At 44.8% G+C, this 129368-nt stretch overlaps 1 protein-coding gene and 1 pseudogene across 3 annotated transcripts; both read right to left on the bottom strand.

The window, feature by feature from the left end:
* Positions 1–24746: 24746 nt before the first annotated feature.
* MELK (maternal embryonic leucine zipper kinase) lies at positions 24747–72579 on the bottom strand. 3 transcript variants are annotated; one of them, XM_088460130.1, is made up of 18 exons: positions 72558–72579; positions 58663–58752; positions 56533–56618; positions 51077–51193; positions 50073–50216; positions 49717–49785; positions 47514–47606; positions 46676–46774; positions 46347–46415; positions 45952–46050; positions 45664–45750; positions 45161–45289; positions 44630–44767; positions 28628–28847; positions 28110–28200; positions 26794–26962; positions 26536–26639; positions 24747–25167 (listed from the first exon to the last, which is right to left on the bottom strand). In XM_088460130.1, exons 2-18 carry the CDS (start codon positions 58724–58726, stop codon positions 24993–24995), a joined length of 1953 nt encoding a protein of 650 aa, XP_088316256.1. In that variant the 5' UTR covers positions 58727–58752; positions 72558–72579; the 3' UTR covers positions 24747–24992. The 3 variants fall into 3 exon arrangements, with proteins under 3 accessions (XP_088316256.1, XP_088316255.1, XP_088316254.1); XM_088460129.1 differs by having other exon boundaries at positions 72474–72562; XM_088460128.1 differs by lacking the exon at positions 72558–72579 and adding an exon at positions 70647–70668.
* Positions 31269–31387, bottom strand: LOC148454911 (5S ribosomal RNA; annotated as a pseudogene).
* Positions 72580–129368: the final 56789 nt, after the last annotated feature.

Genomic DNA, 129368 nt, shown 5'->3' with positions numbered 1-129368 from the left:
GGATTAAGATTTAAAACGTTTTTTCCAGGTTGAAAACTTAAATTTTTTCTTCTATTTTTAATGCTAAACTGCAGCTTAATAGATTTAGCACATTTGAGAATGTCGCTTACAGACCTGCTTCAGTTCACACCGTGTCACTAAAATAAAAGAAGCAGATATTTAAAAGGTACTGTACTATACTATATACTATACCATATATGTATATATATATATATATATATATATATATACTATACTAGCAGAAATATGGGAAGGGAATGTCAGCTCATATGGAGTTATTCAAATAAATTTTAATTTAATTATCAAGTAAACATATTGCTTTATTGATTTTTAGGAGTAAATTTACTAAGAATTGAGTTTGGGAGAGTTAGCAATCTCTGGAGAGTTTGGGCATTTTTTTCCACTGGCAAATTTACTAATGTTAAACTTGGGAGAGAGATCTCCTTTGCTATGGGAAAATACTAGCAAACTCTCTTCAATTCACCATCGGTTAAACTCGAGAACCTTTTCACCAGTGAAGATAGGATTCAAGAATTTACCAAGCAGAGAGTTTCTAAACTCTCATGAGAAGGGACAACTCTCCTGTAAAAACTCGGGAAAAAAATTCACCTGCCTGTGATCTGCGAGTTTGGCAGAAACATACACAGATCACTGTGATCCATGTAGGTTTCTGGCTTTAAATAGAAAAAAGGGTTCATTTTTATTAAATAATGATGTCAGGTCCCCCCCCAAAAGCCTAACCAGCCCCGGACTTGTCAGCCTGTCCTGGTACCTAAAATTATGGGGAACAAAACGAGTAGGGTTACATCGTAATTTAGGTACCAGCGCCAGGCTGCAGGGCCAGTCCAGGTTTTAATTATAGGGGGAAAAATATTGCGTAGGGATCCCCAAGAAGGGGTCTTTCCCCCCGAAACCCCAGGCTTGGTATGAAGCCTCGGGTGCTTCCCCGAACCCCTGGGCTGTAGGTACAGGGGTAATAAAGTCATAAATATAAGTAAAATATTGTATTTTACAGTGGGACTACAGATGCCAGCATGCCTGCCCTTTGACACTTGTCGAAATACAAGTGCCAGCAGGCGGCCGGCACCCATACCCCCACTGTAAAATAAATAATTAAATAAAGACACCACACACACTCCGTGCCTAGTAAAACTTTATTTCATACACCTACCCATTCACACATACTTACCTGTACCAGCCGGTCTGTCCTTTTCTCCAAGTAGAATCCGTGTGCCTCGCCCTGCAATAAAGACTGTATACTGGTTTTAATTATAGGGGGACCCCTATGCAATTTTTCCCCCCCTATAATTAAAACCAGGACTGGTCCTGCAGCCTGCTGCTGGTTTCTAAATTACGGTGGAACCCTACTCATTTTGTTCCCTGTAATTTTAGGAACCAGGACTGGCTGGCAAGTCCGGGGCTGGCTAAGCTTTAGGGGGGACTCTATGTCATTTTTTTTTTGCAACATTTAACCCATTTTTTCACAGCATAGAACACAAGCAGCTTACACATATCTCACTGATATATGCAGGCTGCTTGCTCAGGAGAGTTTTGCAGAGAGAAGACACTGCAATCTCGGGTGAGTAATCTCCTCCAAAATGTGCTACTTGGGGGAGAAATCTCGCTCTGCTTCACCATCAGACATCTCACTCTCAACTAAACTCACTTCTTGGTAAATTTGAGAGTTTCAGGAGCTTCAAATCACCCAAGTTTCGGCGAAGCCAATCGAGTTAAAAAAAAAGCAAAAACTCTCCCAAACTCGATTCTTAGTAAATTTACCCCTTAGACTCCATGGCAGCCATGATGTATGGTATAAACTCACGTAATCAAATAGGGGCAAAGGGGGCAGATCAAAACAAAATATTAAGTACAGATCAATTAATGTAAAAAAACTTCATTGATCAATTGCTTAGTGCATTTTATTTTCAAACTAAGGACCTGATTCACAGATTTACACTAATGCCATTGCAGCTGTGATCCCGAAACTTCTCCATAGTAACACACAGTATCCATCGCAGATCCTTTGATTGCTGCTCTTCTCAGTAACCCTATGGTCGCACAGAATGGCCACGTAAACTGAGATGCTAGAGCCACTTTCAATCCATATGGGATTGCAGATGCAGGCTTTGACAAGCCCCAAAAACGGTCACAACACACCTGTGTTCTTTGCCACCACTCCTCGTTACGGCCCAAGTGCCCCATGCCTGTCAATCACACCAAGTAAAAGTCACTGCAAGCGACTATGGTAATGTCATGACCTGGCCCTTGTGGTTTCCAGACAAAGGACTGGGAGTCGAGGTGACTAGGTGAGGAGGCAGCAGTAGATGAGGAGGAAGTACATACGACTTCCTCATCGGCTAGTTCTGGGTATTGACGAGACCTGACCAGAGGCGTGGAGTCTAACACATTGGTGGTTTTCACCAGTGACCCCTCCAACTGGGATATGGGTTTAGTTGTGCCCCATGGAGAAGGTTGCGGCTCCCTGATCATGGACCCAGGAATTAGCAACTGACAGGGAGATAAGAAAGACAACTGAGTGGCTGGAGATTATCAATGGAGAATATTAGTAATCACCAATGTAGAAAAACACTGAAGAATAATGGTAGTGACCAATGTAGAATATCACTGAGGAGTATTGGTAGTGACATGTTGGATATCACTGAAGAAAATCGGTAGTGACCGATACTGAATATCACTGGAGAATAACAGTAGTGGCTGATGTTGGATATCACTGGAGAATATCAGTGGTGACCAATGCTGAATATCACTGGAGAATATAACACAGACTGGTGAAGCGCACTGAGGATACAAAAGCGTGGGGCCTGGAACAGTGATCCAAGCAACTGGAGAAGTTGTTCAGGCAACTTCCTGTTTCCTGGAGTCTTGCTTTATACCCTTAGGTAGCTGTCCATTGAAGTCAGCTGAGAGGAGAACAGGCTACAATTGGTGAGACAGGCAATAGAGCTGCGTCCATGACCACCGCCGCAGGAACTCCGATATGGAGAATTGCGTGGAAGTCATCAGGACCCTGGGTATAATACTTAGCGTGTCACCTGCCGTCACACCTGGCGTCTGACCGTGCGGCTAGTGAGGGTAGCTGGCACCGCGGTGAGTAACAGCTGATCCCAGGCTGAATCCTGACAGGTAATGTAACTCAGACTCGTGCAGATTGCCGATTACTGCTTAACTGTGTAAACATCGGCATAATATACATCCCTTAATCAGGCCCTAAGTGTCTTCTAAAATAATAACATAGAAAAGATGTTATCAATGGAAACTTGGCGCATTGCAAACATTGTCTGCTGAACTCTGTGCCATGCGAGCCAAGGAGACAGCCACTGCATCTTACAGGCATTTTTACCTCTTATAAGCCTGTAAGATGACTTTTCTTATCCATATTGCAAACATCTTTTTGGAAAGAGCTTGACCCTGACAAGGACTTTCAGTAAGTATGAAGTGATTACACTCTCTGTTCTAGAAATATATATTAAATTTGCTCTCTGTGTTCAATTCTTCCTTTTTCTTTCTTCTTACCATTGGTGAACTGTGTCTACACATAAATATTTAAGTTTGTTATTTGTTGTCAGATAAGTAGGATGATATATCTGAGTTTTACTGGCAGCATCTCTCTAAAGGCCCTGAGGGGATAGGACAGTAGTTTATATTTTCGCCTCAGTTGCATAAGTTTACAGGAAGTTACTTTTTCGTATAGAAATATATTTTAATATTGTTACTAGGTTACTCCTTTATTATTGTTTAGGTTGTTACAATTCTGTGTCTTTCTGACTCACATGCATACTAAAAAATTGTGACTGGAAGCAAAACCTAAACCAAGGAACATATTTTTATATGTGTATATATTTAAATATTTGTACATATTTGTGCGAGTATCTGATGGCTCATCATGTATATTCTTAATATTCTACTATTAAAAGGGGATGTAGTTGACATCCCGGCGCACATAATGCCGGCGCTCAAAATCCTGGCAAGAGTCAGAATACCAGCTCCAGAATCCCAGAGTCTGCAATCCCAGTGGTAAGTATTCGGGCTAGGGATAGGCATTAGAGGGAGGGTTAGGCTGCAGGAGGGGAGGGTTAGGCTGCCGGCAGGAGGGGGGGGGTTAGATTACTTACCTGCATGTGCCGGGATTTCCAACCTTCCGGATTCAGGTGCTGGTATTCTAACTGCCGGCATTGTGTGCGCCGGGATTGCGTACCCAACCCTACTAAAGTTTATGTTTTAATACTAAAATTCATATATAGTGCCCCAAAAAGGGTTTCTCCTCTTTTTTTTTTTATCTGAAACTAGTAGACTCCTTTACAGTAGTTATTATACCTCCGCACGGGATGCTGGCTGGTAAAATCCCGGCGCCAGAATCCCAACCTGTGGACAGAATAGTGGCGCCTCAATCACGACGCCAGTTGAGATGGTGACGCCAGAATCCTGACAGCCGGCATCCCGACGTCAAGAGGGCCGGGTTATCTGTTAGCCATGTGGGGGGGGGGAGGGTTAGGTTTAGGCACCACTGGGGGGTTAGGTTTAGGCTGCATGAGGGGGAAGTTTAGGCTGCGGACAGGGAGGGTTAGGTTTAGGCACCACTGGGGGGAGGTTACAGTTAGGCACTAAGGGGGGAGGGTTAGGCTCAGGCACCAATGGGGAGGGTTTGGGTGTGGGTGGGGGGGAGGGTTAGGATGCAGGAACAAAGGGTTAGGGGGTGAAGGTTAGCATACTTACGGAGCCGCTGTCGGGATACTGAGCATCGGGATGCCGCTGTGTCGGTCTCCCATACCCCACCCGCTCCAGGAGCATCCCTTTTGCTTTTGTGAATAATGACCATGAGATGTAAGGCAAAATGGAAGCACTGTTATTACTTTTGCTGCTTTCTTTTTGTGAATTAGAAATGCACATCTGAGATTGAATTCCAAAGGTGCTCTATTCCTTGTGCGTTCAAGTTTCTGGGACAGGATTAGAACTTTTACAACTTGTAATTCTCACTTGTTGCCATCACTTCTATCTGAAAAAAATCTATATTTCTGAATTACTTGTTGGTACATCTTCTGTGGGTCTTCCAGCCAGCTGGAACGATATAATAGCATCTGACATAATGTTTGCACACTATCTGAAGTGCTGTGAGGGATCTGAGAATGCTCTCTGCTCATGATGTCTTGATATTTCAGTCATCACACACCTACATTTGGTTGTGTTTGACAGAAAAGATCTCTTAGATGTCCTCTGCTCAGTTGTGATACTGTACAAACTGTTGTATTATACACTACACTTTTACACTACTCTTGCCTAAAAAGATGTGTGCGTGTGATCTTTTTTCTTTTCACTTGACTGCAGCTCATATCATTTTGTTGTGTAGATGAGCATCCCCAAAATTTGGAGCTTCATTTTTTTTATTAACTATTAAGTCTGTTCCTGTTCTTAAGGGGGTAATCCATTGTCTCCTATTGACATCTGTCTATAGACTTTATAGTGTTCTGAATCAGACTTAGAAGTTGATCAAACAACTCTGGATTGCAATCCCATCATTTGAGCACCTTTAGTTGAAGATCTCTAATATGCTGACTTTTTCAGAGACAATAACTATAGCAGATGCAAACATTAACAAGAACTGGAAACATTCTCTAACTGAAAATCTCTAGACTGAAACTGATAAATTGGTTGTTTAATTTCTTGAATACTTTGTGACACTGATGCTTTACCCCTCACTTTCTCTATCTGGATCCCCAGAAACAGCTTTGATAAGGCACCAGTTGATTTTCTGGATTTTAAGATTCATCCATGCTCCTAAAAAAAATAAAAATGAAATATACAGTATATTTATTTATACTGTTTTTACGTATCTGTTCATAGGACATTTAAGTGGACCTCTAGCGGTATAGCATTTTTTGCTAAGAACCAAGCTACTGCAGAATCTGTTTTGGGTATAGAGTTCCAATCACTTTTCTCTCTCTGTTGAAAGAGAAATAATGCATAGGGTAAATATATTCAAAATAACTATGTTACTAAAGGGATAAAAGCAGGATTTTGATTATTTTATCTTCTTTTAGACGCCCGGCAAAATTTGTGGTTTTGAAAACCCGCAGCTGAATACATTTACCCTATAGGAGAAGATTCAATAAAGTTTGAGGTTCAATCATAATCTTGCATCATGTGCTGTGGCGCACACGGGATATTATGGTGGGAACGCCTCAATGGGATGTGAGCAAAACAAGCAAGATTTTCCTGCTTGATAGCCAGCGTTATATTAACCTCGCTAATAGGATATTCCCCTTTAGTGTCTAATAATTTAGAACTAGTACGTTGCTTATCCAGCCGTTGGTTAATCACCTTACTGTATGTAGTATAAATATTCTTTTGAGTTGTAGAAGGTATACCCTATATACCTAAACTTTTATAACTTATTTAATTAACAATCTACTATTTCAGGGTTAAATGTATTGAGATCTTCTTTAAATTTCCCTTCCTCACTATCGAATGAATCTTTACACAAATCAACAAATCCCTTGTACTTTATTCTGATTTATGCTTATGAGTGATATTGTCATTTTAACCTCTTCAGTCAGCTACAGTTCTTAATTTTATATAAAATATGATATATCTAGTTAATTATTTTTTATTGTTCTGCAGTTGACTAACTTGCTTTGGGATAATATACAGTATATACATATTGTTTGTAATCCTTAGAAACTCCACAACACATGGTAATGTGTCTTGCTAGCTTTCGCTCTATACTACAGGCTCGGTAAGAGTTCTGTACTAGAAAATGGAAAATGAAAAAGGAAAGAAAAAACTATTAACTAAAAAGCAACAGCCCATATTATGGGCCTTACCTACAATGCGTGTCCTGAAGCCAGGCCCTGCGACATGGGGGATCACTAATACCAGGCCCTTATGAATCTCAGTAGCCCAGGCGCAGCACGTGACATGATGACATTGCGCAGCTGGATCAGCCAGAGAAGAGGAACAGTAGGCAGCAGGTAAATGTTGGCTGGGCTGAGCTAGAGAGACACGGGTCGGGCGGTGGGGCACTGCTGATGAAATGGGGTGGGCGGATGGAACTGAAGACACAGAGGCTGGGGAGACACAGTGGCTGGTGAATGAAACTGAGAGACACGGGATGGGGAATGAAGCTGATGGACACAGAGAAGATGAGTGGATGGCTGGATATGGAGAGATGCAGGGATGAGCCTGGAGACAGGGATGGTGCTGAATCGACACAGGCAAGGATGAGCCTGGAGAGACGAGCGTTGAGGCTGGTGCAACACAGGCAAAGATAAGGCTGAGGGACACAGTTGGGGATGAGGCTGGGGAGATACAGGGGATGAGCCAATGGTCGACCTGCATGTACCAACTGGGAGGGGATAGGGGGCCCCAAAATCATGAGTGTGCTGGGCTCCAAGATTTCTGTTGCCAGCCCTGCCTGAAGCTATTTTGGGCAAAGTCCGGCTCTATCATGCAAGCTGTGGTAGTTAGCAGTTATGCAGCAGGCCTAAAGCATGTCCAGCTGTCCCTTTTTGTGCAAAGACTGGCCCTTATGGTATCAACTGCATGCATCATGCTCTATGCTGATGGTTTCTAACATTAGCTTTTGAAAATCACAAGAGCCCTGCTTTCCACACCTATGCTTACAGGGAACGGTCCTTGAAAATCATCCCTTGTCCAGGTGGGCAATAGGTCCGGAAAAGATACTAGAACCGGCTTCTCAACTCTACCTTCTATGACCGAGGCTGTGCAGAACTGAAGAGACAAGGTGGAGGGGGGAATCATCCCACTATATACTATCTTGTGGTGTTTAATTTTTCTGTCCTCTATTTAGCTGACCAAGCATTAACCCATATGCCATGACTACCATAATGTCTGACGAAAAACAAAATAATCTACTTCATAATTCCTTTTCTTCTGAGTACTTTGGGACTGCCAGTAAAATTTGGATATAAAGGCTCCCTAAGGACATCTACACACAAGGCCCCATTGACATTCTCAACAAAATTTGGAATTAAATCTTAAAGTTAGACCCAATGACCCCATTGAACTTGATCGGACACTTACAATGAGGAGCCTGTCAGGAGATCACCCCAGAGATGTAATCTGTTGGCTCCGCTACTTCTCATAAAAATAGGGAATCCTTTGTAAACTGTGATCTTCAGATGGCAGTTTTCACGTTTTCTCTTGGCCTACTCTGAAACAGTGTCCACTGTGGAAACCCTTAACCCTCAGGAGCTATGGGGGTTAAGGGTGATGCACAGTGGCAAAGATGGACACCTTAAGGATGCTGTTGTCTTTTGCTCTACATCATGCATGCACAAGATCTCTGTACCCACCTACTGGGATGCCCTTCCCCATATGTGGACAAATGGATCAGAAAATGGTATTGATTTAACTGTACTAGTTTGCTTTATCCACAATACAGGACGCCCTGTGTTGTCTGTGTCTGGAAACCCCCACATGCTCCTACTGCATTCCTTACACCCAAGCCATGTGTCCCCTAGCATTCCCACAGTCCTTCGAAATCAGTTACATTCTACTCTGCTTTCTATTTACCTCTTTCCCTTCTCCTTTTTCCTACTGGATTATCTTGCCATACTCTAATGCTTTGGTCCTATTCATACTCTATGTCTATAGATGGATGACCCTAACATTTGATATTGCTAGTCTGCCCTTAGAGGCTTTGGGTATTCTCATTCTCATCCTCCCTTTGACCTCTCCCTCAGCATATGACTCTCTTAGAGGGACCAATTGCTCCAAGCTCTTTATCCTGATATGTTGCAGCTTTCTGTATATTTTCAAATCCTCTGGATAGGCAAAATTCTCCATGCCACGGCCACTTCTGCATTTCTTTAGACCTCATGTTTCCTATCTAATCCTTCCTATTTCCATTCCCTCCCACATCTGCAAAACTCTTGAAGGTTTACTGCTGCTATTTCTTGTTAGACACTAACTTTAACAGCCCATGTGATAGGCCAACTCACTTACCTCTTTGTTAGTGGGGACCATTTTTATCAGCACAGTAAGATTTTTTTTTTCTTTGTTGCATCATCACTTATATGGTGTTTTGATATCATACACTAAGGGGCATATTCAATTAGCCGCGAGAGTTCACCCCACAGCGAATTGTCACGCTAATCCAATTTAATTAAGGGATTCCTCGTGCGGGGTCTCGCAGTTGGACTTTACCACGCACCTCATGGAGGTGCGAGGTAAAATCCGCGTAAAAACGGCCTAATCGGCCTCGCACATGAGGGAAAAGCACTGATTCCGCAATTTTTGCGGAATCAGTGTGTTTACGCGCACGAGTCCCGATTTAATGAGGTGGGGAAAAAGCTATTTAAATGAACTCCCGCGGCTAATTGAATATGCCCCTAAGTGTTCATTCTTGTCAAGTAACATGCTTGTACTAGCATGCTAAAAACCTTCAACCAATAAAACTCGTTAATATACTGTAAAACTTTCTTTCTTGTAAGAATTCATTTATTAGGGACTCTTTTAACTGAACAATTTTCAGTCAAGATCCAGCTGTTGCACATTTAGGACTGGACACCCTGGAGCAAACAGATCTGGGCAAGGAGAGATATCACATGGTTCCCCCTGAAGCATCTCCCAAGCAACTGGGAACCATATGCATCATGTCCAGAATGGAAGATTTGTGATTACTTGCATTCATTTTTTTTAATCCTAAGCAGATAAGAGAATAGAGAAAGTGGAGGGAAGACGCAAGCTAGTTGAGTTCCTCATTGGTATTATCAATGCATCATCTGTCCTGGAAGTCTGTGAAGTTCAGTCTTGTTACTTTGGCATTCTGGTTTGCTGCTATAATACCCATCTCAGGAAGATCTTCTTTCTATTAGCTATTGTATCTTCCTGATGTAGTGACCATTCTCTTAGAACCACTTGCCTGAAGTTTAGGTAATCTGCCTTAGCATTCTACTTGCCTGCAACATATAATGTTCAATGTGAATGTAGGTTTCTTACTGCCCAAGGTATTAGTTTTGCTACTTTCGACGTCTCCCTCGTGATTTACAGAAACCACTAATGTTTTGTTGTCAGAGTACCCAGTGAGATGCTATCCCAGCTACTGCTGCACTGCTTTCCATACAGCTTTGTTATTTTTGTAGAGAAATGAGTTCCTAAGCCTGTAGCACTGAAATCTGTTATCCATATTATTTATTCTGGATTGGAGAGTGACATAACTGGTGTCCTTATTCCTAGGTTTTTCTTCCAGTTTTGAAATTTCTTAGTAGCTCTTGGCAGGCTGATGTAGTTATCTTGTGAAGCCTGTACGTGGTTGCTGGAGACTGTGCACATGTATCATTTTCCTATTGTGGTGATCTTGCAGATTTATGTATGTGAGATTACAAAGAAGATTGTTCACAGGTTCCATATTAAATTGTGTGTATGTGGTGAACCTGGGCGCTGGGGATATGACAATTGGAACTAGACTGATCTGAAGTATAATAAATTTATTTGGTATAACAGATAAAATGGCTCCTTTTGGAGTTAACACAGTAACATGCAAAATAATTAGATCAGGTGAGCAATTGGTGACAACAATAACATAAAAAAATGCAATAATAAGCATCAGGTGAGCAAATATTAACAATATTAATGATGCAATAGATTAGCTCTGGGTGAGCAAGTGTAAAGCAATTAGCTCAATTGAGCATATGAAAAGATAAGTTCATACCAGTCTGAGGTGGTGAGTGCCCCTTAGGATAAAAAGTTACTGGGGGAGATTATCCAGATAAATTCCCACCAGACACTCACATGCATAAGTCTTAGCTCTGGAATATCAAGTCCTGCACACAGGTGGGCCAATGCGTTTCGAGCCTGTAGTGGCTATTCTTCAAGGCTGTATGTGTGCTGTGCTCCTGGAGCCGACACATAGACGATGTCCTCCTTTTTTTGGAAAGGATCACTAGAAGACCACCACACCTTCTGTCAAAGTCTCAACAATAATTCCTTTTAAATGCTTTCACCCAGTGATCAACACGCCAGAGCCCTTCTAGGGAAAGCGGCTGCTGTGACATCAGATAGTGAACATCCCACAACCAATAAAAACTGCAATACTACAAATACTGAAGCATCCATTAAGTTCAGTCAGTCCTGACCATAGCGAATCCAAACTCCCAGCTGCTGGCTCCAAGACAAGGAGGGCCACCTGGCTCATCGCTGGAATAAGCTTTAATCAGCTGGAGCCATTTCCTGATGAAGCAGGCAGCAGGTTTTCTGGAACTCTGTAGCTCCAACAAATTGGAAAACCTTTAATTTTAAAACAAATTTGTTTCTACCCTATTAATCTAAGGGATTTCATTTATTCCAGCAATGAGCCAGGTGGCCCTCCCTGTTTGGATCCTCCAGCAGTGTCAGCGTGGAATGATTGGGATCCCGCCTGCAGGCTGTGTTATAGCAAAAGCTCCAGCAGCCAGGAGTTTGGATTATCTATGGCCAGGACTGAATGAACAGAATGTGTGGAGGTCTTCTAGTGGTCTTTCCCAAAAAAAAAGTATATTGTCTATGTATTGGCTCCAGGAGCACAGCACACATACAGCCTTGAAAAGGAGCCACTACCGGATCCAAATGCATTGGACCTCCTGTGTGCAGGACTTGAACTTCCAGAGCGAAGACTTAAGCTGCATACACACACACAACAATTTTTTGAACGATTATCGTTAAATTATATAAAAAAAAAAAATCTTTCACTTTCTGAGTCAAACGATGAATGATTATCATTCATGCACACTCACGTTTGTAGTTCAGTTAGCCTTGTCAACTGAACGATTTTCAGTAAGGGAATATGCAAAAATCGTTCATTAACTTTAAAAAATCTGACAGAAAATCATTCATAAAATTGTTGTGTGTGTATGCACCTTCATGCATGCGAGTGTCTGGTGAGATTTTATCCGGATAATCTCCACCATTACCTTTTATCCTAAGGGACACTCACCACCTCAGACTGGTATGAGCTTATCTTTTCATGTGCTCAATTGAGCTAATTGCTTTACACTTGCTCATCCAAAGATAATTTATTGCATCTTTAATATTGTTGTTACTATTTGCTCACCTGAAGCTAATATTAGCATTTTTTTTATGTTATTGTTGTCACCAATTGCTCACCTGATCTAATTATTTTGCATGTTACTGTATTCACTCCTAAAGGAGCCATTTTATCTGTTACACCAAATAAATTATACTTCAGATCAGTCTAGTTCCGCCTGGTCATATCCCTAGCGCCCAGGATCACCACATACACAAAATTGTTCTGTTCCATTTACGGGGTAAGGGTACTTCTCAGTGGTTAATCCAAGCAGCTAAGGGATATAGTGCGTTTATTGGTCTACCTACCTATAAATTATTTTATGCTATCCATATAAAATTGTTTGGTATTTAGTATCCTAAATCTGCCATTAAACAAATTTGTAAATACTATTTACATATTTGTTTAATGGCAGATTTAGGATACTAGGAAATGCTCATGAAGTTGTATTTGTAATTAATAGTCTGGAATAAAAACAAATTTCCCCATCTGATCTAAAGGAGCTGTTTTTTGCGTTGATGAAAGGTTGTAAGAAGCTCTATTTGCTCTCTAGCTGCGTAGTTTTGTATTCTACAAATAATATTTTTATTGTTTACTGATGTCTAGATCCCATTGGTCTTTGATAGACTGTAAGCATGTGTGCATAGTGCAAAATCCTGTCAACAACAGTTTTTAGAAGGCACTGATCATGAAAGTTATTCAGTTCTTTTGATTTGAAATTCACTCTTAATTTTGAGAGCCCGAATGGGAGAAGATTCCATATTTTGTACCGCGGTCCTGTTTTATCTTTTTTCTGCACCTCTTAATTGCTAAAGGCAAAGGTAAAACCTGGATCTTCTTTCTTGAGGTAAATCAATTAGATTTCCCTCAAAAGGAATTACATCATGGAATCCAGGTTTTTCCTCCAAATAGTTTTCCTTTAAAAGTTAGATTAACCGAACTGTTCTTTGATTATCAGCTTTTGAAGTGCATAACTAGAAGGCTCTTCTAGACACTACTCTTAAAGCTTTTGTTAAAAGAAGCAAAAAAGGTGTCTGAAGATGCACAGAGAAATATCTCTCTATATATTCCCACACTGGTTTATTTGCCTTTTCCTTATCAATAACAGTATTGAAAGAATTGTACCATAATATTAGATCTCAAGCCATGGAGGCTATGTCAAAACGAAACTACAATATGGTTTTTAAGAAAAAAAAAAAAAAAAAAAGACTAATACCACACCTCATGCTTATCCATGGGATCCATATGCGGATCCAAACTACTAGTGCAGTGATTCCCAACCTCAGTCCTCAAGGCACACTAACAGTCCTGGTTTTAGTGATATCCATGCTTAAGCACAGATGGTTAAATCAAAATAACTAAGGTACTAATTAAGTCACCTGTGCTCAACTATGGCTATTCTTAAAACCTGGACTGTTAGTGTGCCTTGAGGACCGTAGTTGGGAAAGCCTGTACTAGTTGAATGGAAAGGCAGAGACTAACGTAGTGTTTCGCGGATGAATTGAAAGTGTAAACAACGTGATCTGACAGACTTGGAAAGCGGAATGATTGGTAGCGCTCACAGCATCTGTGAGAGCATTAGCAACACGGCAGCTGAATTGTTCAAAGGGTAGTTATTAAAGTATACCGAATGGACCAGCACATATATATATATAAAAAAAAAAAAAAAAACTGGGTGTGGTGGGAGTGTTCCATGTACCAAGGAGGTTAAACAAGAGAGAAGAAACTACCTGTACATATCACTTCTTGGTACGTACTAAAGGGTTTTCTCTGCCTTCAGTCAGGTAGCACTCAGAAAAGGCTAGAATATTGTGCTGCCATAGGCACCTATGGAAGCACTAAGTCACCAAGTTATTACTAAGGCTACAGTCAGCACCACCTCTAGTTGCCATTATCTTCCTCTCCTTAACGAAGTGAGCTCTGTCAGCACACACATTCCGCAGCGCTTTACAGAGAGAATATTTGAACATTCACATCAGTCCCTGCCTCAGCGGAGCTTACAACCTCTACTCCCTACCACATGTACACACGTTATTCTGTTGGGAGCCAATTAAACCTACCTGGATATTTTTGGAATGTTTGAGGGAACAGGAGTACCTGGAAGAAGCCCACGCAAGCACAGGGAGAACATACAAACTCCTCACTGGTGCATAGGTCTCCAACCCACAACCAAAGGCAGTAATACTAACCATTACACACCACGTGTGTTATTTTTTTACATACATACTGCTGAAGCTGCACAGGGCTCAGAAGTAGCAAAAGGTGAGATACTGGAGTCCACAGTGTCGAGATATGCAATGCATCTCTGCTGACAGTGCAAAGGGGGGTGACTTATTCACCTTATGGCAGTTCTATTCTTAGTAATAATTGTGGCAGCCATCTCCTGCTTCGCAACGGTAACAAGCACAGCAGGAGTGGCTTTTTCTCAACAAAAAGGTTTTATTTACTACATGGAGCCCTGGGATCATAAACTACTAGATGTGGAATACAGATGGGCAGACTTGTTCAGTCCTACAGACAAGCAGCAGTGCATCAAACAGATAATTGGAACCAGGTACCAATTCAGATGGTCTCTCAATTAACAGTACACAGCACAGAGAATGAGCTAGCCATTTAAACTAAAAAAAAAAAAAAAAAAAAGCTACCAAATTTTGTCACAAGATGGCAATATAAATCTACAGTTGCTAAGGCAATACTTTACCAAAGATTAGGTCACCAGATGCTACTATCAGACATTGACACCCATGTCACTGGACCTCACCCCTTGTCATTTTTGGTTGTGGGGTTTTTGAAAAACCAGGTGTATGAGGATGGATCTGAAAGATCAGTAAACGTTATGTACTGGCTGTTCCACCTGAGTGGATACATTTTGCTATAAAGAACACTGTTCTTGACCTAGAAAGTGTTGTTGGCCAAAATGGAGGACACACTGAACAATTGTAGTTCTCTCCAACTGCTTTGTATCAAGACTGGGTGACAAAATTGCCACATTAAAATAGTGTAGTGAATATTCTGAAGTACTAGTCGTCCAAATTTTCTCCACACACAAAAATCTTTAGTAACAAAAGCTTCTTTCATACATGCAATGAATTAAATTATGAAAGTGGATTTTCTATATTAGTCTCAGGTATGCAAGTTTAACAAAACACTCCTCCATTTTGTGCAAAAAAAGCTTCATTACAGAGTGCACAGATTTGATCACTTGTTACCCCCAACCCAAGATCTGCAAGGATACTGCAGAAAAACTATAAATCATTAATTACTCAATATACAGCATGGTGTCTTGCCTTGTAGTCATTTGGGATCTGCTTAATCTTTTGGACGCAGCTTCTTCTATACTTGCAGCCGAAAACAAAGGGTGATGCACAGCATTTTGACTTCTCACAGCCTACTTGGCGCTTCCAGCGTGATGCACGCACAGAACCATTACCTTTAGGTGCTCCGCTTCAAAATGTTCAGTCAGTTCTGCTCCCGAATATAGCAGACTTGTGTATGCAGATCAGTCAGCCCATCCTCCACTTTGTGTTATGCTGGACACAGACTGAGCCAATGTCAGCAAGATGTTGTTTCCAGGCCGAACCGAAACATATCGGGCACATTGCTTCACGTGTACGGCCAATATGCGCCCTCCCACGGTCACATGTGGTATCGTCCTGTCGGCTGTGCTGCACATCCAACTGGACAATATCGCATGTGGCCCCGTTGCAGGTAATGAAGGATGGAATAAGGAATCCTGAAGGATTAACCAAAATAAGTCACTGAATAGGTCACGACAGCCTTTAGTGAAAAGAACATAAAAAAAGCTAATTTTGTTTTGCAGGGATCAATATACTGTAGCCTTACACCTCCTTCAGGACACGCATGCTTCCTAGATTGCCAAGAAAAGAAAACCCCGAAGGATGCTCAGAGTAGTAGCAGTCATCTAGTTGTAAAAACACACCACCCCCAAGATTCATTCAGATCTAAGCTAATGACTGCCACACCCCAAAGAGACTGACACAAAAAATTGTTTCAGTATTTGTTATTAGCACAATAGCATGTACTGTATTCAGCTTTAGGGCTCTATTTACTACAATCGGTAATATCACACAATCTGCATTACAAATGCAGAGTGAATTCAGGCAATATCACAGGGATTTACTTGTGATAAAGCTCTGTCCCTGCGAATCCCCTCTGCACACTAGTCACAGTATTTTCTCAAAAAAAATACAATGACAATCGCCTGCGCATGCGACCGGCCGCTGCTGAAACCCCCCCGCCCCCCCGTTACAATTACCTGCATGATCCGGGCTCCGGTGATGTCCTCCGGTCAGCTGACATCCCATACTGCACTGGGACCCCGTCAGGTGACGACCGGGCCGCAGTGCAGCATGGGAGACCAGTTGACCGGAGGGAGGACATCACCGGAGCCCCGATCACCGATCCCTGGAGTCAGGTAAGTTTTTTTTTGCAGTGTATATCAGCATGTGGTCCGTTTAGACCACACAGCTGATCACTGGGGCCGGCTCCGGGCTCTGCTCTCCCAGGAGTCTGGTAACCGGGGGAGACCCTGGATAACGCCACCTCCAGATGGCGTTATCACATGGCTTTCCCCGGTATTTTTTCACAATTTATTTTTAGTAACTTTGGTCAGATCACATTTCCCATTACAATTATGGGAAATGCGATCTGCTTACTAAAAATAAGTGATACTTGGTGTTTTTAGTAAAATTCTACTCCAACCCCTCTTTTTCAGTTTATTTTAGTAAAAATATTAATAAAATAGAGCCCTTAGAGAGAAGAAAGGCAATTCATTGTGATAATGCATTTGTGAAAGTGCCATAAAATTTTTTGCAATCTCTAAAAATATGAGATATGGTAAGAACTTACCCTTGTTATCTCTATTTCTACAAAGTCCATAGGGTTCCACAGGATACCTTGGGGTGTAGGTGTGACGTCAGTCGCAGGGCACCAAAGAGTTAAGCTTTCAGCCTCCCAGGATGCACTAGGTCCCCCTCCTATACCCCGCCCCCAGGCCAAGGCACCTCAGTTACCAAGCCCTAGGCCGGAGGAGGAGAAGGAAGAGAGAGAACAAAGATCTGGACACATACAAGAATCACATTCTCACCAGAGGGAGACGGAAAACCGGTGACCAGAGCAAAGCCCATCTGCAGCACAGGTGCGACAGGGCGGGAGTCCTGTGGAACCCTATGGACTTCGTAGAAACAGAGATAACAAGGGTAAGTTCTTACCATATCTCATATTTTCTACTTCAAGGTCCATAGGGTATCCACAGGATACCTTGGGGATGTCCCAAAGCAGTATCCTTTAAGGGTGGGGACGCTCCTGTGCAGAAAGGAGAATCCGCCGCCCGAAGGAAGCATCCTGAGAGGCGAAGGTGTCAAACCTGTAATACCTCACGAAGGTATGGACAGAAGACCACGTAACAGCCTTGCAGATCTGAACTGCCGAGGCACCACGTCGAGCTGCCCACGAAGGACCCACAGACCTAGTGGAATGAGCCTTCAGAGAAGGAGGGACCGGTAGGCCTTCATGAAGATAAGCTTCAGAAATAGCCATACGGATCCAGGCTGCCAAAGTTTGCTTTGAAGCAGGCCAACCCTTTTTACAGAAGCCATAGAGGACAACAAAGCGTCCGACTTCCTAAACGAAGAAGTGCGGTCAACATAAGTCCTTAAGGCCCGCACAACATCCAAAGAGGCCTCACCCAAGGAAAGACCCGGTGAGTTAAAGGCCGGAACAACTATTTCCTTGTTATCATGAAACTGGGAAACAACTTTGGGAAGAAACTCGGGCCGAGTGCGGAGCACTGCCCTGTTCCCATGAAAAACCAAGAAAGGGGGTCTACAAGAAAGAGCCCCTAACTCAGAAACACGTCTGGCCGAAGCAACGGCCAGAAGGAAAACAGTCTTAGCTGTTAGCCATTTAATATCCACTGAGCCCAGTGGTTCAAACGGCGGTCCTTGGAGAGCCCTCAGGACCACAGCCAAATCCCAAGACGCCACAGGTGGAACAAAAGGGCGGCTGAATACGGAGAACACCTTGCATAAAGGTGCGCACATCCGGGATTGTAGCAATCCTACGGTGAAACCAGACAGATAGGGCCGAAACCTGTACCTTCAAAGAAGCAAGGCGAAGCCCATGATCTAGTCCCGCTTGTAGGAAGGCGAGAATCCGAGACAGACGAAACTCCCGCGGTGCATAACCTCTCGGTCGACACCAATGGAAGAACGTATGCCACACGCGATGGTATATCCTCGCGGAAGACGGTTTCCGAGCTCGTAACATGGTACGCACCACAGAGCTGGAAAACCCCCGGGACCTCAGCATGGCCGTCTCAACAGCCACGCCGCCAAAGACAGCCGAGTCAGGTCCGGGTGAAGACAAGGACCCTGAGACAGAAGGTCCAGTCGTAGCGGCAACCGCAGAGGACTGTCCACGGACAGACCCTGAAGGTCTGAGAACCAGTGCCGTCTGGGCCACGCGGGAGCTATCAACAGGAGCGTCCCTCCTTCCTGTTTGAATTTCCGGATTACCCGTGGAAGAAGGGAGACCGGAGGGAACAGGTATGCGAACATGAACGTCCACCGGACGGACAGAGCATCCACCAGAGACGCCCCTTCGTCTCGTGTGCGAGACCCGTACACCGGCAACTTGTTGTTGTGCCGGGACGCCATGAGGTCGATTTCTGGAAGACCCCACCTGTCCACCAGTAGTTGAAAAACGTTCCGGGTGCAGGGACCATTCCCCTGGATGAACGTCCTGGCGACTTAGAAAGTCCGCCTCCCAATTTAGCACTCCCGGGATGAAGACCGCTGATATGGCCGGAAGATTGCGCTCCGCCCAAACCAGGATCCGAGAGACCTCTACGAGAGCCGCCAGACTGCGAGTTCCTCCTTGCCCGTTTATGTAGGCCACGGTGGTAGCATTGTCCGACTGGACCTGCACCGGGTGACCCTGGAGAAACCGCTGTGCCTGCAGGAGAGCATTGAAGACCGCACGGAGTTCCAAGATATTTATTGGAAGCTCCGCTTCTGTCGGCGTCCACCTGCCCTGGAACAAGTGTGGACCCGAAACTGCTCCCCAGCCCCGAAGACTGGCGTCCGTTGTCAACAGGACCCAATTTGGAACCCAGAACGAACGTCCCTTGTTGAGGTGGGTCGTCTTTAACCACCACACAAGGGACAGGCGAACCTCCGGGGTGAGCACAATCGTCTGGAACTTCAGAGACTGAGGCAGCCCGTTCCACTTGGACAGGATCAGGTGCTGCAGAGGTCTGGAGTGAAACTGGGCGTTTTCCACCATGTCGAACACCGACACCATGGAGCCCAGTAACCTCATCGCCGAGTGTAAGGACACCCGGCGGCTGTGCAGACAACAGCGCACCCTTGACTGTAAAGCAGAGATCTTGTCCTCCGTCACGAAGATCCTTTGCTGTCCCGAGTCCAATAAGGCTCCAAGATGCAGAATCCTCCGAGACGGGATTAGAGTGGACTTCTGCCAGTTGATTAGCCAGCCGTGCCGTTGCAGCAGTGCAATGGTCAGGTCCAAGTGGTGTAACAGGAGCTCCTGCCACCAATAACAGGTCGTCCAAGTACGGCAACATGCGGACTCCTTGCAGCCGCAGAGAAGCCGCCATGACCGCCATCACCTTGGTGAAAACACGTGGTGCTGTCGCCAGGCCAAAAGGTAACGCCCGAAACTGGAAGTGGTCGCTGCTGATTGCAAACCTGAGGAACTCTTGATGGCGCAAAAGAATAGGGACATGCAGGTAAGCGTCCTGTATGTCCAATGACACCATGTAGTCCCCAGGTTCCAGCGCCAGAATGATGGACCGTAGGGTCTCCATCCGAAACTTCGGGACCCGCAAAGACTTGAGTGCTTTGAGGTTGAGAATCGGACGATATGACCCATTGGGTTTCTGTACCAAAAATAGATTTGAATAGAAACCCTGGCCCCTCTGGGAGAATGGAACAGGCACTATAACTCCAGCCTGGAGCATAGTGTGCAATACCTTACGCAGCTCCGTAGCCTTGTTCCGGTCTGATGGTAGACCCGTGGTAAAGAATCGAGCCGGGGGTCTGTGCCGGAAGGAGAGGGCGTACCCGTGGGAGACCACCTCCAGAACCCAAGTGTCTGTCGTAGTGAACGACCAACACCGGGAGAACTGCAGCAGGCGGCCTCCCACCCTGGGATCCCCCAAGGGGAGACCCGGACCGTCAGGCCGCAGGCTTGTCATCTGGCTTGGGGGCCGGACGTCTGGTACTCCATGCCTGTTTCCGGGGCTTGACCGATTTCTTAGGGCCAGCCTGTCGAGGAAACGACTGTGGTTTGGGCCTGCCCTGGGCCCTAGATGACCGAAAGGACGATGGTCCAGAACCAGAAGGAGCAGCGGCCGACGGGAGACAATCAGATTTGGCTGCCGCCAGCTTGGCCACAATCTTATCCAGATCCGGACCGAAGAGAACTTCTCCGGTAAACGGCAACGCTTCCAGACCTTTCTTGGAATCTGCGTCCGCCTTCCAGGATCGCAGCCACAAGGTGCGACGAGCAGCTACTGCTGCTGAAAAAATTCTAGACACCAGAGTACTAATGTCTAGAGCCGCCTCGTTGATGTAGGTGGCCGAATCACGGAGATTGCCAATCAACTCCGCCTGTTCGGCCGGACAGTCGGATTCAAAAGAAGCCTCTAATGAATCCGCCCAGCGCTCCATCGCTCTGGCAACCCAGCAAATGGCCATAGCCGGCCGTGCTGCCCCCCCTGCAAGGGAATAAGCGGACTTCAGGCAGATTTCTACCTTGCGGTCCGTAGCATCCTTAAGGGAGGACATGGATGGCATCGGCAATGTGGCACTACGGACAAGACGGGTCCACCTGTGGAGGGGATTCCCACTTAGCAAAATAATTATCCGCGAACGGATAAGCCACCGCCAGGCGTCTCTGCGGCTGGTATCTTTTGCCAGGTTGTTTCCACGCCTCCTCTAAATGGTCCACCAACTGACCCGAAAGAGGAAAGACTGTGGCATCGCCCTTCACATCTTTGAAAAAGGCATACTTAGATTTAGCCGCTGGGGGAACTTCGTCCTCAATCACCAAGGCTGTGCGGACCGCCCGAATAAGTCCAGGAATATATACTTTGGACTTAGCATCAGCGTCCTTAGTATGGAGAGGTTCCTGATCGTAAGGATCCAGAATCTCCCCATCATCAGACGTCCCTTCGTCATCCTCATAAGGAGCGGACAGAGACGCCACCGGCCTTTTATGAGGCCGCATCACAGACTCCCCTTGCAACACATCCGACAAGTGCTGTACAGAACTAGTCAGGGAGTTAACCCACGCTTGCTCCTGAGAACCCGGGAGCGGGGAAATAGGGAGACTGTGGGGTACCACCAATTGTCGTGGGAACCCCTGCATGGGTGACGACACCACAGACTGCTGGGACAAACCCATCGGAGTAAACGCGGGCTGCGGAGCTAACTGGCCCACTAAAGCTGTTAACGCCTGAGCGAAACAAGCCCAGGGCGGCTCCTGTACCGGTGCTGTAACCGTAATAGGCCGCGCCATGGACAAACACTGCCGGCAAAGGCCCTCCGCGCTACCCTCCCCCTCCGCTAACGGTACTTTGCACGTGGTACACTGTAGCCGGAGGGGAAAATCACTTTCAGACATGATGGCACCACGTATGTGACCTCTCTCACCAATTAAGTATTAAATAGGCGAGAGACCACCCTGCAGCACCGCACCGCAAGGGCTTTAGCAGAAAGAACAGGGACAGTAATAAAGCTGACAGTTTAGAGAAGAAAAGTTACAGGCAGCGCTAGCACAGTCACATACAATGCAGAGAAATAACAATTCCTGCACTAACAGCGCTGTTCACTCAACTCCACAGACACAGGGCCTGGTAGGACACAGCGCTGCATACACAGACCTGAGCCACAGCGGAGGAGAGGTATGCGGGGGGACCCAGACCACGATGCTTCCTTCCAGACTTCCAGCAGCGTTCACCATGCGTTGCAGAGAAGATGGCCGCCGAGGAGCAGAGAGAAGCTGGCCTGGGGGAGGAGCGCTGACACAGGACCAGTCAGCACAGTGCAGAGAGGGCTGTGTGCAGCGGGGGAGGCGCCGGCTGTGAGACAGGGAAGGCGCGCTCCCCTGGCATGCATTTAACCCCTAGGACGCCGCAGCGCTACCGCTCTGCTGCGGTCCGCTGTCCCAGGGGGAAGTGGAAGCGCAGGTTGGTCGCCTGGCTCCACGCTGCAGCCAGTCCCCAGGGAGCCCCCTGCATGGGAACTTAGGACCATGTGATCAGCGGGGACCCACCGCGGGACCCCACTGCTTACCTCTGTCCCCCTTGAATCCGGCCATGGTCCGGAGCATCTGGGGTCACAGCTAGCTGTGACCCCAGACGCCCACCAGCATCCCCGGATCAGTACCGGCGTTCTGGTACCGGCGGGGTGTAGGGAAGACAGCATGGACGTCAGGACTGACTGTCCATGCTGTTCATCCAGATGTGCAGCCACAGCTGCATGAAGAAAAAGCTTCAGGGGCTCTTCTAGCCCCCACTCCAACAGGTGCACCCGACTCCGGCCGGGCACCAAACTAAACTGAGGTGCCTTGGCCCGGGGGCGGGGTATAGGAGGGGGACCTAGTGCATCCTGGGAGGCTGAAAGCTTAACTCTTTGGTGCCCTGCGACTGACGTCACACCTATACCCCAAGGTATCCTGTGGATACCCTATGGACCCTGAAGTAGAAAAGTGAACGCTTACAAAAAAAAAAAAAAATCCTCATGTCATTTATACAACAAGGAAAGGGAGTAGGCTCACTCACAATTTTGCCTAAGAACACAGCCATGAATAAAGAATGGTACCAAAACATCCTCCATGAGCAACTTCTCCCAACCATTCAAGAACAGTTTAGTGAGGAACAATGCCTTTTCCAGCATGGAGCACCTTGCCATAAAGCAAAAGTGATAACTAGGTGGCTCGGGGAACAAAACATCAAAATTTTGAGTCCATGGCCAGAATACTCCCCAGACCTTAATCCCATTGAGAACTTGTGGTGAATCCTCAAGAGGCGGGTGGACAAACAAAACCCCACAAATTGACAAACTCCAAGCATTGATTTGGCAAGAATGGGCGGCCATCAGTCAGTATGTGGCCCAGAAGTTGATTAACAGCTTGCTGCGGCGAATTGCAGAGGTCTTGAAAAAGAAGGGTCAACACTGCAAATATTGACTTGACAATCATGTTAAGTTTATGCAAAGAAAGCCTTTGACACTTATGAAATGCTTGTAATTTTACTTCGGTATACCATACTAATATCTGACAATAAGGTCTAAAAACACTGAAGCAGCAAACTTTGTGAAAACCAATACTTGCGTCATTCTCAAAACTTTTGGCCATGGCTGTAGAAAAGCCTGCTTGCATTGTTCACCATTCATCAACTTTGTTATGGTTTCTTCTCTCCCATAATTTATATTTTCACTTCAAACAAGGACACCTGACAAGATTTTTTGAACCAAGGAGAAATAGGCTTGTAAATAGCCTCCCTCTAGCCCAGGGGTGTCCTCAATGCACCTTAAACAGTCCAAGTTCGATCATTGATTAGTAAGTCAATTTGATTAACCACCTGTGCTGAACCATGGATCTCTTTAAAACCTGAAATGTTGGGGTGCCTCGAGGACAGCATTTGGGAAGCTATGCGCTAGTCCAGAGGTCCCCAAATGCAGTCCTCAAGGCTCCCCAACAGTTCAGGTTTTAGAGAGATCCATGGTTGAACACACCTGTTTCAATCAAATTGACTGAAGTACTAATTAAGTCACTGGTGCTCAACCATGGCTCTCTAAAACCTGGACTGTTGGGGAGCCTTGAGGACCGCATTTGGGAACCTCTGCTCTAGTCAATTCCAAAATTCATTTGCAAGAGGACACGTGCACATTGTGACGTCCAGCATCTCAAGAATGGTTGGCCTTTTATCTGTGATATTTACCTATTGTGATCTCCCAGTTTTTAATTGCCCTCAGGTTGTATTTTTTAAATATTGATTTATGATAATCCTAACAGGATTTACAGGCATAAGCAGATCTGTAGTTTGTGTATGTATAAATAGAACTGACAGCAATATTAAATGCTACCACATTCAAGACCAATAGCAATAAGGACAAAAAAAAACACACTGAAATGCTAATGCATTTTAGTGCAATAAGCTACATAAAAAAAAAAATGCAAAAGAATTTAGAAGTAATGCAGAAAAAAAAAAAAAAAAAAAAGGCAAATGCATCATTGCTACTACAAGGATACAAATGTAAAGGCTTTGATGACCTTTCAAAGGGATTAGCAAGATGCATTCACAGTTCTGATCATTATCCGCTGGTCCTAAACCCAAGTAATGAATTTACATTTCATTACAAAGCATTCAACTTCATAGTTGGAAGCCTGGCATTTTGTTGACTAAAGAATACATTTATTGGAGTCAATCCTATTTTACGCAACATATTGAGCATACAGTTTAACTCTAGTAACCACAGCTGTGGCTTAATTAACGACCTCAATAAATCCTACTTAAGAACCACAGACAGCAAAAGAATTATGCAAATGCTGCATCACCCATGTACTAGTAAACATTCCATCTTTAGAGATGTGAAAATGCTGCCACTTCTATTCCTGGTTACAAATGGTGAAGCCCCAAATAACCAAACAAAACACACTTGATTTATTTTTTTATTTTAAGACCTAAACACATTGATAACAAACATACATATAAAGATTAAAACAAAAATCCCACATAAATAAAACAACAATTTTTACAAATTTTTCACAAGATTAGACACGCATGACAGCCACAGAAATAGTTTCATGTATTGCTATAGAGAATTAGAGTTCTAGTATAGTGAGAGAAAGGTCCTGTTAATGTTTTATGTACACTATCCAGCAGAAGAAAAGTAGGTGACAATTACACCTTGCAGCTTGTAAGAATATCTTCTACTAGTCTCTTGTAAACCCAAGCATCACCTTTAAGCCGCTGTCTTCTGATTCCCATTACTTCAGGCTTTAGTTGACATACTTCTAGTTCAAACTGCATAGTCACTTTTCCAAAATCAGATTGTGTTTTGCACTTCAGTGTATACCTATGTAAAAAGGATACCAAATGAAATTGCAATCTCTTAACACACCATTAGTACAGGTAAAATCATTGCTATGGCTAAAATGCGGTGTACATTTTAGTATCCTTAGGTTTATGTTCACTACTTAAACTATTTTGATGAAAGTGAGAATGTTCTAGCAAGACTTTAACAGTCCAGTTAAGCACCATAATAGCTGGCAATTCCTAAGGAATTGTTAAGGGTTAACTTTAAGTGTGAACTAACGCAGTCATTCATGCTAATGTACTGGTCAAAGTCTCTAGCATAGATTTTGAAACTTGAGACTGTCCGGATACAGTTTATATGTAGTCAAGAAAATCACTGCAAGCTATTGTTCATCGCTGCAAACGGTCAAATTTATCTTGAGTACCTGCAATACCACCCCTAGCATCTTTTGTCAATTTCAGGTTATTGAAAGGCAGTTACAAAACTCCCCCAGCTTCCTTGGCACAGGGATGGTGATAAGAATATGCTACTGTGCATAAGTACCAACTGTTCCTCCCTTGCACCACACCAATGCATCTCACAGGTCTACAGTATACTCAACAAAACGCCACCTACCACAAAACATGAGACAGATCAACTTAAATATATAGTAGAAGTTATCCATCTAGCACAGCGGTTCTCAAACTGTCCTCAGTACCCCACACAGGTCACCCAGCAGGTGCACTGGTGTATTCATTACTCACTAACACATTTTAAAAAGATCCACAGGTCAGCCATTTCACTTATGATTCTGTGAAGAGATCTGGAAAACCATGCACATGCTTGATGACAGAGGGTGTGATTCAGAGATGGATGCGAATGCGATTTCACGCAGATTGAGCGATTGTTTGTGAGCGCTGCGCAGGTGCTCGCATTGCGATTACGCACGTACAGAGGATTCCATCAAAGTGACTGACAGGTTGTCAGCGTTTGGGGGGGGGGGGGGGGGTGCATAAACTCACCACTGCAAGTGCATGTGCAGCTCTGCGTGGCAGAAGAGCTCCCAAAGCTGCGGCAGGTCAGACCATCTGCAAGGGTAAAATGGCTGCCAATGTAAGACAATTGTACCGATATTTACGCAGGTATGTGTCGTCGCATGCAGGTAAGGTGGCAGCAGTGGGCAACTTTATGCTCGGGTGATCTTTGCTAATAGTATATTTTCGCAGCTGCGACCGCATTAGTGTCCAGCTCTGAGTCAGGCCCAGAGTTTGAGAACATTATGGAGTCAGCATACAGTTGGTTGGCGAAAGGGGGTTGTGTGGGTTAGGAAAAAAATGTATGAGTGCTTCAAATAAAAAGAATCTCGTACCCAAAAAGGTCAGTCGATTTCTGATAAAATACACATGCAATTACTTATGCAACACTTACCCCTTTTGCACATAGTCAACATTCTTCTTTGGTAGCACTCTGGTTATTTCATTTAGCAACTGGTCAGGATTCAGGATATTAGTCATAGTTACATTGTAATGGGCCTGTTAAAAATAATTAGAATTTTAAATCCAATTCTAGCATGCTGCCTTTTCCCCCCACATCTAGCTACTGTGTAATAAAAGGATACTTAAAAAAACACTAGCTTAAATAAGATTGAGGAACATTAACAATAAAGATAAAAAATATAAAATTTACCCTGAGTTTTCTCGGTCCATCTTTCGCAAATCCTTTTCGCTTGTTTGGTGTTAACATGGTAATTACTTTATCAAGTCCTCTTTCTAGACTCCCAAAAACTTTTGTTCCTTTTTTCTTCTGGGCACTATCCAGGTGTGCTTGATTTAAGTCCAAATCTACCGAGCGACAACTGTAAACAAAAAAAATACCACAAAAACCACACAACATAAAATATATTTTACACAATAAAAAGAAAAAAAATTAAAACTAGTATCAAGTCAATGTTTTGTTGACATGTAGCACCACCTAGTGGACATACAGTACAATTCCATATTGTACATTCGCAAGTTGTCAATGTTATGTACACAGTTCTTGCCATAAATTATAAAGCTCCATACAAACTTTCATGTAAATGAAGCCGATGCACAACACATCCGAGGCTTATCACTTATAGGTGCTGGGCCCCTGGTGCAAAACACGGTTTATGAATCGCAGTCACTTCCTCCTTCTATACTACAGGTTGAGTCTCCCATATCCAAAATGCTTGGGACCAGGGGTATTTTGGATATCGGAATATTCTGTATTTTGGAATAATTGCATATTATAATGAAATATCTTGGAAATGGGACCCAAATATACACACAGAATGCATTTGTGTGTTATATACACCTTATACACACAGCCTGCAGGTCATTTTAGACAATATTTTTTATAATTTTGTGCATCAAAAAAAGTTTGTGTACATACATGAAATTCATTTATGTTTCATATACACCTTATACACACAGCCTGAAGGTTATTTTATACAATCTTTTTAATAATTTGTGCCTTAGACAAAGTTTATGTACATTAAACCATCAAAAATCAAAGGTTTCATTATCTCAGTCATGCTGAAAATATTCTGTATTTCGGAATATTTGGATATGGGAGACTCAACCTGTATATAAATAATATGTTGCTGCTGCAGTCTATTTTACATGGAAAATGCGACTTTTGTATTTTATTATTAACACTGTCCAGACACAGACAGCATGACTTATGTATAGAACACAAAGTACTGTACTTTATACAATTTGGGTACTGTAACTTTAGCATTTACTAATAACATTGTCAAGTCAGCTTGTGTTGTAAACCAAGTGCATAGGATAATTTTAGTCTCCCTGAAGACTGGTACATACGGTATGCTACCTTTGTAGAGCTGCATGTGTAGCTATACAAAATAAGTATCATTTCTGGTGTATTTTACAACATTTTTTTAAGCAAATTCAGTTCACCTCTACATTGGGTAGGTAAGAGACACGACTTATACAAGCAAAGATAAGAATGTGGCAACTTACCGTCTTTCAGGACTAATTGTAGCAGGGGTAATTTCATGGCTAAACACAATGGGTTTCTTTGTGGGAGTGTCTTTGTTTAAGCAACTTTTTTCTGAAACAAAAAAGGCATACTGTACATAACACTTGTAATCGAGAAAATTACCCTTTCAATATTAAACAGCACATCGTCGCATGTGTATGTGGCTTAAGACTTTCTATGCAACTGGTTTTGTGTTATTTTTTTTTTGTTTGCGAACTAAAAAAAAAAAAAAAAAAAAAAAAAAAAAAACACAAACTGAGTAACGCTTCTATACAAGAGTACTGTAAACCCGCAATTACATTCTCTCAGCTAGTCAAAACTTTAAGGACTTAAAATTTGGCCATAAACAAGAACAATGCTATATGTCCATTCATAAAACACTTTCAATGTAACCTTCTAAGACCGTTTAGATTTAAATCTTTAACAAATCTATCCTCTAAACTGCGATATAAACAGTATGAGAAGCCTCTATTCTGTACTATGAAGGCAAGAGGACTACCTTTTGGAGCAGACAATACGTTATGGTTGGGGGTGGTGAGTATGCCTTTCTTCTTTGCTACAGGCGTCCATGGACCTGGATGCAAAAAGGGGTCTTCATTCTTGGACAATTTTGCGTCAGAGTTCTCCTTATTTTCACTTTTCTTAGTTTGAGCCCTTTGATTGATTGGTGTTGTCGGAGCAGAATCAACGCTGTTCAACTCAACACGATACTTAGAATACTAAATAAATGGGAGAAAGGTAATGGTTAAGGCTGGTAAAATTGTCCCATCTTATTAGGAGGCAAATTCATTGCTGTATTTCATCACATGGCTTATATCCCATCTTAAAATGTGAACAAAGATAAAAAAAATAAATAAATAAATTTTTAGCTTTCACTTTACCCAATGACAAAATTTAAACTACAGCCAATTTGTTTTCACTATAATGTAGTTTAAAAGGCATCCCTTGTTTTTCTGTTGAAAGACGTGGCATGGTTCAAAGAAAAGAACAGGGGACAGACACACACAGACACACACACAATGTTTGGAGGATTTCAGGCCTGTGGAAGCCAGAAGGATAATCACCGATCCAGCAACAGATTAACGCCCCTGTGCGCGATTAAAGAAATCCACAAAACATGATCTTTTGGGTTACTTAAGGACTGGAGTTGAGAACCACCGATTTAAAAAAAGTAGTAATGGTAGACTTACCTTTGATAACTCTCTTTAAAGGTCCATAGGAACTTTTTTGGGGAATATGTGGTTTAGCGGAAACCCGGCACCAGTCAACGCTTTGTGGTCCCAGGATGCACCATATATACCCCACCTCCGGTACTCAGTTTGTAAACAAGCCCATTGGCAGGAGAATGATAGAATGATAGTGGAGAAGTAAGTACACATTACACTAGAAATACTCATACAATAAAGAGGGAATCAGTGAAAGGAACAAATCCCACTGAAGCCAGGTGTGTCAGGGAGGGTGCCCGGTGGACCCTATGAACCTCAAAGAAATGAAAAAAAAAAAAAAAAAAAAAAGTGTAAGTCTACCATAACTTATTTTCTTCAGGGTCCACAGGAACTACCTTGGGGATGTCCTAAAGCAGTTCCCTTAAGGGTGGGGATGCTCCTGAGCAGACAGGAAGCTTCCTGGGGAAGCAAAAGAATTAAATGCATAGCATGTGATAAAAAGGTATGGACAGAACACCAAGTGGCTGACAGCTGTTCAGCCGAGGCGCCATGCCTAACCACCCACAAAGCTCCTACAGACAGAGTTGAATGTGCAGTCACCCAACTAGGAACACATTCCCGATGGAGTTGGTACGATCCACGTAGATCCAAAGGGGTCGAACCACACCAAATGAAGCTTCACCAGCAGAAAGGCCTGCAGACTTGAAAGCTGGTACAACAATTTCTTCATTTATATAAAAATGCGATACCACCTTTGGAAGATAGCCTGCATGGGTGCATAAAATGGGGGGGGGGGGGGCGACACAAAAGTGCAGGTAAATTAGAGACTCTGCGAGCTGAGGAGATAGCGAGGAGAAAGTGTCTTGGGGTCCACTATATTCAAAGGGGCGAGCCTTTAGAACCCTGAGAACCAAAGACAAATCCCACAGTGCCACCAGAGGAACAAACAGGTGGTTGCAGATGGAGAACACCTTGTAAAAACATTCTAACATCTGGCAAGGGAGCAATTCGATGATGAAACCACACTGACAGCACAGAAACCTGTACTCTCAAATGTGGTCTAATCCAGCCTGGAGAAAAGCCAAAACTTGAGAGATCCTAAAAACCTTAGTATCAATTTTTATATGGGAACACCATAGAAAAAAAAGGAAATGCCAAATTCTGTAAGAGATGAAGGAAGAGGAATGTTCTCTTGCCGCAAGCATCATATGAAATCACAGAGTTGGTAAACTATTTGGCTCTTAAGATGGAAGACTCAAGAGCCAAGCTGTCAAAGATGGATGTAGTTCTGAGAACTCTTGATAGATGAGAGAATGGAGGACACAGGTAAGCCAACCTGAAATACCACCTCACTGCCAGTGCATCCACAAAGACGGCTGAGGGGCCTCTTGTTCTGGACCCGTATCTGTGGACCTTGTGATTCTGGTAGTCCCCACTTGTCCCCTAGGAGCTGGAAGACCTATGGGTGGAGAGCCCATTCTCTGGCATATATGTCCTGAAGACTAAGGAAGTCTGCTTCCCAGTTGTGGATTCCCGGGATGAATATTGCCGAAAGATGACATTTTGCCCAAGTCAGAATGTTTGTTACTTCTCGCATGGCTGCTTGACTTTGCATGCCTCCCTGATGGTTGAGGTAGGCTACCGCAGTCGCATTGTCGGACTGGATCTGGACAGGCCTGCTTTGAAGGACTAACAGCAAAACTCAGAAACCCTTGAGCAATAGGTACATGCAGATAGGCATACTGTATTTCCAGAGAACCATGAAATCCCCAGGTTCCATTGCCAGCATAATTGACCGTAGGGTCTCCATACGGAAATTGGGCCCATGGATGAATCTGTTCAGAGATTTCCGATTCAGAAGAGCGCGATGAGACCCATTTAGCTTCTGAATCAAACACAAATCTGAGCAATAACTCCTTAGCCAAAGTAACCGGGATTAACTCCCCGGAATTCAGCAGGGCATGAATGGAAAATAATCTACAGCACTTGGTATTACCAGGGGGTCTCCCACCCAAGTACTAACCAAGCCCAACACTGCTTAGCTTCCAAGATCAGACTAGATCGGGCATGTCCAGTGTGATGTGGATATAGGTTCTACTAGAGAGCAAGGGCCTAGATAGAATCTGATGGGGGAGTTGTGCAAACAACCTTCTGGGGAATAACGCCTTAGGAAGGTATCATGTAAAAAATTCCAGTAGGGAGGGGGATTTCCCACCTAATGCACTAGTCTTTTTGGAATCTTGAACAGTTTATCTAGAGTGTTCCTTGCTTCCCCCATAAACTCAGAGCTGTTCAGATTGAGGTAATCCAGATTAAACCACGTTCTGGTGTCTGAACACCAGGATTATTAGGCTTTAGGAGCCGGTATGTTAATTCAATCCTCATTATAGAAGATAAGTGCTCTTGCTAAAGAGGAACATCCACTGATGCGTCCTCCTCTTCGAGATAGGCCCAGAAGGAGAAACCTGTGTATCCTCTGCCCCCTCAGAACCTCACAGCAGGGTGGACTGAGGACGGTCCAGTCCATTTATATGCTTAGACGGCTGATGCCTTAGTCGCTTGTAACATCTGCAGATAGGTAGATGCTAAACAAGCCTGATTCCGAACTGAGTGGACATAACCCTCCATCCAGGATGGATGTATGGGAAGAGGAAACATAGGCTGTAATCACTACGAGAAATCTAAAGTGGGAGGCAATGTGGGGGCTGCCCACTGTCATAACCTGAGACCAGGACGACATTCAAGGTGACCCCTGAACGGATGCTGGCGAGGAGGTCTGTTGTGGTGTTTAACAATCAATCAACACTCAGTCCTTCCTGTATGAAATCCTGAGAGGCCTACAGCACCGGACTTTCATGAAACCAGCACAGGGACAACAGTTTCTGGTTTACCTTTGTCCTGAGACATGGGAAATATACGCAAGTAACCTACCACAAGTGTAGGGTTAACAATGCAATGTGACCCTCTCCACAGATAAAAGAAAATGTGAAGCACTCTAACCCCCATACACCAGGTAGTTTGGGGTTAGGAAAATTTTTTTTTTTTCTCTCAACAGCAGAGTTAGCATAAGTCACATAAAAATGAAAATATTTGCAAAAGGACATTAAAATCAAAACTACCCAAACACACAAGTTTGGTAGGATCTACATGCATATAAATATATTTGCAAATGGGCACTAAATCAGTCACATTGATAGGATATAAGTGCAATGCATACAAATATACCTACAAATCGGCACTGAATCAATTTATATAAGCAAAAAAGCTGGTAGGGTACCAGTGCTATATACCTCGGTTCTAAGAGAGAGAAAAGGTATACTCAGAGAGTTAGAGCCCAAATCTCCCCTCAACACTGCAGCTGAGCATCTCCAATTAAATTAGAAGAGAGGGGGATGGGCAGCTCAGTCTTCACAAGTAAATGTGAAGTAGAATGTAACCCCTACACACCTGGTAGTTGATTAAATGGTACAATAGCAGTGATAGTTATAAATAAAACCTGTATGAACTCCTGTTTCCCTTTACGCTTAGCATATACAAGTATAAAAAGGTGACAATGCAATGTGACCACCTTCCCAAATATCTAGTAAATGTGAAAAAGAAAATAAGTTATGGCAGAGGTTCCCAAACACGGTCCTCAAGGCTCCCCAACAGTTCAGGTTTTAGAGATATCCATGCTTGAGCACAGGTGACTTAATTAGCACCTCAGTCAATTTGATTTAGTCACCTGTGCTTAACCATGGATGCATATAAAACCTGAACTGTTGGGGAGCCTTGAGGACCGCGTTTGGGAACCTCTGGGCTATGGTATAACATAGCCTTGTTAACCCTTTCTTCGATGTCCATATGGTTCACAGAAAATACCTTGGGGTATGTGGTTGGAGTGATCCAGGCACCAAACAGTTAACAAGCTTCAGCTCCCAGGATGCACTGGGTCCTCCATATATACCCCGCCCCTGGCTACGGGCAGTTTGTTATCAAGCCCAAGCAGGAGAAGGAAAAACAAGACGTTTCTGGAGTACGAGTGTCCTTCCTTCTCACTCTAGAGGGAATCAGAAAATACAACAGAAAAAAAGCAGATTACCCAATAACACAGGTGCGTTAGGGTGGGTGCTCTGTGTACCCTATGGACCTCAAAGAAAAAGTTAAGGTATGTTCTACCATAACTTATTTTCTTCTTCGGGGTCCATAGGGTCCAGAGAAAATACCTTGGGAATGTCCCAAAACAGTTCGCTTTAAAGGGTGGGGATGCTCCTGTGCTTCCATTGGAGGGAGAATCCTCCACCCAAAGGAAAAATCCTCAGAGGCAAAAGGTGTCAAATGCGTAAAATTTTTACAAAAGACCACGTGGCTGCCTTGCATATTCAGCAGAGGCACCTCGGCGAACCGCCCACGATGGTCCCACAGATCTCGTAGAATGTGCTGTTACCATTTTCGGAACAAGAACATGTGTGTACACTTGAGAAATTGTCATCCGCAGCCATCTGGCCAAAGTCTGTTTGTTAGCTGGCCAGCCTCGCTTATGACAGCCATACAACACAAATAAGGAATCTGACTTTCTAATGGAGTTGGTGCGATCTACATAGATACTTAATGCATAGACAACATCCAGTGATGCTTCAGCAGCCGAAAGGCCTGAGGCTTGTAACGCCGGAACCCCAATCTCTTCAGTCATATGAAACCGGGATACCACCTTAGGAAGGTAACCCACCCTAGTACCAACAGCTCTATCCTTATTATTAAAAAAAAAAGGAGGAGGAGCGCGAAAAGACAGTGCTCCCAAATCAGAAACCCCAAGGGCAGAGGCAATAGCCAGAGGAAAAACGGTCTTCGCTGTCAACCACTTTACGTCTACTGATTTCAGGGGTTCGTATGGAGGAGCCTGCAGAGCTCTGAGAACCAAATGTCAAATCCCACGGGGCTACCGGGGGGACAAAAGGGAGGCTGAACCCTCACAGAACACCCTGCAAAAATATTCTAAACCTCAGGCAATGGTGCAATCCTTCGCTGAAACCAAACTGAAAAGTGCAGAAGCCTGAACCCTCAGGGTGGCCAGACAGAGACCCCGCTGTAAACCAGCCTGAAGAAAAGAAAGCACTCAAGACTCTGAACACCTTAGGGTCACATTTTCTCAGTTCACACCACTGAAATTACGAGTGCCAAATTCTGTAATAATGCGGGCAGAGCAAGGTTTCCATGCCCTCAACATTATCTGAATTACAGAATTGGAAAAACCTTTTGCCTTTAAGATGGAGGTCTCAAGAGCCATGCTGTCAAAGATAGACGAGAAAGATCTAGATATAGACAGGGACCTTGAAATAACAGGTCCTGCCTTAGTGGAAGAGGCCACAGAGTGTCTATGGAGAGACTCTGTAGGTTTGTGAACCAATGGCATCTGGGCCAAGCAGGGGCCATCTGTATTACTGCCCCAAATTCCTGATGACCCTTGGAAGAAGAGAAAAATGGAGGAAACAGATACGCCGGTCTGAAGTTCCACTTCACTGCCAGTGCATCCACAAACTCTGCTGCAGGATCCCCGGTTCTGGACCAGTGCCTGGGAACCCTGTGGTTGCGACTTGAGACCTACCTCTGGAAGACCCCATCTGTCCACCAGGCTCCGAAATACCTGTGGATGAAGAGCCCCCTCTCCGTCGTGTATATCCTGCCGACTTAGGAAGTCCGCTTCCCAATTGAGGACTCCTGGTATGAACACTGCCGATATTGCCAAAAGGTGACATTCTGCCCAGACCAGAATGTTTGACACTTCCATCATGGCAGTCTGGCTCCGCGTGCCTCCTTGATGGTTGAGGTAGGCTACTGCAGTGGCGTTGTCGGATTGTTCCTGGACAGGCCTGCCCTTTAGTATTTCCTGAGCCTGAACCAGCGCTCTGAATACTGCCCTTAGTTCCAGGACATTTATGGACAGAAGGCTTTCCCTTGTTGTCCATTTTCCTTGAAACCTACCTGTCACTGCGCCCCATCCCCAGGAGGCTGGAAATCGATCATGTGGAGTACCCAATCTGAAATCCAGAATGGGCGACTCTTGTTGAGACGGTACGTTGGCAGCCACCATGAAAGGGAGAGTCGCACTTCTGACAAGAGACCGATAGTCTGTGCCTTTGAGTGGTACTCCCCGTTCCAGTGCGAGAGGATTAACCGCTGCAATGGTCTGGAGTGGAACGGGGCATACTCACCATGGATCCCAGATCCTGCATTACTGCATGAACAGATACTGATCAGCTGTGAAAAAGCCTGCGTATGCGCCGCTGAAGGGCCGCAAACTTGTCTTCTGGCAGATATATCCTTTGTGCCAGAGAATCCAAGCGTGCCCATAAATGCACCATCCGCTGTACTGGAAGCAGCAATGACTTCTTCCAATTTCTAATCCATCCATGTCTGTGTAGACAGGCCACTGTCAGTCTGAGATGATGCTGCAATTCTTGTGATGACTAAGCCCATATCAGGAGATTGTCCAGGTATGGCAGGATCCTGACTTCCTGGCGCCTGAAGCAGTCAGTCATTACTGCCATGATTTTGGTAAACCAAACCAAAAAGGCAGTGCCTGAAATTGGAAATGCTCCTGCAGCAATGCGAATCGCAGGAAACGTTGGTGGGACGGTGTAATTGGTACATGAAGATATGCATCCTCAATATCCAAGGATACCATGAAATAACCTGGTTCCATTGCCAACACAATTGGCCGCAGGGTTTCCATACGAAACTTGGGCACCTGGATAAATGTGTTGAGTCCCTTTAGGTTTAGAATAGGCCGGTGAGACCAATTGGGTTTTTGAATCAAGAGGTTTGAATAATATCCCCTTCCTAGTTGATTCACTGGAACCGGGATTATTACCCCTGATACCAGCAGGGAGTGACTGCTGGAGGGCCAAGGCTTTCGCAGAATCCGCTGCCGTAGTTGTGCAAAAAAATCTTTGCGGGGCACTTCTCCCTTTCTGGAGGGCATACCCCTTGGATACCACCTCCTGAACCCAGGCATCTGTTGTGCGATGCCAGGCGTCTGAAAACTGAAGTAGTCGGCCTCCTACCCTAGGATCCCCCAAGGAGGCGGCCCGTCCCATCAGGCTGCAGGTTTATCTTTAGTCCTAGAAGCCGGATGCCTGTTTGGCCAGGATTTTTTAGACTGGTTTCCTGTGAAAAAACTAGGAGGAAAATTTACTTTTAGCTTTTCCTTGCGGCCAAAAGAACGACTGCTTAGATCTAGTAGTGGATGCTGAAGGTAAACCAGCAGTCTTAGAGGCTGCCACCGTAGCCACAATCTTGTCCAACTCTCTGCCAAACAAAATGCCTCCAGTAAACGGAAGGGATTTTAGGGCTTTCTTAGACCCTGCATCTGAGTTTCAATCTCTTAACCAAAGGGCTCTCCAAGCCGCAACTGAGACAGCTGATGCTTTAGAGGTTAATATACCAGCATCCAGTGCTGCCTCTCAAATAAGATACTGCCTCCTTAACATAGGAGATAAGTCAGCTGTTCCTTGGAAGCTTCTGGCAGAGTATCTTAGAGCATTCTCATCCATTCCTCAATGGCTTTGGAAACCCAAGCCGTAGCCATGGCCGGGCACGTAACTGCTCCAGATAGAGTGAAGACTGCTTTGAGACAGTTGTCAAGTCTCCTATCTGTAGAACATTTAAGAGAGGATGCAGATTGCATGGGCCATTTTCCCATTTGAGCACTCATCCGATGGAAAGGGGTATAAGGCCTCAACCTTTTCTTGTAAGATGGGATTTCCTATCCGGAGAATTCCATGCTTACCCCCATAAGTTCTGAAAGATGCTCAGATTTGGGAAATTCAGCTTTTACAACTTTCTGGCATTTGAATACTGGACCCTTTCTTTGTACGGGCTTATGTTTAGCACAGCTTTGACCGCCCTAATCAGAGAAGGGACATCTGCTGTTGGAAACCGGTCTTCCTCTCCTCAGAGGAGACCAGTGTAACCCCATCCCAGTCAGATGTACCAGTCTGAGGACTGGACGGCGTGTTAGGCCGACTGTCTTCTGGTATTTGGCTGTATGGGCCTAGCTGCTCGCAGCGGTTGCTGGAAAGCTGAAGACGAAGCTGAATTCTGAGCCGAGTGAGCATACATGTCCATCCAGGACGGATGCATAGGGGGCATAAACATAGTAGCTTGCAGCTGCTGAGGGTACCCAATCATCGGGGCCGGCATAGGAGCCGCCAACCTGCGCCATGATCTGTGAAAAGGCAACCCAAGGAGGTTCCTGTCCAGAAGCTGGTAAGTTTTACTGTTGCAGTGACTTCTTAAAAACAGTGACCACATAATCCATCTTGTATGAAATCCTGTGGGTATAACCCACAGGCCATACATGATACCAGCACAGGGGCTTCAGCCATGTGTCTTTCAGTCTCTTTGGACATATCTCTGAAGTTATACAAAGTGAGTATAAATGTGACAATTGTTCCACACCCAATATTATATATATAATATACACACACACACTTATATATATTTATTTATTAGTGGTTCTCAGGCCGACTCATATACAGGGAGGCTGGGAGAAGCAACCAGGAACGCCGGAAACTCATCTGAACCAGCGTCAGGGGAGGGGCCGCCAGGGGAAAGCGTACCTCCCCTTTGCTGTATGGATCCACCAGGTCCACTGACATGGCCGCCGCCATCAAGCCCCTACCTGTCAGGATCCCTCAAGTCCCAGGGGTCTAGTGTTGGAGACTGTTTGTACATTGCTCCTCACAACAGCGTCCTCCGGCGAACCTCCACCGCTGGAGGCATGGACTGCCACATGGTTCTCCGCATCAGCTGCCGCGGGGAACCCTTACCTGTCATCCCCGATGTTTCTGGTTGCAGTCCTGGGCTGGCTAGGCCTGCCAAAATCACCAGTGATGTCACCGGTGTTGCCGCACCGGCAGGGGAAGATGGAGCGGCGACACGGGCGTCTATCTGGATGCTGCTTCGGGTTCTCCTCTCATTCAGCAAGTGCCGCTGCTCATGAGTAGCAAAAAAAAAAAAAAAGAAATTCTATGAGACTGCTGCCGCCGCAGTCCCAGTCAGTAAGGTGCCTCCTCGCACCAAACAAAAAAACGAACTGCCTGTAGCCAGGGGCGGGGTATATATGGAGGAGAAAGCTGAAGCTTGTTAACCGTTTGGTTCCTGGATCACTCCAACCACATACCCAAGGTATTTTCTGTTGACCCTATGGACCCCAAAGAAGAAAACACCTATACCAGGGGTTCCCCAACCACGGGCCTCAAGGCACACTAACAGTCCAGGTTTTAAAGGCTAGCCATACTTAAGCAGAGGTGTCTTAATTAGTACCTCAGTTATTTTGGTTAAACATCTGTGCTCAAGCAAGGATATCACTAAAACCTGGACTGTTAGTGTGCCTTGAGGACAGAGGTTGGGAAACACTGCCCTATATCCCCATAGGGATGAGGAGAACTAGCAGTGATAGTTATAACAGACAGGTAAGAAATAAAAAGGCAGTATATATATAAAAAAGCCGGCTCTGTAGTGCGCATGCGCACTGGACCACTATCAACCCACTTGCGAACGCACAGTGCTTGCGAGCCGTTCTGAATCAGGCCCTCAGTCTCTCCCCTTCATGCCTAAACCTAACCTTCCCTCCTTAGTGAATAATCCTAACCCCCCCAGTGGTGCCTAACCCTAACCCTCCCCAAAACCTAACCTGTTGGGATTCCCATCTGTATTGAGACCGGCGACATTGAGGTCACCGGTCTCATAACCAAATCCCTCCTCCAGAGGACTCATCGATAATCTTGTTAAACTCATGTCTAAACAATACTATGCCATCTAACAGGTAATCTTCCAAAAACCTGACATCACATGCCCAAAACCAGAGCCAATATTGCATACCTGGCAACTGCTGACAAGGCAGAGAGTCAATTAAAGTCAACAAGGTATGTAGAAGCTTCTTTAATTTGCTCTGCCAAGCTGAGCAGGCCTAAAATAGGACTGTCCGACTGCATCCCCTCCAAGAGGCAGTGTGTGTCCATTTATACAAGGATTGGAAAGACACGCTAACACCAAGGTAGTTCTGAGTGCAGCCTCAGCTGCCAAAAAAGGAGAGGTCTCTCCCTACACATTTCCAAACTGTTCCATCCCAGAGATCCTGATCCTTTATAGTTGCACCACGGGGGAACTACCCTTGGTGGCAGTTACCAGTTAGCCATATTCACAGCAGGTAAGGCAATAGTCACTGGAAACAGACTTACCCCATGCCTTCAAGAAACTACTGAGGATAGAAAGGAGAGCATTTACTTTTTGAATACTTCCACCTCTGAAGCATGTGGATCATCCAGATCTACCATAAACAGAGCCCAATGTACTGCCATTACCAGCTTGTTAATGTACTAAAAACATGACACGTGCCTTGAATCATCAAAACATTCCGCCCAAATGTCAACCACTGCATTTTAAATCTGCCCCACCTGCAGCGCTACATAGTTTTGGCAAGTTGTAAAGTTACTTGCTTTTTCTGCTTTGCTCCCAAATTTGAATTGGTCCCATAGCCTCATTTGCAGGCTAACATTTATACAGTAGCATTTGAAGGTTACAAACAAAAATGTACATTACTTCTGTGATCTGTTTGTTTCTGTAACCATGGTAGCTATAAATCTCCTTGTATTTGTCAATTTCTGGTTAGGTGATCATACAGAAAGGGACAATTGGTAATTATGAAGTTTTAGAGTTAACAGTTCTTGACATCTGTTCTTTAAGTTCTGAATTATTTTTTCCCTGGTGTCTCACCTGAATTGCCCACATTCCGGTGGGATCAGCTCCCTCCAAGGGAGAGAAAAATCAACATGGGCACATTCTGCACCTACAATAGAAGTTTGGAATTCTGGGTTTTCTGGGCTGGACAGATCAAACTGGAAATAGAATTCCAGGTCGCCCAGAGCAGTCAGCGCAGGAAGTGTTTAAAACTCTAACACCTGTTGCTCCTGATGCCGGACAAGCTGGCCAGGCGATAGGCTGGAGTGTGGGTTAGCATTAGGATGCAAAGACCTGGAAGGTCCACAGATATTGCAACAGCTGACTGTTAAGCAAGGAGTGCTGGGACATTTACTTTTATGCTTTGTTTATTTTCTGTTATGTGCCTGTGTGTATCCAGGCCTATTCTCGTGTATGCTAAGGTGCAGTGTTTGCTGCCATTAAAAAGACTGCTTCAGAGTATCTGCCTGAATCCTCATTTCTGTACCCAGTATTACAATGTACACACAACACACGTTGAGTCTCCCATATCCAAAATGCTTGTGAGCACAAGTATTTTGGATATCAGATTTTTCTGTATTTTGGAATATTTGCATACCATAATGAGATATCTTGGGAACGAGACCCAAAATCTAAAAACACAGAAAGTATTTATGCTTCATATACACACAGCCTGAAGGTAAAAGTTAAAATAAGTGTGTCTTAAAGTTTCTGTATATTGAGCTATTAGAATGCAAAAGGTCAGTCGTGTTCAAAAAATTCTGAATATGGGAGACAGACAGATTACAGCGCCAATTTATTGATGACACTTCTGAGGAGTTTGTTTATAGGTATATATGTAACTTTACCATATAGATTAGGCACAGATATATGCAAAGCACTTCCCAACAATATGGGTGTCAGCTCAACCAGCAGAAAATTTAACAGTGGTGATTACACAAATACTGTAACTGGAATAGAGCGCCTACCGTGCTTATATACCCTTATATCCGTATATTTGAAGTGGTGACTTCACAATATAAAGTGCTGAGTGTATAAATAAAATTCATAAAATTAGTAAAAAACTCCAAATGACTTAATACTCCTTAATAATCTTAAAGTGATAAATATAAATGCAAATCACAGTGTGTGTATGAACCTTAATATACAATGGATTTGTATGTATACCAGTACATTACCAAAATTTATAAGTGTGTAAAAATAGTCTTAAATTTATATTTAAAATATAAGACATTTTTTATTCAAAACAAAAAAGAACCAACCCCACACACGTAGGGTAGTATGCATGAAATCCACATGAGATTAGAAAGCAGCAATGAAAGGTAGAGAATAGGTGTATTTATACACTTAGCGCTTTTCACTCAGCACTTTGTATTTCAAGTGGTGACTTCACAATATAGATATTAGGGTATATAAGCACGTTAGGCACTCTTTTCCAGGGTGTAACATACATACATACACCTTGCCCTCCCATACAGTGTTCTTACTGCATATTGAATCACTGCTTGTTTAAAATCTCACACCAGCAGATGACCTCTCTTCCTGTTAAGACCTGGGATGCTGCAGGATTTAGTGGAGCCTGTTAAAGTGCACACCATGGGACCAATAGGTGCATGCACAGAAATAAATGCAGACCTTCAATATCAGGACATATTTGCACAAGGCCTATACATGGTTAAAGTTTTAAAACTGTTTGAAAAATCAGACTGATCTCTGCAAATGCTCAATACAGCATAGCCTGCAACGCCAACTACATACCCTCAAAACACTAAGCATTCGTATTAACACCTTGTCATCAAGAGTTATACCAGTCAGTCACAAGTGAAGATGCAACAGATGTGTACGACTCTGAACAGCCTGTAGTTGTGCACATTTACATGCACTCAACCACAGAAAATGCACAATGCAAACAAAAAACGTCTCAGAACAGAACGCAACTATTTTGCAATCAGTCCGTTTGCTGAATAGATAAGCTTTTTATTATTCCCTGTACAAGTATTTAATAACGTTTATTTAAGTACATTTTATACAACAGTTTTTGCACATTTGGCCTTGCGTTTAACTTTGGGAACCACATGATCCATTCTAACCAAGAAACGTGCAAAGATACTGAAATAACAAGCTTCTTGTAGAATGCTTCATATGGTTAAGCATATATTATTTATTGAAAAGTATGCCGACTATATATTGTGCACTTTATCTGGGGTATTAGAAATTGTAAAACTATTAGCACTCTTCAATGGGATTTTTCCCCACCCCAACCTAAAAAAGGAGCAGTAGCACAGTTCCCATATTGAGGATTGAACGTGCGCTCTGCATTTTACAAATAGACCATCACAACTTAATTACAGCTCTAAACAGAATTATTCTGTAAATTACATATAGTACACACATTATGTATACATACACGCAGATCAGTCATAACATTAAAACCATCTCCAAAACGTCAGTGTTTGCGGGGTATTCCCAGTATGCAGTGGTTAGTACTTACCAAAATGTGATCCAAGGAAGGACAACCAGTAAACTGGCATCAAGGCCATGGGCACCAGAGGCCAACTGATGCGCATGGCGAGTGAATGCTAGTCCATCTGGTCTTATACCAAAAAAGCTACTGTAGCACAAGTTGCTGAAAAGTTAATGCAGACTATAATAGAAAAAGGTGCCAGCTGGAAAATGGAGCAATGGAAGAAGGTGCCCTGGTCTAATGAATAACGTTTTTGTTAACATAATGTGGATGACTGGGTGCTTGTTTGTAGTTTATCTGGATAGGAGATGGCACCAGGATGCACTATGGGAAGGCGGCAAGCCGGCTGAGGCAGTGTAATGCTCTGGCCAGTTTTCTACTGGGCAGCCTATGGTCCTGCCATTCATGTGGATGTTTGCCTTGACACCACCTACCTAAACATTATTGCAGGCCAAGTACACCCCTTCAAAGCAATGGTCTTCCCTGACAGCAGTGGCCTCTTTCAGCAGGATAATGTACCCTGCCACACTGCAAAAAGTGTTTAGGATTGATCTGAAGAACGAGAGATTTTAATTTCCCAGATCTCAATCCGATGGCACTGGAAAAACAAGTCCGAGCCATGGCAGCCCCACCTCGCAGCTTACAGGACCGGTTACTAAGAGTCTTGGTGCCAGATACCACAGGACACTTTCAGACGTCTTGTGGGGTCTATACCTCCACAGGTTGAGCTGTTTTGGCGGCACAAGAGGGACCTACACAACGTAGGTTATGCAACTTTGGCTGATAGATATCCATTGTTCTAACACAGTCAGTACTTGTGAGTGGTGGGTCCAGGTGCAAAAATATGCTTTGGGCCCCCTCCCTTCTAGGCACCACACAGGGTTCATAATATGGCACATGATAGTTTGCCAAATTCCCACCAAACAATACGGACAGCATCCCAGTGACTAATAATCTATGGCCCATTAAAAACAAATAATCTGTGCCCCCTTTAAACTCGCGAGTGTCTGATGTCAGCAGCACTGTCTGGAGGCTTCACAGATGGGTCGATGGTGACTGGCAGACATCAACTTAGAGATGGGTGATGGGTAGTGTGACAGGGCGAGGCAGCGGGTAACCCGCAGTCTGGGCAAAAAAACCTCCCAAAGTCCCCAGCAGGCAACGCATGTGCAGCAGCCCAGCTCGTTCGGGATTACTGACAGTCCAGATTGTTCAGGTAACCCCAGGTGGGTAGCAGCTGCTGACAGCCGACAGCACTGCGGGCAGGCCCCTTACATCCTAGTGCAATGCACCAGTTGCAGTTCTTCCCCTGCACAGTACAGTATGTACGTACATGTCGCTTTAAAAACACTGACTACTACGGCTTGCATTAAGAAAATTCAAAATCATACACGACCAGAGTTTCGTTTCAAAGCAGTGGAATTGTGTACAAATATCCAATTGTTTTTAATCCTAGTTAATGGAGACAAAAAAAAACAAACAAAAAAAAACAAACAAAAAAAAAAAAAACACACTAGGAAGAATATTTACCAATTGGTGGTTTGTCAGAGGCTTTTGAACAATGGCAACAGGAATCAATGCCAAATTAGTGGCTTTATCAAACAATGGTCGCTAGGTATTTGATGTGCTGATTACGCTAACGCTAGGGACCTGTGGTATGCGAATGAAGGACAAAACAGGAAACAGTGATAGTCCGTCCTTCATTAACTCGTTCTAGTGTGTACGGGCAAACCCCTTTCAAAGGGCATTTGATCCGATGTCGGAAGGAATGCCTGTCGCTCCAGTGTGTACCCACCTTAAGGTCGCAAGATGCATCACCAACTGCAGCTTGCATCTCGTTGAATCTACTTTGCAAACACTGCACATTTTAAATCTGCCTCACCTGCAGTGAAACTTTGTTATGGCCAGATGCAAATCAGCTACATATTTTACTATTCTTAACCTTATAGAACACCAAATACCACATTGCAAACTTGACGAATGTGTTGATATTCTCATGTCTTACTAAAGAAAAAAAAACTTTCAGCAATGCATTTACAATTGCCAAATCCATATTGTACAATTTAGACAGTGTTCTAATTTACCATTTGTCCTTCACATGACAACTACAGACATGGCAGATGGTAATTATGAGACTGGGTATACATACCTCTTTTGAAGTAATTGGTTCAATACCACTGAATGTATAGTCATCATAAAATAGCTCATCATCGGAAAAGTCCATGGATCCAAATACGTATGGATGATCAACACTATTGCCGTCCTCGAAGTCCAGCTTGTTCCTCGACTATTAAAAAAATATATATATATATATATATTCCATAGTATGTAGGATATCCAAAAACAGACTGAAGTCCCGTTAACTGGTATATGCTGTATAGTAAATGCTAATGATTGAAGTTTGCCCAACTTTTCTCAATGATGCATCATTGTCACTCAACTCATGTAGAACTGTACTGGGGACATGAAGACAAACACACCCCTACTAAGCCCATCTTGAAGATAATTCAAGGGATCATACAGAGTGGGCAACAATATAAGACAGTCTCATCTTGTTCCCTATGGACCCCGAAGAAGAAATCTCTTATGTCATTAATGTAAAGCATCAAATCATATTTTAACCTACAAACCATAAAAATGTGTTATGTTAAGAGGGTCATACAGCAAGATGTACACATACTTTCAGGTCCTTAAAGCTGGAGGACAAGGGCTCCACTGGAACTAATGAGCGCACCAAACGAACAGGCTTGCCCCTACTCTTCTTTGTCTGAAGCAGTAAATAGGTGGCGGTGGTGTGGTCATAATTCCACTAAAATGTATCAGACAACATAGGAATTAGAGTAAGGCATAAAAAACATCCACTCCAACGTTCATCAAAATAAATCAATGCAAAGTCATAAAGTCTAGAGTTGTGAGTGCAGGGCATGTGGGTGCTTACACAGAAGCCATTTTAAACAATCTTGAATTTAAAAAAAATAAAAAATACAGAAAAAAAGTTTAACAAACTGAAACAGTGCAATAAGTATCATGTAAGAAGTATATCACTATGCATGGACGCCATCTGATGGAAACAATGTAGTACAGGCTTCTGGTCCTTTAAGTTAATTTAACTAAAAAATTCAGAAGCAAAATCAAACCTTTTCCTTGTGTAAGAAACAAGAGGAAAAAAATAAAATAAATTACCTCAGAGATCAGACAAGACATGCTGTGTTTACTGTGCTTGCAGTACACAGATAGTTCTGTTACACAGTCTTCATCCATGTACCCAAGCTACAAGCAGTCCAAAAAAAAAAAAAGTCAGAATAGAATTTTTTTTCGTAACACAAATTTATTGCTAATATAAAAGAAATGTACAAAATTATGTGCTGACCGTGCGAAGCTCAGACAGGAGTTGTGTACCCCGGTCACTGAAATATGGCATTTTATGGTGAACTATTCATTTAATTCACAGCTCTCACCCAGAGTACTCACAGGGCATCTACTGTACCATTCCACAGGGCAGTTGTAACTTTGCATGAGCCATGGATGGTTCAAAAGATGCTTTATTGAAATCCTTTTCTTGGGATCCACCTAGAAAGAGAAGAAACACTTCAGCTTTTCTTTGTCACAAGCATATATAAAGTGGAAATAGTGTGCGAGTTTATTATTTCTTTCCAGTGCAATCAGTTTGCAGTACATTTATAGTTCATGGTGGGCATCATGCAGTGTCTCGAGCCCGAACAGATTTCACAAGTGTACCCGATTTTTCAGGCTCGGATTATAGATATTCCCCTCCTCCAAAAAGTGTTTATAAAACCACCACACCCACTTGAACATTGGTAAAATTCAGATGTCCAATATAGGATTCATTCGACCTTTAGACTGACCTGAAGCATCTGACTAAGCAGCAGTACAGTGCCAGGAGAAAGCCATTTTGGGATATCATATTTCCCCCTCTGTTGGTAAGAAGTTTAAAAATGAAAATGTTAAGACAATATACATAAAATTAATAAAAAAAAAAAAAAAAAAAAAAACCAACAACTTTATTTTAACTACTCAAATTAAAAAGAAATACTTTATTTAAAACCAAGCATCATATTAGGGATTACACATGCGGATATGGTTAGTCATGCTAGAATTTTATTTTATAAAAAAAAACAAAAAAACAAACAAACAAAAAAAACAGTTAACTACTTTAATAGGAAAAATAACTTACCATAATTTTTTTGTACAAGACCATGACATTATCATCATCATATGGCAGGTATCCACACATTAGTGCATACATTAGAACTCCCATGCTCCAAATATCTGCCTAAAATGTGCAAAGTTACATTAAGCAGAGTTTAGAAGCAGAAAGAACATGGAACATTTGTAAATAAGCAATATAAGATAACTATTTTGGTTTTCTTTTGTTTTTTGTAACCTACATAAAGTCACCGTTGCTATTGCTGATCATGAGCAGGTTTAGCTAATGTAATTATTTTCTTTAATATTATTGTTTTGATCAACTTTGCAAGCGAAAACATGCATTAAGTATTTGATGAGGATTGCATGAGTAATGTTCCTACATAGCATAAAGAACAGATACGGGGCCTGATTCAGCATGGATCACAAGTCTGGGATCACACTCACTTGCTGAGAAAATAAGCAAAAACACGGAATTGCAGAACTATACCAAGACGCCCACTTCCCAGGACATGCATCCGCAAGTCAGCGAAAACATCGTAACTATTAGTTCTGGTTGACCTGACCCTACCGCACAAACTGCTAAACTTCTTGTCACCATCTAGACCTCTGTCAGCGTACACAACCGCAGGGGCTTAATTATGCACTCCCCTGTAACGGTGTTCAAACGCACTGCGTTCCGCCGACCACCCCCCCCAAACAGTCACTTCATGTCAATCACTATGCAATGGGACTGCATGCTCACGGCCGGTTCGCTCATGCGCATTGCGATGCATATGCAGAGCACAAACATCGCCCGGCTGTGTGCAAACGCAGCCTTGCGATCCAACCTGAATAAGGCCCACTGTGCACAATACCCATCTTACCTCAGAGCCAATATAAGCTTTTCCCTGTATGAGTTCTGGCGCTGCATAGGCTGGGCTTCCACAGCAAGTCATTAAGTGGTAATCCAAGCCACCCTACATATATGTGGAAGGGGGGAGACCACAAAAAGAGCATACCATTAGTACATATCCTAATTTCATTTTCTATATTTTAAAGACATTCTTCTATTACAGTTTTGAACTGCATAGTTTCTGCTGGAAACTCTTGGAACACACTAGCCTAGTCATATCTACATTAGGCATGAGCATATTCTTCTCTTTAGGATAGTTAAGACATACAGATGTGTCTACACACATCTAGCCTCCTTGTGCCTTACACAGCCCTTTTAGTCGCGCCATGCCGTGACTATAGTGCAGAACGTCTTTTCCTGCTACTTTTTACCTTCAAATGAGTTTTATTCGCAAATGCAATGTGAATAGGACACACAAGCGGATTAAAATTCTCTGCGGCATGTCTATATTTTGTGTACCACTGCGGGTGTATCTGCATGTGAAATGCTACATTACAGTATCACAGCCGCTGACACTAACGTAGCCTTTAGCATGCAGATACACCTGCAGTGGCACACAGAATATAGGAATGCCACAAAGAATTTTTGGAGATGCACTCATACAATAGCAGCACTGTTTTTACCTGTATTTTTGAACATTTAACAACTTTTATCCACACAGTCTCTACATCACACAGCCTCATCTCAAGTGTTCACTTCACTTATTACCTCGTCCACAGCATGAACACACTTACTTCAAACTCCCCCTATATTCAATGTCCACATAATACTCTACTTTATCCATCCTTATCCTCCCCCTCTTGTCTTCTCCACTTGCTGTTCCCTTTTTCTCTCATCGGTCTGCTTTCCAACACTGTGCGTCTTTCCCCCGCCTTTCCTGTTCCTCCACTCTCAGCCACCTCCCTCCCTCCATGGCCTTGCTACCCCACCACTAAGCTACATTCCCTTGTGGTTCTGCCTGTCACCTCCAGGGCTGCCAAGACAAATTCTGGGCCCAGATACAGCAACATCCTGTGGTACCACAGCATGTAGGGCATGGCTGCACCCATTTGTGGGTGGGTCTAGCATGTGAGATGCACCCACTCACAGGAGCATGGCATAGCACCCAGCAGCTGGGACTAAAGTATTAACTACTCAATTACGATGGCAGGAGCTGCATTTTTATCAGCTGTATTTAGATGCTAAAATGTAACACAAAAATGTAAGTGCTACAACTTTATTTTGTACATCTCTCATGTAAATAACAAACAAAATCTATTTTCTGTCATAGAGATAGATGAATGAAGGACTTAATTTTGACATATCAGGTCCTCTTAAACACACATTCCGCAGCATATATCCTAACCCACCGCTCCATGCTCCTTCCTCACCATCTACCCCTCTGTGTCACCCTTGTCTGTCTGCCCTTCCCCTTTAGAATGTAAGCTCTCATGAGCAGGGCCCTTGTCCAGACATGTGCTTCTCCTGTCCCTACTTATAGTATCATTTACTCCTAACTCCCCAATTGGCACCTAACATTTCGTTGCTAAGGCCCTGTTGCTTGTGTTATGCAGCTAAGCTATATGTATAAACCATGTCCTTCATTTTTTTGTATTACTATTAAATGTTTTTCTTGTGTGCTCATTTATGCACTGTGTAAGGCACTGCAGAACCTTTGTGGCACCATATAAAGGATAATAATAATAATAATAATAATAATAATGCACAGAGGTAAGATGTGGACACATCCATACAAACTTTATAAAAAAAAACAATATTTAAGCAGGAAATTGCAGTTAATACCTAAATACTAGAGGAGTGTGAAATAGATTTAACACTAGAGGACTGCAAGTGTATAATTTTATATTTTATGTGGTTTAAAAAAAAACATGCAGGTTTAGTATGATGGGACAGTGAAGGATTTCAGTATCATATTCTAAAATCAAGTGACTGATTGATGAGATACAAATAAGCAACCACCCTTGTGAACTGGCAATAAATAAATGCTTTCAGCTGCAATCGTCATGCCTAACAGAAGAGGGAGCATGTGCTTGTAAAAATTATGTTCGGGGCGTCAGTGACTAGAGGGAAAAAATAAAAGTAATCTTTAGAAACAGAGTGTTCGCCTCTGCTATGGTGATGAGGCACAGTAAAGATATAATGGAAATAGACTATTGGCAGAAGAACATTTATACCTTTGGCTTTGCACAGAGACCAAAATCAATTAATTTCAAGTTATGGTCTTCATCGATAAGGAGATTTTCCTAGAAAAGAAAAAAATTCAATGAAAAGACAAACATTAGTTAGTATTACTAATATATGTTATATGACATGTATAGCTTTTATTTCTTATATGGGGTTACATCCCTAATTATTGAATTGTAAATGATTGCTACTTTCTGTTCGGTTAAAAAATGTTTCTTCTCTATGTCTATACAAATTATTGTATTCATTATAACTAAAATTCAAATAAAAAACATCTTGAAAAACACCATTTCTGGTGACAAGTGCCTATACATACGGATATCAAGGAAAATAAACTTAGACTCACCGGTTTTAAATCTCGGTGTGCATATCCCTGGCTATGAATATATGCCACAGCAGATACAATCTGTCGGAAAAATACCCTAGCTTCATCTTCAGTTAAACGGTCTTTTGCTATGATATAGTCAAATAATTCTCCACCTGGACAGTACTGTGAGAAAAAGTTGTAATAAAAAAATAAATAAATAAATAGTTAAGTGTACATGTGACTTGGTACAGTTTAAAAAATAAAAGTTTGCTGAAGTGTCTGGTTTGTTACTAATCAAAAATTAAGATTGATATGTAAACAACCTACTGAACAGGACCATAGCAGTATCCTTTCAGATCGCTAATGGCGGCCTTTCAGACTGGTGGCCCGATCCAGCACTAATGTCGAGTCGATGACGTTAACGGCATTGCTGCTGAGCCGGCGCTTGGAGATGATCTCATCTCCAAGCACCGGCACTCCCTATACAGTGAAAGGGACCTGGGTCGCCTAGACCCGGGTTACCCACTCACACTGAACTAGTGTTCAACTCTGCTTGCTACCAGAGTTGAAATGCCGGGGACAATTTTTTTTTCTTTTGTATCACTCTATACATAAAAAATTTTTTTTACCGTAGGAGATAACACTGCAGAGATAACTCATTTTTCATATGTGGAAGCCTCATTAATAAGTCCCTGTTGACAGTGCATCTTTGATCATGCACTGACACGATGATATGGAGAGACTCTTTTTAAACTGTTCCTAGAATTCCAAGCCAGCTTAAATATGTGCTTATTTGCAAAGCTTGGCAAGTTAACACTTACCATTGGCACTCAAGAAAATTAGACTCCACGACCACTAGAATCATCTATTTTCAAATTGTGATAAAAAAATTCTCAATTATAAACAAAGTAACAAATTATTAAATGTAACAGTTCAATAATTCAGGCACACTCAGCAAATTTTTAAATGCTTTGTTGTATGGTTTAAGTTTTGACACCCCCCCCCCCCCCCCCCCCAAAAAAAAAAAATGTAATAAAATTCACCTCAAGAACCATAAATATCTTCTTCGGTGTCTCAATCACTTGATAGAGTCTGCAGACATGTTGATGACTTAAATTTTTCATAGCTTCTATTTCCGTTTGGACACGAGGCAAATCATCCTTAAAATGCATAAGATTAGGCCATTTTTAGTTATTTACATTATCCCCTGCCACACAAGAAATTCCAGAAAACACACATTGTGTATTACAAGAAAGGAATCTAAAAGGGGGGTATCCAAGTAGCCACGTTTTTCAGCGAAGAGTTCTCACTTGTGTAAAGTTTTCTTCAAAAAATGGTCATTGTGCTATCCAATTAGCTGCGGTCTGAAGTCTTCCATAGCAATTATCACCATCTCTGAGTAGGTGAAAAGTTGTGCAATATACCCATTTTTGGTCTAAAATGTCAGGACTTGGTGCAGCACCCCTGGGACACCCCCCTTAAATGACCAATTAGGCAAAAATGTTCTTTTAATTAGCTTATTTGGGCCAATAATGACATGTAAATTTTGGGGTGAAAAAGTAAAAAGTGCAGCAAAACGGACTCAAAGTAGTTGGTTAGGTTTTTCTTTTTTTTGGGGGGGGGGGGGGGGGCTGTATGGATGGGGCAGGAGTTTTAAGCATTGCAGCAGGTGTAAGTATAAAAAGTGCCCTAAAATGACTAAAAAAATATACTTACCCCCATTTTAATGTACCCCTAATTTAACTAGAGCATTACCTTTGGCAAAAAAAAAAAAAAAAAGTCCAGTCTTTTTTTTTACCGTTATAGAAAAATGCATATAACAGCCATTTGACACTACTTAAAACACCAAACCCTTTGATTATGGCCTTTTTTGGGGGTACAAGCTGATTTCCCCATTTTTCACCTGTACTTTTCGCCTGTCATCCCTGCAAGAATTATCGTGCGAATGTAGTTGGATTGCACGATAAATGGGATCGCGCACACATACACGATAAGCGGCAAATTCGTGGTCAGAATTTTTTTTTGCCGTAGAAAATGGATTTATCGCGGCTAATTGGATACCCCCTCCAAAGTGTTTAGTACCTTTTTACAGGTTCAAGAAAAAACAAAAAAAATTATTTTTAGACGTTAAAGTATTTTGCCTGAATCCATTTGGGGACACAGGACTTTAGTTACATAGATTCTTCAAGAGGACATTTGCACATTCAATTTGAGGCGAAAATTCCAGACTTTTCGCTTCCTTCCCTTTTTCCAGGCGGAAAAATATCGCGCGCGCCTGATATTCCCCGTATTCAATTTCAAAGGACGCGAAAACGGGACCCGACAAAAAATAAAAAACATCCTTATACCCCCTCAAGATGTCCAGACATGGGGGGAGACTATGGGTACCCCTGTTTTTGCATGCTAAAGGTAAGTTGGGTTTTTAAATAGCTGCGGCAGGTGCATAAATGTGGCTTTGAAGAAAGTGAAGCATTTAGAATTTTTTTTTTTTCCTGGGAAACATAACTATGCCCATTAAATTTGGGGTACTTAAAGATATGCTTGCACCCATTTTCAAGTCCCTAAAATGAGTTTTAAAAATCCTGCAAAAATGCACCTGCCGCTATCACCCACATTGAAAAAAAACACCTGCCACATACTTTGGAACCCCTCTGGATTGCATTTAGCCATTTTAGAAGTCTTTTCCCTTTATTTTTTTACACCGAAAAAAAAAAAAAAAAATTGGGGTGTCCGATTTTTTTTTAACATACATTAATTTTAGGGATGATTCCCAGGGGTGCAGGCTATTTTTATTAAACCTGCACCGCTAAACCCCAATTCTGCACTTTTTTTCGTCAGCTAAAGGCTGGAGAAAAGTTATCCCCGTTTTTTTTACAAAGACTTTTCGCACCGGCGAAAAGTCTTTGTAATTGAATACGGGATAGTGACACTAGCCTGAAGTTACGTAATCGGCGAAAAATAATGGGTTTTCGCCTGTAATTGAATACGGGCCTAAATCTTAAAACTATTCTTATCATTCTACTCCATCCCCATCCTGTAGTCATCACAGACCCTGCTCCGGTGTGAATGGTGCCGACCCGTGCACACCCCGGGTTGGGGCCGCAGTGTACAATGGGTCTGTTCCAGGTTGGAAACATGTTCCAAATCTCGGGTCAGACCCGGGACTTTGATGTAAAAGGGGTATAAGTCTCCAAATCTATATACAAAGAGCTATAATGTAGCGGCCGCAGCTTTTTTCATTCCAAGTTCTGTTGTGCTTCATATAGACTAATACCCCTTTCACATTTCCACCAATAACCCGGGTTATTGCACGTAAACGTGCAGCAACCCGGGTTACTGTGCAGTGTGAAAGGGCCAGGTTGTAATAAGCTGGGTTGAGCGACCCAGCATTTCAACACTGGTAAAGAGCAGGGATGAACACTGCGATGCAGTGTGAACAGGTAACCTGGGTCCCATTCACAGCATAGGTAGAGCCAGCGCTTGGAGATTCTCTCATCTCCAAGCATCGGCTCAGCTAGTGATGGCAGTGACGTCAATAAGCCGGGTCGGGCTGTCAATCTGAAAGAGGTCTCAGATGGGATGGACGAGTGAACAAAATACGGTGAAAGGTGTATTAGTCACAAATAATGTTGCATATCAAATTAATCAGCACAGTCTGCTGATGCATTCTAGTCGCATTGCGACTTAGATGCATTTTCGGAAAATAAAAAAAAATAAAAAAAGACGCACAGTTAGCAGAGTTGCAGAGACCTGGCGGCTCACTCACGCCAGGCAAGTGACTCTGCATGGCGTATTGAGGCTAGATGTAGGACAACACATCTGTAGGCAAAACTTCCATGTGATGGAAGTTCCCCAATACTGGAGTAGAATTGTTCCAACATACCCCCCTGATATACAAGGTGGATAATGTTAGAATTTTTTTTCTGTACAGTGTATTATTCTGCTGGCTTCCATCACTGCAAGGTAATTTTGTGCGTCCATGGTGGTTTTAGTACATTAGTGCAGAGAACACAAGTGACTGAACCCTAAAAAGGTATTCCCCACACAGAGTCCCTATTTTGTTTAGTACAGTTATTAATTCAAGAACTTAGAGGATCAAAGACCGGACATCGCCAGAGACCAAACACTTGAACTGGCAATTAATAAAAGGGAAGTCCTCCAAGCAATGATAGCTGGGACTCAGTTTCAATAGTCAAATTCCATATGGCAGACCAGCAGTCCTTGTTAACTGTTTAGGTAGTCTATACTAAGATGTTAGAGACAGCATGATTAGCTGCCTACCAGATAAGTGACTTTTACAAATTTCAAGATTAATTTAATCTGGATCACCCTCATATGGACTCTTGCCAGGAGAAAGTGTTTGAATGTAGAGTTGATTTTTAAAGAACATGCATACAGTATAAGAGAGTTTATTCGGTCCAAAGGAAGAAACACCCTCTGCTACAGTGCTTGTAAAAGTATTCACACCCTTTGCATTTTTCATGTTTTGTTGCCTCACAACCTGGAATTAAAATGGATTGGTTGAAGGTGTGCATCATTTCATTCACAGAATATGCCTACAACTGTGAAGTTGTGTTTTTTTATATTGTGAATCAAACAACATTTAGGACAACATAACAGAAAACTGCAGAGTGCATAACTATTCAACCCCCTAAAGTCAGTACTTTGTCGAGCCACCTTTTGCAGCAATTACAGCTGCAAGTCGCTTTGGATAAGTCTCTATGAGCTTGCCACATTTTTCCCCTGGGATTTTACCGATTCATCAAGGTAAAACTGCTCCAGCTCCTTCATGTTGGATGGTTTCTGCTTGTGAACAGCAATCTTCAAGTCTGACCACAGATTCTCAATTGGAGTGAGATCTGGGCTTTGACCAAGCCATTCCAACACATTTAAATGTTTCCCCTTAAACCACTCGAGTGTTGCTTTAGCAGTATGCTTACGGTCATTGTCCTGCTGGAAGGTGAACCTCCGTCCCAGTCTCAAATCACAGGCAGACTGAAACAGGTTTTGCTCAAGAATATCCCTGTATTTAGCACCATCCATCTTTCCATCGACTCAAATCAGTTTCCTAGTCCCTGCTGCTGAAAAACATCCCCACAGCATAATGCTGCCACCACCCTGTTTCACTGTGGGGAAGGTGTTCTTGGGGTGAAGGGATGTGTTGGGTTTGCGCCATACATAGAGTTTTCCTTGGTGGCAGAAAAGGAAAATTTTAGTTTCATCTGACCATAGCACCTTCCTCCATACATTTGGAGAGTCATCCACATGCCTTTTGGCAAACTCAAATCGTGTCTTCTTATTTTTATCACTAAGTAATGGCTTTTTTCTGGCCACTCTTAAATAAAGCCCAGCTCTATGGCGTGTACGGCTTATTGTGGTCACATGCACAGATAAACCAGTCTCTGCTGTGGAACTCTGCAGCTCCTTCAGGGTTACCTTTGGTCTCTGTGCTGCCTGTCTGATTAATGCCCTCCTTACCCGGTCTGAGTTTTGGTGGGCGGGCCCTCTCTTGGCAGGTTAGTTGTGGTACCATGTTCTTTCCATTTGATGATGAGTGATTTGATGGTGCTCCGGGGAATCAAAGATTTGGATAATTTTTTTTTTTATAACCCAACCCAGAATTGTACTTCAAACAAGTCAGGGACAAAGTTGTTGAGTATAGCTCCTTGGTCTTTATGGTGTGATGCCTCTTGCTTAGTGGTGTTGCAGCCTCTGGGGCCTTTCAGAAAAGGTGTGTTTGTACTGACAGATCATGTGACACTAAAGGTGCCCACACACATACAGATGTCCTCACGATACGATTTTATGGCCAAATTCCTCATGAACTTTCACGGGAGCTCCCTTACCGTCGTGATCACAATTTGGAGTTAAAAACCTCCAATCTGACTAAAGATCTATCTTGCAGCCAATGCATTCTATCCCAGATTGGCTAATCTGCCCAACAGCACGGCAGATCTGAAGATGTGATGTACGAGGAGCGGGGACGCGCATCGGCATCGTGCTCGTGAGTATAAACTCACGATTTGTACTTTTTTACCCGATTCGTCGAAATCGTCCAAATCGTGTAAAATGTCGCTATGTGTGTGGGCACCTTTAGATTTCATACAGGTGGACTTCATTTCACTAATACTGTGTGACTTCTGAAGATAATTGGTTGTACCAGAACTTTTGAGGGGGCTTCATAGCAAAGGGGGTGATTACATATGCACATGCCAATTTTCAGATTTGTATTTATAAAGATTCTTTAAATATATTTTTCTCATTTCACTTCGCCAAATTAGACTATTTTGTGCAGATCAATCACAAAAAAAAAATCAGATAAAAAAAATAAATTACAGGTTGTAATGTAACAAAAAAGGTAAAAAGCCAAGGGGGTGAATACTTTTGCACCCAAGGCACTGTATATGTTGCATTTATTATCCTATATACTCAATTACATCTGCATGTTTCCTGAGCTCAAAAATATATGCACAAAATGGTAAAACAAATCTTTAAATACCCCTAGAGAATCTTTGTCCATGATCTTTATTGCTACTTTTTCGCCAGTCAGATGATGACTTGCAAGCTTGACTTTAGCAAATCCACCTAGCACAGGGAACGAATGCAACATTTTAACGTATGGTCATGAAAAAAGAAAAAAAAAAAAAAAATTATACATTGAAGGAAATGCTGGATTAATGCTCAAATCTTGGGCAACAGCAAGTGGGTTCTTAAATTTTGAGATGTTCCACATATGCATTTAGAAAAGTAAAAGGTGTGAATTGATCCATAGGCTGTGAAAGGGCACTCCTAACATCTATTCCAACTTGCTGTGGTACATTTAAAAGAAAAGGTTTTGTTTTGGGTAAGTTTGTAGTTACTGTTCAGGCTTCCTGCTTCGCTTAGCAGAATGTTGCCTTGCTCATTGCAGTCACTAGCAGCCAAATGTCTAAAGCATAAAAACACTTGAAAAATACTGAGACTTCCTAAAGCTGGGCATAAATTATACAATTATCTGGCTGTTGCAAAGATAATCAGCCAGATAACTGAGCAGTGTATTTGCTTGAACGACCACAATTTATCGATTTGTCGGACATGCTGAGTCGTCCAGCATGTCCGAAAGATCAGATAACTTGTGTAGTTAAGCTGTTTTAGCAGGGACCTCCCCGATTTTAAAGGGGAAAAATGTGCCCTGCCCTTTTAGCAGCTCCCCGCTAAAACAGCCCACCCTGGCCCTTCTACACCTGCATACCACAGTGACCCGCGGGTGGGAAAAGTTGCGCTGACCGATCACCACTGGGTGAATAGACGCCATACCCACCACTTTAGCGCCCGCAGTATAGCAGGAACACTAATTACAGTGTTCTCCCCACGCTTTGTCGGGCGGTCCGCCCGGAAAAAATCCCCCACCATCCGGCACTGTAACATCGGCGGAGCAGCCGGTGCATTGCACAAGTGTAGGGCAGACGCAGTGAGAAGCAATCTGCCCTACACAGAAACAGACAGACGGCAGCTGTGTGTTTGTCATAGCAGCGCAGTCAGCCAATGAGAGTCATACACAGAGACTGATTGGCTGCTGCGGCCACGGAGGGAGCCGGCTGGAGCTCACTCATGAGCTCCCAATCCGGCTCCCCCAGCAGCGGTTGATGGGAGAGACTTCATGACGTCTCTCCCATAGTGCAGAGCGGGCTGGGAGCAGTGGGTAAGTTGTCTATTTTTTTTTCTTTTGCGAGTATGCGTTACTGTATAAAAGGGGCTGCTACTGGGGTCACTGCATAAGGGGCACTATTTCAGCCTGGGGTACTGCATAAGGGGCCAGTCTGGGGGCACTACATAAGCTAAACTACAGGGGGCAATGCATAAAGGGGAAAACTACAGGGGGCACTGTATAAATGGCACAAATACATGGGGCACTGCATAACAGGCACTTTTGACTGAGAGCCAGTGGGGGAGTAGCCCGAGACCTGTCGGGCTGGATTGGTAAGGGAGATACCTTTTCCCAGTGCGCGCATAATTACGAAGGCCCCCCACACAGCTACTTTTTGATGCCACCCGGCTGGAAAAAGTTTCTGGGGACAACACTGAATTAGGTGCTGCTAATTGGCAGCTTTGGGCAGTGTATGGGCTACCCTGGCATAGTGTTCACTCTAGCTCCGGCGGCAGGCAGGGCACCGGAGCAAGAGGGGGCACCGAAAAGGGGGCATGGCCATTGAAAATGGGACGTGTCTATAGAACGCGTCCCCTTTTCATCACTCTTGGGGTCGCGCCCGGCACACACGGACACGCCGGCAGCCCCCAAGCGCTGCAGACAGGGAGAATAGATGCCGGGTGCATGCGCCCGGCGTCTATTCTCCGGCGGTGACCAGGTCACCGCATATTTCTCCACCCGCGGGACACTGCGACCCGTGGGTGAAGACGGCACCCGCAGGCTGTGAGGGCAGGGCGCTTTTTGCCCTCCAGAAGGAGGGAGGGCGCCGCGCTAAAAACAGCCTAGTGGGAACGCTACAGACCATCGACATTTCCCCTGAGATTCAGTGTCCTTATGTAACAGTATTATGCATCCACATTAAATACTACTGAAAAAATCTAATAAATCTGCAGATTCAAATAAGAGCAATACATATTACATGTAGGCAAAATAAAAGGCTACCTGTTCCAATGGTTTCATGTAACTCATAATACTTTAGCAGTTCATCATAATCATCTACAACCATTTTGTAATTCTGGCCAAGCTCGAGACCTGAAAAATACAAAGAATAGCGCATTTGAGACATACTATAACAGGAAACCAAACAGAACCCCCCCCCCCCCCACACACACACAGAAAATGGCACAGCTTCATGAGTTCCCCCCCCCCCTTCTAAATATGCTGAAGTGTACCACACAAACTGTAAAAGGATAATGGGTCATTCCGCATCAAATGAACGCAATTTCCGAAAACCTAATTTGGTATAATAAATCATGCCATTGGGGTAAAGGAACCCCCAAATCTTAGGCTAAGTACACTTGTTTTCCAGTTATTTGCCTTTAAAGCTGCACATTTTTTTTTTTTTTTTATTTGTTGCTAACAGTTTTCTTTATTTTACAGAAGAAAAAAAAAATAAAGAAAAAAAACCGGCTGTGTGATTCAAAAAACACTAATGATTGAATATAATTCAAGCGGCGAGAGAATAGAACCAATGCTCTTCTACAACCTAAACCCCTTTACCGACCACTGGTCTCCGTGCCTTCCAACGGGAGTTCCCGCTGTGAGACCTAACAGAGTCTCAGTGCGGCAGCACGCAAGCCTACAGAGCAATCCGGGACGTTCAACTGATAAGGAATTGTACGGCACACTCCACGTGAACACCGGTCTCTATGTCCATGATCGATTCGCAGGTCAGTACTGGATACAACCTAATAAAAAGGACAGTGCACAAACACCGCAGCTTTATCCAACAAGTGGGTGGGCTCATTATATACATATTGTGACACAGTTAGGTTAGGGGGTCCCTCTCCTGGGTAGAGGACTCCTTACACACACACACACACACACACACACACAGGGAAGCAGCACACCAGTCTGGATGCAAGTACAAGCTGTCGGCGCCAGTCATTGTTGTACAATGTCAGAAATATAAAGAAAACAAATATAAATCCTAGCCCTGTCGGGGCACTAACTTCACAGGTAGTTCCCTCACTACCAGAACCTGGCAGGGCCTAATGCCCTCGCCAGCAACAAAAGCACAGTACAACACTCACAGTTAGGTATCCAAGTGTCTCTGAGCAAACTCCCTGTCTGCTCTCCCAGGTGAAACAATCAGCCCTAAACACACTAGGCTTATATTGGCCACTCTCAGGTGGAAACCCTAACAAGCCTGTTACCAGGCTGCGAGAACCAAAACCTGGAGTGGCCGTGGGTGGAGCCCTCCCTCTCCTCTCACCCACAACCCCCAGGTCCCAAACCGGCTTTTCAAAAAGCCGAAACTCAAGCCTGCTACACTGCAGACTTTCTCCTGGGGATTTTAAACACATAAGACAGGAATCTGGGACAAATGTACCTGCCACCGACCACTTTACCAGTGATAGAGAGAAAATATATATATATAATATTTTCTCTCTATTTATTTGTGTTCCCTCTAGCTCCGGCGGGAGGCAGGGCGCCGGAGCTAGAGAGGGCATATCCGCGCTCCGAAGGGGGCGTGGTCATCGAAAAGGGGGCATGTCTATAAGACGCGTCCCCTTTTCGTCACTCTTGGGGGCGTGCCCGGCACTTACGGACACGCCGGGCAGCCCCCAAGCCCTGCAGACAGGGAGAATAGATGCCGGGCGCATGCGCCCGGCGTCTATTCTCCGGCAGTGACCGGGCCACAGCACATTTCTTCACCCGCGGGACACTGCGTCCCGCGGGTGAAGACGGTTCCCGCAGGCTGTTAGGGCAGGGCGCTTTTTGCCTTCCAGAAAGAGGGCAGGGCGCCGCGCCCCGCTAAAACAGCCTAGCGGGTACGCTAGCTATATCTATATATACACACATACATGCAGTGGTGGCCAAAATTGCAGACACACTTTGAAATTTGAATGTTTTTCAACTTCGAATGCTTATAAAAACTTTCACTTCACGCAGTGCAATGATTCATATATCAAACGACAGGAAATTTAATGCCGAATTCAACACAATAAACAGAGGTCAAATATTTGCATTACAAGGGAAGTTATGCCATGAATACAACACTTAGGGTGAAAATAATATGAGATATGGTAAGAACTTACCCTTGTTATCTCTATTTCTACGAAGTCCATAGGGTTCCACAGGATACCTTGGGGTATAGGTGATTATGTCAGGCATCGGGCACCATAGAGTTAAGTTTTCAGTCCTCCCAGTATGCACTAGGGTCCCCCTCCTATACCCCGCCCCCGGGCCAAGGCATCTCAGTTAGTTACCAAGCCATAGGCCGGAGGAGGAGAAGGAAGAGCGAGAAGAAAGATCTGGACACACACAAGAATCACATTCTCACCAGAGGGAGACGGAAAAACCGGTGACCAGAGTAAAGCCCATCTGCAGCACAGGTGCGACAGGGCGGGAGTCCTGTGGAACCCTATGGACTTCGTAGAAATAGAGATAACAAGGGTAAGTTCATACCATCTCTCATATTTTCTACTTCAGGGTCCATAGGGTATCCACAGGATACCTTGGGGATGTCCCAAAGCAGTATCCTTTAAGGGTGGGGACGCTCCTGTGCTGAAAGGAGAATCCGCCGCCCGAAGGAAGCATCCTGAGAGGCGAAGGTGTCAAACCTGTAATACCTCACGAAGGTAAGGACAGAGGACCACGTAGCAGCCTTGAAGATCTGGACTGCAGAGGCACCACGTCGAGCTGCCCACGAAGGACCCACAGACCTAGTGGAATGAGCCTTCACAGGAGGAACCGGCAGACCTTCATGAAGATAAGCTTCAGAAATAGCCATACGGATCCAGGCTGCAAAAGTTTGCTTTGAAGCAGGCCAACCCTTTTTACGGAAGCCATAGAGGACAAACAAGGCGTCCGACTTCCTAAACGAAGAAGTGCGGTCAACATAAGTCCTTAAGGCCCGAACATCATCCAAAGTGGCCTCACCCACTGAAAGGCCAGGTGAGTTAAAGGCCGGAACAACTATTTCCTCGTTAACATAAAACCGGGAAACAACTTTGGGAAGAAATTCAGGACGAGTGCAGAGCACTGCCCTGTTCCCATGAAAAATCAAGAAAGGGGGTCTACAAGAAAGAGCCCCTAAATCAGAAACACGTCTGGCCGAAGCTATGGCGAGAAGGAAAACAGTCTTAGCTGTTAGCCATTTAAGATCCACTGAGCCCAGTGGTTTAAACGGCGGTCCCTGGAGAGCCCTCAGGACCACAGCCAAATCCCAAGGCTCCACCGGTGGAACAAAGGGTGGCTGAATGCGTAGAACACCTTGCATAAAGGTGCGCACATCCGGAATTGTAGCAATCCTACGATGGAACCAGACAGACAGGGCCGAAACCTGCACCTTCAAAGAAGCAAGGCGAAGCCCATGGTCTAGTCCCGCTTGCAGGAAGGCGAGAATCTGAGACAGACGAAACTCCCGCGGTGCATAACCTCTCGGCCGACACCACTGAAAGAACATATGCCACACGCGATGGTATATTCTCGCGGAAGACGGCTTCCGAGCTCTGAGCATGGTATGCACTACAGAGCTGGAAAACCCCCTGGACCTTAACATGGCAGTCTCAACAGCCACGCCGTCAAAGACAGCAGAGTCAGGTCCGGGTGAAGACAAGGACCCTGTGACAGAAGGTCCGGACGTAGCGGCAACCGCAGAGGACTGTCCACGGACAGACCCTGAAGGTCTGAGTACCAGTGCGGTCTGGGCCATGCGGGAGCTATCAACAGGAGCATCCCTCCTTCCTGTTTGAATTTCCGGATTACCCGTGGAAGAAGGGAAACCGGCGGAAAGAGATAAGCAAACCGGAACATCCACCAGACAGAGCATCCACCAGAGACGCCTCTTTGTCTCTTGTGCGAGACCCGTACACCGGCAACTTGTTGTGCCGGGACGCCATGAGGTCGATCTCTGGAAGACCCCACCTGTCCACCAGCAGTTGAAAAACATCCAGGTGCAGGGACCATTCTCCCGGATGAACGTCCTGGCGACTGAGAAAGTCCGCCTCCCAGTTTAGCACTCCCGGGATGAAGACAGCTGATATGGCAGGAAAGATTGCGCTCCGCCCATACCAGGATCCGAGACACCTCTACGAGAGCCGCCCGACTTCGGGTTCCTCCTTGCCGGTTTATGTAGGCCACGGTGGTAGCGTTGTCCGACTGGACCTGCACTGGGTGACCTTGGAGAACCCGACGTGCCTGCTGGAGAGCGTTGAACACCGCTCGGAGTTCCAAGATGTTTATTGGAAGCTCTGCTTCTGCCGGCATCCACCTGCCCTGGAACAAGTGTGGACCCGAAACTGCTCCCCAGCCCCGAAGATTGGCGTCGGTCAACAGGACCCAATTCGACCCAGCCAGAACACACGACCCTTGTTGAGATGGGTCGTCTGCAACCACCAGGCAAGGGACAGGCGAACCTCCGGAGTGAGCACTATCGTCTGGGATTTTAGAGACTGAGGCAGTCCATTCCACTTGGACAGGATCAGGTGCTGCAGAGGTCTGGAGTGAAACTGGGCATATTCCACCATGTCGAATACCGACACCATGGAGCCCAGTAACCTCATCGCCGAGTGTAGAGACACCCGGCGGCTCTGCAGACAACTGCGCACCCTCGACTGTAAGACAGAGATCTTTTCCCCCGTCACGAAGATCCTTTGCCGTCCCGAGTCCAATAAGGCTCCGAGGTGCAGAATCCGCCGAGATGGGACCAGGGTGGACTTCTGCCAGTTTATTAACCAGCCATGCCGTTGCAGTAGTGCAATGGTCAGGTCCAAGTGGCGCAGAAGGAGCTCTGGAGATCCTGCCACCAATAACAGGTCGTCCAAGTACGGCAACATGCGGACCCCCTGCAGCCGCAGGGAAGCCGCCATGGCCGCCATGACCGCCATCACCTTGGTGAAAACACGTGGTGCTGTCGCCAGGCCAAAAGGTAACGCCCGGAACTGAAAGTGGTCGCTGCGGATTGCAAACCTGAGGAACCGCTGATGGCGCAAAACAATAGGGACATGCAGGTAAGCGTCCTGTATGTCCAATGACACCATGTAGTCCCCAGGTTCCAGCGCCAGAATGATGGACCGTAGGGTCTCCATCCGAAACTTCGGCACCCGCAAAGATTTGTTGAGAGCTTTGAGGTTGAGAATCGGACAAAACAACCCATTGGGTTTCTGCACCAAAAAGAGATTGGAATAGAAACCCTGGCCCTTCTGGGAGAATGGAACAGGCACTATAACTCCAGCCTGGAGCATAGTGTGCAAAACTTTCCGCAGCTCCGTGGCTTTGTTCCGGTCTGATGGTAGACCCGTGGTGAAGAATCGAGCCGGAGGTCTGTGCCGGAAGGAGAGGGCATACCCGTGTGAGACCACCTCGAGAACCCAAGTGTCTGTCGTGGTGACCGACCAACACTGGGTGAACTGCAGCAGGCGCCCTCCCCATTTGGGATCCCCCAAAGGGAGGCCCGGACCGTCAGGCCACAGGCTTGTCATCTGGCTTAGGGGCCGGACGTCTGGTACTCCAGGCCTGCTTCCGGGGCTTGGCCGATTTCTTGGGGCCAGCCTGACGGGGAAAGGACTGTGTCTTAGGCCTACCCTGGGCCCTATAAGACCGAAAGGACGGAGTACCTGAACGAGAAGGAACAGCAGCCGACGTGAGACATGCCGATTTAGCTGCCGCCAGCGTGGCTACAATTTTGTCCAGGTCCGGACCGAAGAGAACTTCGCCGTTAAAAGGCAACGCCTCCAAACCCTTTTTGGAATCAGCGTCCGCCTTCCAGGATCGCAACCACAAGGTGCGACGAGCAGCCACAGCTGCCGAAGAAATTCGAAACGCCAGGGTACTAACATCCAAGGCCGCTTCGTTGATATATGTGGCCGAATCCCGGAGATTGCCGATCAACTCAGTCTGCTCGGCCGAATAGTCGGAATCGAAGGACGCCTCCAACGTATCAGCCCAGCGCTCCATAGCTCGGGTAACCCAGCAAATGGCCATAGCCGGCCGCGCATCCCCCCCCGCAAGGGAATAGACGGACTTCAGGCAGATCTCCACCTTGCGGTCCCGTAGCATCCTTAAGGGAGGACATGGATGGCATGGGTAATGTGGCACTACGGACAAGGCGTGTCACATGAGAATCCACCTGAGGGGATTCCCACTTTGCAAAATAATGGTCCGCAAACGGATATGCCACTGCTAAACGCCTTTGAGGCCGATATCGTTTGCCTGGCTGTTTCCACACTTTCTCTAGGTGGTCAACTATTTGCCCCGAAAGAGGAAACACTGTGGTATCTCCTTTAACATCTTTGAAAAAGGCGTATTTGGACTTTGATACCGGAGGCTCCTCATCCTCAATAACTAAAGCAGTACGGACTGCACGAATAAGGCCAGGTATATACACCTTAGACTTAGCATCCGACTCTTTAGGGCGGGAAGTTTCCTGGTCAGAAAGATCCAGAATCTCCCCATCATCGGACGTCCCGTCGTCATCCTCATAAGGAGCAGACAGGCCACCGGCCGCTTGTGAGGCCGCATCACAGACTCCCCTTGTAACACTTCTGACAACTGCTGTACAGAGTTTGTTAACGAATTAACCCACGCAGGCTCAAGAGAGACCTGAGGAGGGGAAATAGGGAGACTGTGGGGTACCATCAATTGTCTTGGGAAACCCTGCATGGGTGACGACACCACTGACTGCTGGGACAAACCCATCTGAGTGAGGGCAGGCTGCGGAGCTAACTGGCCCACGAGGGTTGTAAGCGTTTTGGCAAAAGCCAGCCCAGGGCGGCTCCTGTACCGGAGCCGTGAACGTAATCGGTCGCGTCAACGAATAACACAGTCGACATAGTCCTTCCGCACTGCCGTCCCCCTCCGCTATAGGTACCTTGCATGTAGTACATAACAGCTGGAGAGGAAAATCACTTTCAGACATAATGGTAAATATGTGACCCCTCTCACTGATACTCGTTAGTATAGTGTGAGACCACCCTGCAAGCACCGCACCGCAAGGGCTTTAGCAGAAAGAACAAGGACAGTTAAATGCTGACAGATAGAAAATGAAAGTACAGGCAGCAGACGCTAGCATAGGTCACATACAATGCAAAAAAATCAATTCCTGCACTATCAGCGCTGAACCTCAACTACACAGACACAGAGCCTGGTAGGACACAGCACTGCATACACAGACCTTATCCAACGGAGGAGAGGTATGCAGGGGGACCCAGACCACGATGCCACCGTTCTTCAGCGTTCAGCAGCGCTCACCATGCTTCTTCCAAAGATGGCCACCGAGGAGCAGAGAGGAGGCTGGCCTGGGGGAGGAGCGCTGATACAGGACCAGTCAGCGTGTGCAGAGAGGGCTGTGTGCAGCGGGGGAGGCGCCGGCTGTGAGACAGGGAAGGCGCGCTCCCCTGGCATGCATTTAACCCCTGGGACGCCGCAGCGCTACCGCTCTGCCGCGGTCCTGCTGTCCCAGGGGGGTAGTGGAAGCGCACGTTAGAACCTGGCTCCACGCTGCAGCCAGTCCCCAGGGAGCCCCCTGCCTGGGGACTCTGGACCATGTGTTTCAGAGGGACCCAACTGCTTACCTTTGTCCCCCTTGATTCCGGCCACGGCCCTAAACATCTGGGGTCACCGCTAGCTGTGACCCCTGATGTCTACCAGCATCCCCGGATCAGTACCGGCATTCTGGTACCGGCGGGGGTGTAGGGAAGACAGCATGGACGTCAGGACTGACAGTCCATGCTGTACTTCCAGATGTGCAGCCACAGCTGCTTGAAGAAAACTTCAGGGGCTCTTCTTAGCCCCCACTCCAACAGGTGCACCCGACTCCGGCCGGGCACCAAACTAAACTGAGATGCCTTGGCTCGGGGGCGGGGTATAGGAGGGGGACCCTAGTGCATCCTGGGAGGACTGAAAACTTAACTCTATGGTGCCCGATGCCTGACGTCATTACCTATACCCCAAGGTATCCTGTGGATACCCTATGGACCCTGAAGTAGAAATCTGAAATTGCATACCATGATGAAATATCTTGGGAATAGGACCCCAATATAACACACATAATGCATTTGTGTTATATACACCTTATACACACAGCCTGCAGGTCATTTTATACTTAATTTTCAATAATTTTGTGGCTCAAGCAAAGTTTGTGCACATAAATTAATTTCATTTATGTTTCACATACAGTACACCTTATACACAGCCTGAAGGTAATGTTATACAATATTTTTAATAACTTGTGCCTTAAACAAAATTTGTGCACATTGAACCATCCAAAAAAAAATAAAAAATCAAAGGTTTCATTATGCTCAGTCATGCCAAAATAATTCCGTATTTCGGAATATTTGGATATGGGAGACTCAACCTGTACTAGCAAACTGTTGTCCATTATAATTGTTTAGTTTCAGATTTTCAATATTTCCTGTTGTGAAATTGCTTATTTATATAAATTACAACCTTTTAGTATCTAAATCATTTTTTTTTTCTACAAATTATATTCAATCATTAGTGTTGTTGAATAGCGCAGCTGATTTTCTTCTTTTAATATTCATGCTTTTGAAGTTATTGCTCCCTCTTTTTTCGGCAGCAGCATTCTCACACTATCAGGTCTTATAGGGAGCGCTACTATTCATCAGTTTTTTTAAATTGCTTTTGCAGCTCACCTAAAACTTTTATAGGCTTTCATATGATAAAAAAACGCAGTATGTTTCAATAAAAATTATACATTTCAAAATGTTTTAATTTTTTTTTTGAGAAAATCAAATTAATTGACAATACTGTGGGGCAGACAGCCGATTGTTGTATGCTGCACATGCACCACAGTGCATGTGCGTGAGTTAGCTCTGCGATCACTCACGCCGATACAAAGCCATTGCAGAGTGATTGACATCTGGTCAGCATTTGGGAGGTGGTAACAGGGGAGTGGTGGGAGAAACGCAGGCGTGCCTGTCCGTTTGAACGCTGTTACCGGGCGTGCATAAATTAGCCACTGCAACGGCATACGCAGCTTGTGTATTCATTGCATTTGATGAGATTAGCAATTTCTGAGTAAGGTCAGGGCTGTTGTAATTGTGCGTGAGGGACCGATGTTACTGATGTAAAACACAGAACTGAGAGGTATTATGGATGTGAGCTAGAGAGACCCACTACAGCTATGTTGGATTTGCGATAGGAGACATTGGCATATTTTCGAAGCAGACCTGCATGCGCAATTGCGGCTGTAATCGCAATGGAGATCCGTAGTGAATCAGACCCAGTGTCAAAAAAATCTCCAAAAGTTTTATTTTGGGATTATGTTTGGATCACTTACGTTATGTTTGGATCCAATTATGTTTTGGATGCCCTTCTGCTCCACGGGAGCTTTCACTTTTGAGCAATTCACGAAAATTGTATTTATTGGGGCACTACACATCTGAGACAAATAAACAAAAAAAAAAAAAATAGTAATATTTTTTCCAGTTCTCTTCATTACAGGAATGCTAGCGTTCCCGCTAGGCTGTTTTAGCGGGGGGCGGCGCCCTGCCCTCCTTTTGGAGGGCAAAAAGCACCCTGCCCTCCAGGAGGAGGGCAAAAAGCACCCTGCCCTCACAGCCTGCGGGTGCCGTCCTCACCCGTGGGACGCAGTGTCCCACAGGTGGAGAAATGTGCGGTGACCCGGTCACCGCCGGAGAATAGACGCCGGGCCGGCATCTATTCTCCCTTTCTGCAGCGCTTGGGGGCTGCCCGGCGTGTCCGTAAATGCCGGGCACGCCCCCAAGTATTACGAAAAGGGGACGCATCTTATAGACACCCCCCCCTTTTCATCACCACGCCCCCTTTTTGGACACGCACGCGCCTTCGGCGCGTGCACAAGGTTGTCCTCTCTAGCTCCAGCGCCCTGCCTGCCACCGGAGCTAGAGTGAACACTAGGAATGCACATTACTCTTAAGGTGTACTTGGGGGCGAGATTCTACAGACAGCACTTGCTCCCACTTCTGCGTAGGCACGCAAACTTAAATGGAAAGATACTCCTTATGGAAAATACTTCAGTTGTGTTAAATAGGCCACCTTCCACATTTCCCTGGACTACTACAAGTTGTCCAAAAGTGAAGAAAATCCTGTCACTAACTTACAGTAAGTCCACCCAAACCTAACCTGTCCCTAAGTCAGGGCTCGACAAAACCCGAGGGCCAGGTCGCCATGGTGACCAGATTTGGTTGCCCGGAGACCAGATTTTCTGCAACCCCCGGGCCCTGTAGTCAGTGGCGGGCTGGGCGCCATGTGCTCTCCGGGCCGCAGCGACATGCAGGCCGCTAGCCGTCTGTGTCTCTGTGACAGACTGCACCGCGTGTTTAGCGCTGACCGGACGGAGTTCGGTCAGCGCTACACAGTGACTGACAAACACACAGCTGCCAATGAGAGTCTGTTAGACTCTCACTGACTGCCGCCGCACCCACTGCAGGAGCCGTTCCATCTTCCGGCTCCTCCAGTGGGTAATGGAGAGACGTTGTTGCACTAATACAAGGGGGGGAACCACTACTGGGGCACTACATATGGGGGGGGGGGTTTGGAGGAAACCGCTAATGGCAGCTCTACATATGGGGGGGGGGGGGGGGAAGAACCACTACCAGCGGGCGAGCTGAGGGGGGTGGGGGGAATGCACTTGGTGGGGGTGACCACTACCGGCGGCTGAGCTGAGGGGAGGGTGGGGGGAATTGCGCGAGGGGGGGAGGGGGAGATCACTACCGGCAGCACTGCAGAGGGGGGGTGACCACTACCGGCGGCACTGCAGAGGGGGGGGGTTTGACCACTACCGGTGGCACTGCAGAGGGGGGGGGGGGATGACCACTACCGGCGGCACTGCAGAGGGGGGGGGGTTCGACCACTACCGGCGGCACTGCAGAGGGGGGGGGGTTCAGACCACTACCGGCGGCACTGCAGAGGGGGGGGGGGGTTCAGACCACTACCGGCGGCACTGCAGAGGGGGGGGGTTCCACCACTACTGGCGGCACTGCAGAGGGAGGACCAAAGCATATTCTTGCATCTGGGCCCACCACTCTAGTTCAACCACTGCCGGTGGTGGCTTTGCTTGCCCGGGGGTTTTTTGGCTGTGGAGGGGTGGTCTTTCTGGGGGTTGGTTGCCTGGAAAGGCAGGTTAGCTGCTCAATAATGTGGCTGTGGGAGGGTGGTTTACCTGCGGTACCCAGTTAGTGGTGTGGCCATGGGGGTTGGTTGCCTGAGGCGTAGGTGCCCCTATGGGAAGGGGGTGGTCTGGCTCCTACACTTTCATCCTGGCTCCTAGGTTTTAGAAAAATTTGTCAAGCCCTGCCCTAAATCACTTGTGTCACATTTGAAAAAGTGGAGTGTTTAATTACAATGGAGTATCAGACTGAGAACGTGTGCTGGGAGCAGGGAGGAACAGCAACTTGGAGAAGGGGTGCTGGGTGGGAGAGACAGCAGTCTGGGAGCAAAACTGTACTCACAAGAAGAAGCCTCCTTCACCCAGGCAGAGAAGAGAAGGCACAGACCATTAGGCTGCTGCTGATCTCCACGGGTCAGAGGAGCATGCGATTGGCTCCTGCAGTCAGAGCTTAGCACATGCTCCACTCACCCCACAGCAGAGTCTCATGGGAATTATTTCCCAGTAGTGCATTGTCCCAGTAACACTCCCGCCACCAGGACAGTCAAAACAGCCTTGATGACTGACGTGGTAAGCAGCTGCACTGCACCCCGATTAAGCGGCCAGCACTGTCGCCATAATCCCATAGAGCAGATATTTTCAACTCTAAGCACACTACACAAGATTTTAAAACTGCCGCAGCACACTATTCAGCGATACAGCACACGTGACCAATGAAAAAAAACATACAAATTGGCTCCCACACAAAAAGCACACACACATTGGCCTCCACAGGAATAAAACTCACTACAGTACAAGTGCGCTGATCTGACCGCCACAACACACTAGAAGGGTATGTAACTGCTGTATATGACAACAACTGGTGGCTCACATTTATTCTGGAGAAAGATGAAAACATTGATGAAGTGTAAGTGACATTCCTCCATCCAGCTGGTCCTTCACTGTCTTTTCTTACCCAAGGAAGCCAGATGTTTTATGGATTCCTATGGTAGATGCTCTGTGTAAGGTTAATCTGATAACTCTAGAAGGCAGAATGTAAACCCTTTCTGAAATGGAAATACTAAACAAATGAAGCCTTCAACCAGTTCCATCAAGGAACACCATCCATCCAGAGCAGCAGCACCAAATGGTAATGATCTGTAGTAAGCCTTCTTACAATATGGAACTTAAAAATAACCAAAGTTTTAAATATTTTAGTATTACCATACTGTGTCATTGTACATAATAATAATATACAAAGTATTGTTTAAGGAGATACATTAAAAGCAATAACAGGCCTAGAAATTTATCTTTTTCATTATTTTAACCAACAGACCAAAGTGAAACAATTTGAGAGGTTTTTTTATTTGTTTTTTTTATTACTAATTGGCTTTTTGAGAGTCTAAATTTTTATTTTTAAAAACTTTCACATTTTTATTGAAACATACTTCTGTTATATATCATATGAAAGCCTAAAAAAATAAAATAAGACCTTGCCCAACTCTCTAGCTCAGGGATGGGAAACCACCTGCCCGAGGGCCATATAAGGCCCTCGGAATCATTTGGTCTAGCCCTCTGAGCTTTTTCCTGCTAGCCTCATCTGGCTAGCCATGGAGCGTCCTTAGAATGCTGTAGACGGTCACACCACTGCATTGCTGTAATCACTGGCAATTGTGGCCCCGTCCCTATGTGACATCACACGGAGGGGGCATGGCCTGCACTGGGCCCGCAAATAATGTTATACAGTATATATCAAAATGGTCCTTGGCAGAAAAATAGGTTCCCCACCCCTGCTCTAACTCAAATAGGTGAGCTGCAAAAGCAATTTAAAGACTTAATAGCAAGTTTTTCATTAACAAGTTGCAGCTTTAAAAAGGCATAACTTCAAAATTAGTATTTTGACATTGAAAGGCATATAAAAGGCATATAAAGTGGTGCCTCTGCAGCAAAAGTACAGGCAGTCGTCTGACCACCCGTACACACAGCACGATGCACCAATATATCTGCCAATCAACTGAACGGCTGATAGGTTGCCCAGTATGTACCCAGCATAAAACAGAAAACAAAACAGCAGAATTTAAAATAATTAAATGAAAAAAAAAAAAAAAAAAAATTTCTTGCGTTTCCAAATTACCCCTGAATTTAAAAAGTGCCAGGACAGCTCTTGTTAGGACTTCATTTCTACATTTAACAGATGTCCCAGCATAGGACCGCTCAGACAGAGGACGACTTCGCTGGACCTCATTGGAGGGGGGTACGTATTAGTAAATACCAGTGGCTTTTTTGTATCAGTGATACTAAACGAAAAATTCCACTGCTGTTGACCTTCTTTGATAAATGGGGCCAAGAGTCAGCCAGGGAGTTGGGGAGAAGAGAGAGACAACCAGGGAAGCAGAGAAAAGCAGTAAGAGAAAACCTCTTTCCAACATTTCTCCATTTCAGCATGTAATAATTAAAAAGACATATAACACATCCTTTTCAAATGATTAAATATAGAGAGAACAAAACCTTGGCTTTCTCCAGCTCAAATGCTTTAGAAAAACTTGTTCGTTTATTAAATAAACTCCTAAGCACACACTGACACAGAGCTGGTTGCAGCTCACTGCGGGCAGGCTACAGATGGGAAGAGAAACACAATCGACATGGGGTCAGCTCATATACCATCACTACATAAACCACAGAGATCTCCGAAGTAACCGTCAGCCACTTGGGCACCGACCTGTCACCGGCTATCTGATGCTCCCACACAAGGCGATCGGCAGCCGCTAGTCGATATCAATGTGTGTGCGAAAACGAGACCAACCTTTTACGTCTGATGTGATGTCATGAACATTTAAATCTGCCGGGGAGTGAGCACAGTTTCCGGCCAGAGAGCGCCTCTGCCAATCAAATCAAACCATCTGCGTGAGAACCGATTGTAGCGCTCTGCATGCCGGGGAGAAGGTCAACTCGTCCAGAAAACGTTGAGAGAGAGGTGTGACAAGGTGGTGGGTCAAAGTCGCCATGTTAGTGGAGGAAGAAAAAGTGTAGTTTGCAAGTGCAACTTGATCAACGTGGATCTTGCGCGATAAAAAGTAATTATTCTATCCTACGTTCATGGATCATGTATAGGTGCATTTTCCACCGTAATTTAAACTGAGATATGATCACAATGAAGTACAGTATCTCAGTGACACTAAGACAAGATAAAGTGAGTTGGCCTGTTACATGATAATACTACTACTACTAATTATTAATCATCAGAATGGCAATTAGCAACCTGCAGAAGTATTAGCAACAGGGCAAGTAAAGTATAGGGAATAATTATTAAAGTTTCCAACATTTTGTACAATATATTTATCCACTCATGGGTACAAGGAGGAGGGATCCACATTGGATAAAGAGCAAATCACAGTTACTACAGAGGTAGCACAACATAATTAAATATACAAGGGTGGTTCAATAAGTAAGATAACAAGTACACTCATTGCGTAATCATTCAACTCATACATATACGTATAATCAATAGTAGGGCCTTGGTAAAGATGATTTTTCCACATAGTCCCCATACTTGCCTAAGCATTTGTTCCAATGGTACCACCAGGCATCTATCCCGCATAGAAGACATCAGTGTCAAGTGTCTGAAGCCAGGACATGGCGGCTTGCTGAACTTCATTGTCGGTTGCGAATGACCTTCCACCCAGGTGCTTTTTCAATGGTCCAAAGAGATGGAAATGACTCGCTGCCAGGTCAGGGCTGTATTGTGGTTGGTCCAGTACCTCACAATGGTAGCGCCATAACAATTCATAGATGCGGATGGCTGAGTGTGGCCTGGCGTTATCGTGAAGCAACACGACGCCTGTTCGCTGCAACCCAGGTCATTTTCGACAAACCGACTCAATGTGTGACAATAGCGAATAGCATTGACACAAACCCTCCAACATGACCCGTTCCATTAGGTACAAAACATTCTGCTCCTGGACTTCCCTCTTAATGTATGATTGCAGCCACCTGTGCTGACACCTGTCTCATCAATTACCTAGCTCAGCACAGGTGGCTGCAATCATACATTAAGAGGGAAGTCCAGGAGCAGAGTGTTTTGTACCTAATGGAACGGGTCATGTTGGAGAGTCTGTTGACATTATCTCCCTTGGTGAGGAAATCAACAAGAAGCATGCCCTTGTGGTCCCAAAACATGGTTGCCATGACCTTCTTTGCTGATGGTGTTGTTTTGAATTTCTTTGAAGGTGGGGACAATGCATATTTCTATGTCATTTGGGCTTGCTTCATCTCCGGTGTCATAATACACCCACGTTTCCTTGTCTGTAACAATACGCTGCAGGAATTGCACTCTCTCCTCATGGTACCACATCAAATGCAGAAAAGACAAATCCATTCTATTGGTTTTGTGAACTTCTGTGAGTTGCTTCGGTACCCAACATGAACACTTTTTCCTGTACCACAGTTGCTCATGAACGATGTTGTCTACAGTACCCACTGAGATGTTCAGTTCATCAGCAGTATCACTAACTCAAATGCATCTGTCCTCCTAAATCAGACCTTCAATGCGGCATAAATTGTCATCTGTGGTGGATGTACTTGGCTGGCTGGATTGCTGCTCACGTCTGTCCTGCTCAACATAATTATATATAATGGGCGGAAAGTGGCACAGTGTAATTAAATACATTATATAAGGGGCAGCTGGCACAAATAATTAAACATGTAAGGAAGGGCTGGTGTCACAAATTAATTAAACATTTTATAAAGTGGCACAACTTAATTAAACATAAGGGGGGCTGGTGGCATACATTTCTTAAATAAATAAGGTAAGGGGCAGGTGGCACAAATTATTTAAACATATAAGGGTGGGAGGTGACACAAATGAATGAAACATAAGGGGAGAGTGGTAGGTGGCATACATTAAATATATTATTAAATACATCCCCTTATATGTTATCAGACTCATCCAGATGCTTCTTGTATGCCCTTTATATGCAACTTGCCGCTTAAATGCCCCACATGCCACTTTTATGCTATCAGATTCCTTCAGATTATGTGCCATCAGATACCTCCCCTACACTGCATGTGTTGCTTCTGATGTAAACCTGGCGCATATATGAGTGGTGTAGAGCTGGCTGCATCCTGACCTGTGTCTGACCAAGCATATACACATTAATGTACTTTTTCTTATGTGCATCTTTCTTTGCTATTTTACAGATGCAAATGTGTCCCACTTTACTTGAGCCCCTTACTCTTTTACACAAATGGTTTAAGGCTACCCAAGTTCCACCCATCCCTCATTGACTATAACATCCAACATGGTAAGTGGATCCTACATAAAAAAAAGTCTGCACTTAACCTCTTCAAGCCCATTGGAAGGTCCCTTCCAAGTGCTACTGATAACTGCCACAGCAATAACAATGATTAAAAAATAGAAAGTTTGTACACATGCTTCCCACACATGACTGATTTCTCTGGTAGACAATTCACATGATATACAGTGGCCATATGAATATAATCCTTATTTACACATCCTGAGCTTAATGCTATATGACTAGTGAAGTAAAATGAGTCAAGCAGTGGAATTTTTGCTTTACTTTGGGAGAATCATGGCCCTCATTCAGAGCCGTACGCTCTGAGCAGAGCGCACGCTCTGAATGAGGGCCGTCCTCCATAACTATGGAGCGTCCTCCTGGACGCTCGTATAGCTGTGGGTCACCACCCACAGCCTATACGAGCGTGCAGTTTGATGGCCGCGATGGTCTTGACCATCGCGACCATCGAAACTGCGAGCCGGAGCCTGCGGTTGAGGTTTTCAACCGCAAGGCCCGGAGTGATTTTGGCTCTATCAGAGCCAAAATCACTCCCACTGACATCACTAGTGATGTCAGTGGGCCGGCTTCTGACGGTAGGCGTTCCCTTAGGAACGCCCCCGTCAGGGAGGCACGCCCCCGGCACGCCCACCAAAGGGGGCGTGCTGCCAATCAACATCGACAGCACGCCCCCTTTGATCAGACACAACGAGCGAAGGAAAGTCCTTCGCTCGTCGCATCTGGCGCATGCGCACGACGGAGCTCCCTCCGTCGTGCGCATGCTCAGTGCAGAACATCGACCCACTTGCGAGCGGACAGCCGCTCGCGAGTGGGTCTGAATCAGGCCCCATGTTGCTCCATTATACAGAACATGTACATTTTATCCAATCAGCTTTGTAAGCATCAGTTTCCAATCTTCTATAATGTTGTATGCTCTTCTTTCAGTGTTCTTGGTATTCGGCTACTGTATATCCCGGAGTCCATATAGTAATCTATCACTATGTAAGAGTTAGCTTAGTCAAAAAATTATGCTATTTTTACCAACCTAAGTAATACCTTCCAGCATGACATCCCTTGCTCCATAGTCACTGCCTGCAATGATTCTGACAGTAACGCTCTCACTTTCAAACCTCATGTCCAGTCTCAGCCAAAAACCATGTCATTTTCACTGATCCAATTAAGATCTACTGTTAAGCCGCGTATCGTTCCTCATCCTGTAAGTGCCCACACTGAACAATATGTTGTTCAGTGTAGGCACCCTCCCTCATCCCTGAACATGGCCAATCTGTTGTTATCGGCAGATTGACCAGCATGTTTGGGCGATGATTGATGTCGGAAACGACCAGTGGGAGCACACATCGCTGGTCGTTTTCGACATTTTCATGCCCGATTCATGCACAATTAATGAGCGACTGAAAGATAACGATGACGTAATCGTTCAATCGCTCATTTCAATCGGCAAGTGGATACGCAGCTTTACACGTGATGTTGCAAGGATCTTTATTTACATTCTTATTATATCACATCTTTCCTTCCTTGGCCTTCTACTCCACTGATTTTTTCACATTTCAGTTCACTATGAATGCTGCTGCCAGTCTCAGGGACGGCTCAAGACCTGTTCCACAGGGGAGTGACCCCATAGTGGGTGCAGTCAGGCCACCGCCCGAAACCCACACCCGTCATGCTGCATCTGATTCCTCACACTATCTTGGCAGGGCAGCACCAGACTTTTCCAGGTGGCTTAGACATGACCCGGGCTGGGCGTGACAGTACAGTTGACAATGTGCTGACTCAGTCTACACATATTGATGGATGCTGTGACTCAGTGAGTGAGTCACTTTCACTAACACTAATCATACGTACAGAGGCGGCCCTAGGCATAGGCAAACTAAGCAAATGCCTAGGTGCATCCAAGCCTGCCTAGGGCCGGCGGAGGTTTGGGGAAGGCACGGCCGGGGCATCTGCTGCCGGCCGGGCAGAGACTCTGGCAGCTGCTACTATTGCTGTGCAGCATCCACGATCGAAGCTCAGCTGAAAGCTCCGATCAGGCTCGGCAGCAGCAAACAGTGAGCGGGCAGCAGTGGAACAGCCAGTGGTGATTTGCGGGGGCGGGGCACCTGGACGGTGGCTGGTGGAAAGCACCAGGCTGGGCCTGGGGTGGCATGCACCGGCATGCGGTCTGCCAGCCTAAGCCGGGAAAAATGGGTCCGCTGCCAACGGCTTGCTGGACCGGCGCTGCAGAGCAGCAAACACTCACTGGGAAATGGCGCCCATATTCACAGTGATCTGCGCATGCGCAGAAAAGATGTCCCCGGGAAAGTAGGCGTCATTATCCCGGAGACCCGCGCATGTGCGGTAGATTCTGGCATGAAGCCAGAATCTACAGCGCTCCCTGACGCTGAGTCGCTGACAGAGAGGAGGGGGCCCAAACGGAAGCTGCACACGGGCCCCCTCCTCTCTTAAAACAACCCTGGCACCTGCATTGAATATTCTCCCGTATGCAGAGTTGAATGCGTCTCCCTGGCCCTACCTATACACTTGGGGTCTCATTCAGACCCGCTCGCAAGCGCCTATGCGCTCGCAGGCGGGTCGATGTTGAGGCCCTGTGCACGTGAAGCGGCCGCACTGCGCGTGCCCAAGCCCCAGAGCGAGAGAGAAATTCTCTCGCTCCGGGGCTCACTACAAAAGGGGCGACTGTTAATGGTGATCGACAGCTCGCACCGTTTTGTAGGCGGGGTGGGGGGGGTGGCTGGCCAAACGGAGGCGTTCCTGATGGAATGCCTGCCGTTTCGGGGTGGCCCCACTGACATCACTCGTGATGTCAGTGGTCAGCTTCCGGCTCTAATAGAGCCAAAAGCGCACTGGAGCTTGCTGCAGACGAGACCCTACCACAAGGGTCTCATCCCAAGCTCCGAAGGGTCTCGTCCCAAGCCCCGATGGTCGTGATGGTCTTGACCATCGCGACCATCAACCTGGCCGCTCACTAAAGCTGTGGGTGGTCACCCACAGCCTAGCGAGCAGCCAGGAGGCCGGCTCTGAACATAGAAGCGGCCGCCCTCATTCAGAGCGAGCGCTCGCATTTTGCGAGCGGCTCTGAATGAGGTCCTTGGTTTCATAGTATCAGTATATCCTTATCAGTGCGCACACTTGCACCAGCCCTATTCCTGATGCAAAAGAGCCATCTGAAAGCAGACTTATTTACAGGTGTATATAACTCTACATACAGTTGCCAGCATTTTCATTAACATGCCCTTGCTAAACTTGCCTTCGTGCAAATACCACATTACCAATTGTACCCCTTCAGCCACACATAGAGATTCTGAATCTCCAGTAGTTGCATATTCTCAGTACTGGTGCATCTGAATATATTTGCAAAACTGATTTGCGTTCAACTGTGCAGTTGTGCCCCATTATGTACAGCCCACAGGTACTTGATAGCACTAACCTCCTCTTCTAGATTCAAAACAGTATATTTTTCCTATATGCAACACCATTTGTATGTATTCTGTCATCATACATCACTTGTGCCAGAACCTGTTCCTAACAACCTGTCTTGTTACATGCCTTCACATGCATATGCAGAATTATTTTCTCTTCTCCAGTTTCTCTGCCTTTAAGCAGTCACTGAAAACTCACATCTTCAAGGAAGCATTTACACAAACCTTGTTTCTCCTTTTATATTTTAGATTGTAAGCTTTCATAGGCTGAATTCTTCTTCCTATTTGTTTTAGATTAGTATTTCAATGGTTCTGCATATCTGTTATACGGAATCGGTATGTAATGCCGCCGGATGTATTTCTGGCGGACTAAATACCGACGCTGGAAGCCCGACCATCAGCATCCCGACTGGGGCTGGTAGCACCCTAACCCTCCCTTATCTCCCCCTAATCCTCCCTTAGTGGTGCCTAACCTTAACCTTCCCCCGTTGGTGCCTAACCCTAACCTCCCCCCAGTGAAGACTAACGCTCTTTTCCCGCACCCTAAACCTAACCCTCCCTGGGGGAATGCCTAACCCTAACCTCCCCACAGTGGCACCTAACCCCTCCTACCCCTAGTTTGACCCTAACCCTCCCCGGGGGGTGCCTAACCCTAAGTCCCCCCGGGGGTGCCTAAAACTAACCCTCCCCCGCGGCTAACAGTCACCGCTTATCTTCGTTTAGGATGCCGGGTGTCGGGATTTCACCATCTGGCTAAAGATAGGCGTCGGTATTTAGACGCCTATCTTTAGTACAGAGTCAGGCTTCCAGCGTCGGGATTCCGACGTCCGGCAATCCGTACACTGGTAAATAAACTGCATTCCTGTTATAATATCGCTTTTTTTAATGCGAAAAAAAAAAAAATGTAATGAGCCCCTAATATCCATGATTATGTTTTCAAGTTTTGTCAAATGATTTTGGGTCTAAATCAGAGACAGACACTAATGCCCCCGCAGCTTAGAATTTGTGCACAGCCGCTGTGCGGAAATATGCAGATTTTGCAGTTGCAGGGTTTGTATTGAGACGCCCATCGACAGCTTCGCAAATCCAATCGACTGCGCACAAATATGCAGCTCAGTCGCAGATCAGTCAATTACAACCTTAGAAAAAATCAAATATGACAATAAATATTTAGATTTCACCAACAGGATGTAAACCATAAAACTGCACCATCTTAGAAGTGGCAACGAATGCTATCTAACATGTATTTACTAAAATGTAATTAAAACACATTAAGTTTCTAATCAAAGTTCAATATATACACTAATTTTTTTGTACTTAGATCCTGCTGTCAATCTGTACCATTGCCCATCACTTTGCAAACCCTCTGCTTAGTAAATTTACCCCAAGTGTACAGTAGTGTTCTAGACTTTACATGTTTAAGTAAAAAAAAAAGCGGACTCCTCCGTAGGGCACATGCAATGATTGAAATATATATATAAAAACTATAACTTTTATTAATCACATTTTAAAATACGTAACATTTGCAATATCCTTGTATGTAACCACAAACAGACAAAAAAGGGGAGCCTAGAAAAAAATAGAAATAGAAAAAAATATTTTGAAAGTGATCCCTCACAAAGGAACAATGTTATAAATACTATTTGTCATGGATAGGGAACTATCCTTTTGATTCCTATAGGTCATAAATATGCATTCAAAAAGGAAAGTACCTTCTGTAAGACGAACGGGATGGGTACGGGATGCTGGCGCTCGGGATCCCGGCGGTTAGAAATCCCGACACCGGCACCCTGGTTACAATCCCAATGCCTCCAGGTAAGTAAAGCTAACATAACCCCTAACCCTCCCTCCTAAACCTAACCTCCCCACCAGTGCCTAAACCTAACCCTCCCTCCCCGCAGCCTAAACCTAACCCTCCCCACTTAGTACCTAACTCTAACCCTCCCCCTAGTGGCTAACCCCTAATCCCAGTACTTACCTTTGGGATTCCGGCAGTGGGATGCTGGCGCCGGGATTCTAATAAGGGTCGGGATTACGGCGTCGGGATTTTGACCACATCCCTAAGAAACCTATGGGGTTGAAACACCAGGGCCGTAACTAGGGTAGTGCGACCTGTGTCATGGCACAGGGCACCGCAGGGCAGGGGGCGCTTTTTGGACCTGTCAGTTTTCTGTCTATTTTCATTCTCACATGTAACTTCCTCTTCTTTTATCCCCAGCATCTCCTGGACTCCCCTATCTCTTCCCTGGCCCTTCCCCATGAGGCAATGGCCCTTTTTTTGGGGTGTCTTCATTTTATGTCCCTATTTCAAAAATAGAGGGGGGCGCCAAAGCTATTTATGGCACATTGCGCCAAAAAGTCTAGTTACGGCTCTGTGAAACACCAAAGACAAAATAACAAAAAGGCAAAGACAATCTTGTGAATTGCATTCAATTCTGATTTATATGTTAACAGTTCATAAGTTTATAGATTTAGTCACCTTGAAATTAGTTGGTTTCGTAGGTTGAACTGAAAGGGTCTGATATAAATATTTAAACATAGAAATGGTATCAACATGTGCATACTGTAAGTAGTCTAACTCGAAACATATGAATAGCAAACATCAAGGATAACAGGATCACCAGGGGCGCCGAGAGGGGGGTAGCGGGTACAGATTACCCAGGCCCGGGCTTCCTGAGGGGCCCGGGTCCGGCGCCGCCCCCCCCCTCACAGCAGCCCAGCACACAGCGTGTGCTGAGCTGCATTTGGAGACTGCTTGTGGTTGCTGAGAAGCAGCCACAGCAGTCTCCAATGCCTGTGCAGGGGAGCGATCACACTGATCGCGCCCCCCCTGGCTTTGCGCCGGGCTGAGGGGGCTCAGAGAGCCCCCCCTCCCCAGCGCACAGCGCCGCTTCGCGGCGCTGCAAATCTTTTTTTTTTTCTCTCGACAAGGGGGCGTGGCCACGCCTCCCCTATTAGGCCATGCCCCCTATTACCGGGGCCCGCCACGGCTCTTGGCGGGCCTGAGGATCACAGGACATTAAACAAATTCAAATGGCATGTGTAAAACCTAGAAAATACAATACATGTGCATAGATAGTGATCAATGATAGTAATCAATCTTCCAGAAATTCCCTGGTTTCCCAAAACAACTAATACACCACCAAAATCCCTAGTCCTACTCATGAGTGTGAACATAGGAGCTCATTCAGACCCGCTCGCTAGATGCGTTCTTTTGCTCCCATCATATGCAAATTTGGCTAAGTGACGGCACGGCAGGCGATCACTCGGCAAGGCATTAGCACGCCCACTATGTCTTGGTGTGCCATCACTTCGTGTATGCAGACGCCCCACCAGCTTGTCTTAAGATGCCCACTAGCACACGTCATCTCCAGGAAGTGTATGCAACCATCGGTACATCAGGTACCATCGGAAGCGAAGGCAGCGCTTGAGGTTGACTATACCCTACCTCAAGCACTGCGATCAGTTAAAAAACAGCCAGGTGACGTGTACAATGACGCTTCCTTTTAATTATGCACGCCTCTGAAATAGCGTTATTTCGGTCAGGCACGCCTGCGTTCACATCTACACTACCCCATTTCTAGTGGCCAGTCCCTGTTACCACCCACAAACAGCTTCTCCTGTCACTCACTCTGGTGGGCTGTCTATGCTCGGCGAGCGAACGCTTCCCAATCTTTTGCAGTGGTTTGCGCACACGCACTGCGATGCATACACATGCACACAATGCGAACCATCAGCAGCTACGAACGAAAGCTTCTTAGCGTCCGGGTCTGAATCAGGTCCATATTGCAGCATTGATGGTCGACGGATTACCTGAGTGTAGCCCGGAGTTCCTGTTTGCTGTTTCCTGCTGTTCTATACAGCGACTGAGAGCATGATGCAGCTTCTAACTATGTACTACCTAGTGCAGGGTTGGAGGAGAAGAGTGCAATTGTTGGCTGAGTGGTTTGTTCTCAACGCCAATATTTGCACAAGATGAGAGCATTGATATCATCCAGCGTTACATCCATCATCAGAATGAGCACTGCGACAGGCCAAAGAATGTGGGTCGGAGATCACAGACACAAAGATGCTTCCATACAGACTGTGGAAGCTATAAAGGAGGAGCAGTGGATGGCACATTTCAGGACGTCACGTGCTACATTCTACTATAAATTGGATCTACTGACTCCAGCACTTACGAAGCAGACCACCAGCTTCCGGAGCCCATCACGCCAAGCAGGAGATTAGCCATTGTGCTCTGGTTGTATGCTAATCCTGGAGATAACTGCACGCTATCCTGTTTGTTTGGAGTTGAGATTGGCACAGTCTGCAAAATAGTCCTACACGTCATGCGGGCAATGCTGGATACCCTTTACCACCGCTTAATTTCCTTGACTCAAGGACAGCGCCTAGATGACACCATGTAAGGCTTCCTGAGGTGTGGGTATCTCCCCTATATAATGTGTCAGTGAAAACCCACTTTATTTTATTTTTCCCAGTGTTTCTCTCTCTCTCTGATGTATGGAGAGTTAGTGTGTTTTACAGTGTAGTATAGCTTATGGAGGGGTCAGTAATGTTGTGTAGAGTATAAAAGGGTTGGGAATGTAGTGTAGGGTATAGAGGGGTCAGTAGTGTAGGGTACTGAGGGGGCTATAATATAGTGGCGGTATAGAGCAGTCAGTAAGGTAGTGGCAGGTATACAGATGTGTCCACACACATCTATACTTCATGTGCTACAAGTCACGCCACACATAACGCGGGAGCTCCATGTGCCTCAATAGCACCAAGCGTTTTTCGTGCAACTTTTTACCTTATTCAGAATGTGATGTGAATAGTTAGCACATGCAGCTTCAGCTGATTAAAATGATATACAGCATGCCTATGTTTTGTGTTTTGTGTGCATCTGATGGTGTATCTGCATGCGTAACGCTACGTTACAGTGTCAGCGGCTGTAACACTGTACCATAGCACTTTGCATGCAGAGACACCTTAAGAAGCACAGAGAACATAGGCATGTTGCATATCATTTTAAGCTATTCACATCACTGTGTGAATAAGATGCATTTGAAGCTAAAAAATTCCCACAAAATGTGGCACCACCGAGTCATGCCACGACATGGCTCGATTAGAAGGGCTGTTTAATGCACAAGGAGGCTAGATATATGAGGGCACATCTGTAGAATGACCGGTAATGTAATGTACTGTAAGATATAGAGGGGTCAGTGATGTAATGTAGGGTATAGAGGTGTCAGGAGTGCAGGGTACTGAAGGGTCCATAATATAGTGGCGGGTATAGAGGGGTCAATAAAGTAGTGGCGGGTATAGAAGGGCCGGTAATGTAGTGTAGAATATAGAGGGGTCAGTGATTTAGTGTATCGTTTAGAGGGGTCTGGAGTGTAGGGTACTGAGGGGTCCGTTATATAGTGGTGGCTATAGAGGGGTCAGTAGTGTAGTGTAGGATATAGACGGGTCAGTGATGAAGTTATAGGTTGGCCTGGACAAGCACATGATGCCAGAGTTCTTCCCCATTCCGATATCTAGCAAAGGAGAAGTACAGTGGATGGCTTTTCCCTAGAGAGGTAAGAATATATTGTCCTTTTTCTCTATATCTCCCCTAAACCTATACTCATGTGTTATAGCGTGTACTGTGTGTACAAGCACTGTCAACATAGACCCGTTTGCGAGCGCGCAGTGCTCGCGACCGCGTCTGAATGAGGTCCTATGTCCTTGGGGAGACCATGTACTCTGAAGATATCCTTTATGAATGCTTCCTTTATGAATGTTTCTGCCAATTTTGGGGCTGAAGGTAGAAGGGAGCAGCCTTGGAGAATCTGTCCACCACCACCCGGATAATATTGAAACCTTGGCAACAATGCTGATCTGTAACAAAGTCCATGGAGATATATGTGCAGGGACGATTGGGTACTGGTAGTGGAAACAGAGAACCTGAGGGAGAGTGCGGTGGAACCTTATGCTGAGCGTAGGTAGAACAAGCTGCCACAAAGTCCTTGACATCTTAATGGAGAGTCAACCACCAATAAACCAGGCTTCTTTTTACACCAGCATGACCAGTGAAACAAGATGAATGCACCCATTGAAGTAGCTTTGCCTGGAGTTTGGGTGCTACAAATGTCTTTCCCGGAGGAATCTTGAACTTGTTGGTTACCGCCACAAAGCAAGCAGGGTTCAGAATGGGCTTATCCTCCCAAACTACGTCCTCCTCAGCAGAACTGAATGCCCAAGACAAGATATCAGCTTTGCTGTTCCTGCTACCCAGATGGTAGGTGATAACCAAGTTGAAGTTGTCAAGGAGTAAAGACCATCTGGACTGATGGTAGTTTAGGTAATGAGCTGTTTTGAGGTACAGTATGAAAGGTTCTTGTGGTCAGTGTAAACTGTCACAGGGAATTTTGCCCCTTCCAACAAGTATCACTCTCTTGCAAGACCAGCTTGATGGCTAACCGACAATTTCTGAGAAAAGAAGCCACAAGAGGACCATTTCCCTTATTACTCTTTTTGCAAAAGTAAAGAGAGAAAGAAAGGGTGCTCACAGTTGAGTTGTCTTGGAATTGGCGCTGAGATTAAATACTGCTTTAGACTGATAAGTGATGAATGTTTATTCTGCCTCAGGACACCAAACCCTAGTATCTTGACCCTTCCTTGTAAGAGCAGTGATGGGACCTGCAACAGACTTATAGTTCCTAGTGAACTGTAGTTAGAAGTTACAGATACTCAGGAAGTGTTGTATTGCCTTCAACCCAATCAGATGAGGCCAATTGACATTGGCAAAGAGTTGCTCTGGATCCATCTGGAGACTTGAGCCTGAGCCCGAAATGCTATAACCCAGGAACGCTAGCTCCTTTTGTTCAAAAGTGCATTCTCTACTTTCAAGAAGAGCTGGCTAGCCCAGAGTTGGGACAGTACCTCACATACATGCTTGCGATGACTCGCTACATCTTTGGAAAATATCAGTCATGTATGTCATCTAAATGCACCACCACTTTCTTATGCAACAGGTCTCAGAAGATATCATTCATGTACTTTTGGAAAACAGCAGGAGCATTACTTAATCTAAAAGTCATGACCACGTACTCATAGTAACTGTCATGAGTATGTACTGAACTCAAAACAACCCCTTCTGTTTGGTGTGACAGATTGCTGTATGTCAGAGGTAAATTAAATACTGTACATATGGATTAATTGAGCAGGCTTTACTGATATATCACAGGTGAACAAGAAGTGAAGGCAGCTAACAATAATAGAATACAAATCAGTACAACCAATGGCAATGTGGATGATAACAAATGGTACCAGTAAGCTACATATGATATACAGCACTTGAAAAACATCAGCTCTGTGTTAGTATTCAGTGGTCTATAAATACTCAAAGCTGATCTCTTCCTTGTTATAAATACTTAAACAAAGTGGCGTGGCTCCTTGATAGAGGTAGGGATAATGTCAATATGGTATAGGGCTTATATGGTCAAAGTCATGTGTATCTGACTGCGGCATCCCACACAACCGGTAATCAGTCACAGGCTTAGACACCCAGTTCAGGGTTCCTACACCCAGCCTGGCTCCCATCCCAAGACCCTGTAAAGAAGACCCGGGCCCACAAGGACATAACGAGCAACAAGTTCCACACTACAGCATCCAACTCATCAATGGAAGTGTGGAACGCCACAGTCTGGTACACATGACTTTGACTGCATAAGCGCTATACCACATTGACATCCCTACCTCTATCAAGTAGCCACACCACTTTGTTTAAGTATTTATAACAAGGAAGAGACCAGCTCCCGCAGGTGACTGGGAATACCTAATGAAGACACAGTCGAGGTTCTCCCTGATGTTTCAAACACCGCCTGGGATTCTGGAAGCAAGAGAGGAAATACTCTACCACAAAGAGGCATTTTCCCAGGTAACAGGTCGATAGAGCAGCCCCATTCCTGATGAGCGGATAATATCTCAGCAGCTTTCTTCCTGAACACATACTGAAGAACCAATATGGAACTGGCAGACAGTCATCTGGAGATCATTGTCAAACACCTCAGATGGCACTGAGACCCCACAACAAGATTTGGGGTAACTCCAGTCTAATGTAGGAGCATGCTTGACCCTTCACCCTTTATGTCTGTCATAACCCACCTGTATTTGTGTGTGTATCAGGGGTGGAACTACCAGAGACAATGGAGGTGTGCCCTCCTAAACGGGCACCTCCTCCATTCCTCCAGTGTATGCCCAGTTCTAACTTCAGGCCCGTGCAGCGCTGGACACTTATGGATGAATCAGACGCTATCCATGCCATGACCTACGGAGATGCGGTGGCATCACATCATAAGTCACTGGGGTTGGGGGGATGCACCAAACTCTAAATTGCAAATTACCCCAGTAGCTGCTCACATTCCATTGATAATACAATGATTTAGGTTTAAAATAACATTTAAGCATTACAATACCTCAGTTCATTTGATTGTAATCTTTATTTTTTTCGTACATTTAACTATGCATACTGTGTGTACAGTGAATCTTTTTTTAATGAACATATAATTATAATAATAATAATTATTATTATTATTTATATTTGTGATTATGGGCATTATTTATGATTCCACATTTGTTTTTTAAATTGCCAATTTTCCACAATTTTCCTAGAGGCTTTAAAAAAATTAAATACGATTCCTTCCTTATTGAATTGCAAAGGGGGATGTGTTTAATTAAAACTTAAATGCAAATGCAGCAGGAGGTGTATGTAGGAAATAGACACCTCCAACATACATATGTGATCCTTGGATCACTATCATGACCATCGGTCATTTAGTAACCCAGGTTGCTGCTTTGGCCAGACTGTGTAAGTCCAAGCTTACCCAGCCTGTCCGGCTCCAACGCAGACCCTGCCCTTGGCACTCCCAGGAAACGGGGGTGATGCCCCATTTCCAGGAATGCAGCCCAGCGCCACCCTGTCCTAGCCCACAAACAGCCTCTGCCTGTCAAACAGGCTGCAACTCATAGGAGTCTGCGTCCAAGATCACAGGAACTAACTGCACATGCACAGAACAGGTCCTGTGCAGATGCCCCACCTTTGGGTTTACGTACGTTTCTGAATCAGGCCCCTTGTGTGGTAATTCTGCCAGCTGCTTATCTGCCAGATGCAACAAGCATAGGGATGATTGAACCAGAGACTGAGGAGTCATATTTGCATACAAGGTGTTGGGACATCTATGGCACAAATTCTTATTTCACCGATGATGCTTATACTTCCTTGAGTTGCATGATTCTATCAGGTCCCAGCTATGGAGGTTTTAAAGTTCAAGGGGGCTTGTTGCCAAACCATATGTTGACCACAACTTCTGATCAAGTCATTGTGACACTAGTTTAATAACGTTTCAGGTACCAGAGCAACACTACTAGTGCATTGACCTGTCGAAGCCGGATGATTGGCTGAGACCAAATCTTTATTTTAATATCTGATGACGCCATTTTGCGTCGTCAGCATGATACCATTGTGTATGATGCTATACTTGGTTATTAGCGTCGTGAGTCTGTTTTTGCTACTGCATATTGTTGGAAGTCCAATCAAAACCTATACGCACATTAGATAATACATATAAAATATACAAGACGCACAACGCACATTTGCGCTGTACATCAAAGCCTACAGATAAGCACAAAACACATATACGCACCACGCATACTAGCGAAAGTACACAATATTCTCACACACATGCACGCACTTATAAAATGGTTCCCTCACATGAAGCTTAATTTTAGAGGTTTTATTAGCAAATGCTTATGTTGTGAAATGTAATATATATGATATTTAAGGTACAGAAACATAGTAGACATGTCATGTTTGGTACCATTCTAAATCCCTGTTTATTCGCAGATCTCCAGTTCTATCGGCAAGGAGATCGCATCATGCGTCCGCAAGTTATGAATTATAGGGAATTAGTGGTTAGAATGTATACCTCTGTATGTAGTGTCTTTAGCTAGTTTAAACCAGTTATTCGGCGGGAAAACCACACAAAGCAACTTCTGAGGAACTGGGACATACCCCTAGTGACACTGTATGAACTGACCTATGACCTGCATCGTACCAGAATGTCCAGGAGCAAGAACCAATGGAAATCTGTCAACTAGTTTCTTTGTTAGAGCTGAACTCTGTAAGGTATATAACCTGCCTGTTGATTCTAGTGTACAGCCATTCTTCCTAGATGACCACAGGATTCTGGATAGACGACTGTATACTGGGACCAGTGCGCACATGTATGTATCGGCTTGTACCTTGTATTTACTTGCTTTTTGCGCTAATTGTTTAGATCACTCACAGCGCTTTATACTTTTTCATATAAAATATAACTTTTGTGCTTTGGAACCACAATTGGATTGGAAAGCAATTATTTCAATATAGCAACATGAGACGCTAAATAGCGACATTTAGATATAGCGTTTAAGGGGTATCCATAGACCTTAAATGTAATCAATCTGAACCAGAGAGACAGGAGCTGAAGGTGAGTATAACATAGGGCCTGATTAAGTGGTGCATTCAGTGCTGATGTTTGCTCAACTGAGCAATGTTTTGCTACTTATATGTTCAAAAAGTCTAGAAAACCCTATGTGCACACTATCTGCACACGTATGAACTAATGTGTGCAATGGCGTAAATTTGCATACGACATCACTATGACTAGAGATGGCATCTACGATCCATGGGTGTTTATGGGTGGAAACTGGGAGATGACCTAAAGTGATCGCAAACAGAGGTGGTGGCATGGGCATGTTATGGGAGTGTCATGGGCGTGTTTCAGCATACGGGGCTGCTCGCCAGTTGATGTTGTGACCAATGGTGCATCATTAGTGGAGAGATCAGATCCACCAGTGCAATTGAGCATTGCTCACATAAGCAATATGGGCATCACATATGGTTTGCTTATTCCATCACAAGAGGAATGCTCATGCTGACAATTGCATATCGTCACACTTGAGAATCCGTGAGAAATCTCGGCCATGCATGTACTGCGTGCATCTCTGAATCAGGCCAATAGGTATTACATTTAAATTCATAAAAATCTAGCACATTTTATTATACATTAGGTCACACAGAATATCTGAAAGGATAAGGCAAACAGAGAATACAGCTAAAGTAAGTGAGACAATAATGATCTTGAACTTTCAACAGTTTGTAAGAAGAAAGAAACACTTTACTGAAAAATTCGTTAAAAGAAAAAAAAGATTAAGAAAAGATTTGAAAGGGAATAGAAATATACTGTGGATTTCCTGTTCTGCATATTTCACTGTGCAGCCTGCAGCTATCTAAAGAATGTCACTGTAGAAAGGAATATAGGATATCTGAATAATCACTCTCCCATAAGTGTTTTCAATAGATTGCAGAGAAGCAAAGAGATCATTAAAAGCTGGGCATACAATAATCAAGCTATGAAATATGCATTCAATTTGGGAAGAGCAAGAGGAGAATTAAGAATCCTCTCTCAATACCTCTATTGTCTTCTGGCCAATTCTAAGCTGTCACTTATGTAGTAGTAACTTCATTGTACTTCTCAGAATTATATAAGACGCAGCTGCTGTCCCTTTAGCATCCATGTCTGAATCTGGTCCATTGGCGATCAAAGCTTTATTTGACTTGAATAGATGGAGCAAAACATGTCAAAGACCATATTTAATAAATAAATATTTATTTATACAGTGTCTTACTTCCAAGATTTACTTATTTTGCAGAGCGTGAAGCAGCCATCTTAGGCAAGCTCAGCTGCTATTCTAGTTCAGTCATATCAGTCCCCACCCCATTTGAGCTTACCGTCTAAAATTCAAACCTACAAACTAAGGTCTAAATATATATATTACAAATGCGGCCGGCACTCTTTAAAATCTGAACAAACATCCGCTCTGGGTGCCAGTTCAATACGTATTAGTATGGATATGTGAACAAACAAAAACGGCACTCCCGGAGACTTGTCAAAATAAATGAAAGAATGAGGCAGACACTGCTGTGTCAATTCAACGTTTCATGATTAACATCATTTCGTCAGGAACACCACATAAGTTACCAAAACATACCTTACATACCATACCTGCTCTTCACGATTTGTCGTCTATTATATTAAATGTCCTTGTGGACTCCTATATGTGGGTAAGACTACAAGAATGTTCAAGGAGAGACACTGCCGGCAACCCCGCTGCTAAGCAATGTTTTGGTTTATTTCAAACCGTCAACAGGCTATGACGGTTTGAAATAAACCAAAACGTTGCTTAGCATTGAGTTTTGCTGTCTACATAATTTACAAGTCCTGGAGTGCCTCCTATCCCTGGGCTTTTTATATATATATATATATATATATTACAGATAGAGATGAGCGGGTCTGGTTCTCTGAGAACCGGACTCACACGAACTTCGGGGATCCGGGGCGATCTGAGGCGCCCCTCGGATCTCTCCTCCTGCCCCAGATCCCTAATCGAGGCAAAACCTTGCAATCCTATGTTGGATCTTGAGGTTTTGCCTTGAGCGCCCATTTTTAAAATACCTTTGTGGGGAAATCCCTTCAATGGGCAAAGCGCTGATTGGCTGACAGAGCCGCAGCGTTAAGCCCATTGAATGCAGGAAAACAAAAAGATGGTGCTGGTTCCTGCGGCCAGCAATCCCCGCTGCCGACACACCAGCTGTTGACACCCCCACTGCTGACACCGCCGGTAATCCCGCTGCTGACACCACTGGCTCCCACATGCTGCCGACACCGCCGACACCCTGCATTGAGAACACCCCTGCACTGCCGACACAGTCAGCAAACCTGCACTGAGGACACCGCTGGCACCACTGCCCTGCCGTAAACCAGCCAGTACCCTGCACTGAGGACACTGCCAGCACTCTGACACTGCCATTCCATATACTGAGGACATCATCAGCAACCCCCGAACTGCCAACACAGCCAGCAAACCTGCTCTGAAGACACTGCTGGCACCCCTGCTCTGCTGACACTGCCGGTACCCTGCACTGAGGACACTGCCAACACCACAGCACTGCCATTCCATGTACTGAGGACACCATCAGCAACCCCCGCACTGCTGACACAGCCAGTGAACCTGCACTAAAGACACCACTGGCACTGCCGACATTGCCGGTACCCTTCACTGAGGACACTGCCAGCACCGCAGCACTGCCATTCCATGTACTGAGGACACAGCTACCCCGCTCTTCCAACACTGCTGTCACAGTAAGTGCACTATTGGTGTATCCAACCCACACTGTATAGCACACTGTGGGCCTGATTCAGACCCGCTTGTGAGTGCTGAGCACTCGCAAGCGGGTCGATGGTGCCCTAATGCGCATGCGCACAATGGAGAGAGCTCCGTCGTGCGCATGCGCGAGACCCGGGGAGCGACGGGGAAGCCGTCGCTCCAGGTCTCGCACCAAAGGGGGCGTGCTGTCCATGTTGATTGACAGCACGCCCCCTTTGGTTGGCGTGGCTGCCAGACGGAGGCGTTCCCATGGGAATGCCTACCGTCTGGGTCCGGCCCCACTGACATCACTAGTGATGTCAGTGGGAGTGATTTTGGCTCTGATAGAGCCAAAATCACTCCAGGGCTTGCGGTCACCGAGAGCCTACCGCAGGGTCTCGTCGCAAGCCCGATGGTCGCGATGGTCTTGGCCATCGTGACCATCATCATGGACGCTTGCATAAGCTGTGGGTGGTAACCCACAGGTACGCGAGCGTCCAAGAGGCCGCTCCAAGTTTAGGTAGGAGGGCCCTGATTCAGAGCGAGCGTTCTGGTCAGAGCGTCCGGCTCTGAATCAGGCCCTAATCCGTGTTGGAAATTGAAAGCTGAACTGCCACATGTTAGTGCCGCCCACTGTGTCACTTAGCTTAGTCAGCCAGCTAGCTGGATGCAACCTTTTGACCTTAACTAGATGAAAAAAAAATGTTGTGAGGTGGTCGTAATTGATTGGAAATTACTGGAAATAAATGGTATTGAGGTTAATAATACCGTAGGAACAAAAACAGGCCCATTTTATGTGATTTTAGCTGTTTTTATGATATTTTAAGAAAAAATTCAGATCCAAAACCAAAACCGAAAAACAAAACACCATGGGAAAAAAATCCAAAACCAGATTCAGATCCAAAACCAGGGGAGATCCAAAACCAAAACACGAGAGTCGGCGCACATCTCTAATTACAGATGAGCGGTCCGGATTACCTTGAATCCAGACTTCTCCGAATTTCTTAATCCGGGTCCTGGCTTGGGGTTTCCCGCCAGGCTCGGATGTCAGAGCCAAGGCTGAACGTCATCCTACCAGCATCGGATTCCCGCAGGGTTTGGATTCCATATAAGGAGCCGCAGCCAGGACTCAGTCTGCCATTCACTCCAGTCCAGTCATGTTTCTGCATGCTGTGTTGTGCTCTGCGGTGACTGTGTCCATCTTTAAGGGGCTGTGTCCATCTCTAAGGGGCTATGTGTCATGACCAGGGTTTCGCGGCGTGGAGGTTTGTGGTCCTTACCAGTGAGGGCGCTGTGTCGCGGTCCTTCTGGCGGGGGAGCTTGCATGTGGACTGGCATTGCGTGTATGCAGAGGTCTGCTAGCATTGGGCCATCCTGGCAAGGGTAAGTCTAGGAGTGTCTCCGTGTCACGGCTGTCTGGGCGCCACCATGTTGTCTTTGGCCATGTGACATAGCAGGCCAATCGTCTGTGGGTCACATGCTCTCTCTGGCCTATCATGTTCCATCACTGGGTACTTAAGGGTGTTTGGAGCACCCTGTGTTCACAGCGTCAGCTGTGAGAGAGAGTTCTCTGTGCTCCTGAACCTTAGACTTGTGCTACGGTGCTTGCCCTAGCTCCTTGTCAGCCTCCGTCTCCCTGCATAACCTGCACCGCTCTGCCTTGCCTCACACTCTGCTGGGATCAGCCCTGCACCTTCCACCAGACCCACTCCTGCCTGAACCTGTTTCCTCAGTACACCCATTCATGCACAGCCACCATCACAGCATTACCGGATTTTCTTTTCAGCCATCATCACAGCATTTCTGGATATCCCTCACAGCCACTATTCAGCATACCAGGATTTCCACTTCACTCTTAGGGGTAAATTTACTAAAGTGAGAGTTTGGGAGAGTTTGCAAACTCCGGAAATTTTGTTTATTTTTTCCCACTCTCAAATTTACTAATGTCAAACTCGGGAGAAAGATCTCCTTTGCTATGGGAAAATACTGGAGAGTTAGCAAACTCTCTTCTATTCACCATTGGCAAAACTCGAGAACCTTTTCACTAGTGAAGATAGGATTCAGGATTTTACCAAGCAGAGAGTTTCTAAACTTTCATGAGATGGGAAAACTCTCCTACCGTATAAAACCTTGTGAAATAAATACATCTGTCTGTGATCTGCGAGATTGGCAGAAACATACACAGATCACTGTGATCCATGTATATTTCTGCATGTAAATAGAAAAAAAAGTTTAAAAGTAAAAAAAAAAATGACATAGCCCCCCCCAACCCAAAGACTAACCAGCCCCAGACTTGCCAGCCAGTTCTGGTTCTTAAATTTACGGGGAACAAAATGAGTAGGGGGTTCCACAGTAATTTTAGAACCAGCAGCAGGGCCAGACCTGGTTTTAAATATAGGGAGAAAAAATTAGCATGAGGATCCCCTTATATTTAAAACCAGCTCCGGACCCTTTCTAGTTGGGGGACTGATACCACAGCTAGGGGAGCCCTTTCACCGGGGCCCCCAGCCGCAGTATCAGCCCTGACCACTAGTCAGTCCAGGCCAGGGATCCCCTCTCCAGGGCACCCCTGTCCTAGGCTGATAGCCTGGTGCAATCCCCGCCACCCCTGGGTGGTGGGTGGCAGGTTGATAGTGTAGGTGTAATCTTAAAAATAGAATTAACAGCATTGTCTTTACAGTAGAACTGCAGTTCCCAGCAAGCCTCCCCGCATGCTGGTACTTGGAGAACCACAAGTACCAGCATGCGGGGCATTAATGGGCCGCTGGTATGTGAAAATAAAGATTTTTTACATCCATACACACTCACACATACTCATCTGCTGCCAGATGTTCACGTCCCCTTCTCAACTTAAAGTATCCTATGGAAGTACCCAAAAAAAAGATCCAATACTCACCGTTTGTACCACGATGTTCTCCGCAGAAATCCAATAAGGGCCACGGACACACTGTAACAACATGCTTCAGCATATTGTTACAGTACGCTAATGACAGTTCATGGATTACGCTGTCATTAGTACCGGGCCGCAAGCCAATCAGTGGCGGCTTCACATTAGCAGCCGCTCATTTCCTGGGACCCACGTGGCTCCTCCAGAAAGGGTCCAGAGCTGGTTTTAAATATAAGGGGAACCTCATGCAAATTTGTTCTCCCTATATTTAAAACCAGGACTGGCCCTGCTGCCTGGTGCTGGTTATTAAATTACTGTGGAACCCTACTCATTTTGTTCCCCGTAATTTTAAGAACAAGGACTGGCTGGCAAGTCCGGGGCTGGTTAGGCTTTAGGGGGGGCCCTATGTAATTTTTTTTTTTAACTTTTAACCCGTTTTTATACAGGCTAGAACACAAGCAGCCTTCACATATCTCACTGATATGTGCAGGCTGCTTGCTTGGGAGAGTTGTGCAGAGAGAAGAAACTGCAATCTCGGGTGAGTAATCTCCTGCAAAACCTGCTACTTGGGAAGAGAAATCTCGTTCTGCTTCACCATCTGCCATCTCACTCTCAGCTAAACTCACTTCTTGGTAAATCTGAGAGTTTCAGGAGTCTCAAATCTCCCGACTTTCGGTGAAGCTAATCGAGTTGAACAAAAAGCAAACTCTCCCAGACTCAATTATTACTAAATTTACCCCTTATAGTCTATCTGGATTCACCTCATTCATCTCTGTCACTGATCAGGACATTCGTTTATTCCCACTCACTACAGTTCCCTCCCTCCACATATGTATTAGTTTTTATTACTGGACTTCAGTTTATCTTATTGCTCATGTCTACCAACATTCACATTAAACAACCCACCTTTCAGTTTAAACCTGTTCTGGTGTCTACTCCTGTTACCACTCCGGGTCCACAACAAACACAGTGGTCATTTCAGACCCGGATTCTAAGCTGCGCTCTTTCGCAGCCAAAGGGGTCCCGGTATGCAAATATCGCACTGTCTGGTGTAAGGACGCCCTCTATGTCTTAGAGAGCGACGGCAGGGCGAATGCACGCCAGTCTAAAAACGCCCACTTTTCTTTCTTTACACACGTCATCAGGAATGTATGATTAATCAGAACCATCGATAGCCATTGTAGCTGCTCTAAGACCTTGAGGTCGACCCTACCCCACCGCAAGCACTGCGATCACTGCAGGCTGAAATACAACCAAGTGACATGTACAATGACGCCTTCATGCTAATTATGCACATCCATAAAACGCTGTTTAGACACCCAGACAAGCCTGCAGTTTGCAGCACCACACCGCCATTCACAAGCACCTTTCCCTGTTACCATCCACAAATGGCACTATCTGTCACTCAAAGTAGTGTCCAGTCTGTGTACTACGAGCGCACAATTCCTGATCGCAGTGACTGGTTCGCGCATGCGCATAATGACGCATATGCATGTGCAGGCGGGCGACTATCGGCCATAGCGTGCGTTCGCGGCTTAGCGTCCGGGTCTGAATTGGGCCCACAGTCTCTATCATTGTGCTGCTGTGTGTCCATCTCTAAGGTGCTGTACTGCTGTTCTGTAACTATGTCCATCTAAGTGGCAAGCTGTGTCCAGTCTCCTTAGTCTAATTAATTTCCATCACAGTGGTGCTGCACTGACTCTGAAGGCCCCACCCACTGCGTTCATAACTCGAAATTTGTCAATCATAAAAACATTAAAATAATAAAAAATTAAAAAAAAAGAAAAAAGTAAAAAAAATAAAAATTGTATTTTACTGTGTATGTACGTAAGCCAAGCTGCCAATTTAAGCAAATTAAAATTGTTGTATTTGTACCATGCACTGCACCCCAGTACGCTGCTGCTGGGGCTGACCCCATCCATGTGCTCTGTCCTTCCCGCCCTCCGAGCCTGATTCCCTGGGGCCATCGCTTCTGCCGATTCCCCATCTGCTGGTTGGGGGGTGAGCCACTCTGAGCACCGAACACATCGCTGCCTCTGGAATCTACCTGTCCAGCATTTCCAGGGTGACTTTGATATCCGAAACTTACCTGGAAAACTTTGCTGGGAACATCAAATCGTGCACAGAGAAGCGGACACCCGAAGAGCGATCATGAGTGCCCGGGTTGCTGTGTCCTTGTCATTGGATAAAATGAATAGTCACTTGGCAATGATGGGTAGGCATTGCTAGTAATAAAATAAAGTGCTAATAAAAGAAATACTGTAGACAAATGAAGGGGAAGAGAGAGAATAAATAGGAGAGGGAGAAAAATGAATGAAAACTGAGCACTGCAGCAGATAAAGGATATATCTGCCACGGTCCCCTGTACAGCTAGATCCCCTTCCATAGATGTCATCAGCCAGTGTCCAGTGAAGTCCAAGGAGGAGCCACCATCCACGCGCTGCAGTAACTTTTGGCCCCAGGTAAGGAAATTGAAATACCCTGTATGGCGGTCACCCTATCCCTGTCACCCATTGGTCATTCTCTCCCTGTCATCCACTGCTTTCACCCTCTCCCTGTCACCCAGTGCTTTCACCCTCTCCCTGTCACCCAATGCTGTCATCCTCTCCCTGTCACCCAGTGCTGTCATCCTCTCCCTGTCACTGTCACCCTCTCCCTGTTATCACCCTTTCCCTGTCACCTAGTGCAGTTGCCCTCTCCCTGTCGTCACCCTCTCCCTGTCACCTAGTTCTGTCACCCTCTCCCTGTCATTGCCCTCTCCCTGTCACCCTCTCCCTGTTGTCACACTCTCCCTGTCACCCACTGCTGGCTTCCTCTCCCTGTCGTCACCCTTTCCTTGTCACCTAGTGCAGTTGCCCTCTCCCTGTCGTCACCCTCTCCCTGTCACCTAGTGCTGTCACCGTCTCCCTATCACCTAGTGCTGTCACCCTCTCCCTGTCATCACCATCTCCCTGTCATCACCCTCCTGTCACCCAGTGCTGGCTTCCTCTCCCTGTCGTCACCCTCTCCCTGTCATCACCCTCTCGCTGTCACCCAGTGCTGTCATCCTCTCCCTGTCACCCACTGCTGTCACCCTCTCCCTGAATATGTATCTTGGGGTATAATTATAGCTTAGCATCCAGGGTGGTCCTGCTGTATAGGAGCCCTATAATACTTCATACATTTTCATGTGGTGGCCTATGTGTGTGGGTGTATTATTATTTTTCATGTCGCGACCTATGTGTGTGTTTTTTTCATGCAAATCCTATGTGTTTTATTACTTTTATGTGGGTGCTAATGTGTGTGTTTTTTTTCTCATGTGGGGGTCTATGTGTGTTTTTTCCAACAAAGCCTATGTGCTTTATTATTTTCATGTGGGGGCATATGTGTTTGTTTTTTTCATGTTGTGGCCTATGTGTGTGTTTTTTATTTATCATGTGGGACCCCCACAGTGGGGGTTAATGTGTATGTTTATTCCCCTGTTAGATCCATTGTGTATTATTACTAAGGATTCTGTATGGTCTGATGCAGGAGAAGGTCCATGTGGGGTAACACCATTAGTTACTGCACTCTGTTACACCAACCCTAGTGACACCACTGAGTATAGTATTAAATTCTAAACATGTTTATATAAAGTTGGTCTTTTGATCTACAGATTCCCTTTTGTCATTGTTACATTATTACATGTACTCCAGATATTTCACACACCAAAATATGAGGCTTTATTTCAACAGAGGGCGCTAAAATCTATATCCGCTTACCAAAAAAATCAGGCTCGGGCCGGCCCTGCATATATGGTGTGAGAAGGGGTACTAGAGGTGGAGATAGTGTGGTGATGAGAAAAGTTGGGTGGTGAAAACAGTTGATTGGAAAAGAGAGAGGGTTAAAGAATAAGGCCCTCATTCAGAGCCGCTCGTTAACAGCAGTACGCTCGTTGCGTTCCGATGTTGAGAAACCGCGCATGCGTCGGTGTAACACTGCGCATGTGCGTACGGCATATTGCGAGCTTTTTTTGTCTCGTTCGTCAAATTGCGAACAGCAAGTGACATGTCAAATGTGATTGACAGAACAGGCCGTTTTTGGGCATTGACGGGGGTGGAGATGGAAAAACGCAGGCGTGGCGAGGCGTTTTTGGGGCGTACATACATTATCTGATGCGAACGTCAAATGTGTTTGTACCAAGTCATACGTCACTGGATGATCCTCTTTCCGTTCAAACTGCTCGCACAGCTTGGGGTCTGGATTACTCGACCTCATTGGCGATGGCCTTGTCCTCTGTCCCGGGCCTCCACGATGTTTCATCGATTAATCACGGCTTGTCAGAAAAACAATCAATTTTGAATTGAAAACCAGCTTGTAATGTGTATTGTAAAGAATTTTTTTGGTTAGCACAAAACCGTACGCAGGTGGAAATCATAGCTGCTAATTTCAGGATTACACAATCAATTAGCGTACATTTGTAGGTATGTTTTTTTTGGTTTGAATTTTGTTTTTGTGCTATTGTAACAATAATGTCATCATGTTTGTGTGTATTTTACCATTTTGCTTTGGTCAGGAGAATTTGCATCCTTATGTAATTTTTAAAGTGTTCCTTAAAGAGCCCTTTTTTTTAAAACAAATTTTTTTTTTTTGGGAGGTCGTTTTTGCCTTGTGGGCCAGGATTAACTCTAAACCATTTATAAAATAATGTCAGAATACAATGTAGAACATTTTTTAAAAATTTATTTGAAAATAAAAACATTTTCCGGCCCATTTTTGGCCAAAACTTTTTGGCCAGTGTTATTCCAAAAAAAATTATAATTGGAACAAACATAAAAGATATGGAAACTTAAACCAAAAAATTAAAAACAAGTCACAAGAAAGGAGAGGGAAGTTTTGGCCAGAAAGGAATATGGGGCAAGCACAGAAGGAGTGTGGGAAAAGTAGCCAGTGCTGTCAACGTTTTTTCCCCCGTTTGGCTGGGTGAGGGTGGGCGCCAGACCGGGTCCGGGATGTCATCGGGCTGGCCTGTCCAGAGGCAGATGTTGTGGCCTCTGGACTAGGCACAGGGCTAGGCACATTTGGAGGATTGGCTGATGTTGTGCCAGAGGTGGAGGATCCTGATGTTCCGGAAGGAAGGGAGTTCGGCTCCACCATGTGCTGGCGAATGAGCTGCTCCAGGGCATTGGCGATGCGGATGTTGGCCCTGGTTTTTTCCGCCAGGGCCTGACCAATGGTCACGTTGGCCGCAGCATTTTGCTCCAGGGCCTCAGCCACCCGTAGCAGACTGGCGTCCATCCTCTGCAGAATCTCCGTATGGGAATCCGATTTAAAATTGAGTTCTGTGAGGAGTGCCACTGCCTGCGAGGGGGATTGCCCTGGACTGGCTTCTGCAGGGTCCTCAGCCGGATGTACTGGTTCCTCCCCTGCAGAGCCAGCAGAAATTCTGCGGCCAAGGCTCCCCTCTGGAGCAGACTGATCCGCCTGTGTCTCTGTGAGAAAAATGAGAAAAGAGTCACATTAGAATCTACATATTGGCACAATAACATTTCAGAGTTGGTTACATCACAATATTTACCTGGGACAACATGAGGAGCCGCAAAGTCTGGCATGTCCGTATCCATGTTGGACATGCCAAACACCGCCACAGCCTGCACACACCCCTGTGCCAGCTCTTCCAAATCATTCAACTCCAATGACACGGGTGGGACCCCCACCTGTCCCCCTTGCATGCCTAGCCCTGTCCGCCATTTTTTGTTTCAGGCGATATTTGAAGTCTTGCCATCTGTGGGTGAAAAAGTAAACATTATTCCTGCATTTTTTTTTATTTTGGTTTAAGGTTTTTACTTAACGCCGTTTGACATCCCGGGCTAGACGGACATAATCACCCACCCTATTGACAGCACTGGCTATCTCCTCCCACATTCTCCACTTCTGGCTTGCACCCATATTCCTGTCTGCCTGTGGCAGGATGTCCACACACTTCTGAACCAAAACCTCCATCTCCTTTCTTGTGAATTGTGGCTGCCTTTTCTTTTTCCCTGCTTTGCCCGGAATACTGGGCCCAGCAGCCTCTTCCATGTCATCCTCCTCACCTATTTGTTTAAACGTTGAGAAATTTAAGCTTGCAAACTTTCACTATATTATGTTTCAAAATAATCCTTGTTTGGAAATGCCTGAAAAACTTATCGGCCGACTCTTGGCCATTGTTTCCCTGGTCTGTAGCCATTTCTTACATCCAAACAAGAAATACACCGGAACGTTTTTTTTGGGTCGTGACGTATTTATACATGCGTCCTTATTTTTCGTCCGCATCATTGATTGTGCGTTCCTATGATCCCTCCTTAATTTGCGCGGGAAAATAAACACTATTTATGGCTTTGGGCATCTCGAGTCGAGGTGGCGGGTGTTGGTTGTTGGAGGTTACGTTGGTCGGAGTGGATTGTTGGCGGGAATTGTATTTGGCGGTGTTTGGCATTTTTTTCTGTGTGTATTTTTGGAGTTTTTCTTTCCGTTCGCTTTTTTTGGTGTGGTTGTTTTATTTGTCGTGTCATTTTTTGGTAAGTTTTTGCCCGTCTTCCTTTTGTTCACTTAGTGTATCCTTCTTTTTGATAAATTTTGTTCGTAAATTTTTTGACAATTCTCCTTTGGTAGGTTTCTTTTGTCTCTGCCCCAACGACCTTTTTATCCGGTGATTTATATAACCTCTATTGGTAAGTTTGTTTCTTCACTTGTTTATTAAATGTTCATGTTTTTTTAACGCAACTTTGTTTCACCTTACAGTTTTTTTTAACCTTTGGTTTTGTGATTCCTAAATGTGTGAACTAATTAGCGCATTTTTATCTTGTTATTTTCTGTATTGTAATTGCGAACTAATTAGCGCATTTTTATCGTATTTTCTGTATTGTAATTGCGAACTAATTAGCACATTTTTATCTTGTTATTTTCTGTTTTGTAATTGCGAACTAATTAGCACATTTTTAGCTTGTTATTTTCTGTATTGTAATTGCGAACTAATTAGCGCATTTTTATCTTGTTATTTTCTGTATTGTAATTGCAAACTAATTAGCGCATTTTTATCTTGTTATTTTCTGTATTGTAATTGCGAACTAATTAGCGCATTTTTGGCTGTTTTTTTCTGTATTGTAATTGCGAACTAATTAGCGCATTTTTGGCTGTTTTTTTTCTGTATTGTAATTGCGAACTAATTAGCGCATTTTTGGCTGGTTATTTTCTGTATTGTAATTGCGAACTAATTAGCGCATTTTTGTCTGCTTCTTTTCTGTAGTTAAATTGGTTGTGATTTAGCGTTAGAAATTTTTTTAGAATTTGGGGCCCAAATTGTGGTAGTCTGCGCACTGTCGTTTTGCTCTTTGCCGAAATGTGTGTTTATCCCCTTTTATGTTTTGTATTGTACCCAATTTAGAATCCTAAATGGCCACCCTAAATTTTTGCAGTGTTTGTTTGTTTTTCATTTTAGGCTTGGTAAATCATGACAATACCCCGGCATGTAAGCATCATTGGATTGTATCGTAAAGATAAGTTATTTTTCAATTTTTTGGGGGAAAAAAAAGCTTACATTCAATTCTTGCCATTTCAGGTTGATCTTGGTCGGATTGTTGTGGCCATGCTCCCGGAAGCCGACCAACCTCAATCTCGTCCCAGGCGTAGGCATCGTAGGCGTGCAAGGCCCCAGATATATCGAACACGTGTCACCCTTTTTGGAATGCCCGATGATGAGGTGTTAAGACGCTACTGTCTTCCGCCCCAAATCATCATAGACACTCTCTCATTAATAGAGAGTGATCTTGAGCGGCAATTTGACAGTCCTACAGCAATACCACCACTTACGCAATTTATGGCGGTGTTACATTTCTGTGCCTCAGGATCGTTTCAAACCACGGTGGGAATAGTTGTGGGAATCTCCCAATCCTCCTTTTCCAGGATCCTGAGGGCAGTGATGGAGGCCCTTTTCAAGCACCTCCATCATTTTATTCAAATGCCTTTGGATATGGGTGCCCTTAGTGTGGCCAAGGCCAATTTTTACCAAATAGCTGGCTTCCCACACATCATAGGGGTTGTGGATGGTACTCACATACCACTTCAGCCTCCAGCACGGCTGGAGGCCATTTTTCAGAACCGCAAACACTATCACTCCCTGAATGTAATGGTGGTATGTGATGCCTCCCTCCAGATCCTGTCCCTGAATGCAAAATTACCCGGAAGTGCACATGACTCATTCGTCATCCGGCAATCAGGGATATGGCAAAAATTAAACAACCTACAAGCTGGTGATGCGTGGCTTCTGGGTAAGTGGAGACCTTTAGTACATAACAATGTTAAGCTTGATACACAGTGATCCTGATGTTGTCACTTCTTTTTCACAGGAGACAGTGGCTACCCTTGCACGCCCTGGCTGCTCACTCCTTATTTGGCTCCCACACCAGAGCCACAAAGTGATTTTAATTCCGCACTTACAGCCACCAGGCAAGTGGTGGAGCTCTGTATCGGCCTTTTAAAAGGCCGATTCAGATGCCTCCACCGCTCTGGTGGCGAGCTCATGTATTTGCCGGATATGGTTTCGAAAATTGTGGTCCTGTGCGGGATATTTCACAACATCGCCATAAGGAGTGGTGTCCCAATGCAGCCAGAGGATGCCTTGCCTGAGGATGGCCCCCCCGAGGTTGGTTGGAGGTCAGTATGTGGGGGGGCCATACGCGATGATGTGGTGGCCAGATATTTTAGGTAATTATTGGCACAAAAGAAGTTCTTTGACACAATGTGGTAAGGATTTTGGGAGATCATCTAATTAATTTGTTTATTATTTCCCATCTTCTGTTTGATTTCATAATCTTTGGGACTGAAACGATGACTACTTCCTGCTACCCAAAACAAACCTTCATGGGGACACATTGGATATATATTCTGGACCCAATATTGCAACGCAACATTTGTGGAATCATGTTGGCATGCTCATTCGTCAACCAGTTCTTGATTTTTCTTTACTTTTTTCATATGGTGTTTGATGGGTTGTACATTTTGTTATCACTGTGTGTATTGTTTGTGAGCCAACACTTTGGTTTTTTAGTTATGTGTTGAATACATTTTTTGAGAGTGTAATTTTGAAAATGTTCTTGAACATTGCAAGCAAGTGTAACCAGGTTCACCCACGTTAAAATGCTTAAAGGTTAATCCTGTAATGTCACAATTTTCTCAAAATTTAAATATGCTTTCTGGGTCAAAACCAACACCAAAAGGTATTATGTACAATCAGTATGCTTTGGAATCTCAGGCTAAGCAGGTTGCCCCCAAAATTGGAACATGTAAAATGTACTAATTGAAAAAATGTAAAACAAAAAAAAACCCCAAGCCGATTGTTACTGTTAGCTGTTTCATGTGCCTGTTTTGTAAAAATCTACAACACACAATCTTAGTGACATTAATTGCAAATATTTGCTGCAAGAGTCTACTTATGTAAGTGTAAGCAATCTAAGATTTGGAGACAAGGAATGAGACTGAACTCTAACTTTAACTTTTTTATTCGGAAAAAAAATTTGGGTATAAAATTAAAAATTATGGACGCAGGATCCCAGCCATACGGTCAAGGACCACCAGCAGGCCGATCACGTGGCCCCGCATCACTTGGACGCACCCGGCTAGGTCCGCCAAACGCCTCTGGTTCTCTGTGGGTTAGAAAAGTGTGGGGCTTAATACATAATTTAAGAAACACCCAGAAAAAACAAGCAAAACAGAGCTATCCCAAAATGACAATAGTGTGACCAAAAGCACATTTATCCAAAAAAAACAAAGGACACAAAAATGGACACCCAAGAAAAAAAAAAACTGTTTAGCCATGTGGGATATGTGTATGGGGAAATCAGCAGTAAAAGGTACAGACAAACAGAGATAAACCCAAACTTTTGACAAACCAAAAAAAGGAAAAGGCACAGACACAGGATTAGATCAAAAGATTTTAAACCACAAAAAAAGATAAAAGGGAAACATACCGTTCAGAATGACGGCTGGCCCAGAACCAACTCCCTCGTCCTCCTCGGAGGTGGCCACATTCCCCAACGAGGTGGGAGGGGTGATGACGGATTCCGGCGAGGGGGTAGTCATGAGAGGGTTGGTTGGAGGGGAGGGGGAATTGGGAAGGAGGGGAAGTAGCACAGAGGGATGTGCGACAGGGTCTGGGGAGGAGGGGGAATTTAGGGTATTTTGGGGAGAGGATGTTTGGCTGGGGGTTGGGGAGAGGGGCCGAGAGCGCCGTCTTTGACGGCGATGATGCCGTAGTCTTCGCTCTGCCCCTAAATGATGGAAAACAAATTGAGGTTAGTTTAGAACATCACCTTGTTAAACGCTAATTGTTGAACCCCAAAAAATGAAAACATGCACATGCAGATATGAGTAGAAATAATAAATAGGCCATACATGAAAACATGCACATGCAGATATGAGTAGAAATAATAAATAGGCCATACATGAAAACATGCACATGCAGATATGAGTAGAAATAATAAATAGGCCATACATGAAAACATGCACATGCAGATATGAGTAGAAATAATAAATAGGCCATACATGAAAACATGCACACGCAGTTAGGGCCACAAAGATAATCATGAAACCAAAAGTCAAATAAACTTACTTTCCGCTATCTGCATGCGAAAGCATGCCAGCAAGCGGGGCGTCCTCCGTTGCAGGTCGGACCACCTGCGCTCCAGCTGGCCGATCTGGCGGCGTGAGCCGAAGGAACGCAGGCGGCAACGTACCTCCGCATATGCGGAACGCTTTTCCCGATTGGTGATGGGGGAGGCTGGCTGGTGATCCGCCTGTCCATCACCTCGGTTAATACCATGAGCTCGCGCCTGGTGAATGCCGAGGCTCTCATGATGGCAATGGTGTATTTTTAATAAAACAATTTTAATAAAGACCAGAAAAAAAATTTGATTGGCTAATGTATTTGGGTAATTAACAGGACCAATTCTATTGGTTAGTGTATGAGTCATGTGTTCGACAGGGCCACAAATCTATTGAGAGTTATGATAGGCTTGATGCAGTGACATGCGTAAGCTAATTTAAATAAAGAAATGAACCCAGTAAAATATGCGTGGGTAAAAACACAGAAAACAAATGGATAATTGCCTCAAACATGTATTTTGACAAATAAAAGCGAATGTTTAAGCCGTACGTATTCTGCGGGTAAACACAAACACGGACAAGAGTAACGTTTATTGCTTGTCAAAAAAAAAAAAAAAAATATTTGGACGAGCAATTAAGCTAATTGATATATTGATTGGCATGATACGATTGAGGGAGGTAGGCAGAATAAACGAGCAGGTAATCGGAATCTGACAGGCCCACTTCCGGTTTGTACTTGTGCGTGCGTTCCCTGCAAGCCACATTGGGGATGTACGCTCGCTATTTGGCACGCTCGTTAGCTAGAGGAGGGGTCGGTAGACTTTGGGGAGGAAGTTTAGCTGCGTTCGAAATTACGAGCGAGCGCTTAAATTAACATTTCGGTACGTACGCCGAACGTACGAACGGCCACTTGCGTCCGGCTCTGAATGAGGGCCTAAGGTTTTTAACGGTGGAGAGTGTGAACTGGTGACGCTCGTTTGTACTGTAGAAGCACAACATGTACATTTATTTCTACAGTACAGATAAGCACATGTCTCGCCCCCCACATCATCCACAACTTATCATCAGTTCACACTCTCAACCGTTAAACACCTTATTCTTTAAACCCTCCCTCTTTTTACAATCAACTGTTCCACCACCAAACTTTCCTCATCACCACACTACCTACACCTCTGGTACCATTTCACACACCATATAGGCCACATCACACATTCCCCTTCCCCATCTTCCCTGCATCCACACCAATAGAGAGCGCACCTACATTCATTTTTTGAATACTAATTGATAAATGAAACTTCACTTTTGACAGTGAAATATGGAAGGGGCACGGGAGAGGCAGGTGTTGTAACATGTAGGTGCTCTGGGTGCCAGTATGTAACTGCTTTCAGTGTTATGCCCGAGACACTCTCATAACACGCTCATAAGATGGTTCTTCTGCTAAACCACTACCAAAGAATGCCCAATAAATTTTGAAGACATTTCTGAGGCTGTGCATCTCCCATGCAAATTAATAGCAACTCTGACTTTGCGTGCATGTTATCTGGACACATGTGCAGTGCGACAGATGCATGCACAGAAGAAAAAGACCCTTGCCACAGCACTCCCAGAAAATGGGCGGTGACAAATCCCTGTTTTCTGGAATGAAGATGGCCCTGCCCACATCCTGCCCCAAAATGGCCGCAGCCTGTCAGGGTGCGGCTTTGTGGAACTGCAAGAGATCTTGCTGTAGAAGACTGGTGCATGTGCAGTACAGATCCTGCGCATGAGCTGGTCTTTTAAAATCGGAGTAGTGGTTTGTGTACAACTATGAATCAGGTTTGTATGCGCAGTTGTGGGAATGATAATATGCAGCCTTCCTCTTGTGTACTAGTGTATGCCATTTATGTGCTGGCACTGAGATGCCCACTTTCGGCGGCGGCGGCGATGCGTGTGTTAAACAGCAGCCAATGAGAGTCAGATAGACTCTCATTGACTGCAGCAGCACCCACTGCAAGAGCCGGAGTTCCGTCCGGCTCATGCAGTGGGTAATGGGACTGACGTCATGACGTCTGTCCCATAATGCTGAGCGCGCCAGCCCGGGAGGACTGGCGGGCGGCGTCGGGAGCGGCGGCGCGGACTGGAGCAGCAGGTAAGTATGTTTTTAATGTTTTTATATATATATACATATTTTTTTTTTAACCTATCTGCAGAATGGGGGAGGGGGGGTGGCTACTACTGGGAGGACCTCTACTGGGGGTGGGTGCACCATTATTGGGAGGACCTCTACTGGGGGGGCTACTACTGGGGGCACTTAATCGGGAGGGGGAACCTCTACTGGGGACTACTACTTGGGGGGGAACTACCACTGGGGGCATTATAAAAGGGGCCTACTAGTAGAGGCACTGCACTTGGGGGACCACTACTGGGGGCAATAATAGGAAGGGCCACTACAGGGGGCACTGGATAGGGGGGATCACTACTGGGTGCCTGCATAAGGGGACCACTACTGGGAAAACTGCATGGGGGGACTACTGCTGGGGGCACTATATAAAGGGCACTGCATAGGGGGGGACTACTACTGGGGGCACCATATAAAGGGCACTGCATAAAGGGATACCGCTACTGGGCACACTGCATTGTGGGGACTGTTACTGGGGGCACTGCATAAGGGGGAACACTACATGGGGCACTGCATTTGGGGGGACCACTACTGGGGATACTGTATAAGGGGCACTACTATGGGCCTGCATAAGAGGAACCACACTCCATACTGGGGGTACTGTATAAGGGGTACTACTGGGGTTAAGGTGCATATGGATAGGAATGTTCAGTGTGAAAATAAAGGGGTGTGTCATGTTGACATGCACCATTTTTAAGTGACCACGCCAATTTTTTCGGCGCTCACATCAGGGGGGGTGGGGGGCTCCCTTTTCAAATTTGCCCTGGGCTCCAAATACCCTAGTTACGCCACTGCTAAGTACTTCTTGTAGAAGTATACCTCCAGGGCCACCGGGTATTTGTCTCTATTCCCACAGTATCAGACACCTGTCCAAAGGGCCGCGACCTGCCAACTGGGTGCAGCCTAAACCCGTATCCCGCTTGGAGGGGTCACTGGTGAACACCTCCCAGTTGGTTAGACTCCACACCTTCCTACAGGTCTCATCAATGTTTGATACTCATGGATGAGGAGGTCATATATCCAGGCCCCATGCCTATGGCTCCTCTCTTATTCATGGACCTCAGTTTCCATCCCTTCAGTAGGGGATTCCTCCACACTGAACGTGACAGTTTTCACAGGCCCAATGGAAGTTAAGGATTCTCAGGCTACTGGGGCCTTACAGGAGCTTGCCACCCGCTTGGACAATCAGGAGGCTGCACAGCATCAGGTGGGTCAAAACCTGCATGAACTATCCGGACAGCTGCTCTCTATCCAAGCAACCCTAGCCACACTCCTTCCTGCTCCCATGGTGGTAGCACCTCCTACTCTGCCTCTTCAAGCTCCGATTCCTGGCGGTGCTGGTTCCCATCTTCAGCTGGCATCAATGGAACGTTTTGATGGAAACCCTCGACGTTGCCAAGGATTTATCAACCAGTGTGAAATCCGATTTGAATGTTTACCACAGAACTTTCCCAAACCCAGATCAAAAATCGCATATATTATTTCTTTGTTGTCAGGAACAGCCCTGGACTGGATCTCCCCAATGTGGGAGCATGTAGATCCGCTGGTTTCCAACTACGAGACTTTTATTTCCTCCTTCAAAAGAATTTTTGATGAGCCTTGTCAGACGGCTTCTGCTTCTCCTGACTTACTATGAGTTCGTGAGGGAACCCGGACTGTTGGGCAATATGTGGTACTGTTCCAGACTATAACTTCTGAGTTGAAATGGAACAAGGAAGCTCTTAAGGCAGCTTTCCTCCATGGGCTCTCGGAGAATATGAAAGATGAGCTGACCTCTCGTGATCTCCCAGAGTCATTACATGAAGTAGTTTCACTTTGTATTAAAATTGATCTAGTAGAGCTCGATGGGATCACTTCCAAATCAGCCGCCTCAAGCAGTTGGTTCTTAGCCCTCCACCTCCAGTAGTGAAGAACCAATGCAGGTCAATAGATCTCGACTGTCCACCGCAGAACGAACCCACCGGTGACTGTATTGTGCTGCTCCGGAACATGTCTTAAGGAATTGTCCTCTCCTCTTGGGAAATGCAAGACCGTAACTTATTCTGGAAGCGCCCAGTTGGGGGTATTATTTAAGCCTTCCCACATCATGGATAGTTATTTGGGAATGGGTATGATATACCGCCGGCCGCATGGCCAGCGGTTCGATTCCCGTCAGCGGCAGCCCGACAGGAGCAGAGTTAGAAGCAGCGGAAGCCCGACACGCTGGAAATCCCGATCTTGGATAGGTAAGTATAGACTAACCTAACCCTCCTTAGGGGTGCCTAACTCTAACATCCACCCCAAGTGCCTAACCCTAATCCCCCCTCTAAGTGCCTAACCCTAACCACCCCTTCCCCGCTGCCTGAACCTAAGTCCCCCGGGGGGGTGCCTAACCCTAAGTCCCCCCCCGGGGGTGCCTAACCCTCCCTCCCCCTAGCCTAACCCTCCTGGGGGGTGCCTAACCCTAAGTCCCCCCCGGGAGCCCTAAACCTAACCCTCCCCCCCGCGGCTGTCCGCTCGTGGCGCCCGGCATCACTACGACCGTGATGCCGTGCGCCGGTCTCCCGGCGTCGGGGAAATGTGGGCGTCTACATCTAGATGCCCGGCATTTCACCCATGCCGGGATAAGACAGTCAGGAAGCCGGCTGCCGGTATTTAGGCATTCTGCTTCCCGATTGCTTCCCGTTATTTGACAGTGATGCTTTCCTACAGGGAAAAGACAAAGGAATTAAAAGCCTTAATAGAGTCCGGAGCAGCAGGAAATTTTATCTCTGAAGCTTTGGCTATCTCCTTGGACATACCTGTATCTCCCCTCGCAACAAAGTTGGATGTTTCTGGAGTAGATGGCAGCATTATTTTGGGTAACCCAATTTTGTTTATTACCCATTCAGTGTCTCTTCAGGTGGGCTGCCTACTCCGGGAAGTACTGGAGTTCTTGGCCCTTCCCAGATCTTCCTATGAGTTAGTTCTAGGATTACCCTAGCTCAGGAAACACAATCCAACTTTGGACTGGTCTACTATGCAAATCCTTGCCTGGGGTCTAAACTGTTTTAACCAGTGTCTTTCTCAAGTTGTACCTGTACGTGCCCATCCTCTTTCCACGAGTTCTTTTTCAGTTTGCAAGAAAGAGAAAGTCCTTCCTGATCCTCGATTACCAGAGGCTTGTTTGGATTTTTCTGATGCATTTAATGAGCAGTCGGCAGACAAATTATCTCCTCATCGCCCTTGGGATTGTAATATCAATCTCGTGCCAGGGAAAATGCCTCCTCGAGGTCGTGTCTATCCTCTCTCTGTACCTTTATGGGAAATTGTCCAAATGTTTAGAGCAGTCATCTGTTCCATCACTGGGGCATTTTTTTTTCTGGGAGTTCTCTGCAGATGGACCCAGATAAGCTAAAAGCTATACAAGAATGGCCCCAAACGACCTGGTTGAAAGCCATTCAGCATTTTTTGGGGTTCTCGAATTATTATAGAAGATTTATCCTACACTTCTCTTCGTTGGTGGCTTTCATCACAGCTCTCACTAGAAAGGGTTCAAATCCTTCCCACTGGTCACCCGCAACTATTGCTGCTTTTCAAAAATCTTCAGCTCCAATTTTGTGCCAGCCACAGCTGGATAAACCTTTTACACTGGAGGTGGACGCTTCATCCGTGGGTGTGGGAGCAGTGCTGTCCCAAACAGATGATGATGGGAAGAGTCATCTGTGTGGAGTCTTCTCTTGTAAATTCTCATCAGCTGAAAAGAATTACGCTATTGGAGATCAGTAACTGTTGGCCATGCATTTAGCTTTTGAAGAGTGGAGATATCTTTTGGAGGGTGCAAGGTTTCCAATTACCATCATTACATATCACAAGACCTACAGATGTGTCCACATACACCTTTCTGAAAACTGTGCCATGGCTCTCAATTTGGCATGACATCAATTCTCATATATTGTCGTGCCGTGCTATCTGCGGTGCAGCAAAGGTGCAATTCATACTTTCACCACTGGGTGGCCAGTGTATCAAGTAATGTAGCACTTAATAGTGTTCAACCTATGTAGCAAATATACAGTAGTGGTCTCCTTTGGATTTTAAACAAGGAGTTTTGAGGAGTGTTTATGTTAAGGTGCAATATGCATTTGCATCTAAATCATTGTACTAGCCGCTGAAACACTGTGCTAGCACCAAAAAAACTCACTAGGAAACTGTCATCAGTTCCTCAAAAGACTGATTCTGTATTTCCCTCCACCAGTATTGTGGCGTTGTGGTAAAGTCACTGCACATCCAAAAATAAATTTATATAATTCAATAATATAATAATATCAATAATATTATTGTAATAACAATAAAACTTTTTAGAATAATATCATATTTCATCTAGAGGCTGTGGGGATCTGACGGCCTGATTCAGAGCCACTCGTAAGCGGCCGCTCGTTCATAGTCATTCGATGTTGTACAACCACGCATGCGTCGTTGTAACAGTGCGCATGTGCGTACGTCTGATTGCGGTAATTTTTCAGTCGATCGTAGACACAGCGAACAGGAAGTGGCATGTCAAATGTGATTGACAGAATTGTCCGTTTTGGGGTGGTGACGGGGGTGGAGATGGAAAAACGCAGGCGTGTCGAGGCGTTTTTTGAGCGTACATAAATTATCTTATGCGAGCGCCAAATGTGAACGGAACAAGTGATACGTCACGGTCTTATCCAATTTCCATTAAGACTGCTCGCTCAGCTTGTGGTCTGGTATAGTCTACCACAATGACGATGGTCTCTTCGTACCTCCCTGGGCTCATCGATGGTGATTCGATTTATCAATTGTGGCCAATAAAACAATCATCTTTTAATTGTAAATCTGCTTGTAAGGTGTTTAGGAAATAGACCTTTTTTAGTAGCTAAAATCCGAACGCAGGTGAACTACTCAGCTGCTAATTTCGGGGTCATACAATCAATTAGCAATCAATTTTTATTGTTTTTGGGACTTTTAAAATATTTGTGTTTCTTTTTTAGGGAAACAATATTATACGCATGTTTGTTTATTTGCTTATTTTTTTGGAGGACAAGAAACCAATCGTCCTTTTGTTTTTTGCTAAGTGTTAATTCAAACTCATAAATTGTTTTAACTCTTGTTTTGTTTAACAAAATTAAATGTTTCTATTTCCATTGTATTGTTTCTAAGTTTGTTTGAGGGATTACCTTTTAACCAGTTTTGGAATAAATCATCAATAGAATTGTGCCGTTTTTTTCATATTTTTATTAAACGATTCTGTAAATTTTTTTTATTTTTGTTTGCCATAAACATATTTTTTATAAGGATAAAAAAATTAAAATTGATTTGGCCCACACACACAAAAAATAAGTGGCATTTGAACTTTAACAAATCAAAACAACACAATTCACAAGAAAGGAGAGGTAGTTGTTGTCATGAAGGAATATGGGGCAAACACAGAGATGGATTGTGGGGTGATTAGCCAGTGCTGTCATCGCCTTTTAGGCCTTTTGGCCGGGGGTTGGAGGGAGCCGGAACGGGCCTGGGAGCTCCTTTGGCTGGCCTAGCCAGAGGCAGATGTTGTTGCCTCTGGACTAGGCATAGGGCTAGGCACATTTGGAGGGATGGGTGTTGTTGTGCCAGAGGTGGAGGGTCCTGATGTTCCGGCAGGAAGGGAGGCCGGCTCCAACATGTGCTGGCGAACGAGCTGCTCCAGGGCATTTGCAATTCTTACATTTGCCCCAGTATTTTCCACCAGGGCATTTACAGTTTTCACGTTGGCCGCAGTATTTTGCTCCAGGGCGTCCGCCACCTGTAGCAGATTGGCGTCTATCCTCAGCAGAATCTCAGTGTGTTGATCCGTTTTACCATTGAGATCAGTGAGGAGGGCCACTGCCTGCGAGGGGGAATGCCCTGTACTGTCTGCCACAGGGTCCCCAGCCAGATCTACTGCTTCCTCCCCTGCAGAGCCAGAAAAAATTCTGCAGCCAAAGCTCTCCTCTGGAGCAGACTCTTCCGCCTGTGTGTCTGTGTGAAAAAAGAGAAAAGATTAAAAATCAAAACGAGATATTGTTCAAAACACATTTCTGAGTTGTTAACATTACAACATTTACCTGGGGCAACATGAGGAGCTTCAAAGTCTGGCATGTCGGTATCCATGTTCGACACGCCAAACACCTCCTCATCCTGCACACACCCCTGGGCCAGCTCCTCCAAATCCGTGAGCTCAAGTGACAGAGGTGGGACCCCCACCTGTTCCCCCTGCATGCCTAGCCCTATCAGCCATTTTTTGTTTAAGCCGATATTTGAAGTCGCTCCATCTGTTGGTTAAAAAGTTGGCATTATTACTGCAGTATTTGGCCCTGTAACCATTTTTTATTCAAATGTAGTTTTTACGTACCGGTGTTTGACCTCCCGGGTTGAACGTTCAAACTCACCCACCCCATTGACAGCACTGGCTGTCGTCCCACAGTTTCCATCTCTGGGTTGCACCCATATTCCTTGGTGCCTGTGCCAGGTTGTCGTTGCACATTTGCACCAAAACCTCCATCTCCTTCCTTGTGAATTGTGGCTGTCTTTTTTTTTGGCCCTAGTTTGCCTACTAGGCCCAGCAGCCTCTTCCATGGCATCCTCCACACCTTTTTTTTAAATGATTAAACATTTTTAAAAGTTAAATGTTTCAAAATTGAATGTTAAACATAAGCATTTTCACATAATTTAGAAAATAATTACATGGCGCCTCTTGACTAGTACTTTGCTGCTCTGTACTCATTGTCTTTTCTCAATGTAGCAGACCGATTTTGGCCTTCAGTGACGTTTTTATACATACGTCAGCATTATTCAGCCGCATCATTCCTTGTGCGCTCCTATTGTCCGTCCTTAATTTGAGCGGGAAAATAAAGCCTATTTATGGCTTGGTGTGACTCCATTCGAGGTGGCATTTTTGGATTTATGGAGGTTTTTCGGTGTAGTGGTTTGTTCGCGGTTTCTGGTTTTTTGAATAGTTGGTATTGTTCTTAAGTTTGTTTTTTTAGTACTTTGTTTCTTTACGTTAGCATTTTTGCGTTTTTTTTTCTATTTTTATTTATATTTTTGAGTAAGAATTTCATAAATTCCCCTAAAAAATAATTAGTAAATAGTGTTCATTTTTAAAAAAAAAATTTTTAACAGTTATTTTGGCAGTGACCAAGTGACATTTTCGAACTTTGGGATATTTGTCTGTTTTTGGTAAGTAATTTTGGTTTTATGAATTAACAAATTCGATGTGTTGGTCTTAGCATATGTTTCGCTAAGTAATGTGTATTTTTTCAGTGTAAAATCATGTCTTAACTCTAAATGTAGCGTACTATGTTGCGAACTAATGTGTGTGCTTTTTTCTGTGTAAAATCATGTCTTAACTCTAAATGTAGCGTACTATTTTGCGAACTAATGTGTGTGTGTTTTTCTGTGTAAAATCATGTCTTAACTCTAAATGTAGCGTACTATTTTGCAACTAATGTGTGTGTTTTTTTCTGTGTAAAATCATGTCTTAACTGTAAATGTAGCGTACTATTTTGCGAACTAATGTGTGCTCCCTTCTCTAAAATTTCGACAAATATATTTGGCTTAATTCCTAGTTTCTTAAATTAATCTTAAAAATATTTTCTACTTTTGAAATGTAGGTTGATTTTCACATGACAAGACCCAGGCCTGTAACAATATTTGGTTTTCTTTGAAAAGATAAGTATATTTTTCCTAACACATTTGTCTAAAACAATACCTTCCTGGCTTAACATTTCAGGTTGATGTTGGTCGTATTATATTGGCCATGGTTCCAGAACCCGACCAACCTCAACTTCGTCCCAGGCGTAGTCCTCGTAGGCGTGCAAGGCCCCAGATATATAGAACACGTGTCACCCTTTTTGGAATGCCAGATGATGAGGTGTTAAGGCGCTACCGTCTTCCGCCACAAATCATCATAGACACTCTCTCATTAATAGAGAGTGATCTTGAACAGCAAATTGACAGTCCTACAGCAATACCACCACTTACACAATTAATGTCGGTGTTACATTTTTCTGCCTCAGGATCCTTTCAAACCACCGTTGGAATAGTGGCAGGAATATCCCAATCCTCCTTTTCAAGGATCCTGAGGGCAGTGATGGAGGCACTTTTTAAACACCTCCATCATTTTATTAAAATGCCATTGGATATGGGTTCCCTTAATGTGGTGAAGGCTAATTTTTACCAAATTGCTGGCTTCCCACACATCATAGGAGTTGTGGATGGCACTCACATACCACTTCAGCCTCCAGCAAGGCTGGAGGCTATATTTAGGAACCGAAAGCACTTTCACTTGATGAATGTAATGGTGGTATGTGATGCCTCCCTCCAGATCCTATCCCTTAATGCCAAATTCCCAGGCAGTGCACATGATTCCTTCGTCATCCGGCAATCAGGGATTTGGCACAAATTAAACAACCTACAAGCTGGTGATGCGTGGCTTCTGGGTAAGTTGACACCTTCTGTTGAAAGCAATGCAAAGCTTGGTACACAATGGTCCTGATGTTTTTTTTATATTTTTACAGGAGACAGTGGTTACCCTTGCACACCCTGGCTGCTCACTCCTTATTTGGTTCCCACACCAGGGGCACAAAGTCAGTATAATTCCGCACTTACAGCCACCAGGCAGGTGGTGGAGCGCTGTATCGGCCTTTTAAAAGGCCGATTCAGATGCCTCCACCGCTCTGGTGGCGACCTCATGTATTTGCCGGCTATGGTTTCGAAAATTGTGGTCCTGTGTGGGATTTTTCACAACATCGCCATAAGCAGTGGTGTCCCAATGCAGCCAGAGGATGCCTTGCCTGAGGACGGCCCCCCCGAGGTTGGTCGGAGGTCAGTATGTGGGGGGGCCATACGCGATGAAGTTGTTGCAAGATTTTTTAGATAAATATTTAAAAAAAATTATTTAATTGACACAATGTAGACATGTAATAATTTAACGTACACTTTTAACTTCTTTTTTTTTTTTTATTCCCTAAAATGACCATACAAATCCCTGCACACTACCTGATCAACAAAAATTACTTTATGTGGACACATTGGATATAACTTCGGGAACACTGCTTTCTTCTCCTCATTTGTGGATTCATGTTGGCATGCTACTTCTTCAAACAGTTCCTGATTGGTTTTTTTTGTGGGTTTTGGTGATTTTTGGACTTTTGTGTGTGTGTTTTCAATGTTTGAATTTATTGTGTCAATTCACTTGGTGTTTATTATTTGTGTGCATTAAAAAATTTTTTTACGTTACCCAAACATTTCCATCGTCAATTACAACCAAGTGTAACCTGTTTCAAAAAATGCAAAGTTGCTTAATGCCTAATACTGTAATTTCTTAATTTGTAATCTTTAGTACCCTGCTTTGTTGCTCAAAACAAACCCCAAAGGTATTATGCTGAATCAATATGTTGTACATTCTAGGCCTAAGCAGGTAGCTTTAATTTTTACATTACCCCCCCCAAAAAATTATCTCTTTTGAAGGTTAATTCTACAAACCTACTGCTATTGGTATGTGTTTAATGTGCAAGCTTACATACTTACTTGAGCTTTCTACAAACAAATGTACATTACTAAAAACTCAGAGACAAATAGTAGACTTATGTAAGGTTCAACAATCTAAGATTTACAGACAAGGAATGAGACTTAAATAAATCAAAATAAGCTTTATTTGTTTGCTTTTTTTTGGCATTGTAAACATATTAGTGGCGCAGGATCGCCAACAGATGGTCCAATGCCACCAGTATGGCAATTACATGGCCCCGTATCTCCACTAATCCAGCTGCAATTGCCTCATTACGCCTCTGGTCCTCTGTGGGTTTAAAAAATGTGAGGATTACTAAAATGACACCTTCATTTAGATTTTAACAACCAAGCACAAAATCAGACAATACCAAAAAAATTAATCAGTTAACAAAACATGTCCAAAACAAAAGGAATGCAAAAAGATAAGATTTAAATCAAATAAGGACCCAAAAAGAAGAACAAAAAACCTTTAAAAAAATCCTACAAAATAAATAAGCCAAACTACGACATTTGTTGGTAGCGTAAACAAGAAAGACACAAGTGTGAGTGTTTGGACATGTGTCATATGTGTAAGGGGAAAACATCCTTGACATTGTTTCACAATGATATTTTTAAAAAACATTTTAACTACGTTACTTTTTTGAAATGCATAGGCAAAAGGACAACATCAACCAAAATAAAACAAACATAACAAAAAACCATAGTTTAAAATGTAAACATACCGAGAAGATTGCTGACTGGGCCTGGAGCCCCGAATGCCTCATCTTCCGAGGTGGGCCAGTGGATCAGGGAAGGAGGAGGGGTTATGTGGGATGAAGTGGAGGGTGAGGAAAAGAGAGGGGGGGTTTGAGTGGAGGGGGAAGTTGGAGGGATGTTAATGTGAGGAGAGGGAGGGGACTGATTGGCGGCATGGTCTGGGGTGGAGGGGGAATTTGGGGAAGAGTGGACTGAGGATGTTTGGGTGGGAGTGGGGGATAGTGGTCGAGACACACGTCTGCGACGTTTGAGTCTACGCTGTGCCCCTAAATGATGGAGAAAAACATTTGTAATTACAAATTGGCTTTTAGTATTTGGAATTCCAACAAAAAATTATTAACAAAACCAGGGCTATACTGTAAACATGCACACACAGGTATGTTAAAAATGATCAAACAGGGCTATACTGTAAACATGCACACGCAGGTATGTTAAAAATAAACAAACGGCTATACTGTAAACAGGCACACGCAGGTATGTTAAACATAAACAAACAGGGCTGTACTGTAAACAGGCACACGCAGGTATGTTAAAAATAAACAAACAGGGCTATACTGTAAACAGGTACATGCAGGTATGTTAAAAATAAACAAACAGGGCTATACTGTAAACAGGCACACGCAGGTATGAGAAAAAAAAAAGCGAACAAACTAAAAAAAACATAAACAGAAACACTTACTGTCCACTATCTGGACACGCAAACGGGCCAGCAGGCGTGGGGATCTGCGCCTCAGATCCGACCACCTGCGTTCCAGCTGGCCGATATTTCGGCGATAGCCGATGGAACGCAGGCAGCGGCGCACCTCCGCGTAGGCCAGCCGCTTGCGGAGGTTGGTGATGGGGTGCGGAAAATCGGTGATTCTCCGGTCCATCACCTCAGTGAGGACCAGGAGCTCACGGCGACAAAAAGCTGCGGCTCTCATGATGGCAATGATTTTTTTTACACAAAACAGTTTTAATAAAGGGCCTAGAAAAAATTTGATTGGCTAATGTACTTTGTAAATTAACAGGAACAATTTTATTGGTTATTGTATGAGTCATGTGACCTACACCCTCACAAATATAATGTGAATTATGATAGGCTTGATGCAGTGACATGCGTAAGCTAATTTAAATATCCAAATTAAAGTATTAAAATATGCCTATAAAAATAAAACGCCAAACAATAGCAGCCTTCTAAAAAACTATTAATTTAGAAAAACCATCCCCTTGGTCAAACCGTACGTATTCTGCGGATGAAATGACACACACTAACAAGAATAAAGTTTATTGACATTGAAAAAAAAAACAGGATTGCAAACATGTGAATAACAATTAAGGTAATTAATATAGTGATTGCCATTAATCGATTCAAGTTTGTTTGCAGAATGAAATAGCAGGCAATCAAAAAATGACAGGGCCACTTCCGGAATTGACTTGTGCGAGCGCTCAATGCAACCAAAGAGGAGACGGACGCTCGCTATTTTGAACGCTCGCTATCTAGAGGAGGGGTTGGGAGAATATGGGGCGGAAGGTTAGCTACGAGCGAACATACGAGCGAGCGCTTGAATTTAAATTCTTTCGCTCGTCCGTTGGACGAGCGAACGGCCACTTGCGTCCGGGTCTGAATCAGGCCCTGAGTCAGTGAGGACGGCGTGTGTGTATAGTGATTTCTTAGTGTAGAAATTTCTCCCTGAAAATATGGCTTGATATTTCATATATAGTACTGGTTCTAGATATACATTATAATTCAAAAACTGGCCATCAGTAATTTACAGTATGTTAATGTCCTTTTTCAGATTAACCCATTGCTTGTCTCAACACAGAGGCGGGAGGAGGAATTCATTTGAAAAGGCTGCACATTTTCCACAGACAACAAATCAAGTTTTCATTAGCCCTCCCCCTGTGTTATGTTTTGTTACTACTCATTAATGTTGCCCTTTTTGTATTGAGACACTTTTGTACTTTTGGCCCATCCCTTCCTCCCAAAATAGTACTCATTTTCCATGGTTACATTGTACATTATTTGACCAGTAATGTAGCTAAAAGAAGTATACACAGTATGTCAGTTGCGCTCGCTCTCTCTCTCTCTCTCTCTCTCTCTCTCTCTCTCTCTCTCTGTGTGCCGACCCTCGTGTTTTGGTTTTGGATTTTTTCTTAAAATATCATAAAAACAGTTAAAATCACATAAAATGGGCCTGTTTTTGTTCCTACAGTATTATTAACCTCAATAACATTTATTTCCAGTAATTTCCAATCAATTTTGACCACCTCACAATATTATTTTTTTCATCTAGTTAAGGCCAAAAGGTTGCACCCAGCTAGCTGGTTGACTATGCTAAGTGATACAGTGGACGGCACTAACATGTGGCATTTCAGCTTCCAATTTCCAACATGGATACAGTGTGTTATACAGTGTGGGTTGGATACACCAATAGTGCTCTTACTATGACAGCAGTGTCGGCAGAGCAGGGTTGCTGACGGTATCCTCAGTATATGGAATGGCAGTGCTGTGGTGCTGGCAGTATCCTCAGTGCAGGGTACTGGCATTGTAAGCAGAGCGGGGGTGCCAGTGGTGTCTTTAGTGCAGGTTTGCTGGTTGTGTCGGCAGTGCAGGGGATGCTGATGGTGTCCTCAGTACATGGAATGGCAGTGCTGCGGTGCTGGCAGTGTCCTCAGTGAAGGGTACCAGCGATGTCGGCAGTGCGGAGGTACCAGTGGTGTCCTCAGTGCATGTTTGCTGACTGTGTTGGTAGTGCAGGGGTGTTCTCAATGCAGGGTACTGGCAATTTTGGCAGAGCAGGGGTGCCAGCGGTGGCCTCAGTGCAGGTTTGCTGACTGTGTTGGCAGTGCAGGGGTGTTCTCAATGCAGGGTTCTGGTGGTGTCAGCAGAGCAGGGGAGCCAGCAGTGTCCTCAGTGCATGTGTGCTGACAGTGTCGGCAGTGCAGGGGTGCTGGTGGTGTCCTCAGTGTGGGAGTGCCAGCAGTGTCGGCAGTGTGGGGGTCACTAACGGTGCCCTCAGTACGTGGGGCAGCAGTGCAGGGGTGCTGGCAGTGTTGGCAGTGGTGGTGTCAGCAGCGGGGGATGCTGCCAGTGGGGTGCCGGCTGTGTCAGCAGCGAGGGTGCAGGCGGTGTCATGCAGCGGGTGATGACGGGTGCCATCTTCTTTTGCTTCCTGTGTGCATATTAAATGGCTTATATGCATTTGCGGCTATATCACTGTACTAGCCGCTGAAACACTGTTCTAGCACCAAAAAAACTGTCACTAGGAAACTGTCATCAGTTCCTGAAAAGACAGATTCTGTACTTCCCATCCACCAGTATTGTGGCATAGTGGTAAAGTCACTGCACATCACACTTGGCAGTTAGGGTTTGAATCCCAGTGTAAACATTTTTTTTTTGCTCCAAAAATAAATTTGTATAATTCAATAATATAATAATATCAATAATATTATTGTAACAATAATAAAACTTTTTAGAATAATATGGTATTTCATCTAGAGGCTGTGAACACCGTGTACACTATGTGGGGATCTGAGTCAGTGAGGACAACGTGTGTGTGTAGTGATTTCTTAGTGTAGAAATTTCCCCCTGAAAATATGGCTCGATATTTTATATACAGTACTGGTTCTAGATATACAATAGAATTCAAAAACTGCCCATCAGTAATTTACAATGTATTCATGTCCTCTTTCAGAATAACCCTGCCCATTGTTTGTCTCAACACAGAGGGGGAGGGAGGAGGAATTCATTTGTAAAGGCTGCACTTTTTACACAGACAACAAATCAAGTTTTCATTAGCCCTCCCCCTGTGTGTTGTTACTACTCATTAATGTTGCCCTTTGTGTATTGAGACACTTTTGTACTTTCGATCCCTACCATCCTCCCAAAATAGTACTCATTTCCCATGGTTATATTGTACATTCATTGACCAGTAATGTAGCTCAATGTTTTGTTTTCCACTTTGTTATTACAGTAAAGTATACACAGTATGCCAGTTGCTATATATATATATATATATATATATATACATATATATATATATAAAAATAAACTTGATAGCCCCTCACATGTGTTGCCCAGGAACCCCCACAGACCTAAATTTGGCCCTGGGTGAGGGTTGCACACTGACCCACCACTGCGGTGTTTATAGAGGGGAAAGGCGGAGGAGGAGGCGAGCTGCTGCTGTTACACTGTTGTGGGTGGGGGAGGGTGGCACACAGAGCCAGTGATGCTGTTATCAGGTATGGGGGGAGGGGCAGAGCTGCTTGGAGTGTGTGCACTATGGACAGGACATAAAAAGACAACATTGAAAGTACTGTACCAATGTTTTTAACATTAATTACAAAACATTGTTTAGACCTAAACATTGGTTCTGAAACCCGATGGTTAGCGCACATCTCCGATGGTGGTAGGACTGCGAATGCGCAGGAGGTGTACTGAGCATGTGCAGCCCTCTGACTGTGAGTCCGCTTGCAGTGTCTCCCGGCCACAGCCTGATTGACAGGTTGCAGTGTTTTGGAGGTGGAGCGGGGATGTTCCCTGGCAGCGTTCCAGGAAACAGGGGCGTGTTGCCCCATTTTTCAAGGAGGGGCGAGGGCAGAGTCCGTATGGGTGCACGCAGACTTTCTGGCCTCGCAAGCTGCCAGGACCCGGCCAGGCTGTGGGAAGTTTTAGCTCCCACAGCCTGGCCTAAGGAATATAGTCAACCATCAGTCGCAATTGTTCTGATGGTGACACCAGGCTGTGGCCTCAGTCGCAGAGCTGAGATCATGCAAATGCAGAAAGAAGGTGTGCGATACCTCCTTCTGCATTCGCATTTTAAATGAACAGAATTTCACAGTCTCTTGTGTGCGCTTATGTGCGGCTCTGCAATTCCATCCAGGCCCTTTGTGTCCTTATATTTACCTCAAAATGATGGCAACAAAAGGAAACAATCAAAGGCACCCATTTATTAACTAGTTTTATCACCAAAACGAGTGACAAATGTCACTGTGTATGATAAATGTTGCTCCAGCCAATCAGCTCCCAACTGTCACTTTTCTAACAGTTGACAGTTGGGAGCTGATTGGCTGGAGCACCATTTACCATACAAAGTGAAATGTTTCACTCATTCTGGTGATAAAACTCGTTAATAAATGAGACCCATAGTGTAGTATTTTAAAATTATTGTTGATCCACCCAATATGAGGGATTATTTATATCTGAAAAATAGGTGTTGATAGAACAGTCCCATCCACCTGATGTTCAAGGTACATACCTCTTGATATATTTAAAGCAAACACCTCTTATTACCCCTTCAGGTTTTAAAGTTACCTTATAATTTTCTTCACATAAAGAGGATTCAACAGCATACAGTAGATTTCAGTAAAATCCTTTATTGCAATTCCAACAGATGATTTCCAGATGATATTTCATGTACCACCATAAAAGTAAATAGAGGTACAGTACATACAGTGCATCCGGAAAGTATTCACAGCGCGTCACTTTTTTCACATTTTGTTATGTTACAGCCTTATTCCAAAATGGAATAAATTAAATTTTCTCCTCAAAATTCTACACCAAATACCCCATAATGACAACATGTAAAAAGTTTTTTTTGAGATTTGTTCAAATTTAATTAAAAAAAAACTAAAAAAATCACATGTACAGAAGTATTCACAGCCTTTGCTCAATACTTTGTTGATGCACTTTTGACAGCAATTACAGCCTCAAGTCATTTTGAATATGATGCCACAAGCTTGGCACACCTATCTTTGGGCAGTTTCACCCATTCCTCTTTGCAGCACCTCTCAAGCTCCATCAGGTTGTCCTGAAGCCACTCCTTTGATATCTTGCCTCTGTGCTTAGGGTCGTTGTCCTGCTGAAAGATTAACCGTCGCCCCAGTCTGAGGGTGCTCTGGAGCAGGTTTTCATCCAGGATGTCTCTGTACACTGCTGCATTAATTTTTCCCTCTATACTCACTAGTCTCCCAGTTCCTGCCGCTGAAAAACATCCCCACAGCATGATGCTGCCACCACCATGCTTCACTGTAGGGATGGCATTGGTCTGGCGATGAGCGGTGCCTGGTTTCCTCCAAATAGAACACCTGGCATTCTTGCCAAAGAGTTCAATCTTTGTCTCTCATGGTCTGAGAGTCCTTCAGGTGCATTTTGGCAAATTCCAGATGGGCTTCCATGTGCTTTTTACTAAGGAGTGGCTTCCATCTGGCCACTCTACCATACAGGCCTGATTGGTGGATTGCTGCAGAGATAGTTGTCCTTCTGGAAGGTTCTTGTCTCTTCACAGAGGAATGCTGTAGCTTTGACAGAGTGACCATCGGGTTCTTGGTCACGTCCCTGACTAGGGCCCTTTTCCCCCGATCGCTCAGTTTAGATGGACGGCCAACTCTAGGAAGAGTCCTGGTGGTTCCGAACTTCTTCCATTTACGGATGATGGAGGCCACTGTGCTCATTGGGACCTTCTAAGCAGCAGATATTTTTCTGTACCCTTCACCAGATTTGTGCCTTGAGACAATCCTGTCTCGGAGGTCTACTGACAATTCCTTGGACTTCATGCTTGTTTTGTGCTCTGATATGCACTGTCAAGTGTGGGACCTTATATAGACAGGTGTATGCCTTTCAAAATCATGAACAATCAAATGAATTTACCACAGGTGGACTCCAATTAAGCTGTAGGAACATCTCAAGGATGATCAGTGGAAAGAGGATGCACGTGAGCTCAATTTTGAGCTTCATGACAAAGGCCGTGAATACTTATGTATATGTGATATCTTAGTGGTTTTTTTAAATTCAGTTTGCAAAACCTCAAAAAACTTTGATCAATCAGGCTGCAGCCGGGAGACACTGCAAGCGGACTCAGAGCCAGAGGGCTGCACATGCGCAGTCCTCCCACCATCGGAGATGTGCCCTAGCCATTCCAAGGGAGTGATATACAGTATGTGGGACTATACATACTGTATGCCCTCATAAATGAAATATAAAATAAGTATGATTTCAGAAGTTTATTGGTGTTTTATATGTTTAAGCACCTACAGGTCCATTAAAAAATAGAAAAATTGGTTAACATCGATGTTCCAGAACCAATGTTTAGGTCTAAACAATGTTTTGTAATCAATATTAAAAACTGTACAGTACTTTCAATGTTGTCTTTTAATGTCCTATCCTTAGTGCACACACTCCAAGCAGTTCTCCCCCTCCCCCTATCCCTGATAACAACATCACTGGCTCTGTGTGCCCCCCTCCCCCACCCATAGCAGTGTAATGGTGCATACACACGTAGCGATGATCTGCCAGCAACACAATATCGCTGGCAGATCATACTGCACACTCCCTGGTGTGTTGGATGATCTATATAGATAATCCAACACACCAATAACTTGCCAGCAACTATAGCGACCCGCGATCAGCAGGTTGTGCAGCATGCAGGGATGATGGGCGTTATCGCTATCATCCATATGTGCCTGCACATTGCTGGTTGAAGGTAAGTTGGTAGGGTACATTAAAAAAGGAAGATTTGATAGATAACGGTAACGATAACGAGTGGTGGCTCTGTGTGCCCCCCTCACCCATAGACACCACTGGCACTGCTGACATTGCTGGTACCCTTCACTGAGGACACTGCCAGCACTACAGCACTGCCATCCCACTGACTGCCGATACTGTCAGCAACCCCCACACTGCCGACACTGCTGTACCCATCACTGAGGACACTGCCAGCACCACAGCATTGCCATTCCATGTACCGAGGACACTGTCAGCAACCCCCGCACTGCTGTCACAGTCAGCAAACCTGCACTGAAGATACTGCTGGCACCCCCACACTACCGACACCTCCGTTACCTGTCACTGAGAACACTGCCAGCACTGCAGCACTGCCATTTCATGTACTGAGGACACCGTCAGCAACCCCTGCACTGCTGACACAGCCAGATAACCTGCACTGAAGACACCACTGGCACCCTGCAATGCCAACACCGCCAGTACCCTTCACTGGGGACACTGCCAGCACCACAGCACTGCCATTCCATGTACCGAGGACACCGTCAGCAACCCCCGCACTGCTGTCACAGCCAGCAAACCTGCACTGAAGATACTGCTGGCACCCCCACACTACCGACACCACCGTTATCTGTCACTGAGGACACTGCAGCACTGCCATCCCAGTATGCATATACAGTACTGGTTCTAGATATACATTATAATTCAAAAACTGACCATCAGTAATTTAGTGTGTTCATGTCCTTTTTCAGAATAACCATGCCCATTGTTTGCCTCAACACAGAGGGGGAGGGAGGAGGAATTCATCTGTAAAGGCTGCACTTTTTACACAGACAACAAATCAAGCTTTCATTAGCCCTCCCCCTGTGTGTTGTTACTACTCATTAATGTTGCCCTTTGTGTCTAGAGACACTTTTGTACTTTCAGTCCCTCCCTTCCTCCCAAAACTGTACTCATTTTCCATGGTTATATTGTACATTCATAGACCAGTAATGTAGCTGGAAGCACAATGTTTTGTTTTCCACTTTGTTATTACAGTAAAGTATACACAGTATGTCAGTTGCTTTAGAGAGAGAGAGAGAGATGTGCGCCCACCATCGTGTTTTGGTTTTGGATCTGGATCTCCCCTGGTTTTGGATCTGAATCTGGTTTGGGATTTTTTTCCTTGGTGTTTTGTGTTTTGGTTTCGGATCTGGATATTTTCTTAAAATATCATAAAAACATTTAAAATCACAATATGGGCTTGTTTTTGTTCCTACAGTATTATTAACCTCAATAACATTTATTTACAGTCATTTCCAATCAATTTTGACCACCTCACAATATTATATTTTTCATCTTGTTAAGGCCAAAAGGTTGCATCCAGCTAGCTGGCTGACTAAGCTAAGTGACACAGTGGGTGACACTAACCTGTGGCAGTTCATCTTCCAATTTCCAACATGGATACAGTGTGTTATACAGTGTGAGTTGGATACACCAATAGTGCACATACTGTGACAGCAGTGTTGGCATAGCAGGGTTGCTGACGGTGTTCTCAGTACATGGAATGGCAGTGCTGTGGTGCTGGCAATATCCTCAGTGCAGGGTACTGGCATTGTAAGCAGAGCGGGGGTGCCAGTGGTGTCTTTAGTGCAGGTTTGCTGGCTGTGTCTGCAGTGCAGGGTTGCTGACGGTGTTCTCAGTACATGGAATGGCAGTGCATTGGTGTTGACAGTGTCCTCAGTGAAGGGTACTGATGATGTCGGCAGTGCCAGTGGTGTCTTTAGTGCAGGTTTGCTGGCTGCAATGGCATTGTAGGGGTTGCTGACGGTGTCCTCAGCATGTGGTTTGGCCATGCTGCGGTGCTGACAGTGTCCTTAGTGTAGGATACCAGTGATGTTGGCAGTGCGGGGGTGCCAGCAGTGTCCTCAGTGCAGGTTTGCTGACTGTGTTGGCAGTATAGGGGTGTTGTTAATGCAGGGTGCCGGCGATGTCGCACAGCGGGGGTGCCAGTAGTGTCCTCAGTGTAGACTTGCTGGCTGTGTCGGCAGTGCGGGGGTTGCTGGCGATGTCCTCAGTACATGAAATGGCAGTGCTGTGGTGCTGACAATGTCCTCAGTGAAGGGTACCGGCGATGTTGGCAGTGCAAGGGTGCCAGCAGTGTCCTCAGTGCTGGTTTGCTGACTGTGTTGGCAGTGTAGAGGTGTTCTCAATGCAGGATGATGGCAATTTCGGCAGAGAGGGGGTGCCAGTGGTGTCCTCAGTGCATGAGTGCTGACAGTGTCAGCAGTGCAGGGGTGCTGGTGGTGTTCACAGTGTGGGAGTGTCGGCAGTGTGGGGGTCGCTGACTGTGTCCTCAGTACGTGGGGCAGCAGTGCAGGAGTTTTTGCACCAGGGTATAAAGTCATTTTGTTATTACCTATCCAGGATAGCAAGTTACTAGCAAAGTGGTAGGGACTATTTGAAGTAATCAGGAAGGTAGGAGAGGTAAACTATGAAATCATCCAACCTACAGATAGACAGATCTACCAGGTCAATATATAAAAGGCAATGAAGGAACAGGAGGTTTATTTTTGCATCCTTGTAATGGACATAGTGATCTTGTCCACAGGTTTCCCATTTGGATGGTGACCCCCTCTGGACCTTTGGAGTTAGGCAAATTGAATACTCCCTTAGGTGAGATTGTTGGGGGGTTCCTAGATGTCTATAAACCAGGGAGGACCAACCTAGTCCTGCATGACATCATAACCCCACCAGGGGTGGTTGTGCAACAAAGGCCCTATAGACTTGCAAGGGAGAAATCAAGGTGCAAGAGATGTTAAAATTAGGTATAATTGAGGAGTCATGTAGTGACTGGTGTAGCCCACTGTCCTGGTTCAGATGGGTCCACAAGATTTTGCATGAATTTTCACAAACTCAATGCCATCTCATAATTTTACCCCTACCCAATGCCAAGGGTAGATGAGCTGGTAGACAGGCTAGGCTCAGCCAGGTATATCTATACCCTTGATCTAATGAAGGGGTACTAGAAAATAGAGTAGACTGAGGAAACTAGAAGGAAAACTGCTTTTTCCACTCCGATAGTTCTCCATCAGTTTAAAACAATGACTTTTGGCCTGCATTGTGCTCCAGCCTAATTTCAGAAGTGAATGGACCGGGTGCTTAGTTGTCACCATTATTAAGCAGGATGACACTGTCATATATATTCAGCATTGGAATGCCCACATCGACAGGCAGAGGGGTATCTAGGGGCAGGGGCGGATTGGGATGGAAAACCAGCCCGGAAAATTTATGGAAGAGGTCCTAATAGGGGCGGGGTCTGTTGAGGTGGTGGGGTCTATTTTCAGAGCTTGACTGCGGGAGCATTCACCATCTTCAGATGGCGAATGCTCCTGCTCCGGTATCGCAACTGGCTCCTTCCCTACGGGAACCCCTGCATTAATTTGGAAATGAAGTTTGTGCCTAGTTTGGTAAGGATTTCCTTTTGTAAACCTACTCTAGAAAGTAGCACCAGTAGCGTAGTCATGACCTGTTTGGCTGTAGCAACCTTCAGGGGAAATGCCTTCAGGTAGCGTGTGCCATAATCAATCACAATGAATAAATATCTATAGCTGTTAGATGGTGGTTCAATTGCGCCCACTAAATCAATCCCTACTTTCTCAGAGGTCACCACAATTGGGAGGGGAATCAATGGAGATGACCAGCTCACCGCTCTCTTTTGACTCTCAAAGGTGGCAAAAAATTATGTGGTATTGCTTTCAATTTCTCATGGTCTAAATGGCTAGCCCAATGATCTGCATGGCCTTAAAACAAAACCTGCCTTTGAAAGGGCCTGGCACCAGTAACTGTTGTACCATCTCCACCATTTTTATTCTTTTCTAGGTGATATAGAATCTCTCGAAACAACACAAAACAGGGCTATCGTAGTAAATTTTCAATGGCCCTTTTTAGAGCAGGGTTTTCCCATAGGGCATTTCTTAAATTAGCCTGAGGTGCAAGGGGAAGAGTTAACACCTCTTCATTGATATGATATCACTTATCTGCACCTAAACACTATCATCACTACTCCAATGGTCATGTAATTCCTAAGAATCTCAGCATTAATAGGCCCATTATCATCATTGGGAAGAACATCATTAGCAGACACATTAGCATTGCTATGTATATCAGCATAAATAGGCACAGTATCATGGTTAGATAAATCAGCATTCAATTAGCATGGGTCGGAACATCATAAGTATGCACATTACGAGCAGAATTGTTATGTGAAACTGACTTTTGTCCTACCAGAACTTCACGAGTAAG

The sequence above is a fragment of the Taudactylus pleione genome, unplaced genomic scaffold (genome assembly GCF_031769625.1).
Source record: "Taudactylus pleione unplaced genomic scaffold, aTauple2 ptg000967l, whole genome shotgun sequence".
Lineage (NCBI taxonomy): Eukaryota > Metazoa > Chordata > Amphibia > Anura > Myobatrachidae > Taudactylus > Taudactylus pleione.
Note: the sequence above shows the minus strand (reverse complement) of the source record. Positions and strands in the feature narration are given on the sequence as shown.

Coding starts and splice junctions, on each gene's coding strand:
- MELK (XM_088460130.1), bottom strand. CDS start 58,726: ATGGTTGTAGATGATTATGATGAACTGCTAAAGTATTATGAGTTACAT. Junction 47,607..49,716: donor GTCTCTGTGCAAAGCCAAAG/GTATAAATGTTC, acceptor ACATATATGTAG/GGTGGCTTGGATTACCACTT. Junction 46,051..46,346: donor TGCTTAGTCAGATGCTTCAG/GTCAGTCTAAAG, acceptor TTCTCTTTCTAG/GTGGATCCCAAGAAAAGGAT.